Source organism: Opisthocomus hoazin, chromosome 1 (assembly GCF_030867145.1).
Source record: "Opisthocomus hoazin isolate bOpiHoa1 chromosome 1, bOpiHoa1.hap1, whole genome shotgun sequence".
Lineage (NCBI taxonomy): Eukaryota > Metazoa > Chordata > Aves > Opisthocomiformes > Opisthocomidae > Opisthocomus > Opisthocomus hoazin.
Window position 1 is genome coordinate 3,380,462 of NC_134414.1, and position 140,679 is coordinate 3,521,140.

The window sequence follows — 140,679 nt, forward strand, 5'->3', positions numbered from 1 at the left end:
CGCGTCAGCATCACCTCTGCCTCAGTACACAAATGCTCGCCTTACCCTCATCATCTATTTTCAGAGTCCAACAGACTCCTCTTAAAGAGCTGCAGTCTCTGGGAAAATGGCCAGCACAAAGCAGGGGTGGGATGGATTGGAATAATTTGGAAAAAGATGGGAAGAGATGGACCACAAATGATATTAACTGGAAGCCATGAAATTCTCACTGCTGTGCTTTTATGGGAACCTCAGTAGGAAGGTGATGCTTATGGATCACTTGAATGCAGCTGTGTCCCCCTTGTGCTCCTTCTTCACTGCTCATGCTAGAAGGAAACATGATGATTGAGGCTTTGTTATGATGCCGACCTCAAAGAGTTTCCAGTCTACATGAGACAGTGAAGAAATAAGAGAGCAGAATAATCCCAGTTTTACAGTTTGGGAACTGACTCCAGAAAGATTGCACTGTTCTGATCACACCGTACCCCACCGACAGAGCTGGAAATTGAACCTTGTCTCTGGAGTCTCCAGGCAGTGCTTTACCTGCAGTTACCCTCCATTAGAGTCTGAATATTTGTTTGAAGTCCTACCTCTAGAGCTCAGCTACTGAACTCTCGGATCACTGTGACTTGCTGATGGTTTTGCTCCAAAGTAACGGAGGAGCCAGAACTAAAGCTACAGTTTCTTAATGTCTCCTCATGCATGAATCCAACGGCAATTCTGCATTAAACGGTGTTTTGCCAAGGCAGGGCTTTAACCCGCAGACGGGCATCCTTCTTCATGGCATAAACATCCTTGCTTTGAGGCTGTTGGCTGGTGCAAGGGGTCTCATGGACGAAATCAAAAGGGATTTCTTGTCCAATCCCAGCTACGAGATGGTCTCATCGCTCCTGCTCTTGCCTTCCCACCTGCTCTCCGCTCCGCAGGCTGTGCTCTCAGTCTCTCCTGGACTGGAGATGAAAGGTGCTGGCTGCTCTGCTCCCGTGAAACATGCCTAATACAGCTGGGTCATACACGATATGTGCTGGACAGGAGTGAAAACTGAGAGCCAGGGAAGCTGGGGGACATTGGGAACAAACAAAACAAGCCTTCTACTTCCCACAGACCCACGGGAGTGCCGGCCAGGGTCATGGAAACCAGCCCATCTGGATCATTTTTATAATTTTGCAACTGTCTGCTGTTAAAATCTGCTTATCCGTAGATCTCAGAGGCAAGCCAGGGCTGGAAGCACGGTGCAACGTGTAAACAACAACACATAATCTCCGCCTCGGAGGTTTTCTGCATCTCAGGCTAGATGTGACAGCGTGCAATGAAATGGGACGGGGAAATGGAAAGACGTGGTCGTCAGCCACGGGGACATGGGGATGATGAGATCAGCTGCATCCACAGGAGGAACCCAGATGGGCTGTCTTTTGTGTCTCTTAGAAAGTAGGATATGATGTGACTGAATGTGTCGTGTTAGAAAAATACTGGGCAGAGCTTGGTGTCTGAGAAGAAAATCCTGCACAGCCAAGCAACTCCTGGGAGACCTTCATCAACGATGTCCCAGCCATGCTTGGCTGGGGTGTTAGCAGAAGTCCACGGGAGCAGAGAAATGGAGCTCTAAGTCAACCAGAAACCCAAACTGGGGTAAATGGGCCTGCACACCACCACTGACCCTGCACTGGGAGATCTTTTCTGCAGATGGATCCATTCACACCGGCATGCCCAGGGAGGTGTTCTGCACCCAGCAGCTTTTCACCCAGACATCCCTGCAACTCGGGAGAGGGGGTTGTGACCAGGAGAGCTCTGGGGAGCCATCATGTGGGATGGAGGCACGTTTCCCAGCATGCACACGGATCAGTCCCTCCAGCTGTTGATGGAGCCATCAGACTGATGCAGCACTTTCATTCCCTACAGTGAATTGCTCTCTTCTTCCTCATCCCTCTTTATAATACAGAGGCATTTTTTTCCCCTCCTCGGTTGCTTATTCATACCTTAATGGCTCTCGATTTTCAATGGGCTCTTAGAGCCCTTTTCTGTGCATACTCTGCAATGCTATTTACGATTTTCAGTGCTCCTTTGTTCTTTAAACAACCTTTGCCTGCTTTTCCTGCAGAGACATCTAACTGCGCCGGGGTTACACATCTTCTCCTGTCGGTATTACCATCCAGCTGAATGCGGCCGTTCTCAAGCGAAATGAGAACAGCAGCAAAGTCTTTGGAATATATAAACACGCTGGTTGCTGCTCAAAAGCATTTACATTGGTGGTGCGTGCACTCCACAGGGGACTCGGTCTTCAGTGTTTATGAAGCACAGCTGGCTGAGCAGTAGACCAGACGTTGCTTCGGACAGTCTGAAACTGCTTTCCTCTTCCAGGGACTTCACAGTGAAGCTCAATGCTGTTTAATTTTGCAACGCAGTGTTCAACAAGAAGGTCTGAGTGCAAGCAGAGACAACGGAGATCACTTAATAATAGACCTTGATGGGAAAGATCCCAACAGCCTCCCAGACAGAGGGTTTGTGAGCTGAGTCTTATGATATCGGGCTGGCAAATTCCTCTGTGCCCAGACCCTTCCCATGACCCCATTCAGATGCAAACAAGGCATCTCTGTTCCTGCCCAGCCTTTTGCATGTCTGCTCTGTGCAAAGTCCTGTTCATCTTCCCTCTCCCAGAGGTGCTTTCTGAAGGGATCTTGTTTGTTAAGCCTCTACATTTCCCTCCTTTCCATCAGATGTTCTGCCTGACTTCCTTTCCTGGGTGACAAGGAAGAAGTGATTGCGAGCTCTCTAGTGAATATTGATACTGGTATTTGTTATTCTGTTTAACAGGCAAGCTTTCCTTGAGACATTTGCTTTCCAAGGCATTTAGCTGTTGCTGTAAGGGCTGGTGCACCTCCAGCTTTCACATCCATCCACTAAGAAAAGCAATAGCGTTTGACTCCCTTTCATCATTACTTTGTTGGGTTTTTCACTGATGGGATCTTCCCTGCAATGGCGAATGCACCTGCAGCCCTGCGTGTGGGTATCACAGTCTCTCCTTCGCCATGTCCCTGTTTTAGTTTGCACTGTGGCTCCTGTGGTCTCCTTCCATGAGTTGCCTGCGAGCCTGGTGGCAACCAGCCCCAAAGCATCTGCACCGGGATCAGGAAGAGCCACATCCAGGGTATCGGCAGGGCTGCAGCCTGCTCTGCCCTGCCGTGCCCTCTCCATCCAGAGTGAATGAACAAAACCTGGAGTCCTGGCTGAGCCAGTGCCGGCATCCAGCCTCATCTGCTCCCGGAGCTCCTGGAGCTCCTCAACTCCAACTGAGACAACCACTAAGCTTAGATCTGCAAGATACAGGGAGATTAGTGGGTGAGTTCAGACCTCCGGTTGAGCTCAGACCTTTGTCTGCCTGCCAGTGTAGGCACACCTAAGCCGAGTTTGAATTTAGAAACCTTGTGTGGGAGAAAGAAATGAGCCCTAAATCTACCTTTGCACGTGCCCATGGATGTTGTTTATTTTCGGTGGGGCGGACAGGAGGTGTGGATGAAGAGGCAGATCCTACAGGGACAGCTGAAAGGCTCATCTAGACTAATGCGAATAAAAGCTTACTCACTGAGGCTGTTTTTCAGTGCCTGAAGCACAGATATTTTAACTTGTTCCTTAAATTGCTCCTTGAAGCAGTTAGCAAAATTCCTATTATCAATCAGTCCGTGGCAGCCTATCCAAAAGGCACGGCCAGGAACTGCGCATTAATTGTGAATGCTTTGCTGAATTTACTGCATGGCAGGACCGAATTTTTCACTCTGAGATGAAGCATGAATATGCTGTTTGGCACAATCAATACCTTTCTAGACTGCTAGGAGATTGTCAGGGCTACAGAACCCATGTGTGGGGTATTACCGCCTCTCTTGGGCAATGCGCAGAAATATGTGAGCTCTTTCTCTGCAGTAGACCATCCATGGATCAGCATGGGAAATAATAGGCTGGGGTTAAAACAGGACTCCTCCATACCTGCAACAACATCTCCACATTTGCCACTCCAGCCCCAACGAGACTCTTGGCCTTCCCAGAAATGTGCCCACAAGGTTGCACATTGAGTGCTGTGTTCAGTTTTGGGCCCCTCACTCCAAGAAGGACATTGAAGGGCTGGAGCGTGTCCAGAGAAGGGCAGCGAGGCTGGGGAGGGGTCTGGAGAACAAGTCTGATGGGGAGCGGCTGAGGGAGCTGGGGCTGCTCAGTCTGGAGAAAAGGAGGCTGAGGGGAGACCTTCTCGCTCTCTACAGCTCCCTGACAGGAGGTTGTAGTGAAGCAGGTGTTGGTCTCTTCTCCCAAGTAACCAGCGATAGGATGAGAGGAAATGGCCTCAAGTTGCATCAAAGGAGATTTAGGTTGGATATTAGGAAAAATTTCTTTCCTGAAATAGTGGCCAGGCATTGGCCCAGGGTGCCCAGGGCAGTGATGGAGTCCCTGTCCCTGGAGGGGTTCAAAAAAATGTGTAGATGTGGCACTTGGGGACAAGGTTTAGCATGGTGGGGTTGGGATGGCGGTTGGACTTGATGGTCTTAGAGGTCTTTTCCACCCTTAATGATTCTATGATTCTATGAAGACGTGCTGCAGTCAAATTAGTTTTCTTTAGTTTAATGGGAAATGAGGTAACTGGGCAACACTGCAAGGGAGAGGTAGAAAGTCAGAGACCCAGCTTGGTCACATCATAAGGATAATTTTTACCTTGCCTGGATGCAGATGGGATGTACAGTAATATCTGGTTGCCCTATAAGGATTAAGAGGATTACAATAGCCATTAGGTGGAAGGAGGATTTAGCCTTCCTGCAGATCTGAACCTGAGTTCAATCACAGGCTCTCACCTGCAGAAGCCCAGATTTTACCTCCTAGTAGGCTAACTCCTCGTCAGGCCTCTTTGCAATAATGTTTTCTGTTAATTCAAAGCATCTTCCCCTTCTTACATTTACTCATCTCTTTCCTGAAGTTTCCATACAAGGATCAAATGCAAATTTTTCATTCCACTGTATTACATAGATTCTCTGTGGTCTTCAAAACTCACCATTTTAGGCAAAGTTCCTTTTAAACGAGCATTTTGAACTCCCTTGGTTTGACTCCTAGAGGTCAACACAAGGGAGAGAATATATGATAAAAGGGAGAGATAGGAAAAAGGGAAACTTTAGGATACAGAAAGGGAATGGTTTGAGCGGAAAGATCCTGTCATACAATCATAGAATCATAGAATGGTAAGGGTTGGAAGGGACCTTAAAGATCATCTGGTTCCAATCCCCCTGCCATCAGCAGGGACATCTTCCACCAGACCAGGTTTCTCAGAGCTCCATCCAGCCTGGCCTTGAACACTGCCAGGGATGGGGCAGCCACAGCTTCTCTGGACAACCTGAGCCAGGGCCTCACCACCCTCATGGGGAAGAATTTCTTCCTCATATCTAATCTAAATCTGCTCTCTTTTAGTTTAGAGCCATTCACCCTTGTCCTATCACAACACACGCTTGTGAAAAGCCCCTCTCCATCCTTCCTGTAGGCCTCTTCAGGTACTGGAAGGCTGCTCTAAGGTCACCCCGGAGCCTTCTCTTCTCCAGGCTGAACAGCCCCAACTCTCTTAGCCTGTCCTCGTAGGAGAGGTACCAGCGTCCTCCTAAACACCTGCATCTAGCTGTGCCTCAACTCTGCTGTTGTCGTCACTGGAGCTTTCCTGGCTCCCCCCTTCCTCGGCACAGCAATAAATAAAAACTTGCTTTTAACACACTGTCTTCTCCACGGCGCCCAGTAGAAAGAAAACACCAAGGATCGATAATGCAGCCGTCTTCGCAAGGCCTTAGTGCCTGTGGCGTTGCAGCTCGATGCAGGGAGAGGTGGGGAGGAGGACAGCCACCTCCCAGGGATGCTTCTGCTGTCACTTGAGCACGGGCAATGGCTCCACTGGGCCCCCCGAGCCTGGTGATGCATGGGAGCATCACCTCCACATCATGTGGAGAAGGGCAAGACCCCATCAGCCTACCCCACTCCTCTAGGTCTGGGAGACCTCAGGGATGCAGCACGGATAGTTGGGATAAGATAACCCCAACTGCATGTGGCAAATCACCCTCTTCTTGAATCAAGGGCAGCAGCAGAGCGCACAGTGCCAGCTCGCAGAGCCTGACCCACCAGATGTACCACCATGGCCACCACCACATCAGTGCCAGCACAACCCAGCTCAGAGCAAGGCCACCCTGCTTTGTACCCTGTTCTCTGCAAGGGCAGTTGTGTCTTTCTTATTGTCAGGTGACTCTGCTATAATATATTACTGTGTTCAATTTACCATGTTCAATTTTGGACCCCTCACTACAAGAAGGACATTGAGGTGCTGGAGCATGTCCAGAGAAGGGCAACAAAGCTGGTGAAGGGTCTAGAGAAGGAGTCTTATGAGGGGCAGCTGAGGGAACTGGGGTTGTTCAGCTTGGAGAAGAGGAGGCTGAGGGGAGACCTTCTTGCTCTCTACAACTACCTGAAAGGAGGGTGTAGTGAGGTGGGTGTTGGTCTCTTCTCCCAAGTAACCAGTGATAGGATGAGAGGAAACTGCCTCAAGTTGCTCCAGGGGTGGTTTAGATTGGACATTAGGAAAAATTTCTTCACTGAAAGGGTTATAAAGCATTGGAACAGGCTGCCCAGGGAAGCAGTGGAGTGCCCATCCCTGGAGGGGTTCAAAATACATGTGGATATGGCACTTAGGGACATGGTTTAGTGGTGGACTTGGCAATGTCAGGTTTACAGTTGGACTCAATGATCTTAAAGGTCCTTTCCAACCTAAATGATTCTAAGATTCTATATACATACTCTTGCTACAACATATTCAAACGGGGTCTGGGTGAAGAACTTTTTCAGCTCAGAGGGACACCATGTGCTTAAGAGCCCTTTGGAGACATTCAGCTCTCGGGATGGAGATTGTCAGGAGCTGGAGCATCCCTTGGTGATCCCAGCATCACAGAAGTACAGACAGGTTGAAGCTGGCAGGTACCTCTAGAGGTCACCTTGTCCCCTGCTCGAGCAGGACCATCTAGATTAGGTGTCCCAGGACCACGTCCAGTATCCCCATGTCCCCTTGCTGTTTTCTCCCAAAGATTTTATCACCCTCTCACTGCACCCTGTCCATTTTCATCCCCAGGTTCCTTGGTGCATGGCAGCTCATGTCCTTCCCCCTCCTCACCATGCCCAGCACACCCCAGGGAGTCACAGCTCATGGTTGGAGGAGATGTGAGATGGAGGTCTGCTGCAAAACCTTTTGTTTGCCTTTAAATTGCTTTTTTGGAAGTCAGCATGGGCTGGGGTTAGCAGGGAGGACCACAGTATCATGGGGCTCAGTCAGTCACACTCCTCGGAGGTGCCATGACCACTGATAACAGATTGCTGCATGGGGCTTGCAACATCTCTCCCACCCACCCCCACTGAAGGATGCTCAGCTGGATTGCCGTGGCTCTGAGAGGCTCAGACACATCTCGGAGGAGGCAGGGCGCACGGTGTGGCACTTGCCCTGTTGGGAGCCATTTGCTCTAAAAAAAGGTTTAATTAGCAATAGTCGTCGTTCATGCTGAGAGGTTAATATGGTCCCTGTATGGGTTATTCATGAGATTTTAGAGTCACTTCCATCAAAATCTTAATTTTTTTTTTTATTTTCAGCTCAGCCTGAGATAAGATTAGTCATGGCTGGAGAGACTGCAAATGGGGGCTCGAGGGGTGACGTGGGGCTGCAGAGCAATTCATTATGGCCAAAATAAGTCTCTGTTCTGTGCCAGGGTGCCAGCCCCTGAAGGAGACATGGCATTTAGGACATGAGCCCATCTCCCTTCCATCTCCATGGGCAATGCCCACAACCCAGATCCTTTCTGCCAGGTGAGCACTGCCATGATTTCCATTTTCTTCATATCCAGCATTGCCAATTTCTTTTTCATCTGAAGTGCCATGATAGAGGCTTTCTTTTCTCCTCCCCGCCTCTCTTTCCAGGGGGATGGCCATCAAGGAGGTCATACTCTTTCTCTCCCTCCAATCTGCACGACGTGGGGAAAAACTTGAAAAATGAAACTCACATTCAAGCCTAAAACCATGCAGCGAGCAAGAATCCCTTTTTGCAGTCAGTTTTCCGTCACAGTGTTGCAGGATCTGGGGAGGGTTTCTCAGTGTTTGGAGGTATGGCAGTGTGGGCACCAATGTCCTGATCATGCACTGCATGTGCAGTCAATTTGCAAAGTAATCAAGGCCCCATTAAAAACAAGCAGCTCCTTGACTGAAGATCCCACAGGAAAAGCATTGATACGAAGGACCCAGCAGCAGCTTGGAAAGAAGTAATTTTCTGGGGCAAAAAAGTATCTTCTTTTAGAAACTTCTACCTGCAATTGCACTCAAAATCCAGCCCTGATCCCCTCAGTCCCAGGACACTCAGCTGAGCCCTCAGACTGGGACCAGCACAGAGCAAACTCTGCTGACAGCTCAGCTGACACCACGGCACAAGCCCCTCTGGTCAAGAGCAAGCCATGCTTTCATGGAGGTCCAGCAAACACCCTGGCACCCCACTAGCCCTCTGGTTTCTGAGCCCCATGGCTGGATCTGAGCATGAACCCATTTACCCGGTTCAAAGCGGGGTCTCAGAGCCCAAGGATGAGTACAGGTGGTCACCCTGGATCAAAAGGAGTCTGCCTATGGAGCCCCAAAACAACTCCAACTACTCAAGGCAAAGCACAAGCAAAGATCTAGCAGACAGCATGCATCAGGGAACACCCTGACCTTGTCCTTCCCTGGAATCAGTCCCTGGTAGATCAGAACAAGCCCAACCTGGTGCTTGCAGCTCTCCATCCTCCCTGCAGACTTGCATCGTCCCTGCAGCAGCCACCATTGCCTCAAAGCCTCACTGCAGCACTAGAATCACCGTGAGTCACTTGGCCAGACCCAGAGCACCGCTCTGAGCTGCAGTGACTCCCTGCACCCCTTGATGGGGGATGCCATGTCCAGGCTGAGAGCAAGACACCCTGCTCTGGCCTCAGCAAGGTACCACTGTGCAGAGACAGGACTGCAGCCGGCAGCACATGGTCCCCCGAGTTGGGGAAGTGCAGCACCGTGTCCTTCCACTGCCAGAGAGAGAGAGATGGGACCTCTCTGGACATAGAAGCCAAATTTTTCCCTCCCTACTAGAACGGGATCCCATGGGGTCCAAGCTCTCAGGTGGTGGCACAGAAGCTCCTGGTGCTGCCATCGTGTCATGGATAGGCACCAAGGTGACACTGTAGCATCACTTACCATATTATTTCTATTTTCACTGTGACCCAGTAAATAATAAATAAGGACTTGGGGTTTGGGCTAGCACTCCTGTGATTCCCATCTGAGCTCTCCTCTTCCTCCTGGGCTGATGGATGCTGCAAAGGAGGGGAGCCCAGGGTGATCCTTTGCAAGAAAACTCAGGGAATCTTACCTTTCCTGGGAAAGCACCTTTAAATTTTGTTGTAATTGCACCTCTTTCCCCACCCTGTGTGGCATACGGCGCTGCTAATGAAGACTGAACAGAGCAGCGTCTGCATGCGAAGCTGCAGAGGACGGTAAATCTGGCTGCTTGTACTATGCACACGAACAACAAATCTAATTGCCATTTCGGAGCGGTGATTAGCGCTGCAGCAAGCTGTCAGCCAGGGATGCCAAATAAACAGGACTCTGCAAAGCTGCCCTGGGAGGAAAGTTCAAAATGGAGCAAGAGGGGAGGAAGGACGGACCAGCCAACGAGAGCAGAGGGGAATGCGGGATGCCGCAGGGTTGGGTAGCCTTTGCCCATGGTGCCACCTCCCATGGGAAATGTCTCCTGGGGGTGGTGTGGAATCACAGCCCACCCCAACCTCTCTCCTTCCCATGCCATGCAGCGCTGTGGATGCAGATGAAATTTAGCTGTCCCCTAAACCCAATTAGGGTGAAAGAAAAATCAGCCCCAGGTTGCATCTCCCCTTGGGTCCCCACCCTGACCTCAGCCATGCACGAGGCTCCGGCTCCATTTTCCTGCCCCTTGAGCCTCCCCTCTGCCTGCGAAGCCTCTGGGATTAAAGGAAACTTTATTAATGGGCATTACAGAGAGTAAAGCACATGGCAGGAGAGGCGGCTAATCCTGCCAGAGGGATGAGGGGGCTGTGGTGCAAAAATCACAGCATCTGTAGCTTTTATAACGCTGTTGGATAACAAACGTAGCCAAGCATGTTTGCAATTGAGGTTAAAATTCATGCCATAGTCAACTAAACCACTTTTTCCCCCAAAATAAAGCTTTCACATTTGCAAAACTCTCCAATTAATCTTGGCATTTAACCACAAGCTGCAAAACTTCAAGTAGGGAATGGGTAGTGTTTGTTTCCCGTAACTTGCTGTGCTCAACGTCTCCCGTGCTGTATCAGCACACGAGACCTTGACATTGGGTAAGAGGCTGGGCCACAGACTCCCAGTGTGATCCTGGACAAGGTTTTTGGGTGCAGTTCTTAAAAAGCATCGCCTTGACTCGGAGTGAGTTCGTTGCCATAGTACCTCCGGGACGGGTCCTTTTTCTTCAAGAGTCTCAACATTCTCCTGACATTTCACCTCTTTCCAGGTTTCTGGAGGTTTGTGTTTGCTCGTAGTGGTAACAAGCCCAAATACTTCCTGCAGAAGTTAAATGTTGGCACCCTGAAAAAAATTTAGGAAAAGATGGCAGCTCCTTTGTGGTTTTAGGGTGGGATTGAGGGCATTTTTGCTGCTTGGATGGGCTGAGAAAGGGAGAAGTTTTGGCCATCGCTTGGTCAGAGCTGCAGGCGTACTTTTTCTCAGACAAACAACAAAAATCTCACCTCCTGGAAACTTTTTTTGGGGAGTTGTTATTTTTCAGTGACGTGTTGCTACTTTTTGCCTGGCAGAAAAAAAAAAGAGCCACACTCCTGACTGATAAACGAATAGTTCCAAAAGCTGTGTGCATCTACAAATGCAAACAGGTCAGGAACTGAAGGTCTGATCCAGCAAAGTCTGAAGTTTCAAGCAGTCCCACAGCGCCTGGGGAAATCCTTTAGGTGCGTGCTCACATCCCCTGGGTTTTCGGAAGTGCAAACGGGCCTGAAGTCCTGCCAGGAAGGGTTCTTCACGCACCCTGGAAATGTGGAAACGGCTCAGTAGAAATGCTCCTGCCTTGGCAAGGGGACACAGGTGACACGGGTGACATGGGTCTTTCCCAAAAACATGGGGTTTTGCACATGTCCATGCTCGGTCCAGCCGCAGAGACGTGCTGCTGTGGCGGGGGATGCTCACGGCTGCTCCAGTGGCATCACTCCCTTTTAAGCAGCTTCAGCTGATGGCTAGCTCATTTATTTTTGTTTCTCTTAATTGGGCTGCGGATAATTGAAGTCAGATCCAGTTAAAAATATCCCATATCTCTGTCCAACCCTGAACCACTCCCCAGCTGCCTCCAAGCTCTTGCTCCCCATGCGTCTCCAGAATCTCCTGCTTGCGTTGGCATGTCCCGTAGCGAGCTGCATGGTCCTCAGTAGCCCAATCACAGGTACCCCCACAGGTCTACCACCACATAAAGCCTGGCCAGAGTCCATGACCTCTTGCTCTTCTCCCATATCCTTGGGCATCAGAGGCTGAGGATTTTGCTAGTCCCGTCTCCAGCACATCAACCCTTTGCTGCTCAGCCTTACAGGAAAGAGCATGCATCTTTCATCCTTCACAGTAAACGGAGCCTTAATCCAGGCTTTGAAGTCTGTCTAGATTTCAAAATAATTACAAGCAGCTTCCTAACTTGTACAAAGTTTGATTTAAGCCCTAATTTAATGGTTTATCTGGAGAGCGGGAAGTCAGCTGGTGCTGCCAATTAGGAGCCATCTGTTTTCTCCTAATCTTTTGCAGGCTTCAGATCAGCAAACAAGAACCACCACTGCTGGACCGTGACTTCTGCTGGTTGCGAAAAATCCACCGGCTTGCTACGGGGGCCTGCATCCAGGGACCATGTGCTGGGGTCTTCAGGGATGAATGGCTCCTTCCAGCCCTGGGGATAGTGGCAACCATGGCAAGGTGTGGGTGAGTTGCTCTGGATAGAGGTCAAGGACTGGCATGGGTTGGTGCTGGAGGGGAGGGAGATTCTTCCTCAACAGAGATGATGGAGGTGGTTGCTTTGAGCAGCACCCTGATGGTACCTGGAGAAAGACCCTTAGAGGGTAGATGGATGGGACAACCCCGGGCAAAGAGGGATGGACAGATTCCTCTTGCAGAAATAGCTGTTTCACACATCCCTCCTTACAGCAGCCCAAGAAGAATCATAGAATCGTAGGTTGGAAAAGACCTCTAAGATCATCGAGTCCAACCATCTGCCCAACAACACCATGCCTACTAAACCATATCCCCAAGTGCCACATCTACACGCTTTTTAAACACCTCCAGGGATGGGGATTCAACCACCTCCCTGGGTAGCCTGTTCCAATATCTGACCACTCTTATAGTAAAGAAATTTTTCCTAATATCTAATCTAAATCTCCTTCAATGCAACTTGAGGCCATTGCCTCTCGTTAGGCAATAGGACGAGAGGCAATGGCCTCAAGTTGCGTCAAGAAGATGCCAAGGAACAGCTTTCAGCCTGGAGAGGTGATCATGGCTGGGAAAGGAGCAAGGCTGCCAAAGACTGAATAATTCCCCTTGCCCAGAGCAAGACACCAGGGACAGCCATGTTTCCCCAAAGGCCACCACAGGAGGTGGCCTTCCCTGCTCCCATCCTCCTTGTGCACCAACGTCCAGGTGAGGATGGATAACGGCAACCGTAGCTAGCTCTGCTTCCAGGCCAGCTGGTCCCATGCCCTTGGTTCATCACCAGAGTCGAGCAGTTCTAGCAGCTCTGAAGTTAATAATAACTCTGGATGCGATCACACCAGGATTGCTCATTCCTAAAATCTGCTCCTAGTAGCAGGTTTTTTTTAAAAACCTCTATTCTAAGCCAGTCATAAAAGCTATTTGGGGGCTGCTGAGAGGTATCTCCCTCCCTGGGGCAGGGACCCTGTGGAGGTGACATTTCCCTCAGCTCCCACATCATCAGCAGCGAGGTCCCCCAGGGAGGTAAGTCAGAAAATGTCTTCAAGAAGTCAAAAATTGGGCACTGTCCATGCTCCTCCTCACATGCAGCAGTTTTAGAGCAGCTCTTACTTTGATTCTCAGAAGGTTTCTTTGCAACCTTGATGAAGCTTTTTGGGGTTTTATACGCCAACCATTAAACAACAATAAAACCGCAATAACAGAATGATCATTTACCAGATGTTATCGCCTCCCTCACCTGCATTTTATCCTGCAAAACATTCTGGCTGCAGCATTTTGCTCAAGTATCACCTCTTCTGCCCTGCTCGTGGTGGCACAGGTCTCAGCAGTGGCAGAGGAAAGCCCACCCTGCTTGGGTGCAAGGCATGAGGAGCAGCAGAGGGAGAAGAGCCAGGGCTCGGCCACAACCCAGGCTCAGGAAGCTTTGGAGGGCGGTTGCCTACCAGGTTGTTCATGACTTTGATTCATGGTGCTGGAGATGCTCCTGCAGCAAATATCAGGTTGCCAGCTCTGCTGAGTCACACCGCTGCTTTCAACAGCAAGCACCTTCCCCACCCAGCTGGGAGCCCTCTGTCCAACATCTCCTACCCACCAGTTTTTGCTATACATGGACAAAGGTGACAGCTATCAAGGGCTCAGGAGACCAGTCAGGGCTCTCCAGCCTGCTTGCTGCCACCGTGATTTCCTCAAGATCTCATAAATGGATCTTGGTACAATTTAGGCTGAAGGACAAAGATGTTGGCCAGGGACAGTGGGGAAGGTCACAGAAAGACTTAGAGGAGGCTTGGAGACATCACCATGGATAGGGAGAGGCAGGAAATTCTCCAAGTGTGGATGGTGCACAGCCCCAGACCTGCCACTCACATCTTGCAGACCGATGGCAATAAGGCCAACCTTACCACACGTCTGGTTGGTGCTGGCTGCTCCAAGCACAACTCCACGAGACTGTCCCAAGTGGGGTGGCAGAGCAGCTTGTCCATCCCACACCCACCCAGAGCAGTGCTGCAAGAACCTGGTGACCAACCCAGGCTCCCAGCCACCCTTCTGGGAGAGCATTTATCCCCCTGAAGGAGCTGGCATTGCTGGGCTGACTCCTGCCCACAACCATGCAAGTCCAACACCTCCTCCTTGCACTTGCACATCGCACCTTTCTCCTGAGTTACCCCTTGGGGAGCAGCTTCCCAATAGCATCCACAAAACCACCCTGTTGCCCCCCTGAACCCAACTCTTCCTCCCAGTGCAGCCAAGGACAGAGTGTCCAAGGCCATGGCATCACCAGCAGGTCCCTCCCTGTGCCACCTTCAAATGTGGGACAACACTTAGGGTGGCTTCATGATCTGCTCTGCTGTGACACGTTTTGCATCACCTTCATCTGAACAACTTTTCCCCTGGGTGAAACTCAGGGGCAGGTCTGTCCTTGCTGGGCTTTGGTTTGTGAGTCTCCTAAAATGCATTTTAAGCTGGCAGATCACTGCGGTTCATAAAAGAAAATGGGATTCATTTTTCTCCCTGGGTTCTTGCTGGGGTTTCTGTCAGCAGCACCAAGCCAAAGCCCTTGATGTTTTAAAGCTCTCACTAATGCACCGGTGCTTCCCAAAGCAAACTATTTACGACCACGCCACAGAAGGGAAGGTGGAAGGTCCCCACGGCGAGTTATTTATAATCCTGCTGATGGCCAGCCTCTGCTTTCCCTCCGAGCATCCCTTCTGCAGGCAGAAGTCAGGAGTTTGAAGACACTGCAATTAGCTCTGTTGTCACTCCTCGCTCAGAAATCATCATCAAATCTCCCTTAGGAAGAACTCACCAAAAACCTCGTCTGCTGAGCCCAGGTTCATCACAGGTGAGCTGCTGGGTGCTACACACTCATCGTTCCTCTCATATCCAAGGTAGTCCCAAATACCATGAAAATCCTGTTGCCCACAGGAGATGAGTAATAAAGTCTGAGTTTACCATTTAGGGTCTCTGGGGGCTATGGGACACTTAGGTCTTGTGCACTCATTTGCAGAAATTTTACGTTAGGTTCTTCTTGTCTCTGAGGAGTCCACGTTTGGCCAGAGCAGGACTGTCACCAGTGAGGGTCACCTCCAGTCATGTTCCATAAGAGGAACTCTCGGCATGGCTGAGTACATTTTACGCTGCCTTTTTTTTCCCTTTAGACTCAGGAGACCACTTAAGCCATCTGAATAATGCAAAACCAGGTCCTACCACCGTGTTTCAGCAGCTGGAAGGTAGAAGTACCCCGAGGAGGCAGGGTGCAGAGACCTCCCCAGCTCATTGCACCCCAGTTTGGGACTGGCCATCAGCTTTTTGGGCAGGAGGATCCCCTCGAGCATTCTCCACGGACCCCCTAAGCATCACTGGAGCTGGTCTGCCCCGGAGAAGATCCAGCCAGGGCCTGACATCCGTATCCATGCCATGGGATGCAGCATGGGGACAATGGGGAAACATTTTTGCAGGTCTGTAGCACTCCAGAGATGGCAAATTTGGGTGGCAACCACCACGCACTCCAAAGGAAGCCCAGCTGCGACTATGCAACACCTTCATCCTCGGCTCATCCTAAACCCCCTCCCCATTAAATCACAGAATCATAGAATGCTTTGGGTTGGAAGACACCTTTAGAGGCTGTCTAGCCCAACCCCCCTGCAGTGAGCAGGGACATCTTCAACTGGATCAGGTTACTCAGAGCCCCATCCAACCTGGCCTCCAATGTTTCCAGGGATGGGGCCTCCACTACCTCTCTGGGCAACCTGTTCCAGTGTTTCATCACCCATGACCCAGCAGATGCAGAACACGGTGAAGCTGCAGGATCCTCCCATGTCTCCCCTTACATTTTATCCTCCACGGTTATTTTTTAATTTCCCATAGCAGGAAGGAAAAAGATTCACAACAGCCTCCAGCCCATCTACGCTCACAGCTCCAAGCTTGAATTTCCATGACTCCAGGAGGGGAGGTCCATCCCCACCATCACCATCACCATCACCATGAACACCACAGCCCCGTGGGGGCCCGGGTCAGCCTTCTCCACGTCGTCCCCCATCATGCAAGGACGGAGAGGGAAGGCCCCAGGAGAAGATTGCTCCAAGTTGGTGTCCCCATAGCAATGTTCCCAGGTGACAACCCTGTCCCCAAGGACTCACATCCCTCCGTCCTGCCCTCACCATGCCCACGTGAGGGGCTTTGAGTTCAGCTCTGCCATCAGACATCGAAACCAGGACCTCACAGCTCCATGCTCTGGGTGCTCAGGAGCTGCAGCATCGAGCTTTAATTAAATATTCTCAAGGTGCCGTGCGCTATCGCAGGTGAGTGTGTAATTTGTCATGTCTCCATTATTAATTGTCAGCTCTGATATGAGTAATCGTGCCCGCCCCCTCCCCCGGTCCCAAGCTCAGGAAAATTTATAGCTTTTTATTTGCTTGGTGTAGTAGCGAGAGCTCAGCTGGCTGGCGATGAAAAATATCCAGGGAAGCGCATGCCGGAGCTGCGGAGGGAGCGACGGCAGCCCGTCAGCTGCTTGCTCTCTAATTGCATCGCTCCCTCGGCTCCCACTCGGCTTGGTAATTTGGGATGCTACAAGCAGCTTCACGTCAGCCATCGCCTGGGTATAAAGCTCAGCCCGCAGCGGCGTGGGGTGGCGGGAGGTCGGCTCCCCCCGTGAGCTCCGCCGCCGTCCTGCTCGCCCTCTCCAGCAGACCGCGTCGTTAACGTGGTTTCCAACCCACTCGTTAAATTCTGGAAATGGATTTGACACCCTGAAAAGCATGAAATAATAGTTCTCCGAAAAAAATGCAGAAAGATAGACAGGCCTGAAGGGCTCTGGGGGGTGTTTCTGCAAGGAGAGAGACAATACAACCGGTGAGCACTTTGGAGTCCTTTGCCTAATTACCCATCCTGCAGCAGCCAGAAAGTGTCGGGCGGATAATTAAACAGCATCGCTGCTATCGTCCAGCTTAGCTGCACCAGGAGAGGGGGAATTAGAGATGGACACAAATGGGGTCCATTTTTCAGGATTAGGAAATCCTTCCTAGCGCAGAGGTGGGTTAAGACTAACTGGACCCTGACCACACCTCCAACAGCCTTCCCCTCCGCTCCTGCTCCCCTCCGGGCCTGCACGCAGCATCCCAGATGGAGCCTTCCTTACCTGTGTCCAGGTCCTGCTACAGATTCATCTCACGAGGGGTGGGTGGAGATTGGCAGCCCGATCCTCCAGCCAAGGTCCCACCTTGGTGTTTCCATCTCCAGCACGGCTGCGCAGCACAGGGAGATGTAAAGCCTGGCCCAAACACGGGGCAGCAGTGACAGCAAAGCAGTTTCACAGAATCACAGAATGTTAGGGCTTGGAAGGAACCTCTGGGGATCCCCCAGCCCAACCCCCTGCTGAAGCAGGGTCACCCAGAGCAGGCTGCACAGCACCTTGTCCAGGTGGGTCTTGAATATCTCCAGAGAAGGAGACTCCACAGCCTCCCTGGGCAGCCTGGGCCAGGGCTCCATCACCCTCAGAGGGAAGAAGTTCTTCCTCGTCTTCAGCTGGAGCTTCCTCGGCTTCAGTTTGTGCCCGTTGCCCCTTGTCCTGTCGCTGGGCACCACTGGAAAGAGTCTGGCCCCATCCTCCTGACACCCACCCTGAAGAGATTTATCAGCATTTCTAAGATCCCCTCACAGCCTTCTCTTCTTCAGGCTGAACAAGCCCAGCTCCCTCAGCCTCTCCTCATAGGAGAGATGCTCCAGTCCCCTCCTCATCCTCGCAGCCCTCCACTGGACTCTCTCCAGTAGCTCCTCATCTTTCTTGAACTGGGGAGCCCAGCACTGGACACAGCACTGCAGATGGGGCCTCACCAGGGCAGAGCAGAGGGGGAGGAGAACACCCCTCAATCTGCTTCCCACACTCCTCTTGATGTACCCCAGGATCCCATTGGCCTTCTTGGCACCCAGGGCACGCTGCTGGCTCATGGTCACCCTGTCGTCCCCCAGCACTCCCAGTCCCTCTCCGCAGAGCTGCTCTCCAGCAGGTCCGCCCCAGCCTGTACTGGTGCCTGGGGTTGTTCCTCCCCAGGCACAGGACCCTGCACTTGCCCTTGTTGAACTTCATCAGGTTCCTTTGCACCCAACTCTTCCAGCCTGTTTACTCCAGAACATGTAGCTCCTTGGTCCTCAAACAGCTCTTTTTGACAGGTGAAGGATTTACAAAGTCATTGAGGTGTATCACACCCACATGTCCAGGTCAGGAGCGCACCCAGCAGTGGCCAGACCTCGAGCATCACCCCTTTGCAAGGGACAAAACCTTGTGGTTGCCCCATTCCCAGACGATGATGCCGTGCCAACCCACGAATGACTTCCCAAGCCCAGCCTTGCTGCAGGGCTGCCGTGGGACCCCGGGACCACCCTGCTCGCTGCCAGAGCCACGGACAAGAGCAAAACCAGAGGAAAGAGCCCAGATGGACCATGACACACTGGGTTTGCTGGTACCCGACCCTGCAAGCCTGGAGCTGGGCTGGCACAGCTCCCACGTCACATCTCTGTGGCTCGGCACGAGGCTCCTGTGAAAGCCGTGCAGATGAAGAGCTCATCCCTTTCCTCTCTCCGGAGGCAGAGCCACTTCTGAGCTGTTTGCAGCCGACTGATGTGTTCGTGCCCAGCTTCGGCAGAGCAAGGCTGCGGGAGGAGCAGGGCTCGGAGCCAGCAGCCCCATTTTCCAAGCCCCAACCAAGGTGTGTCCTCACCAGGAGGACGGTGGACCCTGGGATGAATCATTTACAGCTGGTAGCAAGAGGGTTCGCTTTTACGTGGGGTTTTGAGGACCCTGCTGAAGCGGCACGGGACCCCCCTGATGCACAAACGCAGACCGAATGCCTCTGATCCGCCCAAGCACGAGATCTGTAGCACGAGAATCCCCTCCTCGAGTGATCCCATGTCACATCCATAAATCCATTTAATCTCCTTTTCTCTCTGCACCTCGGGTGGGTGTCCCTGCCTCCTCTTGGGACCATCTGTGGGAATGATCCCGCTCGACCCCATCACTATGGGGACCAGACCCCCCCCAGTGCTGGGGATGGGACCACCCTGAGTCACAGCGCAGTGACTTTACGAGACCACATCCAACTGGCACAGCTCGCTGCTTCTCCTACATCTGAGGGGGATAAAACCTCCCAAATCATGGAGCTCCCAAGCTTTCCGGGAATGGAGAGTGCCACGGGGAGGACTCCGACTCCTTGGGAGGCTCAGCCCGTGCAGGCAGAGGAGCACTGCAGGCAAAAATGCTGATGCAAGCAAATCCAGCACGCCATCGGGAGGAAGGCTGTGCCCTCCGGACTATTTTTGGCTTGTTTTTCTTAACTATGGAGGCACTGATCTATGATATTGTCGCTGCTGCCACTCTGCAGTTGGAATTGCATCAAGCCAGAGTTGGAAAGAGGGTTGTGTGCGGGTCTCGGGGGACCGCTAATGGGAGAGAGCCCTTCACCTCCTGTTTACACTTTAATGCCCATCCAGGTTATTCATTATTTATTACTAAGGTATTTATAGAGCATTACTAGCGTGCACGGTGCTTTGCAGGCATTTGGGGAAAAGGTCCTCTCTCCTTTGGACATCGTGATGTAGAGCAGTTAAACACAACGCGGGCTCCGCTGACGCTTTGCCTTTGTACCCGAGCCCTGATGAGCCAGAGGGGCCATCGCTCCCCTCCTGGGTCTGGTGGCTTCTCCGTGGGTGCCTTTTTCCTGCTGGGCTGGTGCGTCTGTTGGGTACTGGATACAGAGAAAAGGCTGTGGGCACCCTAAGCACCCACTCCCTGATGCCCACTAATCCGCACCCTGGTTCTCAACCCAGGGGGCTGCAACACAGCGGAACGAGACGGCCATCACAATCCAGCGCTGCAGGGTTTTGTTTATTTGGGGTGAAAACCCACCCTGATGACTCCAGGTCCCGTGCCCAGGGGGTCCCGATTCACCGCCTTCACTCCCCCCCTGCCTCTCCCTCCACAGCTCATCAGGAACGAGCTCCACAACCCAACTCGTACCACCATGACCACGACCAGCCCCAGCAGATCTGCCCACCCGCGGCTGCATTTGCAAGTCCATAATGTTTAAATGCAAAATCTTTGATGCCATCTTAAAATATGCACCAATTAGCCCAGGGGGTCCGATTCCACCCGGCGCTCTGGATGCCGACGAATCACAGAATCACAGAATCACAGAATAGTAGGGGTTGGCAGGGACCTCTGTGGGTCATCTGGTCCAACCCTCCTGCCGAAGCAGGGTCACCTACAGCAGGCTGCACAGGACCACTAGCAGAAGCGTGGCAGCCTGGGACCCTGCGGGATGGATGGTGGCTGTGCTACCAAAACGACCCTCACCATCTGCTAAGTAAGTGGCACATGGGATCTGGGTGGGATGTACGGACACCAGAGCTATGGAGCAAGAAAAGGAGGTGGAGCGAAGCACCCGGCCGGCGGTGGGTCTCTGCCGGTGACCACTCATCCCGGGGATGAGCTTGTGGCCACAGGGACGTGCCATTCCCCATTTGTTTTGTCTGCCCATCCCAGCCTGCTCTTTTTTTCCCCTCTTCTTATCTGGTCCTGCTGATAATGGGATGGGGGAAGGTGGTTGCTGCCAGGTCATGGGGAAACAGCTTGGCCATGGGACCGGGGAGTCCCAGCCTGACCTCCAGCCCCAGCGCCCATCACATCTTTGCGCTGTCCCTGGAGCAAGACACAAAATCCAGGACTTCTTCTTTCATTCTCCTGCATCCTAGGGACTGTCCCACACTGGGCTAAAACCAGATTTTTACTAAATCTTTTTGCAATCCCAAGGGGGTGCAAGCAATGGGGGGAGAGAAATCACCTGGGATGAAGCAAAACCTGAAACAGGACCTCTCACTTCAGTGCCAAACCCCTTGCAAATACAGGTGGGAGGACTGTTCCAAGTGTTGTCTCCAATGGCTTCACTTCAAAAATGTCAAAAGAAAATATTCCGCGTCTTCCAGCAGTTTTCCAAGGATCCCCTCACAGACAAACGAGCAGTTCCAGTGTCACAGGCATGAATTTTAAAGGGATGCTGCGCTTGGCTGCTGCCGGCATTTGCTGAGCAAAGGTTAATAGCCAGGTTCAAACACTGCAATTTACAGATTATAGGATTTCTCAGCTGGAGAGCATCAATCTGCCCCAAAACACACAGCCAGGGCAGAAAACCACCAGTTGAAAGGGACCACCAGGAACAGATTAAAAAAAAAACAAAAAAAGAAAACAAAAGGGGGCCAGAAGGAGGAGTGGAAATGCCCCATCCAAGAGGGCAGAGGGGGCAGGGAGCTGCCGCACAAGGCGAGCTCTGCTCCTCTCCTTCCCCCTCCGTCCCGACACACCTCACGGTGATATGGCAACCAGCACACCAGATCTTCCCCACCGCCGAAGCTCGGGCAGCACAAGGCTGTGCAAGAGCATCCCCCTGCGAAAGCAATTCAGCCTTGGCACTTGCAAAAATGCAAAAAGAAGAGCAGCGAGGCTGGGGAGGGGTCTGGAGAACAAGTCTGATGGGGAGCGGCTGAGGGAGCTGGGGCTGCTCAGTCTGGAGAAGAGGAGGCTGAGGGGAGACCTTCTCGCTCTCTACAGCTCCCTGACAGGAGGGGGGAGTGAGGGGGGTTTGGTCTCTTCTCCCAAGGAACCAGCGATAGGACGAGAAGCAATGGCCTCAAGTTGCGTCAGGGGAGGTTTAGATTGGATATTGGGAAAAATTTCTTTCCTGCAAGAGTGGTCAGGCCTTGGCCCAGGCTCTCCAGGGCAGTGGGGGAGTCCCCATCCCTGGAGGGGTTCAAAAACCGTGTGGATGTGGCCCTTGGGGACATGGTTGAGCAGGCATGGTGGGGTTGGGTTGGCGGTTGGACTTGATGACCTTAGAGGTCTTCTCCAACCTTAGCAATTCTGTGATTCTATGACTCAAGACTGGAAAACGTGACCGGAACAGACACAGAGGCCAGAAGATGAAATTCTTTTAAAATCATCTATTTTATCTGCAGATCTTCCCTCCTAACCATGTCTGTGAGATGGGGGAGACCAAGGGTCGAGGTTTTAGTGCTGCTAATCGCCGGTTTAACGCTGGCGAGCACCAAAAGTGTTTCTGTGTCATCCGCATTCTCCTGCTCCGCTGCCCCCAGCACTTTCTCAGCATGGAAACCATGAGACCGTGGGTTGTCTTACACCCAAAGCTGCGGCTTTCACGCTGCCTGCAGACCGCATGGAAAACACAAGCAAAATCACGTGGATGATTACAGAGCCCAAGACCCCAGGGCACTATGGTGAGGAAGAGAACAAAGACTTCAGCCTCATTTCACAGCAGCGGGAAATGAGGAGGGATGGAAGGGGAAGGAACGATGCCCTTATCACAAGAAGGAGCCAGCCATAGCACTTCATGCCTTTTTCTTCCAGCCTTTGCTGAAAAGCCATCTGCAATCAGCCAACAACAGCAGCACCTGTGGCAAAGAAATCACAGAATCACAGAATGGTCAGGGTTGGAAGGGACCTCTGTGGGTCATCTAGTCCAACCCCTGCCGAAGCAGGGTCACCCAGAGCAGGCTGCACAGCACCGTGTCCAGGTGGGTCTTGAATACCTCCAGAGAAGGAGACTCCACAACCTCCCTGGGCAGCCTGGGCCAGGGCTCCGTCACCCTCAGAGGGAAGAAGTTCTTCCTCGTCTTCAGCTGGAGCTTCCTCGGCTTCAGTTTGTGCCCGTTGCCCCTTGTCCTGTCGCTGGGCACCACTGGAAAGAGTCTGGCCCTGTCCTCCTGACACCCACCCTGCAGATATTTAGAGGCATTTCTAAGGTCCCCTCTCAGCCCTTCAGGCTAAACCAGGCTTGGACGCAGTGAGAGAGGAGCTGGGAAGCCCAAGGAGCTTCATCTCTGAACCCGAGCCATGCTTGCACATTCCCAGGCTGCAGAACCAAAAATAACACGGGCCATCACCATTGTGGGGGGAAGGAGAAGCGATATCGCAGAGCAGGTGGCTTTACACCGGTTACTGAGGACGCGGTGCAGGTAATCAATTCACTTTGGAAGCCTCCAGAAGATAACAAGGTGATGAGTAACGGTCTGTATTGATTTGTAGGAACAAATTGCCTCAGCGCAACCTAATCTCGTCCTGCGACTTGGTGATGGACTCCTGGCATCACGGCGATGCAGATCTCCTTGCCTTTAATGGCAAGAAGTCTTCGACGCTGCTTCAAATGCAGAATTATGGTCCGGGGGAGACGGTGTAGAAGGACCCAAAACCAATCCCAGTCTGACAGGGGCTCAAAGAGGATCACATGTTTGAGGGGCTCCAGGATCCAGCCTGACCATTAACAAATGGAAATGAAGAGCATCAACCTGGTGACCAGCGCCGAGATGTCGTGTCTGAGACTGCAGACTGGTATAAGCTGTGGAAAATTGATTTGGGGTCATCCAGTGAGGACATGGGGATGTTGTAGAGAGGAGACGAACACGCGGGACAAACAGGATGGGTGGCAAGAGGAGATTGTAAATCCAGAAATGACCCATCCTTCTGGGGATGGAGGAGGATGATGGTGTCATTCTGCTCCACAGGGTGCCTGGAGCCTCCGTTTTGGGCTCTGCACCATTCAGGAAAGCGATAACCCAACTGAAGAGAGGCCAGGAAACAGTGGCTGCAAAGAGAAAGAGGGAAAAAATTGTCCTTCACACCTGCATCTGAAAGGACAGAGGACCCACAGAATCACAGAATGGTCAGGGTTGGAAGGAACTTCTGTGGGTCATCTAGTCCAACCCTCCTGCCGAAGCAGGGTCACCTACAGCAGGCTGCATAGGACCTTGTCCAGGCGGGTCTTGAATATCTCCAGAGAAGGAGACTCCACAGCCTCCCTGGGCAGCCTGTTCCAGGGCTCCATCACTGCTCCCGAGCCAGTCTGGGGCTGGATCAGGCTGAAACGAGGAGCAGAGATGCTACAAGGTGAAAAAGAAGAGCAGAAGGACAGCAGGGTGCAGGGGAGGAGCAGTCGCAGCCGCCAGCACAGCCCCAACGTCAGCTCCCTGATGGTTCCCAGCTTTGGTGAGATAACGACGACAGCATCCAGCTCCCATGCTGGGACTTCATCACCCCCTCAGGCCCCACACCAACCGTCCGTGGAGAAGTCCAGGATGCAAAGAGCACTGGAACAGGCTGCCCAGGGAGGCTGTGGAGTCTCCTTCTCTGGAGGTATTCAAGACCCGCCTGGCTGCGGTGCTGTGCAGCCTGCTCTGGGTGACCCTGCTTGGGCAGGGGGTTGGACAGGGTGACCCACAGAGGTCCCTGCCAACCCCTAACGTTCTGTGATTCTGTGATTCTATGTTTGCTTCAGGCAATGATGGCACCATGCTCCCACCAGCCAAGAGCCCCCACGTCCCCAAAGCCACCCTGCCGCAGTACGGCACCAGAGCACACGTCCCCCCTCCAAACCCTGGAGCATCTCCACCCCTCAAAGTCAAAAGTTTCAGCTCCCTTTCAGCTCCAGCCAGGCTTGTGCTCTCCCATCACCTCTAACGTCACTTCACCGACCGTGTTTTATGGCTTTTGGAGAGGGCACCCTGCCTCAGCCGTGTTTTTCACGGCAGATGCTCCTCCTCCGAGGAGCCACGGAGAAGGATGGAAAAGGTGTCCGGATTTTTGCAGCCTGGTAGATGAGATCTTGCCAGGACCTCCACGCAAAGGGGTGGACCTGGCCCACCAGCTGCCTTGCTTTCCGAAGCGCTATTGATTCGTTAAATATAGCCGTTAAATGGATAAATGAGCCCCAAAGTGCTGTTTTCGGGGGAGAGGAGGCTCCGTCCATGAACGCTGCAGCGCTGGCTCGGCACGACCCACCGTGCGCATCTGGCTCTCCCCACTCCCTCTCCTTGGGTGCGAGAGTGGGTGCTGCCCCACGCTGAAATATTTGATGGCACACCATAATCTGACGTATTCCCACGTCCGTTCTTCTCCCCCTGCCCCTCCCGCAAGCTCCCTCCATTTCTCTGGCTGCTGTTAGACGCTGTCACTTTAAACACGGAGTTTGCTCGGTTTCTGGGAGCACAGGAATGGCTCAAGACACCCAGACACGCCAGCATCCAAAATTTACCTCGTCCCTGCAATATTCAGGGAGGGAGAATTCACAAAGTGGGAAAAAAAAATCCTTTGGGAAAAAGGTCAGGATGAGAGATGAGGGCGAGGAAGAGGAGAAAAAAATCAAGGTCCAGGAGAAAATGTACCCAGGATGGAGTTTATTTAATGTGACGCCCAGCTCAGGTCGGCAGAGGTGCTCGGGCACCCGAAGGGGTTCTGGCACCCAAATCCTGCTGCCGACCACGCCTGGCTCCGAACGCAGCGCACCCAGCCCCTGGCTGTGCATCGCTCCAAAAATCCCGAGCCCACCCCAACGCTTGGGGACCCCCGGGACGGTGCCGAGAGCAGGGCAGCCTTGGCAACAGAGGTAATATCTTTTATTAGCCCGGAGTGTGAAATAAAGAGAAAATCAAGGCAGGAGCGCACAAGGGGCCAGCGCTGCGTGCCCAGCGCCGGTCAGGATTTTTCCAAGCCGGTCTAATAAAAGCGATGACCTCTCTCCGTCCCTCAGCATCGCCTCTCCCGGGAGCGCAGGCCCTCACGGCAGCTGGACCCCCCGCAAAATCTGGGGAGGGGATAGGGAAGGGACGATGGGACCGAGTCCCAAAAAGCAAAAGCAGCGATAACTCGGAGGGCAGAACCCTGCCTGCACCTCTCTCCAGGCTGCGACGCTCGGGGATGCTGCGGGGTGTCCGGTTTGTGGGGCAGGCTGGGGACTGGGGAGTGGGAGAACCCCCCCAAATCATCCCCGGGCTGGAGGGGGGCTGAGACACCCCCAAATCCTCCCTGGGGTGGAAAGGGAGCGTGACAGTCCCCAATCCCTCCCCAGGGTTGGGAGGGGGATGTAGCAGCCCCCAAATCCTCCCGGGATGGGAAAGGACCAGGACAGCCTCCAAATCCTCCCGGGCTTGAAGGGGACTGGGACAGCCACAGAACCCTCTCTAGGGTTGGAGGGGGACCGGGAGAGCCCCCAGATCCTCCCCGGGGCTGGAGGGGGACCTCGGGGAGCCCTCAACCCCTCCCGGGCTTGAAGGGGACCACGACATCACCCAGCCCCTCCCCGGGATGGAAGAGGACCAGGACATCCCCCAAATCCTCCCTGGGCTTGGTGGGGACCGGGACAGTCCCCAAGCCCTCCCTGGGATGGAAGGGGACCAGGACATCCCCCCCAAAACCTCCCTACGCTGAAAAGGGTCCGGGACAGCCCCCAACCTCTCCCCGGGCTGGAAGGGGACCGGGACATCCCCAAAATTTTCCCTGGGCTTGGTGGGAACCGGGACAGTCCCCACTCCCTCCCTCCCCGAGTGGGAAGGGGACCGGGACATCCCCCAAATCCTCCCTGGGCTTGGTGGGGACAGGAACGGTCCCCAACCCCTCCCCGGGCTGGAAGGGGACCCCCAAATCCTCCCTGGGCTCCCAGGGTGGGAAGGGGACTGGGACACCCCCTCAAATCCTCCCTGGGCTTGGTGGGGACCGGGACATCCCCTGTCCCCTCCCAGGGTGGGAGGGGGACCTCGCCAGCCCCCCCCCCCCCCATCCCCAAGCAGCGGCGGGGACTCAGTGGGGGCCGGCGCTTGAGAGCCGAGCCGAACCCCCCCACCCCCCCACCCCCCCCGACGGCAGCTGCTCGCGGCCCCCCCCACCCCCCCCGACGGCAGCTGCCCGCGGAGCTCCTCCGCCCATCCCGCAACGCCAGGCAGCCCTAACCCGTCCCCCTCCCTCCTCCTCCTCCTTCCTCCCTCCTCCTCCTCCTCCTCCCCCTTTCCCCCCTCCCCCCCCCCCATCCCCATCCCGATTTGGGCAGCGGCGCGGCCGCAGCTCCCAGCAGAGCCGCCGGGTGCGGGCGCCGGAGGCAGGTCCGTGTGTGTGTCCCCCCCCTTCACCCCTCCATCACCCCCCACCCCCCCAACACCCCCCCCCCCCCCAGCACCCCTGCATGCCCGGGCAGCGAGCATGGCCCGCAGGCAGGCGCGGGCAGCGGGCGGTGGGCGCTGGCTGCCCTGGCTGGGCTTCGCCTTGCTGCCCCTGGCCGTGCCCCCCACCGCAGCCCCCCCCGGGGGTTGCCCGTCCGCCTGTTACTGCGTTGCCACCCCGGAGCTGGTGCAGTGCCGGTACGAGAGGTTGGAAGAACCACCGAGGGATTTACCGCTCGCCGTCCACAACCTCAGCATCTCCGGCAGCAACCTGAGCGTGCTGCATCGCTCAGCCTTCGCCTCCCGCCCGCTGCCGGACCTCCGCCTGCTCCGCTTGCGCCACGACAACGTCCAGACCGTCGAGGACATGGCCCTGCAAGGTTTGCCCGCCTTGAGGACCCTCGACCTGAGCCACAACCCACTGGTCTCGGTGGCCGCCGGAGCTTTCGCCGGCGCGCCGGCGCTGCGTACGCTGCAGCTGAACCAGGCGCTGCTGGCCGCCCCGTTGGAAGAGCAACTCGCCTTGGCCCTGCGCAACCTCAGCCTGCGGCGTCTGGAGCTGGCGGGCAACGCGTTGCGGGCGCTGCCGGCCGCCCTGCTGCCCGCCGGCTTGGAGGAGCTGGACCTGCACAACAACTCACTGCAGCGGCTGACGGCGGCCGAGCTGCGGAGCCTGGAAGCGCCGGGGTTGCGGGGGCTGCGGGTCACCTTGGGGACCAACCCGTTGAGTTGCGACTGCGCCCTGCGCCCGTTCCTCGCGTGGCTTCGCGCCGAAGCCCGCGTGCCCGACGCCCGCAGCCTGCGCTGCGCCGGACCGCCGGCGCTCCGCGGGGCTGCCCTGCTGCGCCTGCGGCCCGAGGGGCTGGCGTGCGGCTCCGCCGAGGGTGGCGAGCCCGGTCGGCTGGAGACAGCCTCTTATGTCTTCTTCGGCATCGTGTTGGCCCTCATCGGCATCGTCTTCCTCATGGTGCTCTACCTGAACCGCCGCGGCATCAAGCGTTGGCTCCACAACCTGCGCGAGGCTTGCCGTGACCAGATGGAGGGCTACCACTACCGCTACGAGCAGGACGCCGATCCGCGCCGTACCAGCACCGTCGGCACCCCCGGCCTCTGACGGCACCCTCGGCGTCCCAACCCTCGCCCCGCCGGCGTCCGCCTGCCGCGCCGCCCCTCGACGCCTCCGCTCCCGGCATCCGCCTCGCCCCGGTCCCATCTCCATCCCCTCGCCATGGCACCACCGAAAATCAGTTTCTGAGGACGAGCCGGCCTCGGGGATGGGTGCTGGGGTGCGTCAGAGTGGGGTGCACCCTCCCCGGAGGGCTCCGGACCGGCTCTCCCTGCCCTACTCAATTCCCACAGGGGACCAGGCTGGATCCGTTCCCCCCCATCCCAGCGCCGCGGGCAGGGGGGAAGCGCGTCCGGATCGTCCCCGCGGGACGCCGGCCCCCGGTGCTCCCGGGAGGGTTACGAGCTGCCTCCTCACCTCCTCTCCCGCGGCGGGTTTCTTCGGTGGACTGCGGGATGCCACGCCGCCGGCGGGGCTCGGCACCGAGTGTTGGCTTGGCGCGTCCCGGGAGGCAGCGGGCAATACCTGAAACTGTCCTCCTGGATGTTCCTGGAGCCCGGACTTGACTTTGACCATGTACAGCTCTCTTTCCTATTAGATTTCTATTTGACAGATGCAAAACTTCGCTTGATTTTTTTCCTTTTTGTTTTTTTTTTCCCCCCCCCCGTGTTTCTTTTGCTCCAAGCACGGAGGAAAACATCACCGTCCAGCCGCTCCCCCGCCGCGAAGCGACGTGCTTTTCCGAGCCCGTTTATCCCTTTGGTTTCGTTCGACGGCATTTCCAGGCACAAAACGATGCAGCTGCGTAGGAAACGCCTCCGCCGGCTGCGTGCATGTTCCCCAGGGCACGCGGGGGCAGCCCTTTCCCGACTCGAAAAAATACGCCCCAGACTAGGCTGTCTCGGCGCTTCGCGATCGAAAACGAGCGAAGCAAAAGCTCCCGACCTAGTTCGCCCGCCCGTGTTTGCTTTAGACCCGTGCCTGTTACTATATCCTAGAGCAAATATATCGAAAGCTGCATCCACTCCATCGTCTATTTTCTATAAAGCTTCTCGCAGTGATTTCCGAATATCCCCTTGGCTGAGGCGATGCTGTTGCGGGCGGTTTGCCGGAGGAAGGCAGCTGCGGGCTCCTCGGTAGCTTTGCTGGGTGCTTCAAAACTTCTTTCCCGGGGCCAGGGACGCGGAGAGGTTTCGCACAGCTTCGGCACAGAGCTCAGGCTCTGCTGGTGCTGATCCTTCCCTGGCAGTGGGGCTGGGGCTCGGGAAAATGATGCAGGTAATAGGTTGTTCTAAAGGGGTTTTTATCTCCTGGGTGTTTTGGGACCTGATTTATGAGACACCGGAGCGCTGAGCATCTGCAGATGTGAGGAGAGGCGGCACGGGGCTGCGACTCGCAGCATTTCCTGAAACGAAGCCGTAGCTTTTGCGGTCTGAAAACGCTGAATTTCAGCACCGGGCTGAAAATTTAAGCGTTGGATTTTGACACAGCTGTGTCTGCCTTACTCCGTCCCGGGAGGCTGATGCAGGGCTGAGGACGGGGACTGCATCCCCGCTGCCGTACTGGGACCAGCACCGGTGTTCGACGGGTGCTTCGGGATCCGTGACACAGGGAGCAGCACATACCCGGTGTATTGGGTTAAGAAATGAGAGTTTTGGGGCATTTATGGTCTCTGAGACTGTGTGTGTGCGTACACAGCTGCCGGGTGGAAAGCTCTGCTGGGGGAAAGCAGAATTATTTCCATCCCAGGCGTGCCCGGAGGCCTCGGGAAGGATGCGACCTGGTGCAGGGTCCTTTGCATTTCACCCCTCTGTTTTTTCCCCCCATCGCATTTTACCCCTTCACATTTCCTCCCCGTCCAAGCCCAGGGTCGAGGTGGGCAAGCCAGTAGGGAAAGGGGGCTGGGATATGCGCAGAGCTGTGCCTCTGGGCTGTATTCAGGTAGGAATATGGCACGGGGAGTCAAAATGAGTTTTCTGGGTGCTCCAGGCTGGTCCTGCTGAGCAGAGAGCGGGTTCCCCACCGGAGCTGGGTCCTGGCTCTGTCCCAGTTCCCAGAGGAGCCCCAGAGACCCCCACGGCTCAGTTCATCAGAGATTAATTGCTCCAGCAGAAACTTGTTGCATTTTGGGGACCTTTTCCTGAGTTTTTCTCCCCATCCTAGGAACTTGTGGGCTCCGGCCCCACCTCACCACCCCACGCAATGAGTTACCGGGCAGGTTTACGGGGGAGAAATCTCAGCCTGCCCCTCACCCCCGTCGGCTTTCCCACCTCCTCCCTCAGTTTCCCATCCCCGTGCAGCCAAAACCCAGCCCCCGAGCAAGAGAAAGGGCGACGGGGTGGATTCGCACATCTGGCAGCCACATCTGGCAGAGCAATGCTGCCTGGTGCTGCTTGGCCAGCAGCAAAGCCCCCCAGTTTGCACGCCGCGCCGGGAGCAAAGGCTGCTGAGCATCGCGGGTCGTCCCGGGCTGCGATTCCACTAGAGAAGCATCAATTCGTGGGGACGGCGATGGGAAGCCCTGGAGAGTTTGAATATCTTGCAGCGAGGAGAAGTGCCTGGAGGGCTTTGAGGGCATCTCGGTGGTTATCGGAGCAGGGAGAACAGCATCCACCTGGCCACGGCGCCTGGTGACCGATAACGGGAAGGAAATCGCCTCCAGGCAAACGGAAAAGCGGCCAAACGCATCCCGGCCCCGAAGCCCTTTGGCAAAGGAGGTGGCCGGCGTGGGCAGCTGGTTGGTCCAGCTTTCCCCATGGCCAAAGGGAGGGATGCGGTGGCTTTTGGTCCCTGGGGATGAGGACACCCCTCCTTGCAGCACGGAGGTTGGGAGCATCGTGGTCCCCATCCTCGCTGGGTGTATCCATCCTCGCACCGAGCCGCTCCAGGGAGGTAAAGCCCGGCGAGCGGTTGGATGTGGGTGGTTGGGTGGACAACCAGCTGCAGGAGCATAATTCTTGCGGGATCGTAACGTTAATATTATTCTGTACAGCACATACCCCACGCATGACGCATCAGCAGGATCAGGGAGCCTTTGGGTCAGTGAAACCAAGACTTGGCGCTGGGCCGAGGCTCAAAATGCGCTTTTTGGGTTCTCAGAGGGCCGCGTGTTTGGAGAAACCCGTGTGGTCCCTCTCCATGAAGGGCTCGGATGTGAACGTCCCTCAGCCTCCGGCAGCTGCTGCCCGAGCGGAAAGTTACCCCGACGGCTCCTTGAGCCAAGTGGAACGCGGGATATAAACAGCATCTGCGATACGAATCAAGCAAAGGATGCTCAGAGCCCTCTGCAGCGGCTCATCACCATAAAAACAGGAAAAAAAAATGAAAAAATCTGTATTTATACACCCTGTGTATGAAATGCTTAGGAGCTGTTGGTGCTTTGCAGCTCAGCACCGTCTTTCAGCTCCACTTTTCCTCCTTGTTTTCCAAAGGGCTCAGCTGTTTCTTGGGCCGATCCGGCCAAGAGGCAAGCTGAGGAGGGGGGTGTGGGTGCAGCCGGAGCACCCCTGCCTGCATCCATCCTCCCCCTGCACCTCTCCTCGGGGGTTTTAGGTGCTCGTGGTGCTGGACCAAGGCATCCCGGGGGTGTTTCAAGCAGCATCGTTGCTGAAGTTTGGTGGAAGCTGCTCTGTGGCAGCCGAAGCTGCAGAGGAGATGCCGAGTGTGGTCTCATTTAGTGCAGAAGAAAACAAAAATAGTGGAAATAAACGGAGCAGCGTCCTTGTCTCTGCTGTGTGTGGGGCTGCAACACCACGGAGCTCGGGCAGGGCAGAAAAATCAGCCACTGCCGGCCTCCCCCTTCGAAAAAATACACAGAATTAATAACAATTAATAACAAGGCCTCCACCTTTTTTCCTATTCCTTTTCTCAGTGTATTGGAGCTCGACAGATCTGCTCTGCAGCTGCTGTCACTTCAGTGTGGGTTTCATTTTACACTTCAATAACAATTAATTCTCCCCAAGCAGCTTCACCCCTGAAAAGCTTCACACCAGGCTCCTTCATCTTCCTCCTCCATTAGCAGGGATTAAGAAAAACCTGCGGAGGGAGGAAAAAAAACAGCAACAAAGCAACGACAACCAACCTGCTTTTCCTTTATTCCATTAGGAAGAGCAAGTGGGAGCTGTTCTCTTCATGCACTGGGGAAACTGAGGCACAAAGAAAGCAGGGCCAAGTTCTTGATGGCAGGGAAGGGTTTGGGCAGAAAAAAAGCCCCACAGGAATGGATTTCAAACCTCAGCAGGCTTCACTTAAAGTTCTGGGCAGCCTTGGGGCCTCCAAGCCTGGGACAGTCCCCGCTCTGTCCTCCCTCCACCTCAGAGGTGGCCCCTGAGCCCTGCCAAGGAAATGGGGGTTAAAGAAGATCCCACCTATGCGAGTGCTTCTCATCAGCCGGGTTGGGATAACGCTGGGGGACGGGGGGCTCCTGGTGCGGCTGAGCACTGAGCCGCTCAGCGCAGCGATGAGCCCCCGGCAGCAGGGCCGGGGCCGAGGACCCGTCCTGGGGGGATGCAGCCAGGGTATGAGAGGGTGGGTCAAATCCCCCGGCGTGATCAGCACTGTGACCCCCTTCCTGCCCACAGCCTGCCCTGGGGTGGCAGGGACAGGCAGGGACACCCAGGCAGGGCACCTAGGACTGGTGGGTGCTGGGCTGGGAGGGGACGTAGCTCCCCACACCCCCAAAGCGGGTCCGAACCCCAGCAGCTCCTCCTATTCCCCAAGATCACCCCCAAAAGTCTGCAGCCCCACAGCCTCGTGCCCTCCCTGCCACACAGGACCCCAGCGTGGGGCCACCTCGTCCTCGTTGGGGTGGTTTTTCACCCCGGCGTGTCTTCATGAGCCAGCAGCGTGCCCTGGGTGCCAAGAAGGCCAGTGGGACCCTGGGGTACATCAAGAGGAGTGGGGCCAGCAGGTCGAGGGAGGTTCTCCTTCCCCTCTGCTCTGCCCTGGTGAGGCCCCATCTGCAGTGCTGTGTCCAGTGCTGGGCTCCCCAGTTCAAGAGAGATGAGGAGCTACTGGAGAGAGTCCAGCGGAGGGCTACGAGGATGAGGAGGGGACTGGAGCATCTCTCCTACGAGGAGAGGCTGAGGGAGCTGGGCTTGTTCAGCCTGGAGAAGAGAAGGCTGAAAGGGGACCTTTGAAATGCCTCTAAATCTCTTCAGGGTGGGTGTCAGGAGGACGGGGCCAGACTCTTTCCAGTGGTGTCCAGCGACAGGACAAGGGGCAACAGGCACAAACTGAAGCAGAGGAAGTTCCAGCTGAACATGAGGAAGAACTTCTTCCCTCTGAGGGTGACGGAGCCCTGGCCCAGGCTGCCCAGGGAGGTTGTGGAGTCTCCTTCTCTGGAGATATTCAAGACCCGCCTGGACAAGGTCCTCTAGAGCCCGCTGTAGGTGACCCTGCTTCGGCAGGGGGTTGGACTAGATGACCCACAGAGGTCCCTTCCAACCCCGACTATTCTGTGATTCTGTGTCTTCACCCAAGCCTGGCTCCAGGCAGCCCCACTGCGAGCTGGCACCGTGCAGCCCGGGCAGATGGGGGAGGACGCGTTTCCACTAATCTGCCCCGATCGGGATTATTATTTTCCAAGATAAACCTACTTTCCCAGCTGGTTTAAGCATGTTTTTGGCACATTGAGGACAGGTGGGATTCTGGGGATGGGAGACAAGCTGGCAGGGGTGGAGGTGATGACATGAGCAGACATGTCCCGGTGCCACCAGGCTCTCAGCCTTTGCTCAGAGCAGGGACCAGAGCATCTCTGAGGTGGTTTTGGCAGCGCATCACCCAGCTCGTGGGGCTGGGATCATCCCAAGGTGCTTCCTGCAGATAGGGGAGGTCCTTGCTGAAGTTTTCCACTATCAAAAGCCATCGAGAAAGAATTTACCTTGAGGGACTGGTGTCAGCCCTGAAGCCCATCTCTCCCCTTCCTATCTCCCATCCAAAGCAGAGCTGGGATCTTCTGCAGCTCCCATCGTGATAACACAACACAGAAACTGTCTCTGGCCATGGAGGTCTGGTGTGGTCCACAACAGCCAGTTTCTGGGGAGTCAGGGGTATCTCGGAGAGCCAGGGTGAGCAGGATCAACCCAGGGCAGATCAGGATGGGTCCCTCGCCCTGCATAAGGACGCACCGGCCAAGCCCGCAGAGCCGCTCCATCCTCCCAGCACATTTCCCCAAGCACTCGCCAGCCTGACATTTACAAATACCTATTTTTAGAGGATCTTCATCACTTCTAATTGTTCAGGCTCCTCAGCCTCGGAGGACACGTTCTCAGCTCGGATGGAGACAAAACCAGTTCCTTCCCTCCAGCCCTCCCCCCTCCTGCGGTTTTACGCCGGTGTGACTGGGCCCAGCCCTTGGCCACGCTGCCAGGTTCCCTCCCCGTCATGGTACAACTTGCCCAAACCTTCCTCCTTCAAAGGAAGCTCCTGAGAAAGACCTTTCTGTGATGCCCTTGTAGGGGAGGTTTCCATGTTCTTCACGAAGAGGAACCCAAATCATCTCTGTAACGTGCAAGTGGAGAATCTGCACCCCAAAGCTATGGAGATGCTCCTCTGCGTGGGCACGATGAGCCCCCCAAGCCCCCAAACCCATGGAGATGCTGCTCCGAATGGGCAGATCAGCCTCTTTCCATTCCCATGGGACAGGTTTCCAGAGCAGAAGGGCAGTAATTCCCTTTGGGATGGTCCAAGCCAGCAGTCTGGGAGGTGGATTTCCATACGCCACTTGTAGCCATCTGGCAGATAGCTCAGGCTCGGCAGAGGAGAGGAGCTGGGGACCACGAGCACCCCAGGAGCTCAGCTTGGTCCTGCCCAGCTCCCTGTCCCTTGCAGAACAAGGGGATGTCCCTGCAGTGCAGCAGTCACTAGGTGATGTTGCGCCATGGGGGTCAGCACCCTGAAGCCTGGGGTACCCAAGGTGGGGGATTCGCCTCCTGCCCTGTCCCTGCCCTGTCCATGTGGCTTGGTAGGACCGAGAGCTGCCCATGCCCAGCACAGTGGTGGCACGAAGGGATCAGCATTGCTGCCACCCCCTCGCCAAGGGCCCACTGCCTGATGCCCCCCAAGCAACGTCACAGAATCCCAGCATGGTGGGGGTAGGAAGGGACCTCTGTGGAACATCCAGCCCAACCCCCCTGCCCAAGCAGGGTCACCCAGAGCAGGCTGCACAGGACCGTGGCCAGGCGGGGTTGGAATATCTCCTGAGAAAGAGACTCCACAGCCCCTCTGGGCAGCCTGAGCCAGGGCTCCGTCACCCTCAGAGGGAAGAAGTTCTTCCTCATCTTCAGCTGGAGCTTCCTCAGCTTCAGTTTGTGCCCGTTGCCCCTTGTCCTGTCGCTGGGCACCACTGGAAAGAGTCTGGCCCCGTCCTCCTGACACCCACCCTGAAGAGATTTATCGGCATTTCTAAGGTCCCCTCTCAGCCTTCTCTTCTCCAGGCTGAACAAGCCCAGCTCCCTCAGCCTCTCCTCGTAGGGGAGATGCTCCAGTCCCCTCCTCATCCTCGTAGCCCTCTGCTGGACTCTCTCCAGTAGCTCCTCCTCAGTAGGTCCATCACCTGTATATCACAGCTGGTGTATGGGGGATGTGGGCTGAATTTGGTTGTAGCGCTGGGTTTTGGGTGGTGTTTCTCTCTTGTTCCGTGCCTCAGTTTCCCTTTTGGGAAGCAGCAGGGTTGAGGGCCTCCCCTGGACCCCAGGGAGCAGGTTTTGGGGGCTGCTGGCCCCGCTCTGACCCCAAGCCCTTTCAAGGGACTTCAGGTGCTCCATGCATTGCTGCATTCACATAGAAATCACTCGCTGGCTTTCCCCAAAAAATGTGATGGGAGGAAGCAACGCCCATCGCTTCTCGCTGCCCTGACACGGACACCAGCCCACAGCCCCCACCAGCACGCATGGCACCAGCCATGTCCTCCCACAGCGAGATGGATCCAACCAGCAGGACAAACCCATGTGACACAGGCTCCAGAGATGTCTCAGAAGCCCCTGGAGAGCTGAGCCCAAGTGACATGCCACATGGGCTGGGCTTGGCACATCGGTAATTAATTAAGTTACTAAATTAACATTTAAATTGACAAGACCTGAATGCAAAAGCAGGCACTGCTGTCTGCTGGGACTCACCAGCCTCCAGCGACCACGGCTGCTCCCAGTCCGATGTCCCTGGGTGCCAGCGCTCGGCCAGAAGCACGGATGGACCCTGGGACCTCCATGAGATGCTCCGGTCCCCCAGCTCGCTCGCACGTCCCCTGGAAGAGGTTGTGTCGTGCTGATGCTGGAAGAGATGTCCCTGCTTAGGAGGGGTAGGGGCAGAAGAACCTGGTCCTGGGGTCCTCTTCTCCCTGCTGAAGCCCCAGCCCCCAAGCCCGGGGGTGCCCAGCCCATCCCTCGGTTGTCCCCGCACCTTGCAGAAGGGTGCAGCACCCATCGGGGTTCTGTCCCTCTGCACGGGCTGGTGGTGACATCCAGCGCCGGTCCCTGCAACTACAGCCAGCACTGACCTCAGCAGGTCCTGTCCCTCCTGGTCCCTGCCCTGCTGTGTCCGTGGGCTGCTCCCCTCACCCCCAGCCCAAACCAACCCCTCCATCTCCACGTCCTTCAGCATCATTAAGGTTGGAAAAGACCTCTAAGATCATCAAGTCCTTTCTCATCCACCCACCAGTCCGAAGGCTTCAGGGGTGCGGTGAAGTCTCTCCCAGATGGAAAGCACCCTCCGTCGTGCTGTCGGCGCAGCACGGGGAATAACTCAGGGCCAGTTCTGGTGAGTAGGGAGGAGGAGAGCGGCTGCAGCCTTGGCAAGGAGGAAAAATGACAATTCGCACGCAGAGCCTGCCGGGATGAAGGCTGCAGCCATCAGTGAAGGGATGCGGGAACCCTCCTGGGCATGGTGCTGTGCCCTCAGGAACCATAGAATCACAGAATCACAGAATAGTAGGGGTTGGAAGGGACCTCTGTGGGTCATCTAGTCCAACCCTCCTGCCGAAGCAGGGTCACCTACAGCAGGCTGCACAGGACCTTGTCCAGGCGGGTCTTGAATATCTCCAGAGAAGGAGACTCCACAACCTCCCTGGGCAGCCTGTTCCAGTGCTCCGTCACCCTCAGAGTGAAGAAGTTCTTCCTCTTGTTCAGACGGAACTTCCTGTGCTTCTGTTTGTGCCCATTGCCCATCTTACATCAACCTTGACAACGCTTTGAAGTAGCCTTCAAATATTAAACCCAAGCTGGGGTGAAATCAACTCTTGTCTCAGAGTTTAACAGCGGAAGAACCCCGTTAACACCCCCAGCACAGGGTGATCTCCTGAGGAGAGAGGAACCAGCAAGAGGATGGTCCCTCTCCCTCACCAGTGTTCCTGGTGGGACTCCCCGTGGAGCAGATACTGGGCTAGTGCCACCGCTGGGCTGGACCCGCTCTCCCACCTCCAGTGCCCACCCCAGCTCGCCTGCGACAGTGGCCGCTCCTCTCCCCCACCACAGACTCCCAGACCCTCTTCGCTCCCCTCCCACCCTGGCTGCTGCTCTGAGCAATCTGGTCTGGTGGAAGATGTCCCTGCTGATGGCAGGGGGGTTGGAACCAGATGATCTTTAAGGTCCCTGCCAACCCAAACCATTCCATGATTCTATGATTCCCAGAAATTCCCACTTCTGTGTACACCTCCAGATTCATGAGCTCGTTGTGGACCCTGACTGATCATTGGGAATATCTGCTCCGAGAGGAACGAGACGCAGGGGACGTGTCCTCTCCTCCTAGGCCACCGCTGCCCTGAAGGGTGGTGTCAAGCCTGGTTATATCTCATTTAGCTGTTTCTTCTCCACTCTTACCTTCTGCCTTTCCTGATTCTGATCTTTAAGGTCCCTTCCAACCCAAACCATTCTATGATCCTCATCCCCCCAGGCTCTCCTCTTTCTACCTCACCGCCCCAAACACCCACCTGAACCTGCTTGAGAATGTACCTGTGGTGAACGAGCACCTTTCCGGAGCGCAGGCCCCTTCACGTCGTGTTATCCATCTTCTTCCTCTCCCACGTTCACGAAGACAAACCTCAGCATCACACTAGGTAAAAACCTCGAGTATGGCCAGGAAGCGTCCCTTGAAGGGGGAGCTGTAGACGTGGGGCGCTTTGGTCCTCCAGTTCCTGGCTGCCTAGAAGGAAAAAGAATTCTGTGGGTGTCCACTGCCAGACTCCCCTCTCCCCTGTTCTGGGTAATGGTTCTCTCCGCTCCTTCACCTGCTCACGGCCAGTCCCCTGAGCTTGGCTCCTCCCCACCCGCTCCGTGGTGGCATTGGTGGTGACTCCAGGTCATGGCCAGCCCGTCAGCCCATGGTGGTCTGCCCCGGGGCACCGTCAGGGCTGAGCCCCTTGGAAACGGCGTCAGTTTGACACCGTAGATCTCATCTGGCATCATCAGGAGGACAAGCCTCTGAACAGCTTCTTCAGGAAAAGTTCTTGTCCCCAGGGCTTTAGGTAGCCAAGTAGCACATGGCCAACACCAAGCCAGGAACAGGTACCCACCAGGGCAGCTTTCAGGGCAACAGTGTTGGACTAAAGGAGATCGAAGAAACACGACGGATTGCTACTACGAAGAGAATATTTTATTACTTATAACACTTCATTCAGCTAAATCCACATAGCAATACACGGAAATACTTCAGAAAAGTGCAAATTCTCACTCTGTATTTGTAATATGCCCTAGTTTTACAGAAGAACAGACACTGGGCAAACAAGAGCACAGATCCAGAACTCCCCAGGATTCGAGACAAGGAGAACGATGCAACTTCAGATATCCCCATCACCTCGTACAGAGCTACTCGTGGGCACACAAAGGGCAGGGGAGGATGGAAAATGTGCTGTGCACCAGGAATCTCGTATCAGGATGGGCTCTGATCAACCAGGTGTCACCATGCGAAGAGCCCCTCTCTCTTACTTGGGGAGAGAAGAGGGCAAAAAAGGGGGGGAAGACAAAATGAGGTGACGGCAGTAATATAAATTATAAGTTTAAAATTAAAGAGAACATCCAAGTGCTTTCTGAAGCAGATCACAAGTTCTACCCTGCTCCCAATGACAGAAACCATCATCCCACCGGGCGGTTTCTCCCTCAGCACCCTGACCATTTCACAGCAACACGGTCCCTTTAATGAAACAGAACCCAAAATCCCTGATGCTTCAGGAGCCAAAGAGCGGACACGAAGCGCTACCCGAGTATCGCTAAATCAGAGATTTCAACACGCAGTTGGTACCCTCCCAACCAGAGAGACAGCGACAGCTTGAGATGAGTCCAGAACTGTCCGAGGCGGGTAAAGCAGCCCCGGGCTGCACGTTGTAACTCACCTCGACATCTGAAACCCAAATGCATAGGATTTTAATTCTGCCTTTAGTCTGTCGATGACACAAATAAGCAGTTCCCCTCCTTAAAAGGAAGGGCTGGGTGCGTAAAATTCAGGAAATCAGGAGACCTGCTCAGGCAAGGTCCCAGTTCTCCTGCAGCCCAAGGGAAACTCTGCTCCTTCGAGCCGCATCCTGCTCTTCCACGCAAGAGTTTGGGATTCACTCCTGCCGTGGCAGCGAGCATCCTTCACAGGTGCAGGAGGAGAGACACGAACAGCACCTGCAGGTATTCAAACCACAGACTGGACACCATATCACAACCAGAATAAAAAAAATTCAGCTACCGGCTCTGTACTGTAGATGTTATTCAACCTTGCCTGGCAAGTCTCCTGTACTTACAAAGGTCCTATCCCCGGCCCACGGAAACACAACTTCACCACATCGCTGAGCGAGACGGAGATTAAGCCTGTCACATCAAAAAGGGAAAGGGTAAAACCAAGCCCTCCTAAATTTATCAACTGCTAAAACCAAATCGTTGGCTGTAGGATTACAGTTTCAGCCAACCTGCTGCAGAGCGACCTCCGAGAAGGCGTATTTTAACTGGAAGCGCCTAGTGAACAACACCCGCAGTGTACTTTGATCTATTACCTGCTCCCTGCTCAAGTCTGAAAAGCCTTTGTTCTTACCTGAAAAGTAGTACAGAACAGCTGACAACTAAGAGAAGGTTGTGCACAAGCCCAACAAACTCTAACACAAAGTACAACAAAGTCACGGGGCAATGAAGTAAGAGAATTACAGTCCTTCACAGTAACAGAAGTAAGGGAGGCAAGATCAGAGGGAGGAGATAAAGGAGGAGTTCCACAAATGGAACAGTATAAATATATCCAACAGTTCAAATACAGTAGGAAAACAACGGTAGCAGCAGTTTAAAAACAGCAATAGTTATTATACCCTTGAAAGACATTCAACACATTGTGCCTGTTGCTGTCATTCCGAAAGCGCTACAACTTACTGCTCAAACCTACGGACGAGAAGAATCCCAGATACCTAACTCCCCGCACGTTGTTTTTTTTATTAAAGGTATTTAAACTATGAACGGTTACCAACTTCTAAGAATGCTGATTTGAAAACATAATGAGGATTTTCTTCCATACTGCATTTATAACACTTGCCTACTGGTATAAAGCAGGTCTCCCTGGGAAATTACAGACTCCTGCTCTTTGTAGGAACACAAACGTAACTCACGAGACGCAACGCCTAATGCTAACTGCTACAATATACACACAGCTGGCCTCACCGCACACACTACGCTTTTTACAGTGTTTACCTTTGTTCAAAATTATGTCCCAAGTCACTTGTTCTCTGCTGAAGCACTAGCAGGCTCCTTCAACACAAAAGGCAAATCGCCTAAGGCTTTAATCTGCTGCCGGTGGAACGCACGGCAAGAGCTCCCTCAAATTCAGTGCAGTCAGGGTCCAGATCTGCACCTCTTCGTGGAAACCGAAGACAAAGCGGCAGCCAGAAACGCCTTCACGCCGTCTGAGACCGACCTACCCAGCGCTGTACAATGACACGAGTATATTCTAAGCTTAAATGCTTCCACTCGTTTTCCCCACCACATCAGTCAAATGTACAATCAAGAAAAAAAAAAAAAAAGCTTTTTGGCATTAGATACATTTCACTCCATTGCAGAGCAATTTGGAAATCTCGTAAAATAAAAAATAAATAAATATCAGTGGCAAAGAATTTGTGCAACACAGACCTTCTGCAGTACATGTACATTCATATACAGCAAATACTTCTCCACGGTTATAGTGCAAAGCGTCTGTCAGCATGAGATACCCAACACCCGCACAGACACAGAAACCTTGGCGCTTTTTGAAGCCACCCAGAGGCAACACATGCAAAACCACTGCGCAATCCTGTGGCATCAAGCGGTACGGGTAGAGTAAGATGGAGGGCAAATGGAGAGATTTAACAACAGTGGCAAAACAACAGCTTTAACTTCAGTGCATCTTAGGTTCTTCTCCTGTAACCTTCAATACAGCACTTAAGTGTTCAGCTTTATCCATTTATTTAATTACTGTAAAGTGATAGTGGGCAGATGTCCAGAACATCACTGACTTCATTCTGAAGGCTTATACTGGGTATTTAGTAGCCCACATTAACAAGTATTATGCTCAGTTAATGAGGACGCAGTTTTTCTTGAAGTGTTGTTCCAGTTAAAGTATCTTCCACAGCTTTTCAGTGCCAAAAACATGGCTTTTATTTTCTGAAAACCTGGATATCTACATGAGAATTTGTGTTATCTGTCTGTTTTTTGGAAAAAGTGATTAGCAATATCACTTTCTACTCAAACGAAGGTAGGAGACAGATAATGGGAACATGTTAAAAATTTGCCCTAAAAGAATGAATAATAGTATTTGCAAACCACTATTCTAACAGAAATTAGCTTACAAGACATGACAGAAAGAAATAAATCATGATTTTGTAACTAAAAAAAATAATCACTGCTGTCAATGTCTCACCTCCACTTTCTTCCTTTGTGTGTTGTTGTTTTTTTTTTTTAACTACCCAGGATGAATTCAAGCCCTCAAAAGAAGTCACTAACTGGAATTTTCATTCAAAGTTACTGAATTTCTGAAACCTCTACTAACAAAAAATAAAGCTGAAGACCCTTCAGAGATGTGGGACAAAAACAGGCGACAAAGCCAGTGGTGGTTAGAACGGGCAATTTAACCAAGGAATGCACAAGTTTCTACTCCTTCGGAGGCCTTGGAAAGGCCATGAAATTCAAAACCCAGCCTGCAAGTGGAACTGCATGTGTTGCCACTCCTGTTTCACTGTCAGGTAAATATTTTAAGATACACACAGGAAAGATACAACGCACCAAGAGCACCTTTAACAACTGAAGGATACTTAAGTAGCTGAAAAATGGCGTATCGAACAAGTTGCCTAAACGAGAACTGCTAAGCACTGAACTCTACTTCAACATTTTTGGAAATTAAGACCTGTAACGACGACAGCCACATTCACGCACCACGGCGAGGAAGAAGCAGGCTTTTTTTGTCAGTTTGGAGTGATCACTTCCTTCAAATACTACGACCACCCGATTTTAAAACCTTTTTGGTACCTGAAACTAGTTGAAGACAAGATCTAGCAGCTAAGACAAGCTGTCTTAAACCCGCTAGGGAAGTTCATTTGCATTGGTGCGGGTTAATTAGTCTCTTGGTCAAAAGGACAGACAATTGTAATACTAAATTCCGTCCTTTTCTCTCACTTCCTCTCCTCATCCCAGTTTTCCAGCCCAGACTTTCGTGAAAAGCCTGACAAAAGAACGCTGCTTCTTTACAGAACAAAAGTGTGGCCATTTAACACACACACACGCAGGCACACGCATTAAACTGAGCGCTGTTCTTGGTTCCTCTGTTTCACGTGACGCGGTGCAGGCGGCCACTTCTTTGAACGCCGGTTAGGGGAGATCTAAGCAGAGCGCCAGATCAGTCCGTTCTTATCAGGTTCAAGAAAATTCTCAATCAAAGCCCCAATAAGCTTCTGAAGTTCTTCTTCCAGCACGCTTCTGTCACTAGAAAGAGAACAATGCCACGTCAGGGGTTTGATAAACACCGAGAATCTACTTAAAAGAAGAATAAAATGCAAGATCCGATGCTGGTGGACCAGCTCTGTTCTGTTTCCTAGCAGCACCAACGTGTAGAGACTCCAAGCCGCTTGCTTTAACAAGCTGCTTTTTGGTAGGGACTATTGCAATATTAATTTAAATTAATTTCATTACACTAAAGAAAAAAATAACTGCCACTAGAGGGCTCTAGGCTAGCAGAGGGGACACAGGAACTAATTACTGTAAAAGCAATGCAAGACTGCTCAGACACTGACTGTAAATGCATTAAAAAGTAAGAACGAGCTACCAATACAAGAGGTAGTTACCCTATATTCTTCTCTACGCAGCATCTGGATGCCCGTCTAGGGTATCTGACTGTATTTAGGGGGACTGAGTAACCAGGCAAAGTGTCACGGCTCACAAGACAACAGTATTAATATACTGATCCTTTCCCTGTTTAAATGCCCAGCCATTCATTTAGGCAAAAAGATAACATCCTCATGCACAGACACTACTGCATTGCAACACTCCTTTAAAAATGCATAACCTCTCTCCTACCCCAGCAGTCTCACTGGAGGGAGAGGAACTCAGTCTGGTTTTAATGGAGAACAGGGAAAACAGGCTTATGTATGTTTGCTGTGTTCATTTGTGGAACTGGTAATATATCATTGCCATCCAGGTCACCACTTCCCTTTCAAGAAAACACCCAAAAATGCTGCAATAGAACTGACTTTCCTGATGTTCGGCTTTTAAGAATAATCAATAAACAGCAACTCTGAGAAATATTTGCAAAGCTACTACAGAGAGCAATGCCTTTTGAGGTTCCTACAGACCACTGTATGTCTTGAACCAGGGAAGCTTGAAAGCTTTTCAGTTTCACGTTCCAGACAATAATTGCCATTAACCAGAGGTACTACTAAAATCAAAGGTCGATGGATTTTTCCGACTTACCAGAATGAACAGCAGCAGAAGCCCAAATGATGCATCAAAGCATCCTCAGGTAATTTGTTTCTCTCCCCACTATTCTCACTCATGTTAAGATAAGGTTAAGGGCGATATTTCTAGCATTTATTTCTTCCTCGGTGCAGCTGTTTGCCTCAACTATATCTTACCTCTTCTTCAGAAGAAGAGTGTGGCCAGCAGGACGAGGGAGGTTCTCCTTCCCCTCTACTCTGCCCTAGTGAGGCCTCATCTAGAGTACTGTGTCCAGTTCTGGGCTCCCCAGCTCAAGAAAGATGAAGAACTACTGGAGAGAGTCCAGCGGAGGGCTACGAGGATGATGAGGGGACTGGGGCATCTCCCCTACGAGGAGAGGCTGAGGGAGCTGGGCTTGTTCAGCCTGGAGAAGAGAAGGCTGAGAGGGGACCTTACAAATGCTTACAAATATCTAAAGGGTGGGTGTCAGGAGGATGGGGCCAAGCTCTTTTCAGTGGTGCCCAGTGACAGGACAAGGGGCAATGGGCACAAACTGAGGCACAGGAAGTTCCGTCTGAACATGAGGAAGAACTTCTTCCCTCTGAGGGTGACAGAGCCCTGGAACAGGCTGCCCAGGGAGGTTGTGGAGTCTCCTTCTCTGGAGATATTCAAGACCCGCCTGGCCGCGGTGCTGTGCAGCCTGCTCTGGGTGACCCTGCTTGGGCAGGGGGGTTGGTCTAGATGACCCACAGAGGTCCCTTCCAACCCCTACGATTCTGTGATTCTGTGATTCAGCATTTACACCAAATGGTTCCTTGCCCACCCTCGGGGTTTATGGAGACACGTTCTAAACGAAGCAAGAATTTCCATACCCACCTAACAAAGAAATGCATTCATATGCCGGACACCCAGAAAGCCCTCTGACCAAACACACACAAGCTCCAGGCAAGCGCTGCCACTCAGAAAACTGGGATGTAGGCCTCCTACCACTTCTGTGACCTGCTGTTATCCCACGGTCAGTTCAGAATGCTTTAAAAACACGATTCTGCAGATGGGCTGTACCTGTGTTAATAACACTTCATGTTGCAATAAGCCATGTTTTGAAGAATACTTCAGCAGCCTGTGGAGAGCTGTCTAGGCATGGATCTGTGTATCCCCTCACACGCACATTTTACAAGCAAAGGCAATCTACCACTCGCTATCCACTGACTGCCTAAATCTGACATTCAGTGATAAAAGTGTGCTCACCCTGAATTCCTGCCAGTAAGTAGAAGTAAATACCAAATCTGAGGCCTTTTTATGCCATTTTCAATTCCCTGCTCCACAGGAATGTAGGGATACAAGTCTAAAAGGAGGGGTATTACCACAACTGAGGTTAGGAATCCTGTTCAGGACCCTGATTCTCTCCGTTAGCTACACTGAGAACCTAGGCTTCTCATTCACACTCCCGATTTCAATGCTGTAAACATAGCCTGTATTTTTTTTTTTTCCTCTTTTAAATGGGAAGAAGCTGAATCCAGGTGGCTGTCAAAAGGAGAGAGATCTCTAATTGCTACCCATTAGCCCAGAGCAACACAGCAGATTCCCAAACGCAACAGGAATCCACGCAGGTTTAAGCATACTTGCCAGGGGCAGCACACCTTTGTTACTTTTCAAGTGAAGGAGGAATTGGGTTAATAAAAGAAGTCTTCTACTGCAGCAGATGCTTAAAATCCAATTCTTTGTCTTATCCTCCACAGAGGGGATCCCTTCTGAGCAGGAATGTGCACCACTCTGGCCAGTTTACCAGGCTGGAACAGCCAGCTGAGGCTCAGGTCTCCAAGGAGGCAGCAGAGGAACCCCAACCTGGTGGGGAATCAACTCCTGCGCACCAACCTTTCAGCCCAAAGGCACTTGCAATGCGTGCAGGCGGAGCTGCTACTGACCTCTGTTCGGGCAGCGCGCACATCTCTGCGTAGTACTTGATCTTTGGTTCTGTTCCACTTGTCCGAAGGGTGGCAACACAACCGTTTTGAAATGTGAAAGTGATCATCTGACTGCTTTTACTCATGGGCAGCACCTATACAAACAACAGCATTTTATTACAGAACATCCCAACTGACACAAATGTGGGGGTTTTTAAAGTTTGGTTGGTTTGGTTTTTGGGGGGTTTTTTTCACCCTAAATACAATATTCAGTAAAAGCTAAACAAACATGCTGAAATCCCCCACACAATATATATACACCAGCTGGTGCAGCAGACTAGAGCAAGTAATTTCAGCCTAACAGACAGGCCTATCACCTAGATCAGACTCTGTATTTCAGGATAACGGAACTGCGTCGTACTCCCATTTGAGTTCCAACATCTGGAAGCCCGCTAGGCATCTTAAGAATTGCAGGAACATCAAGCTCACTTCAACTAACAAAGCTTAGTCATTGTTATATCAAAATATATATATTTTGTGATATCAAAAATAGATATATATAAAAATATATGGTCAACACCACAGCCAAGCCATTTCACAGTTCAGCAGTTTTCTTCCCAGCAAATGTTGTTAAGCGGTTTTAATAAATGATTGTAATTACACTGCCATCTTAGTTGACACAGTACATCTTTCTGCATAGTTCTTGGCGTATTTAACTTCCAGTCTCTTCAAAAACCAAACCTCTCCTGCAAAAATACTTGGTAACTCACCGATTTCTTGTTTGGCTGGCTGCTATCATAGCCAGTGGTAATGTCTCGTACGTGTAATATATTGTAAATGCCACACGAGCTTGGATAAGACTGAGGGCCATCAAAGTTCCGAAGCTTCTCAAATATCCTTTTGATAGTCGGAGGCTCATAGCACAAGAAATAGGAAGTCTTTGATATGTGATATCCATACCTACAAGCAGATTAACATTTTCAGTTACAAGATTCAGAAGTTTTCTGGACATTTGGTACCTAAAGAAAGGCCCTGTTTGGAAAAACAATAACAGAAACAGAATGCCGTTCTCACAGCTGTGGAAATAGATATTTGTAGGCAAATGTTTGGACTCTGGAGCAGATTTCACTGCATTACTCAGATCATCTTAAGCTACTTTTAAATTCGAGCAAAGGTTTCAGACCCAAAGAAATAAAAGGCAACCATTTGGCTAAGTACAGCCTTGGCGGCCCTCAGGAAATGAATATGCAGTATCACTCCCACACCATCAGAAATTGTCTGCCACAGCCATGTGAGCAGCCACAACAACACATTATTTCAACAGCCTTTGAGGAAGGCGACTGATTATTTCATCCAAGTTAAAGCTATTATCCCCGACCAGACCTAAAGAAAGCACTCAGTGCAGCAACCACGTTTGCACGTTGAAATTCAGGTTGTTCTTTGCTATATTCCACCCACTCCTCATTCTGCAGAGGCTTTTCCCTGCAGCTGAAAAAATTAAGTGTGACTGGAAGATGAATCCTGTTATCATCATCACCGACAGCTTTTCAATCCAGCCGTGCAGAATTGTTTCTGCTACAGTTTGCACACGACAGAGCAAACTCCCGAGTGCCACAAAGAGACAAATCACAGAATCACAGAATGGTAGGGGTTGGAAGGGACCTCTGTGGGTCATCTAGTCCAACCCCCCTGCCGAAGCAGGGTCACCTACAGCAGGCTGCACAGGATCTTGTCCAGGCGGGTCTTGAATATCTCCAGAGAAGGAGACTCCACAACCTCCCTGGGCAGCCTGTTCCAAATGCTGGCCATCATTTGTGCTTCCTCGTTCCAAGCTGCTAAGGGCCACAGTCTGTATGTCTGCTGGGCCATCAGGAAGAAGAATGATGTATATGGTTTGCTGTAACTGCACTGGTAATCCCATTAAAGCACAGGAAATTCTGCTGATGAGCTGGGCTTATCACAGCATGACTTCTAATCCTGACACCTACACGTTCCTCATTTTATTGCTGTGAATTGCATCTATAGCTATTGGACACTGGCTGCTCCTCTAACCTCTGTCCTACTACTAATCTCTGCAAGAACAGCACGCGATCTTCTAACAATCCGCAGACGGTGTTTAAATGAAAATAATAAGTGTTTAAAGAGAGCCACACAGACCACAACTCAGCCACCCATCAGAAGATAAGAGAAGTAGCACAGCATGAATCAAGCAAGAGAGAAAAGTTTGCCCTGGTGTATCACAGAATCACAGAATAGTAGGGGTTGGAAGGGACCTCTGTGGGTCACGTAGTCCAACCCCCCTGCCCAAGCAGGGTCACCTACAGCAGGCTGCACAGGACCTTGTCCAGGCGGGGCTGGAATATCTCCACAGAAGGAGACTCCACAACCTCCCTGGGCAGCCTGTTCCAGGGCTCCGTCACCCTCAGAGGGAAGAAGTTCTTCCTCATGTTCAGACGGAACTTCCTGTGCCTCAGTTTGTGCCCGTTGCCCCCTGTCCTGTCACTGGGCACCACTGAAAAGAGCTTGGCCCCATCCTCCTGACACCCACCCTGAAGATATTTGTAAGCATTTCTAAGGTCCCCTCGCAGCCTTCTCTTCTTCAGACTGAACAAGCCCAGCTCCCTCAGCCTCTCCTCATAGGGGAGATGTTCCAGTCCCCTCCTCATCCTCGTAGCCCTCCGCCGGACTCTCTCCAGTAGCTCCTCATCTTTCTTGAACTGGGTAGCCCAGCACTGGACACAGCACTGCAGATGGGGCCTCACCAGGGCAGAGGAGAGGGGCAGGAGAACCTCCCTCGTCCTGCTGGCCACACTCTTCTTGATGCACCCGAGGATCCCATTGGCCTTCTTGGCACCCAGGGCACGCTGCTGGCTCATGGTCACCCTGTCGTCCACCAGGACGCCCAGGTCCCTCTCCGCAGAGCTGCTCTCCAGCAGGTCCACCCCAAGCCTGTACTGGTGCCTGGGGTTGTTCCTCCCCAGGGGCAGGACCCTGCCCTTGCCCTTGTTGAACCTCATCAGGTTCCTCTCTGCCCAGCTTTCCAGCCTGTCCAGGTCATGCCGAATAGCAGCACAGCCTGCTGGTGTATCCACCACTCCTCCCAGTTTGGTGTCATCAGCAAACTGGCTGAGGGTCCACTCTAACTCTTCATCCAGGTCGTTGATGAAGAAGTTGAACAAGACTGGGCCCAGTACTGACCCCTGGGGGACACCACTATCGATATACAAAATTTTACTCTTTCACAATTTATTGCAGAAAGACGATAGAAAGAGCCTCTTTAGTCCTTTGGGAGATGTGGTATTCCAGGGGTATCTGTAATACTGAAGACTGCAGTCCATCGTAGCACCAGAAAAAAACATTGGAGGCATGCATTAAAAATATTTACTAGATTATTCCCAGCTCCAAAATAGTCAAGTAGAACACACCAATGAAAAACACAACTTACGTTTCATATATCTCAGTGAGTTTCTGTGCTAGCGTTAGATTCTTGCCCTCCAGGTAGGCCGCCATCTCAGCTATGACCACAGCTGCGCTGACACCATCTTTATCCAACACTGATGTGCCACACATGAAGCCTAGAAACAAAAAAAATTGATCGTGGAAAAAAAGCTGACATAGCATTACACTGACTGACTTAATAGAAGTTTCAACCTTTTTCCTGTAAAAGAAAATGGGCCACTATATGTAAGCTGTTTTTATTACTGCGTATGCATTCCCCTTTTCTAAGAAATCCAACTAACTTCAGGGTTATAGTGTTGGAAAGATATCTGCTAAAATCTCCTAACTCCAGACTGATAACACCTGCTCTCTGAGGAGATCTCTCATAGTATGGAGCTAAACATTCAGATTTGCTTGTTTTGTGCCAGCACATCGATGCTGCAGTCTTGCAAGTAATTGGAATCAAAGGAACCCATACAGATACAGCCTTGGTAACCCACAAACCAGTGCCCCGCAGCACTGCCAAGCAGCCGTCGTCCTGCAGGGATGCACGAGCATCTGAACTCCTTACAGTTCGTAAGACCTTAACTCCTCACAGTTAAAAAAAGCCTCTTTAATTCTGTGAATGAAACTGGCAAGGACACACACACTTCCTTCAGTGTACACTTCATTTTCAAATGCCGTATTGTATGCAAATATGCTGTCCCAGAAAGCTGCCATTTATCCTAAGAAGTGGAGAATCCCCATAGCCAAAGTGATCCCTGCACAGCTCTGTACAGATACGTGGTGTCAGCAAGATTACCAAATAGCGCGCTCAAGGCAAGGTCAGCAGGAATATTCACACACTGCCATAAGGTACTTAACGTTGTTCCTGCACACGTCTTGATTCCTCACAGAATCAGAATCACAGAATAGTAGGGAGTGAAAGGGACCTCTGTGGGTCATCTAGTCCAACCCTCCTGCCAAAGCAGGGTCACCCAGAGCAGGCTGCACAGGACCTTGTCCAGGCAGGTCTTGAATATCTCCAGAGAAGGAGACTCCACAACCTCCCTGGGCAGCCTGTTCCAGGGCTCCATCACCCTCAGAGGGAAGAAGTTCTTCCTCATGTTCAGACAGAACTTCCTGTGCCTCAGTTTGTGCCCATTGCCCCTTGTCCTGTCACTGGGCACCACTGAAAAGAGCTTGGCCCCATCCTCCTGACACCCACCCTGAAGAGATTTATAAGCATTTATTAGGTCCCCTCGCAGCCTTCTCTTCCCCAGGCTGAACAAGCCCAGCTCCCTCAGCCTCTCCTCGGAGGGGAGATGCTCCAGTCCCCTCATCATCCTCATAGCCCTCCTCTGGACTCTCTCCAGTAGCTCTTCATCTTTCTTGAACTGGGGACCCCAGCACTGGACAGAGTACTCCAGATGGGGCCTCACCAGGGCAGTGTAGAGGGGAAGGAAAACCTCCCTTGTCCTGCTGGCCACACTCTTCTTGATGCACCCCAGGATCCCATTGGCTTTCTTGGCAGCCAGGGCACACTGCTGGCTCATGGTCACCCTGTCGTCCCCCAGCACTCCCAGGTCCCTCTCCGCAGAGCTGCACTCCAGCAGCTCAGCCCCAGCCTGTACTGGTGCATGAGGTTGTTCCTCCCCAGGTGCAGGACCCTGCATTTGCCTTTGTTGAACCTCATCAGGTTCCTCTCTTCCCATCACCTCCCAGCTCCACACAGCCACTAAGAGCGAGTCCTGACAGAGAGGACCTGTAGGGTATTAAACTGATGAAGAACAGATCCTATGCTTAATCTCAGCTGAAAGGCCACAAAGGAACAGCAATTTGTCTCTAGCATCTCAGGACTTCCAACCTGTATCAGAACAGGTTTCTATCAGGAAACTGCACAAGCACAATACCAGAATCAGAGATTCATGTATTATTTATGACAGTTGGCAAGCTGACTTGATGAGAGCAAAACACCAATGCTAGTAACTATAAGAACAACATTACAATACTTTTGTGTTTTGTTTCATAACTAAGACCACTTATTTTTAGTCCCAATTCCCTGATGCAGTTCTCAACTCTTTAAAGTGATATTAATATACATACCAATAGACTCTTCAAATGCAAACAGAACTTCTTTTCCGTTATCTAGGAGATCTTTTACCCTACTTCCAATCCATTTAAAACCAGGGAGCGTCTCCTGAAACAGAAAAAGAAAAAGACTGCATTAAATAAATATTCTCAATTTAGTTTCAAGTCAAAGAAGACAGCATAGCCACTATTCCCTTCACATCCAGGATGCCTCCTCAAATGGGAATCATGTGTGCTAGCCTTGGAAGTGCATGAGAAAATGGAAGTGGAAAGACCATTGCAGAGTTAAAAACACTAAAGGTTAAGGACATTTTTTATATTTCCTTGAAATAATTTCCCTGAATTTAAATCTACTTAATTGATCAGCAGAATAGGGACAGTGAAGACAAACATTAGACAAGCTGTATCTTCAGTATATATATATAAATTTATATATATGAATCTAAGGCAAGGAGTCACTGGATAGCATTTTACTAGTGAATACTCAACTACGACACAACCAGCTGGAGTCCTGCGTCCAGCTCTGGAGCCCTCAGCACAGGACAGAGCTGGAGCTGTGGGAGCAGGGCCAGAGGAGGCCCCAGCAATGATGCGAGGGCTGGAACCCCTCTGCTGGGAGGAAAGGCTGGGAGAGCTGGGGCTGCTCAGCCTGGGGAAGAGAAGGCTGCGGGGAGACCTTAGAGCAGCTGCCAGTGCTTGGAGGGGCTGCGAGAGAGCTGGAGAGGGGCTGTGACAAGGGCATGGAGTGATGGGACAAGGGATGATAGCTTTAGACTGAAAGAGAGGACATTTAGATGAGATATTAGGAAGAAATTCTTCCCCGTGAGGGTGCTGAGGCCCTGGCGCAGGTTTCCCACAGAAGCTGTGGCTGCCCCCTCCCTGGCAGTGTTCAAGGCCAGGTTGGATGGGGCTTTGAGCACCCTGGGCTGGTGGAAGGGGTCCCTGCCCACAGCAGGGGTTGGACTGGATGGTCTGTAAGGTCCCTTCCAACCCAAACCATTCTATGAACATCAAATCAAGAAGTAAGCATGCTTCAGAGACTGCAGTTCTCTCCGAGATCAGATAAGCTCTTCCGAGATCCTTATCAGGTGAGACAAGTGCACAAAGTTATTCAAACTGAAAAGTTATAGAAATATAAATAGCAATTTTGGGTGGTGGGAGGAAGAACACTGCTTGTGCTCTTCAACGCCTGAAAAAGCAGCCAAAAGTTTAGAAACAGCCCTTCTTGGAGAGAAGGAAGGTACAAAGAGGGGATGCTTTTACAGAGGATACCAATGGATTCTGTGAATTCCTAGCTGTTTCCCATCATATGTGTCCCTTTCTAGAAGAAAACAAACCAAAATAAAAACACGAACTGGCAGTGATATAGAACCCAATTAAGTGTATCTGGACAGTCACTCAAAATGGTTCAGAGTTGCTTCCAATTTTAGTTTTTAATTCCTCATTGTCTGGCAAAATATTTGTTTCTGTTGCACATGGATTTAATTAAGACATGTATTAAACAAGATCTGGATCTCTATGTTTGTGCTAAGCTTCGGAGCACTCACATCTCTCACGGCTAACACCCAACAGTCTCAGAAATCAGAGCAAGTACTTCGTTTGAATGCAGCAACTAAAATAATAATTGCCAGTGTGCAGGGGTACCCCCCATTTCCTTTTTGAGGAAGTCCTTAATGAAACTACATTAAAGAACTAAACACGGGAGTTACTCTGTGTTGTAATTTGAAGTAAAACCAAATTTAAAACCTGCTAGTAATCTGGGCACCTGAAGGAACGTTGTGCAAGCTGGACACGTTTGCTACAAATCCCTCAAAAAGCACCTTGTTTTTGCAGTAAACACATCAAGCTGCACACACTTTCATTCTGTAACACAGAAGAATTTATCACTAGGAAAATAACCAAGACAAAGGCATTTCTACTATATGTAATTTAAGTTTCAGTCTGTGTCACCCGTTACAGCCTCCTTGCAGCTTTGCAGAAGTCGACCTCAGTCGGCACTCGCTGAAACGATGCTGAAATCAGCCTTGTCTAGCTAAAACAGCGTTCTCTGCAAGCTGGAATGCATAAAAACTTCCAGCCAAGAGACTGGAAGTCATCTGTCTATTTTTTATTTCGCAAAGTCGTAAGCACGGGGGCTAGACAGAGAACATGGCAATCGGATTTTACCCTGCCAAGAAGGTATCAGAAAAACCACACTTACTTCAAAGTGGAATCCCTCTTTAAGTGCAATTGCCCTCAGAATTTTCGAGGAGACTGTGGTCGCTAACATGTAAACGTTCTTCACATCAGCATCTTCGGAGCAGTTTTCCTTCCAGCAAGAAAACATCCACCACCCAAACAAAGCTGCTAGCTCGTTGCCAGTGAACACCTTCCAGCAGCCACTGCAGACAGGACAGAAAACGTAAGGGCTTTTTAAGGTTTCCCAGGAGCATCCACTCAGGGGGAGATGTTTTCTGCAGTCACTGGAACAACAGCAATCGGAGCACACTACTGACAAGCTGCTCTACGCAAAGCCACCACACTAACAGGACTCCACATTTATCACATCCCAATGATTTACAAGCCCAGTGCGTTCTGTTAGCGAGCAAAGATACCGATTAAGTATCCTTACTGTCAGCTTTAAACCAGCTTAGGTCTTCATATAATTTATCAAACAGAAGTATTGCAGTCTATGCATTGCAGTGAGGCAATGCCTGCCCAGCCACGCATTATAGACAGTTACTTACACAATGCTCAGAATTTTGGCCTGTTAGTGGAAGAAAAATAATTTCTATTCAATACAAAGAAGCTTGCAGGGGGGATGGGGGGGAGGGAGGGAACTGACACCACAACCCCCCAAAACAAGCCCACAACAGCTAACTGTCCCCAGGTAGAATTTGATTGCCTAATAGAAGTGAAAAAAACCAGTAACAACCAGATTTTACTGTCTTTAGTAACCACTCAACTTTTCAGTTAAGTTTTACTTGGCCATTTACTGTAAACACTGGCAATCATTTACTCTTTTCCGAGTTATTAATGGATTTTATTTAAAATACATTCTTTCAGATGGAGCTATACCAAAAGATGAAGCTAGAAGGACAAATACCCAAATAGCTAAGTCACAACAGGAAAGAGTGGGTTGAAGCTGTGTGCCCGTCTACCATTTGGGGACATCCTGTGATTTTCACTACCTCTTCCGCAGAAACAGATAGAATAAAAGGTCCCATCACTTACTTCTGCTGTTCTGCCACTGCTAGCCTGTCTGCATCTGGATCAGTAGCCACTACTACTTTAGCATTTTCTTTCTCTGCAAGTCTCAGTGACAACTCCTGGTGGGAGGAGAGGGAAGGCAGGGAAAAAAATGAAAGTCACAAAAATCAAATAAACCCACAGTCTTACTTCTTAATTATACATAACATGCAGTTAAAAGAAAATCCCATATGCAATGCCCACTGCATTAACACAGCTGAAAGCCAGGTACTCCCTGTTCTTTTTTTGTTTTTCACCACAGTATCATATCCAAACAGAGAAAAGTCCACTGGAATACATAAATCTGACAAAGCAGAAACAAAAATACCAGCACAGATTCTCCTTCTTCAGGATTTGGGCATTTGACAGTAGAGAAGTCTGGATCTGGATCTTTTTGTTCAGGTACTGGAATGGGAGGCTGAAAGCCAAACGCTTTGAAAGCCAGCTGCACGTAGTCGTGTCCAACTCCATGAAACGAGGTATGAACAAACTTCAAATTTGTTTGCACATTTAGCTCCCTAAGAAGGAAAAAAAAAAAAAAAAAAGGAATTTCAGTGAGATTATAGTTATTTAACAAGACTACCTTCATGTGGGAAAGCAAAAGCAAAAGAAAACGCAATTACACTTTCTACTATTCTGCTGATTTCTGCATTAATTTCAAAGAAGGAATGCGTAAAAAGTGCTCATTTGGACCTTCACTAGGAATTGCTCGTTTAAAGCTGCTTCTTCTCCTGGAAAAACAGATATTTACCTTCTGCTGAATCGGCTGAAAGTCTCCTAAGAACAAACTGCAAACTCAGAGCTCTTCCACCACCCTCAAAATCTTACTCTGGCTCTACTCTACCCACATTATTCATCCTCCTCCTTTTATTCTTGTCTTCTGCCCCACCTAACTTAAATTTTACCTTCCCACCTCTATTCCATGCATGTACACCTCACCTTTACTCTGATTTTCTGCATTTTATTCAGAACTCTTTGAGCATATCTATTTGCATAAAGTGGTTCACACCAGGGTGCTTTACTGTAGCCTGGTGTCACAGAATCACAGAATCACAGAATAGTAGGGGTTGGAAGGGACCTCTGTGGGTCATCTAGTCCAACCCCCCCGCCGAAGCAGGGTCACCTACAGCAGGCTGCACAGGACCTTGTCCAGGCGGGTCTTGAATATCTCCAGAGAAGGAGACTCCACAACCTCCCTGGGCAGCCTGTTCCAGTGCTCCGTCACCCTCAGAGGGAAGAAGTTCCTCCTCATGTTCAGACGGAACTTCCTGTGCCTCAGTTTGTGCCCATTACCCCTTGTCCTGTCACTGGGCACCACTGAAAAGAGCTTGGCCCCATCCTCCTGACACCCACCCTTCAGATATTTGTAGGCATTTATAAGGTCCCCTCGCAGCCTTCTCTTCTTCAGGCTGAACAAGCCCAGTTCCCTCAACCTCTCCTCGTAGTGGAGATGCTCCAGTCCCCTCACCATCCTTGTAGCCCTCCGCTGGACTCTCTCCAGTAGCTCTTCATCCTTCTTGAACTGGGGAGCCCAGAACTGGACACAGTACTCCAGATGAGGCCTCACCAGGGCAGTGTAGAGGGGAAGGAGAACCTCCCTTGTCCTGCTGGCCACACTCTTCTTGATGCACCCCAGGATCCCATTGGCCTTCTTGGCAGCCAGGGCACACTGCTGGCTCATAGTTAACCTGTCGTCCACCAGGACACCCAGGTCCCTCTCCGCAGAGCTGCTCTCCAGCAGGTCCACCCCAAGCCTGTACTGGTGCATGAGGTTGTTCCTCCCCAGGTGCAGGACCCTGCACTTGCCCTTGTTGAACCTCATCAGGTTCCTCTCTGCCCAACTCTCCAGCCTATCCAGGTCACGCTGAATGGCAGCACAGCCTTCTGGTGTATCTACCACACCTCCCAGTTTGGTGTCGTCAGCAAACTGGCTGAGGGTACATTCTAACTCTTCATCCAGGTCGTTGATGAAGAAGTTAAACAAGACTGGGCCCAGTACTGACCCCTGAGGGACACCACTTGTCACCAGCCTCCAACTAGACTCAGCGCCGCTGATGACAGCCCTCTGAGTTCTGCCATTCAGCCAGTTCTCTATCCACTTCACCGACCACTCATCCAGCCCACACTTCCTCAGCTTCCCCAGGAGGATATCATGGGAGACTGTGTCGAAAGCCTTGCTGAAGTCAAGGTAGATAACATCCACAGCTCTCCCTTCATCTACCCAGCCAGTCATGTCATCGTAGAAAGCTATCAGATTGGTCAGGCATGATTTCCCCTTGGTGAATCCATGCTGACTACTCCTGATAACCTTCTTTTCTTCCACTTTGTGTCCAAAGGCAGGCTGCTTTATTGTCAAGAAGTTTGGTTTAGTCCTAATGATGATCTAATTGAATGACACATCAGAGAAGGGATGGGGTGAGACAGAATGGGGAGATGCCCAAAAATTATTCCCACCAGGAAGAGCACAGAGCAATGGCCTGAAGCAGACAGTGACGTCTGTGGCAGAGTGGAGCACCCAGGTTCCACGAACCGTAAAGACAGAAATCAAGTCACTGATTTGTGATGACAAAAAGAATCACTACAGGCAGGTCCGAAACTACTAAAATTTTGGACGACAGCCCAATTCCTATATCCAAATCAAAAATGTTTATGTATGGCAGCATCACATGCTTTATTATTGAAGTCTGCCTGTCAGCTGTCAGTTTTCCACAAGTAATCCAGAGCTCATTTTAAAACATATTTAAAGTACATTCTGTTTCATACAATACCTATAATAACAGATCTTTTTCAGATCCTCCATGTAACAGTCACAAATTTTCTTCAGAGGATCCTGTCTAAGCGGACTGGTGTCTACTAGATTCTCATTCCAAGAGCCACTCCATGGTTCAACGCACTCTTCTATACATTTTATAATTTCCTTATCATGAGGAGAGGTGATCTGTGCTCCATTTTCCCAATAAACCTGGTAGAAGTTTAAGGAAAACAAGAAACAGTTTATTTACAAAGATTATTAACTTGGTAGATTCTTTTAGCTATAGGATTCCACGTACTTTCTGCTTCTTGAAGTCATATAGAAAAGGCTAGCACCAGACTGATTCTCAAAAATAATCTGGAATCACCGTTTATGATTTCAGTTATGCTTATGATAGCTACTCAGCAACACTACCTATTTTCAAAAAAGCTGGTATTCATCTATTCTGACTGAAACCACCAGGATGTGAGAAACTGAAACTGGGCACTAAGGTTTGCACAACACTCTCGAATGTAACTAAAGAAAAACATTACCTTCTACTTAGTCTGGCATTCCTTTTGAAAAAGAAGCACAACTTGTTTTGAAATCAAAGCAAAACAGATAAGCAGTGTGCCAAGGTACATGTTTTTCCATAACTGAGCAACTGTAATCTTTCAGCTGGAAACACTATCAAACTCTGAACCATAAAAAGTCTTTGATAAAGAATTATTTAGATGCCAGTTTCCCACAGTTTTTTTCCAATAACATGGTTGAGTTCACAGTGCAGACTTTCTGCTTGGATCAATTTGTCTCTCTTCTTGTCCGCTGGCTTTCATGAAACCCATAGGTACTCTGTCTTCAAAACTATGGGCTTGTCAAGTTCGGTTAAAATTACCCAAAACCTTCAGAAGCTGCTGAATTCACAGGGGAAAACAGTGACCGCTAAAACAATTCTTGTGAAAGACTAGGAAAAACAATATCCTGACAAAAGTAAAATGCTTTGTTTCAGAAGACACAAACATAATAGCTTTTTGATAAATGAAGCACCTGGAAAACTGATGTGGTTTGTTTTCTTATTCATTGCTATAGCTAAGCAAAAGTAAAGGCTGCTGAAGTACTTTACAGCTTGTTCCAGAGAGGATAAGTGCAGTACAATCACCTTCCAGAGTTATCTCTCTGCAGAGCAAGACTGGTTTTCCTGTCCTTGCCATTACTCACTAACCTGTTACTAAGCTTCTAGAATGCTAAGTTTAGTTGAAGTTTAGAGTTTAGTTCAGATTCTCATAAAGTTTAGAACAGAAATACTGTGTGAAGGTATTTCTAAGCAACATTTGCTATTATGGATGGTTACAGTGTTCCAAGCTTTCAAAACAAAGCCATCCACCTCCCTCTCAATGCCCAGACAAATAACCTGACGAGGAGCAACACATTACTACAAAGTTTTATTAATTAACTCAAACCATCACCACTTTCAGTACAGTTACCTACTGTGTGGACTAATTCAGCGAAGTTCTAGCTCAGTTTTAAATTCTTTAAGTCTAAGAAGTGAACACATAATAAATTGCATAAGCGTTTCTTCAGCTGCCGATCAGACTCTATGGAATGTCACAACAGGCCTGCGCTCAAGATACAGGAGCAGCGTGGTCTTAAGCTCTAGTCACAGAATTGTGTGTAATTCAGGCTACAGAAGGATTAATTACTTGAAATCATTTCTCCTTCTAATGTACACACACACGCGCTCCAGCAGCCATCAAATGCCAAAGGCACGTAGGTAATACTGGAACGCAGATGGCTGTGACATCCTACGAACTTCAAGTTCAAGCCTTACTTTGTATCCGTTGTCCTCCTTCCGGTTGTGGGACGCTGTGATCATCACACCAGCCACAGCTTTGAGCTGCTGAACGGCATAGGGCTACAAAGGAAACCCAGAAATGTCCATTTACCCAAGAGTTCTGCAGCTGGCACAAAACTATCACATTATTAGGACGGATATACAATGGGATGCTACAGGAGAAGTGGCTCTTAATGTTTCACCAATTTATTTGGAAACTGTGCACAGGAATGCTCACCACTCTGCTTCCTGTAGCCAGTAACAGAGAGAAAGCTTGTTCTATTCTGTTGCATTATTCTATTCACCAACTACGCAAACACAATTGTTAACTGGCCAGCTAAAGAAAGTCTACACTCAGACTACACTAGTATTTGAGAAAGAGAAAAATGTTGAAACAGAATGAAGGAATTCACCAAAAGGCTTGCTGAAAAACAAATTACGAGTTATTTCCAGCTAGTGAGCATCCAATCCTTTCAGTCCTCCCCTCAAAACCAGATCCACAGCATACACAGCACACTAGAAAAGCTTACAGAATCGAAACCAAGGATTTAAAACTCTACAAGAAAAAGCTTCCGTGACTAGAATGGAAAGCTCTGTTTTTTGAGATATTAAAAGTAGAGGCAGTCCTCCATTTCTTCCATTCTAAGTGTAAGTCTTACGTCTAAAAACATACAGTCCCTATATATGTATATATATTCACACACATATATCATCCTTGGCCCTTATGACACTCAGGTGTTTTAAGCACAGAATAAAAGAACAGCAGAAGGCTTCACTGCTAACTAATAAAGCAAAGCCTGGACTGCAGTAATTACTGCCCTTGCATAGCAGCCTAGGGTAAAATGTAATTATGTTGACTATCTGCACACAGAAAATTCAGCGACAGTCTTGTTACGGCCTCCTTGAAGAGCCAAGTGTACCAAGCTGCCTCTATTTTTCTGTTTAAAAGCTGGAATTTGAGAAGAAAATTGCTAGTTCACATTTTTAGTAAACTTTCAAATACTCCCTTAGCTGCATGGTTCAACAATATAAAAGAGAAGGCGACTCACCACAAACGGTGTAGGGACATAGGTGGAAAAGAAGTATACAGGTACGTCTTTCGCCAGGAGGACTGCTGCGGTGAGCTTTGCAAGTCTACCAACATGAAAAAGAAAACACTCAGTCAACCCAACTCCCCGTGACAATCCAACAGTCATACGGCATTACTGTAACCTTCATTTCACTTGTTTCTTAAATCTCTCTACTGTTTTTTGGCTTACACCAAGAGTGGTATCCTACAGTTTGCAGTCAATGCAATTCAGTTTTCAGGCTGTAGAATCTGAGATAACACTTTTATTTGTGGTTTGAAGAGCACAAGGCACTTCAGTCAATAACCAAGTAAACAAACCAGTGATATCAAAAACAAAGATACAGAACCTACTGGTGTGACGCTTGTCCTTCATTCAAGGACAGAACCAATCTCCCAGAAAGTTTAAAGTGCCAGACGTCTGGCACAGCAGGTTTGGAAAAGGATTCAGTACCCTACACAGCAAAGCTTGTTTGCCAGCCTCGTTCAGCAGCTTCAGTCAATATAACAGAATGGTTTAGGTTGGAAGGGACCTTACAGATCACCTAGTTCCACCTGCCCTGCCATGAGCAGGGACATCTTCCAGCTGATCAGGTTGCTCAGAGCCCCGTCCAACCTGATGGGGCATCGACCACCTCTCTGGGCAACCTGGGCCAGGGCCTCACCACCCTCAGCATAAATAATTTCTTCCTTATATCCAGTCTAAATCTCCCCTCTTTTAGTTCAAAACCATTTCCCTTGTCCTATCACAACAGGCTCTGCTAAGAAGTTTGTCGCCGTCTCTCTTACAAGCACTCTTCAGGTCCTGGAAGGCCGCAATATGGTCTCCCTGGTGCCTTCTCTTCTCCAGGCTGAACAACCCAAGCTCTCTCAATACCTATTCCTAAAATACACATCTGCAAATCAAGCACACTCTTATTCTAGAAAGTTTACAAATGGTAACAGCACCCGTCACTGTTTTAAACCTTGTCTTTATAACAAACTTATCCTCTTAAGCAGCAGGGAAATTCACTCTCTTTCAGGTAACTGTTTGATATGAAACTGTTCTTTTCAAGTCAGGTACAGCTCAGCAGTTAATGGGAAGTCTCAGAGTCAAAAGAGATGAGAGATTTATGATCTCCTCATTTATGAGATGAGTTTAAGTTTGCTTTGCTCACTTGCTTTTATAGACCAGCATTAATGCTTGCTTCCTTACCTCCCTGTAGTCTAACTTGCAGTTACTCAGAATTTCACTGTAGCTCCTATCAAATGTAACCTGAATCCACTTAAAAGAGTTTGGGAGCTCAGCTTGTAGTTGAAGTTACTGAAGTTTTGCTTCTGTATCACAACAGTTTGTCAAATTCATTATGGGACACAGCCGAAGGGTCTGCCATCTCCCTCAGCACTGGAACCGATGCAAAGAAAGGGGTGCTCCTGCTCACACAGTGCTGGAAAAGCACGCTGATCCAATCGAAAACACTATTTTAAGGAGGTTCAATTTGATTTTAGTACTACTGTAACTGTGCATCATCCCAAGGGGACAAAAGAAACACGTAGTTGAGAATGGATTTGCTCCTTTGACATGTCAAACACGACGACTGCGCTGCCATCAAGTCTGAATTCCAAGCTTTGTGTGGCTGAAAAGGAATGGTTTTCTTACCCTTCCACATTAAGCTGCGCATAACCCAGAAAATTTGGTTAATAGCCTTGCAAACACAGTGTAACAGATGAATTTAAAACCATTACGCCAAAGCCTGGTGGATAACGTGCCACAGGTATCTGAGGACCAGACAGGAAGGTGTGGAGAGGCAGACCTCAGGGGAACAGAGAAACTCTCCGAAGTCACTAGATTCTGTGCTCTATCATACCAAGAACTTTTACATCCACAGAATATTCAACGATGACAAAAAGTGAAAAAAAAAGAAAAATTAACTACATTAGTTACAACAATTAACTACAATAACTACATTAACTACAACAATTAACTACTCCTTCACCAAATAATAATTAGCTACTGGGTTGGCTTTTTTGTAAAGCACGCCATTACAACATGTGTTTTGCTCCCCGACTGACAAGGGATTAGGATTCCTTATAGAATTTAGAAAGCAGTCCTTTTACAGATCCTCTCTCCCCTTTCCTTGCAAAAAAGCACAATTTGGCATCACTGGAAGTTTCCATTTTAAGCATTCAAGGTAAAATATTCATAGAATCATAGAATGGTTTGGGTTGGAAGGGACCTTAAAGATCATCTGGTTCCAACCCCCCTGCCATCAGCAGGGACATCTTCCACCAGACCAGGTTGCTCAGAGCTCCATCCAACCTGGCCTTGAGCACTGCCAGGGAGGGGGCAGCCACAGCTTCTCTGGAGGTTTCACCACCCTCATGGGGAAGAATTCCCAATGTGGAAACACCCTGAGATCGCAGACTAGCATAAGCGTACCACAATACTGGGTAGCCTACAGGTAGAACTCTTCTCCCCTAAGCATGCTTCGTATTAGATGTGGAGCACAAAAGAATGACAGGGTTAACAGTGCATTAACGTTTAGTGATTTCAAGCTACATGTTAGTATTCTGAATTTACCTTCACATTCAAATTTCTCTCCGGACATATCAACTTCTCAATGTCTGCCTAATGTTCTTGTGCATTTAGACTGTAAACTCTTTGGTGAAGCGACTAGCCTTAGATTCCACATTTGCTGGCAATTGGTATCATAAAGGCTTTAGTCCATGCCTCTCTTCATTACTATTTAAACAGGCTAAGGGAGGGGAAAGAGCGTGCACAGCTCATGACAAAAAATATTCTGATAGAATGGAATGCATTTAAAGCCACAATTTAAGGTCTAGTCTTGCAAATGTAATCAATACTCATACTTCTTACTGCTGCAGTTGCTGGTCACCTGACCTCGTGTGTCATATCCAACAACAAAGCCTCTCTGCTTAAAGTCTGAAAAACACCTCTCAAGATACTTGTAGATCCCCTGGAAAGAAAAAGGAAAAAAAAAAGTAGGGAAGAATTAGCTCTAGTGCAGCACACACAAATAGAAACATTAAAATTATAATCACATAGGATATATAATGTCAGCAGGCAAAATCCAGCTCAGCAAAAACATCAATAATGATCTTCACAAAAGCAGCATATTCATTCTCCCCCAAAGCGTTCAAGCAAAGAAAGAAAGCAAACAGAGAAACACTTGTGGGAAATAAAAGCAATCCAACAGTAAGTGACCAAACAGCATAAACAGAAAGCTGGAGCCAGCAAAATCCTCAAGCAGCAAACGCTTGTTTTCAATGGCAATGTGCTTTAACATATTCAAACCATCTTCTTAAAGATCCAGCTGAGGAAAATCTGGTTTTTTGGAAGCCCGTCCACTCAAGCAGTATCAGGCTAGTGCTAGTCAGGGCTAGTCTTTATCCTGGTGTTCACAGTACCAGTCAGACACCTTTTCAGCGCTGCTTCCGAAGTATTAGTTCTAAATTTGAATTAAAAGCATGTTTCATCCTTACCCGCCTGTTCAAGTTCATTAGTGACCTCCTCCAGGTGGACAGATTAAAGTCCTCCATTTATACATTACACAGATACAATAGCACAAATACAAGCTGTCTTCTGTACATCAAGGCAGAACATTTGCAATGGCAAGATGTCAGAGCATTTGCAATGGCAAGATGTCCCCATGCCGGGAGAAGAAAGGGGAGCAGCTGACGTGAGGAAATTCTTAAAACTCATTGGGGATGAGGAGAAAACATACACAGGAGCAAAGCACACAGCCTCTCAGCCAGCCACCCCTTCTTTTCAAAACAGGAGGAGACGGGTGCTCTTTGAAAGAGTGCATCACATCATGTTGCAGCCTCCCCTTCCCTAGGGCCTTCACGTCCATCCACTTCCCAGACAGAATCTCTCTGGAGATCCATCCCAGAAACAACCCAGGATGGATCAGCAGTTTTAGACAAAAAGGCAGAAGCGCAGTTATTCACAGCATTTTCCACAGGCTACCGTTCACTACCATCAGAAAGCAGCCTTCTCCAACACAAACACATCACTGTGAACTTACAATAGCCAAGCTTATGCTAAAAGTCTACCTCTTACAAGGGCACAAGCTTCCTCTTGATAGAAGGGGTGTGGGTGTTTTGTACTAAGCAGATCTTTTACTCCAATATTAAGTGCAATTCTTTGCAATGTGCTTAACTGGATCTGACTCACTGTCACCAACAAGCAATCTCTCAACTGGAAAGCTAGCCTGACTCCTGCCCATGAAATTCAGTTGGGCTCTATTTTTTTTAACAGTTCTTGCCCTATCCACCAAAGAACATGCTTCAAACATGAACAAATGGACATTGGCATCTCCTTGAAGAACCATTTCAGCCACAGATGTAGTGTTTCCATAGAAGGATTCACAGAGAGAGAAAAAAACACTAAAGTAAATAAAATCTCTGAATACTGACGGAAGTGGAAGCTGTGCCATGGCGTGATCACCAGCTGAAGTCACCTCCACACTGAGCACAAACATGTTCACACCGCCCTGATGACTCCTCAAGAACTTTCATTCACAGTTGTAAAGCAATACGAGACAGAGGAATGGGAAAAGCTTGTTCAAGTTTGACTTGAACACACTGACTAACATTTAAAGGGATGAACAACTCAAGTCAGGTACAGCTGACTTACAGTAAGATTCCTTATCAGTAAGACAAAAATAAGATTCCTTATCAATAGATCCTTATTTAGGCTAGTAGTATCTTGAGATCAGAAGACACTGAAGAGTTTTACCTGCACTAGTTCCTCAAACATCAAGAAACTGCACAAGGAGGAAAAAAAGGTTTACAGAAGAAGCAGGACCCTATTGGACAGGCTGGTACTAGTTAGAAGGAGAAAACAGGGGCATATAAACTTTGTCAGAAGCAGCACGAATCAAGGTAAGTTCAGACAGAAGAACTAACACTCCCGTCCACATAAGAAAGTCGATACATTACAGAATCACAAAGCACTCTTTACAAATGTAGAAGTGTTACACAGCACCTGTTTCACACCAGCCACCGAGGAGCTCTCCCTCGACAGCAGAGGCGTCCCTGGAATGTTCTGACAACCCTTGCACCTCTAGGATTCTGCACATCAAATTTCTTCCTCACCCCCTACTTCCCAGTGACAACCATCATAGCTGCATTGGCTTTTTGGCTCTAGTGCCCACACCCTTAAACAGCTCCCAGCTTTCCATTCCCTCCATCCCTCAAACACAGAAGAACCAATTTATTTTTGTTGCAAAGTAAAGGCCTATATTGATTTTTTTCGTAGGTTTGATCTTCTGTACTTTCTCCTCAGCACCTCATCCCAGCTATTTCTGCCTGAGCATTTTTGGCAGCTACTGGGCACCACTAAAATTTAAGTAACACTCTCCTCAAGGGGGAGGCGAGATTTTTCCTAGGACACCCCCTTAAATGAGCTACTCTGACAGAGATCAGTGATTTCATATGAATAAAAATAGGAATGTCTTTACCTTTTGCCATGGAGAAGGTTTGCTTAAGATTAGGACAATGCGATATGCAGTAGGAGAACAAGATACCTTAAGCTTAGCCAAATATCCCATAGCTGAAATCAGTCCAGCCCTACTGGGTGTGTTTACTAGCCAAATGCCTTTATTAAAGCTGCAGGAAACAAAAATAAATTAAAAAAATGACACTGAGCGGAAGTGAATGCAGAGTCTCTCAACTATCTGACCCCTCTACTCGAGTTCACACCGACTTTCTTCCAGGTGTCACCCTCCCTTTCTCAGAGAGCAGTCAGTAACTCCAACACCTCTTCAGATACGGCATTTCTTTAATAAGTTTCTCAAGTTACAGAATTCTTACCTCCTTTATGCAAGACTCAGGGTTTGATGGTGTCCCCAACTATTTTCTCCTGGGATAGCTACTGCTTCTAAATTGAAGCTATGGAAGTCAACACCTTGCCATTACATATTCAGTGATAATGAATAAATTATTTGGGAGTGTCAGCATACAAACATGTAACTGCCTCAGTGGATCTAAAACAAAATTCTCTTTAGGTGCACTGAAGTATGACAAATATTTATACCACTGCACAGTTCAGGCGATTTCCCTACATAAAATTCAGGGATGAATCTGGTCTGCTCCTACTGCTGTGTTTGAAATAATCCTCTGATGTGTCCAGTCCCTTACAATCAACTTCAAAACAGCAGTGGGGGAAGGGATGGTATCAAGAATGGGGGCTAACCTGATGGAGAGCAGCTCTGTGGACAGGGACCTGGGAGTGCTGGGGGACAAGGTGACCATGAGCCAGCAGCATGCCCTGGTTGCCAAGAAGGGCAGTAGCATCCTGGGATGCATTAGGAGGAGTGTAGCCAGAAGGTCGAGGGAGGTTCTCCTTTCCCTCTGCTCTGCCCTGGTGAGGCCCCATCTGCAGTGCTGTGTCCAGTGCTGGGCTCCCCAGTTCAAGAAAGATGAGGAGCTACTGGAGAGAGTCCAGTGCAGGGCTACGAGGATGAGGAGGGGACTGGAGCATCTCTGCTATGAGGAGAGGCTGAGGGAGCTGGGCTTGTTCAGCCTGGAGAAGAGAAGGCTGAGAGGGGACCTTAGAAATGCCGATAAATATCTTCAGGGTGGGTGTCAGGAGGACGGGGCCAGACTCTTTTCAGTGGTGCCCAGCGACAGGACAAGGGGCAACGGGCACAAACTGAAGCAGAGGAAGTTTGAGGGTGATGGAGCCCTGGCCCAGGCTGCCCAGAGGAGCTGTGGAGTCTCCTTCTCTGGAGATATTCCAGCCCCACCTGGACAAGGTCCTGTGCAGCCTGCTCTGGGTGACCCTGCTTCAGCAGAGGGGTTGGACTAGATGACCCACAGAGGTCCCTTCCAACCCCTAACATTCTGTGAAATCAAGAGAGTTAGTAACAGCTTTATGAAGTCCAGTATTTAAATCTTTCAACTATTATCTTTAGCTTTGCTTGTATAGCAACAGGAATCTCCTAGCAATGATGCAATGACAACTGGTGTTAGATGCCCCATGCCTGGAAACATTCGAGGTGTTGTCATTGTGGAGGTCAGTGATGGGTTAACTTGCCTATTAACAAAAACAACTGGTTCAATGGGACAGAAGTAGTACTTGAGCAGGGAAATAAATCTAGGCTTCATGCCTAGGTTCCATAGCTACAATCTTCAGAAGCATCAAAAGCAACTTCTGGATATTCTGTACCCTTCTGGATCTGAAGAACACAGCATGCGCTTAAGCACGCAACTTCACTAAGCTTTATTTTAATTGAAGGAAATATTTTAATTACACTGAAGTCTACTTTTCTGAATGGCCATTCATCCCTGCAGCAGGTAAGGAGAAGCACAGAGACACAGCGTTGCCCATTTTCAGATCAGGTTGAGCGAAACTGTTAATGTCCTTATCTTCTGAAACAAGAGTACTCAAAGAGATTAAATCTGATGCAGTTTACTTCAGAAACAAGTATTAATCGACTTCACAGAGACTTCTTTTTCTAACTTGATACACAGATTTAACAAACAGCTAAAAATAGAAGCGCCACAGAGGGAGCAAATGAATACAACCCAGTTTGTTACTCTCAGAAACCAGTAACGCCCATGAAACTGAACTTGCAAACACATTCCCTGCTGACCAAAACGAAACTTTTCACTTTCTGCCAAGCATGCGTATCAGTCAGCGCTCAGTCACGCTTTCACGAGACGGGAAACACAACGGCAGCATGCAACTCTCACGCACCGGGAGCGTGAGCAACTCCAAATTCAACAGGCTGCAAAGGCCAAAAAGTAAAGCAACTGTTACCAACTTCCTCTGCATTTCCAAAATGTTTACTCTGCTTCAAAGAAAACTGGACTTGTTTGAAGCAGCTTTACTACTCTCAACAATTCCACCACTGGCAACAAACTACTAGTTTTTAAACTATTTTTTTTTTAATCTCTTCAGCTCATTCCCACTGGATCAGTACATCAGTAAGTTTTGTTCATGCCATGACAGTATTTGTAGCAGATGAGTTTGACATACTTACACTAGTAAGGCTAGAATTAAAGGAAGCATCTTTCTAAGATGTGTCCACTTCAGAGGTTAGAAACTCAAAGAAAACTTTCTGTTAGACCCCAGACAAAACTAAACAGAAAAAATGGGTCAGATATAAGACCAGGTTTCAAGCTCTATCAATAAGCTCCAACATGCTACTTCTATTATTTTCAAAGCCTGTACAAACAGCTACTGGAATTTGGTTTCACCGCAAGAGCCTGGGCTCCAGTTGTACAAGTCAGACACCAGCAGTATGTCAAACTGCGTAATAAAGTCGCCGCTGTTCTAAGTTTTAAGCACACCACTTCGCCCTGAGCCAAAAGAAAACAAGTTCTTTCAGTCATGTCGACTGAGAGACGTCTATCAGAGCATTAAAACATTATAAAATGGTCGTCTCTGCAGTTAAGTACACAGTATTAAATCAGAGATTTTATCAACCCTTTGTAAATCACGGAATCATTAAGGTTGGAAAAGACCTCTGAGATCATGAAGTCCAGCCATCCATCCAACCCCACCATGCCTGCTCAACCATGTCCCCAAGGGCCACATCCACACGGTTTTTGAACCCCTCCAGGGATGGGGACTCCACCACTGCCCTGGGCAGCCTGGGCCAATGCCTGACCACTCTTGCAGGAAAGAAATTTTTCCCAATATCCAGTCTGAACCTCCCCTAACATATCTTGAGGCCACTGGCTCTCATCCTATCGCTTGTTACTTGGTAGTATATTTGATATACGCAGTCCAAACCCATTTGTATTTTGTATTTTCATAAGGAAAGGAAATACGAAACATCCATTTTCTGACTCATGCTATCTGTTTTCAGAAGGACTCAACACTTCTCTTTCTTTGCCTCCCACTATCTTCACCGGGGTGAGAGAAAGCTATATTCTGCAGATTAAAAATCCAACTGCTTTTTGCTTCATATTTACCATAATAAAGTATGCGCAAGAATGAGCATCAAAGACAGGAACAGTAGTTTAACAGGACTACAACCCTAGATAAATCAATGTTCAAGTTCAGACTCTTCTTTCACATGCTCAAGTCTCAGTAATATCAGATCAATTTCAAATGTACTCTGAATTAATTTCTTACCAGGTTTAGTTGTGAAGATTAGGTATTTAATCTACTGTTTTGGGGGACAATTCATAGAGGAACACACCAGCTGAAAGGCACCCTGGTACTGTACAATAAGCAAATTTAAGAACAAATCCACAATGAGACATCAACCTAGAAAAGGAGCATGGAGCACTTCGATCAAAAACTAAATCAACATCAACTGTTCCTCCTCAAGGTGTTTATCAAGAAGGTGGGGAAAGAAATGAGACAACAGGGGACGAAGTTCTTTAAGAAAGATTGTAACATCTGCCCTTGAAAAAAACAGCACTTCAAAGCAAAGCAGAGATGATTAAGCCTTTTATTACTCAATAAATTGATTTATTTGGACAATGAACACACATACAACTCCTTAACATTGCTTGAAAGAGAAGCAGGGAGGGAAACGCAGAAGAGTCTGATCATCTTCCAGCCCTCTTCTGGCACGCAAGGCCAAAATCAGAGGAAAAAAGAAAGGTAAAAGATATTGAAGAAACAAGTCCAGAAAATTGTATTTCTGGTTGTTAACCAACTTAAACAGCTAGTCTAAAGAACCTAAAACATGGTTCAACCACAAGATGTGTCAGAAGTGAGGAGCCTTTGCCACCACTCCTCCCCACCACAGCACTGATACCCTCCACGACTCCACGGCAGCCTCTACCCAGCTCCTCAACTCCACGTACCAGCTCTTGTGTCCTTCTAAACACGCATCCAGCACCACCACCAAGCGGAGCCTGATCTCTGGCAGAGGAGCAGGAAATTAGGACTAAAGCTTCCCTGGCCCAAAATTCACCCCGCACGCACACGCATCCAATTAGACCCCTTCCAACAGCTCTAACACACAATTATCAGAATCGCAGTCAACAGCTGCGTCTGAGTTTCAACATCTCCTGTCTACAGTCAGATCAAGAAGTCCATCCCAAAACACTCTACTCCAAACTTCGAAGAACTCAAAAAGATCAACATCTCTTTACAGTAATTTCTTAGCAAATAATTCTGTAATGATACCTCTAACCCAAATACACAAATATTAAATCCTAGATAAACCATGAATCATGGACCTCTCCAATACAGTATGTAATGTAAGATTTGCAGTTCGAGTGTTTAGGCTCGTATCTCAAATTATTTTCTTGCATCTACTTAAAAAAAATGCCCAGACCTACAGCAGTGCCAGTGCACTCAACCACAGCACTTTCTCAAACTATTCAATCCAGTTGTAGGTAACATAACCAGCACTACTGGCAGGATTCCCCAGAAGTTAAAACAATTTACAATACAGATGTTCTTCACAGTCAGCCTACATGTGCTTTTTCATCTTACTTCCTGTTCATTTTCTTAGTAAAACCTGCTATTTTGTCCAATTCTTCACAATTTTGGATAAAAATGGAAGAAAAGTATTGTTTGGTTGGGAGTGGGTTTGCTTTTTGGGTTTTCTTTGGCTTTTTTTGTTTAGTTTTTGACAAATTCTGAAAGTTTTTATGAAAGCTAATGACTACCAACTTTAGAGCACTATATATAGTATAAGATATTATATATATAAGGTATATTATAGGTCTATGATCATAATAGTTGTAAGTATATAATAAGACTTTAACTACCTGCCAAATTTCAGTGGAAGCAACTATATTCTGCCTCCTAGGATGCCCAGTTAAACCTGTTCAAGCTCCTTTATTTTCTTCCAACACTGAACATTTCATGCTATCACTCTACTGTTGAAAGCCTTCTGTGTTTCACCCTCCACTTGTATTTCAGTGGTTTACTGTACGATCCAAACATTTACTGTGAACCCATTCAGTCCTCTCCTGTACAACTGCTCAGCTTACCTGTGTTGACTGGATCACCGTCAGATCATTGATGTAGCAAAAGCCTGCTCCCATGGCAGAGCGAAGCCCGGCAGTCCCGAAGGTCAGCCTGCAGCAGAGACGATCCCGTAATTCTTTATGCTTTCCGTTCTGTAACAAGCTTTCAATCTGTTCTTTCGTTTTTTGGTTCTGCAAAAGAAGATTAAGGTCTTCATTTAGTTCTTGAAATTAGGATTTGAACTATATGCTCGTTGTTTTTCAGTGATTCCTAGTTCTGCAGTGCAACAAGTTCTTCCTATCCTATAAAATGCCTGTCTACACAAATCAGCCTTCATTGTAACTCTTATTTCTATCATTCTCCTTTCTGCATCATCCTTATTTATAAAAGATTCCAGAACTCTTGCTGCCGATGTGTTTGCCTAGTCATGAACACGCTTTCCAGCTACAGGCAGCCTGGAAGTGAGGAGCACAGACTTCAGAACAGGTTTTTCCAAGGCAGGCAGCCTTGGAAAATGTTAATTCTTGATCTGTGCTGTTGGAAGACAGACAAAAATCCTAACTTCAAAGCAGTATTTCCTTCCTCCCCATCCGCAGGAAAGGTCTGTAAACAGGCACAGTAAAATAAAGCTGACACTGTAAACCCAAATATAAATCTTTTCAAGTTACATGAATCGTCACTGAGGCAGGCACAAGAGAGTCAAAGCCCCCGTTTATCACAAGCTGTCAAACAAAGATGGGTATTTCTCTCCGAGAAAACCCCAGCTGTTTCTGGCACTTTCCCTGCTCAGCACATACACTGGATATAAAGGGGTTAAAAAAAAAGTGCTCGTCCTGAAGGTGTCACATGCATCACTGTAAAAGCCACTTTCACTACTCTACAAACTTAGATTTTCAACTTTATTTAGGAGGGTCTCATATGTCAGTAAAATACAGAGAATTAAAAACAAAACTTTTCCAATTACTTCCAAGTTCAGAGAGAATGCATTTTACACACAGTACGCGACACAGCCACTACAGAAAGAATTCTCCAAAGAAGCCACTGGATATACCTTTCTGAAGATAAAAAAAGAAATATTCAAATATTGACAGTCTTATGGTTCATACCATAGCCATTCTCCCTTTCTGGTACCATCATTAGGTGACAGTTACACCACTTCACCTACCCTTGCACAGCTCATTGCAACCGAAAGCTCCCTGCGGTGACATGCTGATGTTGGCACAGTGTGTACGGCAGCGGGGACTCGCTTGTCGGCCGCTCTGCGGTCACCTGAAAGAGGCCACAGCAGCTCCCAGCAAAGGGCCGGCCAGCCCAGCACCCTGACGGCAACTGTCAGCCGATGCCCAGAAAAAAGCCCAAGAACTGTGCAATCACGGCAGGAATCTGGACAAAGGTGCAAGGGCGATCTCGGCGTTTCCTACGTGGGGAGCTCCCGATCTGCACAGGAGGGCTCTCTGTACCAACAAAAGGGACATGAACACCAGACAGGTCAGAGCATTCTTAAAAATGTTGTTACCCCATGCCTTTATCACTGAAACACACGACTAAAATGAGCAGGCACCTGACAAGGAAAAAGTTTGGCTAAATAGAACAGTAGCAAGCAACTCTTCTGACCCAAAACCCACTTCATTCTGAAAAGAGTCATTGCATTTATGAAAAAGTATAAGTGTTCGCCATTTCCATGTATAGAGATCGCATTTACTGCCATTCCTTGTCCAATTGAGGGATTATACACATCTCAAAGACTTCATTTGAGTTTTTACCTTAAGATAGGAAATGCTACAGTCCTATGAATGTTTTTAAGTCAATCCTGTGCAGCACACAGTACATTACATAGCAGGGTGGGTAAGAGATGCCGATTACTGAAATCCGTTCATTCAGTATTTTCCTAAGATTGCATCACTGTCAAAGCTATGAACTTCAGAGTGTACAAAACACACTATTTGTTCTTCACAGGTATTCAGCACCCTCAACTAATACTGAGGCTAGAAAACAATGGGACAAAATATGGAAGCTTTAATATTAATAGGGCTCCAAAGACGATGAGGAAACTGGAGCATCTCTCCTACGAGGAGAGGCTGAGGGAGCTGGGCTTGTTCAGCCTGGAGAAGAGAAGGCTGAGAGGGGACCTTAGAAATGCCTCTAAATATCTGCAGGGTGGGGGTCAGGAGGATGGGGCCAGACTCTTTCCAGTGGTGCCCAGCGACAGGACAAGGGGCAACGGGCACAAACTGAAGCCGAGGAAGTTCAGTCTGAACAGGAGGAAGAACTTGTTCCCTCTGAGGGTGATGGAGCACTGGAACAGGCTGCCCAGAGGGGCTGTGGAGTCTCCTTCTCTGCAGATATTCCAACCCCGGCTGGCCGCGGTGCTGTGCAGCCTGCTCTGGGTGACCCTGCTTGGGCAGGGGGTTGGGCTGGGGGATCCCCAGAGGGCCCTGCCAACCGCGAACATTCTGTGATTAAATTACCCATTATGATTAGAATTAGACAGTCATGGTAATACCAACCACACTATCCTGGACATGCCTGGAGAGACCTGCGAGGAAGCGAGAGAAGGCGAGTCCAGTCTGACAAAGAAAAACAATGACAGAAGAGCTTCGCTTTCTGCCCTTTTACAACATGGACTAAGAGGGAGCAATTCACCCATAAGATGCTGTGTTGAAAGAAGTGGATGAGTAAGTACCCATACTTTGTAACACAGGGATTTTGAAGGCTTTGTAAATTCATTTGGTCATCAAGCAAATTCAGCCTGTCTACTGACATCCCGTTTGAACAGGACACTTCACAGCTGTAATGAAGACAGCACAAGCCAGCCAGGCTTGCCAACACCACAGTGTAGAAGGCAAATGATACACAGCTGTAAGAAGTAGTTACTCCAGCTGTGTGACAGCACAGCTCAGGCTGCACAAGCGCTTCTCTAAAACAGTGTTGCTTCAAGCAGGGTCCTAAGGAAGGGTTAAAAAAGGCTAATGGAATCTGAAAGGCAAGGGTGAAGCACCCCTGACATTTAAAATAGAGGTCAGCCAGCTTCAGCTTCCGCACTGCCTGCCACAAGGCAGCCTCTGCAGCATGGGGAAACCAGCTCTGCACAGAGGGAGGTTCTTTGCAAGGATACGAAAAATGCAGATAAAAGCACAGTGATGTGAGCTGCAAGAACTTTCACTATGGAAAAAATATTCCATAAAATTCGTTCAAAATCTGAAGCTATTTCCATTGCTTGGCAACAGATCTTCAACACTAGCAGGATGAGACATGTGAATTTAAAATAAATTTTAACCTCTTTGTGCCTTAAAACAAAAACGCAAGCCATTATTGCTCAGGCTCTCCGATGGCTCTGCAACCAGAGAGAGCCATGAGTCACAACCCAGCTCAAAAAAAAAGGCCTAAGAACAAAACAAAAAACAATGGGGCACAACAGATATTAAATCCCAGAAGCGAAAGCTTCTCTTTGAGCTGTTCATAGGCAGTCAACCAGAAAACAAATGACTAATCCGAAAAGAGACTCAGGCCAGAGTACATTAAAACCTCATTTCATACTACCATAATTCAATACCTAGCTTCACTTTAAAACAAGATTATTTAATCACACAGCAACTTTAATAGTTTTTTAGGATACGCTGTATTGCTTGCCTGCAAGAACAGAATAACATGTAGTACACTACGGTTTACGGTCTGGAGTTTTGAAAAACTGAGGCAAGACTCTCCTGAAGCAACAGTTCAAACATTCCTTTTACAAACAGATTAACACGAATTTTTGACTAAGGCTACCTTAATTATTTCCTAGGGAGCAAAAGAGTCAGGCAAAATAGTGTCCAAATAACATTTTAATTTGCTCAGGTTGCTTTCATTTAGCTAAAATTTCCTGCAATCAGAAGACAAAAAAGGAAGAAAAAAAAGTTACATGCTAAAGAAGAAAATCTCAGAGCTTTCCATAGATGACCTGAAACTCCTGGGCAACAGAAAAAAAAGGAATTTTACAAGACTTGGTAGTAATTCACCTTTGGTGACGATCTGTCTCACGCTCTGGTTTATGGATCCAACAGCATTAGAAGACTGATCTCAGGACAGCTGTTACCACCACCATCTGTGGCACAGTCCTTACCGCTTTTGACTGTTTCCTGCTTTTCAGTTTTAATCCGAGATGGAATTTCAAAGCTTATGGACAAATTTAGCTTCTTGCAACATACTGCTTGGGTAGGAACACCATTTACCATACTGAGAATTTCAAAAGGCACTGCTGTCAGGTGGGGCTAAAAGATAATGATAGCTTCCACAGCTGAAGTTTAACCCTATTGCAAATTCTCAAAAAAAAAAAAAAAAAAAAATTATTGCTGTTTTACTTCACAGTTACAAAATAAAGTAATACATCTGAAAACTTCACAGTAGCTCTTATGAAGGTTCATTTTTCAAAGCAGAATAGTTGTGATGTTAAAACAGACAGACTTGAACATCACAGAACCACAAAATGGTCAGGGGTGGCAGGGCTCTCTGGGGATCCCCCAGTCCAACCCCCTGCCGAAGCAGGGTCACCCAGAGCAGGCTGCACAGCACCGCGTTCAGCCGGGGTTGGAATATCTCCAGAGAAGGAGACTCCACAGCTCTGGGCAGCCTGGGCCAGGGCTCCGTCACCCTCAGAGGGAAGAAGTTCTTCCTCAGCTTCAGCTGGAACTTCCTCGACTTCAGTTTGTGCCCATTGCCCCTTGTCCTGTCGCTGGGCACTACTGAAAAGAGCTTGGCCCCATCCTCCTGACATCCACCCTGAGAATATTTGTAAGTATGTATTAGGTCCCCTCTCAGCCTTCTCTTCTCCAGGCTGAACAAGCCCAGTTCCCTCAACCTCTCCTCGTAGGAGAGATGTTCCAGTCCCCTCAGCATCCTCACAGCCATCCTCTGGACTCTCTTCTCCAGTAGCTCCTCATCTTTCTTGAACTGGGGAGCCCAGAACTGGACACAGCACTGCAGATGGGGCCTCACCAGGGCAGAGCAGAAGGGAAGGAGAACCTCCCTCGACCTGCTGCCCACACTCCTCTGAATGCACCCCAGGATCCCATTGGCCTTCTTGGCAGCCAGGGCACGCTGCTGGCTCATGGTCACCCTGTCATCCCCCAGCACTCCCAGGTCCCTCTCCACAGGGCTGCTCTCCAGCAGGTCAGCCCCAGCCTGTCCTGGTGCATTAGAGACTGGGATTATGAAGAAGAAAGTGTAGTATGCCTTTATGCAAAGCCTATTTTCTGAAGTCATCAGTATCACTGCACAGCCACTCTCTCCATCAACACTAACTTCCCTGTCACATGAAGCAAGCAGCCCTAGGAGGGTACAGCCCATTAGCCAAGCTATGCAGCACGCCACTGCATTTCTAAGTTCCAAGGAAATATCATCAGTCCCACCTAGGGATGCAATTACACGATGCTGAGGCGAGAGGCTTACTAGCAGCTTTAAGTAGTTCACTGATGTATTAAAAAATAACTGTAACAGATCACTGCTTAGAAAATAATTTCTCAAGCTTCTGAAGCCAAGAAAGGCAGTGGCATGAAGCTAGCACCAAACTGAATTATGTTACAAACATGAAGTCAGACAACTGAAGTGCTCGCTCTTAACCATTGCCTGGATTAACACGTCAGTAAACTCCGTTATTCACATCGCAGAAGGCTAGAATAAGCAAAAGAAGTTCCTTAAGGATTATCAGCTGCAGCGTTTCGACATTATTTTTAATATCCTTAAAAAAGCCACAACACAAGTCTGCCTACGGCTTCCTGTCTTAAGCAGAAACAAACTAGGCTGTTTCATACAAAAACAGTCATTCCTTGGGACAACCAATGGCCTGAGATATCCTTGCGTCCCCAATGGCTTTAACAAAGCAACTCAAATTCCTCTCACAGATTCAGCGATTTGAAGAGCCCACAGAGTTCAGTGCTTCTTCTAAAGTCAAGGAGGATGTGGATGTCAACGACATAAAAATAGCATTTCTTTCAGTATCCACCAAAAATGTCAAGTCTCTGCACTGCTGGCCAACACAACTTTCTGGCAGAGCAGTCGAAGCACTCGCAGACAGCGGAGCCGCTCAGGGGTCAGGGTAGGGACCCCAGAAACTGTGTTCTAAGTTCCAAGGAAATATCATCAGTCCCACCAGGGACCCCAGAAACTGTGCCAGAAAGTACAGCATCGCTGTTGGAGGCACAGAGGGTGGGAGCCGAGGGCAAATGTGCTGCAGGGAGCTCGGTGCCTGCAGCCTGACCCCACCAACAGGACTTGTGGTCGTTCCTAGGGTCCCTCAGCCACTCCAGAAGCGCTGGTGACTCGTCCAGTAGGGATACCCCCAGGGGTTCTGGGGCTGACTGCCAGGTACTGGTTTCTCCTTCACTCCCCTGTGAAGCTGAGCAGGGAATAGCCCAGTAATCAGGCTGCAGTTGCCATCCCACACTACCAAGTGGTTAGCAAAAGGGGCAAAAAAAGAGGGTGAAGTCCATTTCAGTACCATGCTTTGGCAGGGTCTGCCTGCTGTGACAGGAACACGTGTGCACAGGTCTGAGCTCAGCACCAGGCACGATGTTTGGCAGAAGCAGCACCGACTCTCTGCAAAGAAGGGAGAGGTGGACCCTTCAAAGCCTCTGAGCCCCACACTGGCTTTCAGAGGATGACTTACAGGCAGAAGAAGCATCTGGCAGAGAGCAGATTCCTTCAAGCCCAAAAGGGACCAATCTCCCAAAGGCAAAGAGGGCAGAGAAGAAGGCAGCACTGCGGATGGAGGCAAGACCCACACACAGACCCACGTCCTACACAGGTGGAAAGACTCTGCTGCCAACCAAACAGCTTTCCATGCCTCTGACAAGCAGCCATCATGCCACAAGTCCCCTGCAGCCGCACACACACATATATATAGCTCAGGAGGCAGGACAAGGCAGCAATCAAGAAGCAACAGCTGCTGTGTCTCCTGCTCTGGGTGGGGAAGGGGTCCTGGTCACTGCCAGCAACGTGCAAGGAGGTGGCAGATAAGGTGACAGTGGCCAGGAGGGCCCTGGAAGGAGAGGCTTGTGCTACCTGAATTACACTGCTGGGGCCAGAGAAGGGACGGGGAAGGGAAGAGGTGTCTCTGGCTGGTGACTGGGCTGGAGCTGGGTTTCTGACTGTGGCTCTCCCCTTGGTCCAGCAGGGAGAGGGTAAGTGAGAAAAGCAGCAGCAGTTCCCTCAGTCTCACCTCGCAGGGCCAGTGCTCCAGCCTCCAACCATCTTCAGCCTCTCTGCTGAACTTGCACCAGTTTGTCCATATCTCTCGTGTACTGGGGGGCCCAAAACCAGATGCGGTATCTGAATACAGGCTGACAAGGGCTGGGTAAAGGGAGATAATTCCTTCCCCACAACATCCCAGGATGCTGTCAACCTCCTCAGCTGGCAGGGGAGGCCGCTGGCTCCTGTTCAGCACGCTGCCTTCAGAGACTCCCAGGGCCTTCTCAGCAGGGCCCAGCCCAGCCTGCATTGCAGCAGGGGGTTCCTCTTTCTCAAGCACAGCCTGTCCTCATTGAATTTAACTTAATATCCCTGCTGGTCCACTCCCCCAGCCTGTCTACTTCTCCCTATCAGCAGCTCTGCCCTCAACAGTCCGCTTCCCAGTCTGGCAGCGCCTACAAACGTGATGGGAGTGCCCTCAGAGACATTAATCTACCATTTTAAGATATAAAATTGTGAAGCATTCTTAATTTTTAAATAGCTTTGAGGCTTGCCATTTGATACGCGGGAAGCAAAGAGCAACCAGAGGTCAGGCAATGTTTTCCTATTCCATTCCAAGTAGACTCTACCAAGCACACTCAGCGAGGCCTCTCACTCTCACAGCGAGCGGGGTTTTGCATTACTAACAAGCTAGGAGGGGAGGGAATGAGAGAATGAGACTGTCAGAACCCCCCCTTCAGCACTTCAGATTCACTGCCAGAAAGAAATGGGAAGAAGAAACATTTCGGACAGACACAGACAGGCCACTGCGTGGGTAACAGTCTGAACATAGTTCTGCACTTACATGAGCACCAGAAAAAAATTTCTGCATTTTTTTTTCCTATAAAATTATTACATTAATATATATATACATGCAATCTGTAGGAAGCTAGTACTACTTCATCACAAAATGGTCTTTTTGCAAGTTACCCACGTTCTTTCTGACTGGTTTTCAACCAGAAACTTTACATAGCCTGAACTAGTGGTCCTGTGGCATTAAATTTTAAAGTGGTTATAATGGCTTTTAAGTAGAGGGAAGGAGATAAGCCTGGCAGGGATGCGAGACATAGCATAAACAGCACCTATGTATGAAAATTTACTACCAGAATCAGATACAGGACAAAACTGTGGGGTCATGCGCTGCAGCAGTCCAATATAGCAGCTGAGACTCTACAACATCAACACGTTTAAGAAAGCCCTGAGGTTTTGTTAAAAAAAAATACACATATTGTCTGCTGAATTCAGTGTTATGCTTCGGCATCTTCAGTTTTCCGTGTACTGCACAGCTGCCTACTGAGAATTACACTTTTTTTTTGTAGCTCATCAGGATACATAATCTGAAACAACTGGAGAATTAAAAGTACAAGGGCATTAGCAGAGTGTTTCTTACAGGTTCTTTCACTCCCAATCACGTTAATAATGTGCACTTACTGCCAGAGCTAGGTTTCAAAGCTAATATCCTGTCAAAATCAGTGGCAGTTTACAACTCTCACAGCAATCACTTTTTGTTTTGCAGACACTCTTTGCATATGTAGCCTGGAAGAAGGAAAAAAAGCTCTCAAACTTGCTTTGAATTCAGCAAATTTGACAGCCACAAATTAAGTGTATCAAGTTCAGCCAGACAGCCTTTGGGATTTAATCACCAATTGTTTCAAGCTTTTTTTCAACTGAAATCAGGGTCAGTCCCCACTATCCAAACACGCCAGAGCATCTATTTGTAGGAACGCCGATCAAAGAGAAACGGAACACTGTCCATGGCATAGCTTGTCACCTTACACACACAACTTTACACCAGCAGTGGCACTCACAGCAAGTTCTCATTTATAATTTCTCTTAGAAATTGTAGGTTCTCATTTCCCCTTGGTAAGCAAGAAATGTTTGTTTTCTAGTCAACAACCACACCAACATTTTTATATGAAAATCAGTGGGTAACTGCAGGCAAGCAGTTACTGCGGTGGCAGAGGGAAAAATGATGGTGGAACAAATCACAGCCGCAACATATCGCTGTAGGTGCTGTGCTTGAGAGGTAGAAGGTTCCCTGCAGAACATCCCCTGTCTCTGCCAACCCACTGGGAGTATATTTACACTGCGAGTTTGTCTTGTTCTGTTTTGTTCCTAAATCCTGGTGCCTCAGAGAGCCACGACACCTCCATAACAGTCAGCTGCTTCTGGTAGGGGGCCCAGAAGAGCAGAGAAAGCCAGGTTTAATCAACATTTTTAGGTAGAGCCTACATCCATTCTGCCTGTCTGCAGCGAGCTGTGGAATAGTTTCACTCCACGTACCAAAACCAGTCCTCCAATACTGTCCGCAAAGGCCCTACACCTCCTCCACATATCACACAACCCAGGTACACACGGCCCCAACCTTCACGCTACCTAAACCACCACCCCACCAGCACTCTCAACTAACAAGAGCAATGAGCTCCTGAGGCAGGGAGACTGCATGGACTGTACAAGACAGGCTTGGCCAAGCACTATGCAGTGTTAATAGTACCCATCCACCCTGGAGGGTACGAGGCCACAAGCAGCGTGACTACAGCCACACTGTACTGCGGAAAGCAGGCACAGACCGTGCCACTGACGTGCTACTTCCCTCCAAGGGGGACAGGCACATCATGCTGTCTTTTGAATGCTAAAACTTGGAAAACTGTATCTGCAAGGAAGCATTTGTAAAAAGCTTTGAACTAGGAATCCTCTGATTAGAGGCCCACAGTCACATTTCAGAAACACAGACGACACGAGACCAAACACTAACGGCAAGAGCAGCAGCAAATGCAGGTACAGCTCAACGTCCTTTAACTTCATTCTGTGGCTCAGCGTACAAAACAGGAAGAAGTCACAGGCAGAGCAGGTCACATCACTCCGTTGTTCAACAGTCCGAAGTAGTCCACAGCACACAGATTTCACTTGGTTCTCTGCTCCTCCTGAGGGCCACGGTAAGGTTGCATCCAGTAAACAAGAGAACATCTTTCCATTAGCATTCGTTACACTACTTCTATTTTTCTGGAAGATTTTGTATAGGTTTCATAAACAAGTTAAAGCAGATTTTTTTGTTTCACAGAACAGGACCTCCAAAGGCCATCTTTTCCAACCCCACTGCTCAAGCAGAGACACCAAGGGTTGGACTAGATGACCCACAGAGGTCCCTTCCAACCCCTACTATTCTGTGATTCTGTGAAGCGCCAGTTGCCCAGGGGCCTGACCAGACAGCTACCAAGTATCTCCACCGACGGAGACTCCACAACCTCCCTGGGCAACCTGTGCAAGTGCTCAGTCACCCTCACAGCAAAAAAGTGTTTTCTGGTGGTCAGAGGGTACCTCCTGTGTTTCATTTTGTGCCCATTTCTTCTGGCCCTGTCAGGTAAAGGGATTGTAATACTTTTGCAGTGAACCAAGGAGACAGAAGCCAATTCATGTATTTTGTTCCAATGTCTAACTGAAGTGTGCAGCACAGGACAGTCCCTGGCAAAATCTCTGGTTCATGTCAAGGAGAGAAAGCTGCGAGTCCTGTGGTTCACACCGAGACATCCTCAGTGCCGTCAGCAACTCATGGATGCGGCGTTTGGCACTGGACATGCCTTTGATCTTAAACATGTAAAATATTACCTCCAGTCAACTTGACAAGCAGAGTTTAGCCTTCAAACCCACAGATCTCAGCTGCACAAGTCTTGAAAACCAGGCAGTAGATAGGACCTGCTACTTTTAATTCGATTTTAACCTCTGCTGAGCTGCTGTTCTTTAAACTACTACTACAGCTACTTAGTTTCCCTCCCCAGCATTAACAGTCGTTAGTATTATTTTATTAATATTTGTTTCTTCTTGCTTGACTGGTCCGTGTCACAGTGATGCACCAGCCCTGGGGATGTCACGGCCACATCACAGCAGGCAGACCATTGGTGGTGGCCCATATCACAGGGGAGCTGGTGGCACAGCCCGGCCCAGATGTGCACACCAAGGGCTGTGCCAGGCAGGGCAGGGCAGCTGTTCCTCCTCTGTTGCTTGTCCTGCACATCACACCTGAACCCCCAGAGAGGAATGGGACCAGATCATAGCACGCTCCTGTCCTCTCCCTCCAGAGACAAGTATCCTGCCTGTATCCCACCACAGTCATGCAGGGACCTGGAAGCTCCTCATAGCCATGGGCAGAGGGAGCTCCCCATCCTTTTACTGCAGAGAGCCACGGGCTGGGCCCCACATGAGCTCCTGCCACCACCACTAGTGCTCCAGGGGCCAGAACACGCGGTGGTAGCTTACATCACTGGGCAGTGGGTGGCACAGTTAGCCCAGGAGGGAGACATGGCATGGACGACCTTAGCAGGAGGCTGGGAGAGCCCCAGGCAGGGAGGCAGGGGCTATCCGAGGGGACAGAAGGTGACTGCTTCGGTTGCTGATTCTCCCCTCTTTGACAGCTGCAGCCCCGGATACACACATCACCAGGCTACAGTCTCCACTACTCAGCCAGAGAGCACTGCACCTTCCTGCAAGGGCACTGACCTGAGGATAAGGGAACACACAGCCCCTGCCTGTACTGCATCACAGACCTACGGGCAGCTGGAAGCTCCCCACAGCTAAGGACAAATGGATTTCTGGACCACCTTCCATCTCCACACCCCATTACAGTCCTGCAGGCAGCTGGACACTCATCACAGTCTTGGACAAAGGCAGCAATGCACCACAAGCCATCTCCATACCCCATCATGGACCCACATGCAGCTGGAAGCTCCTCACAGCAAATGACAAAGACAGCACTGCACCACTCACCTTCTCCATACCCCACCACGTGCCTACAGGCAGCTGGAAGCTCCCCACAGCCAAGGACAATGGCATCTCCGCACTATTCATCTTCTCCATACCCCACCATGTGCCCACAGGCAGCTGGAAGCTCTCTGCAGCCAAGGACACAGGGATCTCCACACCACCCACCACCTCTGTATTCCACTACCTCCGGACCCCATCGTTGTCCTACAGGGAGCTAGAAGCTCCCCACAGCCACAGACAACGCAAGCTTCCAACACATCGCCGTACCCTGCCACAGCCCCACCAGCAGCCAGAGAATCCCCACAGCCACAAACAGAGGAACCTCTCCATCACCTACCTTAAGCGCATAAAGTTCCTCAAAATAAAGTTTCTGATTCTTGAACCCCTTGGCTGGTTCTTTGAGTTTGTGCTGTCTTTTTCGGTAACCTTTTGGGGGTTGTTCCTTGCTGTCCTCGTTTCCTTATATTTCAGCATCTTTAAACACATGTGTGTATATATACATGCGATATGCACACACATATAAATATACATATATGAAATATACCTATGAATAAATCCAAGAGCTGCACAGAGGAATCCGGGTGGGTGGAAGGCACCAGGGCTGGGTGCTGCAGGGCTTCCCAGAAGCCACCTCTTTTATATTGGCCGAATACAAAACAAGAAACCTTACATAACTGCTTTTTTACAGTCATTTCTGCATGTCTTTTTAAATAAACTGGACTGAAACCTATTGTAGTAATGCTTTACAGCTCACTGCTGCTGGAGGAGGCAGTTTTTGCCTTCCCAGGCTGCTCCCACTAATGTGCTGGCCCCTTTCTTGTGTCAGGAAAAACATTTATGCAGCTGCAGCGACTGATCAATAACGAATCCACTCCCTCCCCCTGCCACCCTGGATCCATTCCTTGAAAAACTGCACAAATATTGTGCCAGCTCAGGCAGGTGGGGAGGGGGAAGTAAAGCAGCGAGGGAGAGCATACCTTCTTTCTGCAATTCTCTCATTATGTTCTGATGCAGAATAAAACGAATCCATTTCTCAGAACATTTTAAACTCCTTAGACCACCCAAATATGTGCAGACCAGAAGCTGAAAAGCCACAAAAGATCCTACATCAGACGGAATACTTACATTTATGAACTCAAAGGCACCTAACACAGACAATTTCCAAGGTATACAAAGCAAGGCTTAATGCTGAAGTCTTATTTCTGGTATCTGGAAGTCAGAGTGTGCAAACACAGAACAGCAATGCCCTTTCCCACCTCCATGACAACACAGACAGCAATATAGGCAATAATTTATCAACACCAACAGTAATGCCATGAAGTATAAGCTTCAAGACTATCCTGATGGACTTCATATAGTTTAATGTCTTGGAACAGGCACTAAAGCACAGTACTTGTGTTGTTTTAGAGCTTCCCCCATTTCACGGGGTTGTTTACGTGCTCTCAGTAGTCTTGGTTGTACCAACATGGGTTTGTGCCCTGCTCTACCCAGGATCAACTATTTGAGTAATTCATAATTTTATCTCCCATGTTCTAATGTTAGAGCTTGCAATGCATACATGTAACGTTGAATAAATTCTCTTTTTATTTGCGGCCAATTCCTAGACTTTATTTTCCAATTTTTATTCTTAAAAACTCACTTAAAAGTCTTAGCAAGAAAAAATACTGCAAGTTGAGTAACAGGAGCCGGTTACTGGTCTCTAACTACCAAGTCCATTGCCTCTTGAAACGCACCTTCAAAGTCACAAAAACTAAAAACACTGAGGAGCACTCCAAAAAAGCAAGTAGGAAGCTACCTGTGCTACATTTGCACACTGACAATGAGTCAATGAATTAGGAAAATAAAATGAGAGGACAGCGAAAAGGGCCTGCACATGCAGCTCCTGGAGAATTAATTCAAGTTTTTCCCCCATGAGATGTTCTAACAGTGCCTTTGTAATAACCACAAAACATCCCCTTCTCCCAGATACGCTGCACCTCAGCAACCACAGCCCCGGAACAGTCTGTGTACAAACACTCCTCCGTATCTCTACTGAAGACGGGCAAAGCTGGCTACACTGAGCACGCCTGGGGAACGGTCATCTTGTCAGCAATCCTACAGGGCTAATTAATAAGCAAACGGCTTGAGCTTAGGCTTCATTTTTACAGAGTGAGGAGTTACTGAGGGAAAGCAAGAGGGCACTTGTTATCTACTCTGACTTGTAGACAAAGCTGCAAATCTTTCTTTGGGACCATGTTTTTCATTAAGTAGATCAGGATCTTGATCATACTTTTCTCTCCCACCAGCTGCTGAGCCAGTTATCGGACCCTCAGACTTCCACTGAAACCTCCCCTGCTGCTACGTACAACAAATGATCAGCTACTGCACCGAGCACACCCCATTTTCCTCCCACTCTGTGTGCAGAACATTCTTGCCACTCTGTAAAGCCACTGGGACAAGCACATAAAATCATTACTACAGCCAAGGTCCAAAATTCTAACGTTTGCTCTAAAGAGAAGCAGTTTTCTCAGAGACAACTGCTCTGACACAGCTTCTATATAAGCCAGGCTCCTTCAGGAGACTCAAGGCAGATGTGGAGGTACAATAGCAAAGTTAGAGAGTGGATGAAGCGGAATTAAAGGGAGGAAAATACAGAACAATGATTAATTGTTCACACAGTTTACTAGGCAGGACCGAACAAAAGGTGGGTGCCTTGTGCCTCCAAGCCTGTCTCAAAGACAAAAGTAAACACACAGCAGTTAAGGAGAGAGAATGGGAAAGGAGGCAGATTTAGTCAGAGAGCTTCCTCTAAGTCAGCTGCTAGAAATTCTAACAAAGATGCGCAACACAGGTGACGGAGAGGGAAAGCAGAAAGATCATCATATGGTCAGGTCTCCTGCACCTACCCTCACCCCAGCCTGTAATCAGTTACTGTTTTAGAACAGGTCAGCACGTATACCCAAATCAAAAAGGATGAAGAGCACAGCTCTAAGAATTAATTACAGCAAGCAATTTTCAATTAAGTTAGAGGACAAAAGCTCCCCACAGCTAAATACAGCTGTGACTGCAGCGCATGGATTTTTTTCCTTGATCAGAGGCAGCAAAAATCCCTACGGCCAAGGAAGCCGGGGGGGCAGGGAAGGGGCAAGACAGAGACAGCTCCTTGTCTTGCTGTTTGATAAGGAGCAACCTACAGAGATTTCTTAGGTTTGTGGCAAAATATGAAGGCATCAAACAAATAATCCCTCCTCATGGCATACTTGCCGGTTTTTCCTCGCCTCCCTGTCCCACAACACCATCACCTCTTTTGTTTACATCCTCTACAGAGCGACCACAAGCGCTTCTGAAGCGGCCCTGCCCTGAGCCACGCAGCCCCTCTCCTGCAGGAGCATCGAGTCCTCCTTCTCCAGGCAATTCTGAGTTTTCAAAATTCAGAGGAACTCTCTTGGGAATCTCTCCAAGCAATAAGTTCCAGCAGCCTTGTGGAAAAGGTCATGATTATCACCTGGGGAAGCAAGGGTAAACAGGTATTATCAAACTGACTGTTCAGTTTGTATTTTATTGGTTAACATTATTTTAAAAATTTGTCAAAATGTAAAAAGAGTCACTGTTTTGTGTTCTGGTATATTACTCATTATTCACGTAACTAACTTGCTTAGCATTGGTGGCTAACTTTGCTGGAGCCTTAGGCCGCACGCTGTGAACGTGTCACCTGGATACAGAGAACTTTTGTTGAAGCCCTGCCAGTGAAGGAGTGCCCCAAGGACCCAGTTGCAGCTAGAAGACAAGGAAGTTATAAATCGTCAATACACAGCAGGAGGGCCTCTCTGAAGATAAGAGAAGAGCCTTCAGCCTGCCCAGGAACAATGCAGTGCCCAGGAACAGGGCCCAGTGAGGGACAAAAAGACCCCAGATCCAAAAAACACCATTGGATCAGCTGTCGTGTGGACACCATGGGGAGAGCGCATGTGGGGCGGGAACTTAGATTGTCCACGTAGATTTGCCCAGGGATTTCTTTGTTTGGGGTCCCCCTCTGGAGGCACCCAGCTCGAGCTGTTTTACACCACTGGACCACTCAATAAATTCGTCTGGCATACGTTGTGTCAGAGACTCTGCTTCTGGAGACCCAGGGTCGAGCTTGAGTGAAGAGGAATCATCCGAGAGTGAGCGTGTGGGGAGTTGAAAAGGGGCAGCCGTGGGCTCGCTGGAGTCGCCCGCTGCGAAGGGACTCTGGTCCTTACAGTGAGCGTTGGGTAGTGTGTGTGAATCTCCTTGAATGGTGGGTGAAAGCTCGGGCAGCAGCTTCTCCCTTAACACCAGTAACCTTAACATTAAAAAGTATAAGCTCTCTTACTTCATATATTTTTAGGATAAATATATATTAATATGTTTAAATAAAAACAACCACCCCTTTCAACACACTAACCAGAAGTTACATAAAAAAAAAAAAACCTACTGAGTTTGATCTGGTTTACCAAGCGTATTATCAGGAATGCCATTTCCCTTTCCACCCCTTCCCCCCTACGCCACTATCCCCAGATATTTTCACAACAGCCGCTCTGAGCGCAGAATGTGCAGATGGCAAGTGTTAATTCCTACAAAAATGGAAGGAGAGAGCGTATTTCCAAGTAACAGACAGCTAAAAGAAGCCACAGATAGAAACCTAAACCACTGGTGCACTGGTAGTTTACCCTCTGTCGTCTCCAAGATATTTTTTAAAGCATAGGCCACGATGTTTGGACAAACCAGCTGAAAAGAAAAGCCACCCTTTCAACAATGAGTTAAGCAAAATAAACTCCAATAGTGTATTATTATTACAGCCCCAATTTCACTTTGGATGGTTTAATCAGAGCAAAACCAAGCCTGCAGTCCTCCAACACCCCCTCGGAGCTGAAAGGGAAAGGAGCACACCAAGACTCGGACCTCTGGAGCCCATTTCTTTCCTGGGGAGGGTGTTAAATTCAGGAAGCTCAGCAAAACAAAATTACGCCATTCGACTAACCACGTTTTAAGCCATTGGACAAAGCCTTCCTTCAACCTGGTTTCACCAGGCGCGTGGCTCCCGTCTCAGCGACGCGAAGCAGGTGCGGTGCTCCATGTGCCAGGTAGATGACATCACACCATCCCTTCGCCAGGTACGGCCCCTGGACGGCCTCACGCCTCGCAAGGGTAAGATTTACCCATCACGGGGTAAGAATTTCTCAGGTACAGCTCGGCAAGACCCGGCTATTCTTCGCAGGGCACCTGCCACAGCAAGGCCTCCCGCGACCCCAGGGGAAAGGGCTGTGCTGAGGGAAGGCGAAGGGCCCCGGGGAGGGTAAAGGGACTACCTCGGCACCAGGGAGGATGGAAGGAGATGGCATACGCGATGGGATCGGGGAAGGAAGGACAAAACAGCCCCGGGAGGGCGGAGAAGCCCCCACCGGGAGCTGGGGGGGGGGGGGGGGGGAGGGGGGTGTCTCTCGCCGCCCCCCGCCACACACCCACCTTGTCCCAGCTCAGCCACTGCCACACCGCCTTGTCCAGCTGCGCGTCGCCGGTGCTGCGGGCGATGAGCACGTTGGAGTTGACGTCCCCGGGGGCTCCGCACTCGCCCATGTCGCCGTTTGCGGGGGGTCGCGGGTGGAAGGCGGCGATGACGATGACGACGACGATGGCTTTTCACTTGGCGACGGCCGCAGCGGCACCGCGCATCGCCGGAGGGGAAGGGAAGAGCGAGGGGAGGCGAGCGGGTACCCGGGAGGCCGGGGCTCCCCGCGGCAGCCGCTATTTACCTCAGCCCGACGCGCGCTAACGGCGATCGCCTCAGCCGGCAACGATCGCGGCGCGCGCCCGCCCCGCCCCGCCCCGCGCGCGCTCCCAAGCACCGCCCAGCCCGCCCGGCCGCTCCTCGACAACAACCTCCGCCCCGCCCCGGCGCCGCGGCCCCGCCAATCACTCCTCGCCCTCACGCCCGTGGCAAGGCATGACGGGAAATGTAGTCCGAGCGGCCGCTGCGGGCTGCGGAGGGGAGGGGCGGGTGGGCGGGAGGAAACTACAACTCCCGGCGGGTCTTGCGGCGCGGGCGGTGCGCCTCAGGCTGAGGGGAAGCGGAGAGGGCGGAGGGCGCGGAAGCTTTGCCTCCCTTCAGCCGGGCCAGCGTCGGGGGAGCCGGAGTCTCCCGCTGTATATCACAGAATCCCAGAATGGTAGGGGTTGGAAGGGACCTTTGCGGGTCATCTAGTCCAACCCTCCTGCCCAAGCAGGGTCACCCAGAGCAGGCTGCACAGCACCGCGGCCAGCCGGGGTTGGAATATCTTCAGAGAAGGAGACTCCACAGCCTCCCTGGGCAGCCTGGGCCAGGGCTCCGGCACCCTCAGAGGGAAGAAGTTCTTCCTCGTCTTCAGCTGGAGCTTCCTCGGCTTCAGTTTGTGCCCGTTGCCCCTTGTCCTGTCGCTGGGCACCACTGCAAAGAGTCTGGCCCCGTCCTCCTGACCCCCACCCTGAAGAGATTTATCGGCATTTCTAAGGTCCCCTCTCAGCCTTCCCTTCTCCAGGCTGAACAAGCCCAGCTCCCTCAGCCTCTCCTCGCAGGAGATATGCTCCAGTCCCCTCCTCATCCTCGTAGCCCTCCGCTGGACTCTCTCCAGTAGCTCCTCATCTGTCTTGAACTGGGGAGCCCAGCACTGGACACAGTACTCCAGATGGGGCCTCACCAGGGCAGAGCAGAGGGGAAGGAGAACCTCCCTCGACCTGCTGGCCACACTCCTCCTCATGCACCCCAGGATCCCATTGGCCTTCTTGGCACCCAGGGCACGCTGCTGGCTCATGGTCACCCTGTTGTCCCCCAGCACTCCCAGTCCCTCTCCGCAGAGCTGCTCTCCAGCAGGTCAGCCCCAGCCTGTACTGGTGCCTGGGGTTGTTCCTCCCCAGGTGCAGGACCCTGCCCTTGCCCTTGTTGAACCTCATCAGGTTCCTCTCTGCCCAACTCTCCAGCCTGTCCAGGTCACGCTGAATGGCAGCACAGCCTGCTGGTGTATCCACCAGTCCTCCCAGTTTGGTGTCATCAGCAAACTGGCTGAGGGTCCACTCTAACTCTTCATCCAGGTCGTTGATGAAGAAGTTGAACAAGGCTGGGCCCAGTATTGACCCCTGAGGGACACCACTCGTTACTGGCCTCCAACTAGACTCAGCACCGCTGATGCCAACCCTCTGAGTTCTGCCATTCAGACAGTTCTCAGTCCACCTCACCAACCACTCATCCAGCCCACACTTCCTGAGCTTCCCTAGGAGGATATTATGGGAGATCGTGTCAAAAGCCTTGCTGAAGTCTGGGTAGACAACATCCACGGCTCTCCCCTCATCTACCCAGCCAGTCATGCCATCGTAGAAAGCTATCACATTGGTCAGGTATATCCTCTCCGGTATCTATGTCTGTCCCCTCAGGGCCCCGGGCCCCATCTTACTCCCGCGGGGCGGTGGTGCCAGCCCCACGGGCGGGCAGCCGTGGGCGCTCGGTGTCACGCAGGGCTTGGCCCTCAGGAGGCCTGAGCAGGGTCGGGGTGGAGGCAGGGAGGACTGGGTGGGGGCTCCCAGTGTATCCCAGTATATCTCTACCACCTGGGTAAGCAGGCACTCTGTGCCTCCTGGGTGATATACATGAGGAAAAGCTAAAAACCTCTCTGGCTGTGCCCCTCCATCAGCCTCCAAGGCAGCCTTCGTGCCACCGAGCGCATCATCTCTTCCCTCTGAAGGGATAATGGAAACGGCGCAACCCCGGGGGACGAGCCCGTTGCTGAGAAGCATTTCCAGATGGGTTTCAGCACCAATTAAATAGCCATTAAGAGGAAAATCATAACCCCCCATCTCCGCTTCCCAGGCTGCATCAGTTCTAATTGAATTGCCTGTGCCCGAGCAGAAGGCCGCAGTGGTGACCGCATCCCGCCGAGCATCCTCATCCCGCCGAGCATCCTCATCCCGCTGAGCATCCTCATCCCTCTGAGCATCCTCACCCCGCCGAGCATCCTCGCAGAGGTTGCCATAGTGACAGCAGGCACTGCGGAGGGACGCGGGGCTTCGGGAAGCGGTGGGCAGTGGGACTGCTGCCCAGGGGAGGTGGAAAGAGAGGCTGAAGGGAGAGGAAGACGCAGTGGAGGGATGATAAAGATGTGGGGAGGCGGTTTGGGGTACCCAAGCAGCACAGCAAAGGATGTTGTTGAAAACTGTAAATATAGAAGGGAATGATCCATCGTAAGAAAGCGTAGAAATCTCAGTTTAACATCTCCCACCTTTGGAGCTCTCGAGTCCGTGTGCTGAAGGCAGCTCTTTCTTGGCTGCAGACACAAACACATCCTCCAGTCCAGAGTCTGACTTGGCTGTGGGGAGGTGAACCTTTAAATTGGTCTGTTACAGTAAATTACTGAGAGAAGTCAATAGAAGATAAAGATGAAGGAAGGCAGTCAACATAAGTCTTCTGTTATCACTAAAGGACTCTCCTAAGGTAGTTTCTGATATAGAAGAAGAGTCTGGACACTGATAACGTTGGAGTGAGGAAATCAGGCGTAACAGATGACTCAAGCAGTGAGTGGGATTTGGGGGATCCATCTTTTGGTACCGATGCTCGGAAAAGGGGTGAGCCTGTGGGGTGGAAGGGACAGACCCTACGACCAGAGCTGCCATGACCCCTTGGAGTGGGACCAGAGGAGGCCCCAGCAATGATCCGAGGGCTGGAACCCCTCTGCTGGAAGGAAAGGCTGGGAGAGCTGGGGCTGCTCAGCCTGGGGAAGAGGAGGCTGTGGGGAGACCTTAGAGCAGCTGCCAGTGCTTGGAGGGGCTGCGAGAGAGCTGGAGAGGGGCTGTGACAAGGGCATGGAGTGATGGGACAAGGGATGATGGCTTTAGACTGAAAGAGAGGACATTTAGATGAGATATGAGGAAGAAATTCTTCCCCGTGAGGGTGGTGAGGCCCTGGCGCAGGTTTCCCACAGAAGCTGTGGCTGCCCCCTCCCTGGCAGTGTTCAAGGCCAGGTTGGACGCGACTCTGAGCACCCTGGGCTGGTGGAAGGGGTCCCTACCCATGGCAGGGGGTTGGACTGGATGGTCTGTAAGGTCCCTTCCCACCCAAACCCTTCTGTGATTCTGTGTCGTGGGCCTTGCAGGACCATGAGCCAGAGGTGACCCTGCCAGCCCAACCTGAGAGGAAGACTATGCCGCTCCACACTTCCCACTAGCTCTGGCTTCACCCCATGGGCTGCTGGAGCCGATGCCACCCACCCACCATGTTGTTTCCCCTCCCATTCTTTTTTTTTTCTCTTTCTGGTACATCTCCACATAAAGAGGTGGCATCTGTAGCAGTGCTGACGCCATCCTGAGCGCAGCAGTCTGATTAAAACCATGTCCCAAATAGCCAGATGCTGGCACCTCTCTCCAGGTCTCGGAATAGGTGACAAGGGTCGCTCCTGCGGTGAATTTGCACCTGGGAGTCGGCGTGAGGCACAGCACCTGCTTTTCATACCTTTGCGGCTCTTTTCTCCTCGTTTGTGTTTTGTCTTCAAGGGAAGAAGGCCAGAGGCCAGCATGACAGGAGCTCCAGCCCATAAAACCTTTGATTTTCCCCAAAAAAAGGACAATGGCCATGTTAAATACCTCTCCAGTGCCTGCCAAACTGGAGCGTTTCTCACAAAAACACTGTAGATATTTGGAAAGGCAGTAAGAGCTGTTGTAAAATGTGTATGAGGCTTCATACTTCAAATGCTTCAATTCTTGCCTCCTTATCTGTTTCATGAAAGCTTTAAATTATTCTGAATGGTGATTTTTTGCCATCAGAGCAGGCGGGTTCTTTCTGTACATGAAACCTTGAACCTCACTGAGTGGTTTCACGCAGGACAGTGGCAGCTGTGCCCGCACCCTGCGTTATCAGCTGTAGCCATGATTGAAAGCGGGATTTTCCCTGCAGATATCTAGGTAGAAGAATTAATCATTCTCTCAGATGTCAGTGCTTCCTCATGATTATTTCCCTGAAGAACAACAGATAAAACGGCCTCATCGAAGATAAAAGTCTCCGCCTGTTATTTCTCTACCAGGAATAACCACAGTGTGGAGGGTTTGAAGCTCCTCGGATCTCACAAATGCCCCTGAAGTCAGAGAGTGACCGTCTGGCTTCCAAATATTTCCCTGTGAGAGGATTTTTGGTTAGCTAGCTCCGAGGCACCACAGTGCGTGTAGCAGATGCCAGGCAGCCCGAGCAACTCCAGAGCAGGGCAATCACATAAAAAGATTATAGTGATACGGCTTAGATCGCGCTTACGGAGATTTGCCGTGTTAGCCTGGAGGAAACCCTGCCCTCACGGGAGATGACAACTAAGTCCAGTGTATTTGAGGGCTCACCAGCCAAAAGAAGACTTTTTAGAGCTGATTATGTTGCTACAGGAGAGTTAAACTGAGTCCCATCTGCTTTCGTGCTGTCGTGGAGAGCAATAGCGAAGAAGCCGGCACGAGTCTGGACTGCGCTGGGGTCCGGCACATCCCAGCTCTCCCGGGCACTTTGGGGTGATTGCAGAGCCTCCCCGCGCTCACTGGCCATGCATATTGCCAGCAGAATTCTCTGTTTTCTTCTACAACTAATGACAAAACTTCCAGTCCTTTTGGCTGTGGAGGAAAGCCAGAAAATAGGAAATTAATATGCGAGTGAAGGAAAGCCAACGTTTCTAAGTTTGCTCCCTCACGTATCGTTTCGCCTAATTGAGGCACAGCATGCCCAGACCAAACTGAGCAGCAACAAACAGTCTGGGGGCTAAAAACAACGGGTGAGGACGCATTGCCCGCGATGAACACGAGCCAGGTGGGGAGGAGAAGGGCTGACAGGCTGCTGGCAGCCGCTGGCTCGTGTGCTGGGAGCTGCTGGAGCCAGTGGGGACCGTGGTGGGGCTCAGCCCGGGGGAATGACCTCTTCCTAGCCAAAACCAGCCTGTGTGTCCACAGATGCCTACGTATGGCTGCGTGCATGCGTTGCTCCTGCTTGCAGGGAAAGGCCCTGCTCTCCGTGCCGCTGTTGGGAAACCCAGAGGTCCCACACGTAGCGTAACTGCAGCTGTGAAGTGGCAGGTAACCGTCTTGTGCCCCCAAAATGAGAGCCTTCTTCTAATGTAGACAAAATCGTGTGAGTTAATAGAGACTCGTTAATAGCACGTGGCTGCTGTTTGGGATTTGTAATGTGGGGGTAAAGAGCGTATCCATTCTCCTTGACGTGGTTAAACGTATCCATCCTCCTGGCAGGGTTCCGTCTGCAGCATCTCGGTATCGCACCCCTGACCAGCGATGCGCGTGTTTTGTTCTTACCGTTGTGTTTGATGTTTTTTTATCACAGAAGACAGGCTAGGCGTGCAGTGATGTCACCTCACATCAGAATTAAAAAACATCTGTACGGTCACGTTAACATCCGCAGCGATCTGGTACCGTGGACCAAATCCTCACCCACCACAAACTGGATTAGCTCTGTCGATGGCACCGCTCTGCCCAGCCCTGCGCCGGAGAGCCGTGGCGCCGAACCCAACCGGTACAGTGTTTCCATGGCAATTTTACAGCACACAGTTTATTCCACATCAAATTATTCCACATTACAGCACACTATTTATTCCCACAAACAGCCCAGGGCTCCCGTGATACTCCAGGCTGGTTTTTCTGCCCCCGGTTTCTGCAGCGAGCCGGGGTTGTGCGAGATAAACCCAGCGCATCCTTCCAGCTTGCCTCGGAGCCTCTCAGCAGGCGCTGTGCAGGCCCTCGCTCTGCAGCACGTCTTTTGATTTATTATTTAAGTCTCCTGAACACCCTGTTCTCCTGTGCCTCGTGGGTTACCTGGTAATAATGCAGGGACCCCCATCCTTTCTGTTCCCTCTCTGAGAGCAGCGTGCTGCCAGAAAGGCAGCGCAACTCCAAACGCAGGCAGCAATGACATCCCTGCCAGTTGACAGCGTGCTGCACGGCGAGGGGCGGCTGCCTTTTGGGGCCCGAAGGCCGTTTTTAATCCGATCCGAGGTCACAGAAGGGCTTTGTCCCGCAGAAGCGCAGGCGCTCTGCAGGCAGGGCATGGAGAGGGAGCGGGATGGCGGTGGGCAGGACGCAGCAGGGACCGCCGAGATTAGGAAATGGCTTTCACATTCTGCAGCTGCCCCTGGCTTGGCACTTCACGGAATCACAGAATCACAGAATGGTAGGGGTTGGCAGGGCCCTCTGTGGGTCATCTAGTCCAACCCTCCCGCTGAAGCAGGGTCACCTACAGCAGGCTGTAGAGGACCTTGTCCAGGTGGGTCTGGAATATCTCCAGAGAAGGAGACTCCACAATCTCCCTGGGCAGCCTGGGCCAGGGCTCCGTCACCCTCAGAGGGAAGAAGTTCTTCCTCATGTTCAGCTGGAGCTTCCTCTGCTTCAGTTTGTGCCCGTTGCCCCTTGTCCTGAAAGGACATGATGTCAGCCGTGGGAAGGCCTGATCCTGCACCCCCCGGCACTGGCACCACGCGCCTCAGGAGCGTAACACCCTAAGTACCCACATTTTAAAAGCAGTATGTACCCTGCAGCTCAGAGCTGCTGGAAAAACCTCCCCTCTCAGCGCAAAGGGAGGGCAGGGAGCAGCTCTCCTCGCCGTTGCCGCTGTCTCGGCTCCCTGGTTCATGGGGCCCCCGCCGCAGGCAGCAAATACAGCTGCCGAGATCTCTTCTAACGGGCAGCTTGGAGCCAAAACCACACCACAGGTCCAGTTCTGCCCACGGGCACGTGTCTGAGGCAGCAGCCCTGAGCCAGCAAGCACAGAGGAACTCGGGCTCATCACCTCTTCCCACCCTAATCTTGTGTCCTAGCTGGTAAAAAAACATTTTATAGGCTTCAGTGACTAAGCACTTAAGCTAAGGCTTAATCATGGAGGGGCAACGGTATTTGCCGAGGCTGAGCAGCTCTCACTCGCTTGGGCCTGGCTTTGGCCACCGGTCCCCTCTTCTATCAATGCCTGACCAGAAACCAAACACAGACATGGTTATTTTTAATCCTCCCCTCTAGGTATTAATAGCCCATGCGCATGCTCTGCTGAGCAGTTGTCCACCACAGAATCACAGAATCACAGAATGTTCGGGGTTGGCAGGGCCCTCTGGGGATCCCCCAGCCCAACCCCCTGCCGAAGCAGGGTCACCCAGAGCAGGCTGCAGAGGACCTTGTCCAGGCGGGTCTTGAATATCTCCAGAGGAGACTCCATAGCCCCTCTGGGCAGACTGGGCCAGGGCTCCATCACCCTCAGAGGGAAGAAGTTCTTCCTCGCCTTCAGCTGGAACTTCCTCTGCTTCAGTTTGTGCCCATTGCCCCTTGTCCTGTCTCTGGGCACCACTGGAAAGAGTCTGGCCCCATCCTTCTGACACCCACCCTGAAAAGATTTGTAAGCATTTCGAAGGTCCCCTCTCAGCCTTCTCTTCTCCAGGCTGAACAAGCCCAGCTCCCTCAGCCTCTCCTCGTAGGAGAGATGCTCCAGTCCCCTCATCATCCTCGTAGCCCTGCGCTGGACTCTCTCCAGTAGCTCCTCATCTTTCTTGAACTGGGGAGCCCAGCACTGGACACAGCACTGCAGATGGGGCCTCACCAGGGCAGAGCAGAGGGGGAGGAGAACCTCCCTCGACCTGCTGCCCACACTCCTCCTAATGCACCCCAGGATGCCATTGGCCTTCTTCAGCCACATCCGTCTGCAGAAAAGAGATGTGATGGGCTGATTGCCTCTGGTGGAAAAACAAGAAAGGAGTATGGATCAGGCTTTTCACCCCAATTTATCACCTCAGTTAATCCCAAAGGGTAAGTTGTGTAGAACTGAGGAAATTTGTGCTGAAAACTTTCTGCAAGGGGAGTACCTGAGATCCCAAGTGTCTGGGATTTCCTGATTGTCAGTAAAAATAAACGATGCCTGGATCTTGATTAAGAAATGCTGCTTTTTCTTACCCTATGGTGCAGGTTTTGTAGGTCAAGCTGAACTGCCCTGTGATCGCGCAGTCCCAACAGTTACTTTTATGACCTGACTTTCGATAACATTGCTATAGCTTGTTGCCAGCATGTGCGTATCTTCCTGCAGCTGGACTGGCCCCAGCTCTCCTTTTCCCCTCACCTGGTTGAGAACAGGGGAGGAAGAGGAAAAAAAGGAGCAGAAAAAGGGGAGACAGACAGACCTGTGTTACTGAAACGGTGCAACGGGGGCCAAGGCCGCGTTTTACCCGTTAGTGGAAGATGCCATGTAGAGAGGGTCCAGCATAGCCCCCAAATCCAGACTCTGCCTGCTGAGGGCTTCTCTGATAATTAATTTGGCAGCTCTCAGTGCCAGTTTGGGAGCACACGCAGGCAGCTGTCCCACCATACACACAGGCCACCGCAGTACCGGCCACCAGTGAAGGGAGGTGGAGCTCTGCACAGAGGCTCAGAAAGCCAAAGTCTCCTGAAAGCTGCGTTTTTTTCCTCATGAACTTTAAATAAAAGCTTCTGAAGTGACTTATCTGGGTTAGACCTTAGCAGGGCAGGCTGTAGGAACAGGCTGCGTCTTTGGTGGGAGGAACTGATGTAGTGAGAAGAAGTGGATGTGGTTTGGACAGTGAGGGTTTCTAGAGCTTGTGTGTCCAGGATTGGCCCGGTTCCTGGCAGTAATGACCTCCTCATCTCCCAGAAAATCCTTTGAAGGTGGCACAGGCAATGGCCAACCCCATGTCCGAGCAGGGCTGATGGAGTTACCTTGCAAGAGGATATCACCTCTGCTCTCCCTCCGGAGGAAGATGGGCAATAATGAAGAAGTAATGGTGTGAGCTGTGCCGCAGGGCCTTCATCCGATACCTGCAGCACTGAGCCCCATGGCCTGGCACCTGCGCAGCCAGGACACCATCACAGCTTCACGTCCTGTTTCTTGAGGGCAGTGATTGCCACTGATGCATGGACTGCCCGTAATCCCCTTCCCAGCTTTTCCACCCTTCTGCATGGTCTACCTTCCTGGGATGCATTAGGAGGAGTGTGGGCAGCAGGTCCAGGGAGGTTCTCCTCCCCCTCTGCTCTGCCCTGGGGAGGCCCCATATGCAGTGCTGTGTCCAGTGCTGGGCTCCCCAGTTCAAGAGAGACAAGGAGCTACTGGAGAGAGACCAGCAGAGGGCTACGAGGATGAGGAGGGGACTGGAGCATCTCTCCTACGAGGAGAGGCTGAGGGAGCTGGGCTTGTTCAGCCTGGAGAAGAGAAGGCTGCGAGGGGACCTTAGAAATGCCTCTGAATCTCTTCAGGGTGGGTGTCAGGAGGATGGGGCCAGACTCTTTCCAGTGGTGCCCAGCGACAGGACAAGGGGCAATGGGCACAAACTGAAGCCGAGGAAGTTCCAGCTGAACATGAGGAAGAACTTCTTCCCTCTGAGGGTGACGGAGCCCTGGCCCAGGCTGCCCAGAGGGGCTGTGGAGTCTCCTTCTCTGGAGATATTCAAGACCCACCTGGACGTGGTCCTGTACAGCCTGCTCTGGGTGACCCTGCTTCTGCAGGGGGTTGGGCTGGGTGACCCACAGAGGTCCCTTCCAACCCCGACCATGCTGGGATTCTGTGGTTCGGTGATTCTGTGACAGAGCTCCTTAGGACTCCTTAGCAACTAACACTCATTAAATTAGGTCGGGGCAATCCTAAACACAAGCACAGGCTGGGCGGAGAGTGGCTGGAGAGCAGCCCTGAGGAGAAGGCTGGAGAGCAGCCCTGAGGAGAAGGACTTGGGGGTACTGGTGGGTGAGAAGCTCAACATGAGCCGGCAATGTGCGCTGGCAGCCCAGAAAGCCAACCGTACCCTGGGCTGCAGCAAGAGCAGCGTGGGCAGCAGGGCGAGGGAGGGGGTTCTGCCCCTTGACTCCGCTCTCGTCAGACCCCACCTGGAGTCCTGTGTCCAGCTCTGGAGCCCCCAACATAGGAAGGACATGGATGTGTTGGAGCGGGGCCAGAGGAGGGACACGAAGATGATCCAAGGGCTGGAGCACCTCTCCTACGAGGACAGGCTGAGGGAGCTGGGGCTGTTCAGCCTGGAGAAGAGAAGGCTCCGAGGTGACCTTAGAGCAGCTGCCAGTACCTGAAGGGGCCGACAGGAAGGATGGAGAGGGGCTTTTCACAAGGGTGTGGAGTGATAGGACAAGGGGGAACGGCTCTAAACTAAAAGAGGGCAGATTTAGAGTAAATATTAGGAAGAAATTCTTCGCCATGAGGGTGGTGAAACACTGGAACAGGTTGCCCAGAGAAGATGTGGCTGCCCCCTCCCTGGCAGTGCTCAAGGCCAGGTTGGATGGAGCTCTGAGCACCCTGGTCTGGTGGAAGATGTCCCTGCTGATGGCAGGGGGGTTGGACCCAGATGATCTTTAAGGTCCCTTCCAACCCAAACCATTCTATAATTCTATAAACATCACCCAGTGGTATCTGTGCACCAAACCTGTCAGCCAAACCGTGCTGCAGCACCTGCCCCAGATCACAGCATGCTCCAGCCACCACCATGAGCACAACCAGCAAGAACGGCCGACGGGGAGGGCGAGAGGGGCCTGGGGAGGTTACCCCAGGAAAGTACAGGGCAACCCCCGGCTGCGACACGCAATATGCTCGTCCGGCGTCTGTCCGACGCAGCGCAGGGGGTGCTCGTCCAGCGCTTCTCTGCCCTGCCGTGAACAGAGAGTGCTTTCCCTTCCCCCCCCTTTTTTTTTTTAATGTTTCCCAGGATTAGCTTTCCCCATCTTTTCAGTGGTGCCCAGTGACAGGACAAGGGGCAACGGGCACAAACTGAAGCTGAGGAAGTTCCAGCTGAACATGAGGAAGAACTTCTTCCCTCTGAGGGTGATGGAGCACTGGAACCAGGCTGCCCAGAGGGGCTGTGGAGTCTCCTTCTCTGGAGATATTCAAGACCCGCCCGGACAAGGTCCTGTGCAGCCTGCTGTAGGTGACCCTGCTTCGGCAGGAGGGTTGGACTAGATGACCCACAGAGGTCCCTTCCAACCCCGACCATTCCATGATTCTGTGATTCTGTGATCGCAGCCCCTGTCTCCCACGAGCTGCAAACCCTGCAAATAAGCATCCATGCGTGTGAGCCTGGCTCAGCGCGCCCGACGAGAGAGCAGCGTGCCCTTCCCAGGCCTGCAGCCCACCCCTGCCCTGCACGCCGGCCCCGTCAGCGGCGCAGGATTCCCACCGAGCGCTGACCGCTGTCTCGGAGAAGCAGCTTCCCCTGAACGCACCTTCCCGTGCCTCAGTCCTGCTGGCCACACTCTTCTTGAAACCAGTATAACCAGAAAGCGCCGGAGGCACCTCGTGCCGTTAGCTAAGCATCTGCTGATACCCGCTGGCACCGCTCGGCGATACCGTCGCTATCGGTCCCTGCGCTGCTGCCGTTTCACCTTACGCACTTCTTATCCAAACGCCCGGCATCAAAGCAGGCCCAGGAGCAGGCTCCCGCGATTCCGGCAGGCTGTGCTGCCATTCAGTGTGACCTGGATAGGCTGGAGAGTTGGGTAGAGAGGAACCTGATGGGGTTCAACAAGGGCAGGGGCAGGGTCCTGCGCCTGGGGAGGAACAACCCCAGGCACCAGTACAGACTGGGGCTGACCTGCTGGAGAGCAGCTCTGTGGAGAGGGACCTGGGTGTCCTGGTGGACGACAGGGTGACCATGAGCCAGCAGCGTGCCCTGGGTGCCAAGAAGGCCAATGGGATCCTGGGGTGCATCAAGAAGAGTGTGGCCAGCAGGACGAGGGAGGTTCTCCTTCCCCTCTACACGGCCCTGGTGAGGCCCCATCTGGAGTACTGTGTCCAGTGCTGGGCTCCCCAGTTCAAGAAAGATGAGGAGCTACTGGAGAGAGTCCAGCGGAGGGCTACAAGGATGATGAGGGGACTGGAACATCTCTCCTACGAGGAGAGGCTGAGGGAGCTGGTCTTGTTCAGCCTGAAGAAGAGAAGGCTGAGAGGGGACCTAATAAATGCTCATAAATATCTGAAGGGTGGGTGTCAGGAGGATGGGGCCAAGCTCTTTTCAGTGGTGCCGAGCGACAGGACAAGGGGCAACGGGCACAAACTGAGGCACAGGAAGTTCCGTCTGAACATGAGGAAGAACTTCTTCCCTCTGAGGGTGACGGAGCACTGGAACAGGCTGCCCAGGGAGGCTGTGGAGTCTCCTTCTCTGTAGATATTCAAGACCCGCCTGGACAAGGTCCTGTGCAGCCTGCTCTGGGTGACCCTGCTTCGGCAGGAGGGTTGGACTAGATGACCCACAGAGGTCCCTTCCAACCCCTACCATTCTGTGATTCTGTGATTCTGTGATTCTGTGATTCCGGTCGCTCCAGCGATCCTACCGTTGATTCCCGAAGCCAAGGTCAGCCTGAACTTCCCGTACACGCAGCGTTTTGATACCCCTTTTCCCAGTACCGGGCAAACTGCTGCAGACGTCATCTCTCCCGCGATTCATTGCTGCGTGCCAAGAAAAAAAATCTTAAATAAACTGGGCTCCCGTGAGCCCTATTTTTTTCTTCTAGCTGCTTTGGTTAAAACTGTAACGTAGTCAGCTGCAATGTGCATGGTTGGATTTAGTGATTTAGCCAAGGCCAGTGCTCCCCCGGCTCCTCTCCGTGCACCTCTGTGCGTCTCCTTGCTGTTAAAGCGAACTGCATGAGCGTTACCCAGAAATCATCTGCTCCTGCACCACAGGGAGCGGGGCCAGAGCCCCGTCAGCTTTGACGAGGAACCTCTGAGCTCTGGGATTAGCACCCAATTAGTCATGAAATCCTCCAACACCTGAAGCAAATCCATTTCAGGAGGCTCCCAAATCTGTCCTCGCCCCATATCCCCCTGTTCCCGTACCCCTCCAAGCATCCTCAGCAGCCCAGAGCAACCCCCTGCGGAGGATGAGTTTGTCAAGGCAATCCGGAGACGTGGGTCCCACAGGGACACCAGCCAGCCCAGAACCGTGGGTCCCAAATGGACACCCAACCAGCCTGGAGCCATGGGTCCCATGGGGACACCCAACCAGCCTGGAGCCGTGGGTTCCTCAGGGACACAAGCCAGCCTGAACCTGTGGGTCCCATGGGGACACCCAACCAGCCTGAACCTGTGGGTCCCACGGGGACACCCAACCAGCTTGGAGCCATGGGTCCCATGGGGACACCCAACCAGCCTATAGCCATGAGTCCCAAGGTGACACCAGCCAGCCTGAACCTGTGGGTCCCATGGGGACACCCAACCAGCCTGGAGCCATGGGTCCCATGGGGACACCCAACCAGCCTGGAGCCATGGGTTCCTCAGGGACACCCAACCAGCCTGGAGCCGTGAGTCCCAAGGGGACAACAGCCAGCCTGGAGCCATGGGTCCCATGGGGACACCCAACCAGCCTGGAGCCATGGGTTCCCCTGGGACACCAGCCAGCCTGGAGCTGTGGGTCCCACGGGGACACCCAACCAGCTTGGAGCCATGGGTCCCATGGGGACACCCAACCAGCCTGGAGCCATGAGTCCCAAGGGGACACCAGCCAGCCTGAACCTGTGGGTCCCATGGGGACACCCAACCAGCCTGGAGCCGTGGGTCCCATGGGGACACCCAACCAGCCTGGAGCCATGGGTTCCTCAGGGACACCCAACCAGCCTGGAGCCGTGAGTCCCAAGGGGACAACAGCCAGCCTGGAGCCATGGGTCCCATGGGGACACCCAACCAACCTGGAGCCGTGGGTTCCCCTGGGACACCAACCAGCCTGGAGCTGTGGGTCCCATGGGGACACCCAACCAGCCTGGAGCCATGGGTTCCTCAGGGACACCCAACCAGCCTGGAGCCATGAGTCCCAAGGGGACAACAGCCAGCCTGAACCTGTGGGTCCCATGGGGACACCCAACCAGCCTGGAGCTGTGGGTCCCATGGGGACACCCAGCCAGCCTGGAGCTGTGGGTCCCATGGGGACACCCAACCAGCCTGGGGCCATGAGTCCCAAGGGGACAACAGCCAGCCTGGAGCCATGAGTCCCAAGGGGACAACAGCCAGCCTGGAGCTGTGGGTCCCGCAGGGACAAGCGGGACAAGCCCGGCTGCTCTGGCCCCACAGCTCCAGGGTGCCCCGGGGAAGGCACCGGTGCTGGTGGCACGGGGACCCTGAGGCAGCTGCCACAAGGTGGCACTGGCACCTTGTCACCCAGCTTGGTGGCGTCCAGTCCGAGATCCCGGGATGAGTGCACCAAGGGCATCCCCCAGACCTGCTGCAGGCTCTGGTCCGAATTTAACCGCGGGGATGGGCAGGAGGAGCTGCCGATGGGTCAGAAATCACCACAGGAGCTATGTCTTGCAGGAGGGTTTTTTCCCCCTTAGGGTCTTCTGGATTAGGGAAAAGCAGCATTTTAAATATTTTTTATGACATGCTCCCCTGTGACAGATTTGTCCTCCCCGCCCCAGTGAAGGGACTCAGGGGTCACCAGATCCACGCCAGCCTCCCCTATCCCAGGAGGGAAGGTGGCCGTTAGGAGAGGCCAGAACACCTCATCACCGGGGCTTTTTGGGGTGCCACAGTCACCATTCAGCACCCATCCCACCACGGGAACCCCCATCCTGGCCCTGGCACGAGCGGCTGCTCTGTGGCTTATCCCACCGGAGGAGCCGGTGTTCAGAGAATCACAGAATCCCAGCATGACAGGGTTTGGAAGGGCCCTCTGTGGGTCACCCAGCCCAACTCCCTGCCCAAGCAGGGTCACCCAGAGCAGGCTGCACAGCACCACGTCCAGGCGGGGCTGGAATATCTCCAGAGAAGGAGACTCCACAACCTCCCTGGGCAGCCTGGGCCAGGGCTCCGTCACCCTCAGAGGGAAGAAGTTCTTCCTCGTCTTCAGCTGGAGCTTCCTCGGCTTCAGTTTGTGCCCGTTGCCCCTTGTCCTGTCGCTGGGCACCACTGGAAAGAGTCTGGCCCCGTCCTCCTGACACCCACCCTGAAGAGATTTAGAGGCATTTCTAAGGTCCCCTCTCAGCCTTCTCTTCTCCAGGCTGAACAAGCCCAGCTCCCTCAGCCTCTCCTCAGAGGAGAGATGCTGCAGTCCCCTCCTCATCCTCGTAGCCCTCCGCTGGACTCTCTCCAGTAGCTCCTCATCTCTCTTGAACTGGGGAGCCCAGCACTGGACACAGCACTCTAGATGGGGCCTCCCCAGGGCAGAGCAGAGGGGGAGGAGAACCTCCCTCGCCCTGCTGCCCACACTCCTCCTCATGCACCCCAGGATCCCATCGGCCTTCTTGGCACCCAGGGCACGCTGCTGGCTCATGGTCACCCTGTCGTCCCCCAGCACTCCCAGTCCCTCTCCACAGAGCTGCTCTCCAGCAGGTCAGCCCCAGTCTGTACTGGTGCCTGGGGTTGTTCCTCCCCAGGTGCAGGACCCTGCCCTTGCCCTTGTTGAACCTCATCAGGTTCCTCTCTGCCCAACTCTCCAGCCTGTCCAGGTCAAGCTGAATGGCAGCACAGCCTTCTGGTGTATCCACCAGTCCTCCCAGTTTGGTGTCATCAGCAAACTGGCTGAGGGTACATTCTAACTCTTCATCCAGGTCGTTGATGAAGAAGTTAAACAAGACTGGGCCCAGGACAAACATCACGGAGGTGGGAAAACCCGAGCCTGGTATTGTGCTGAGACAGACCAACCCGGCGGAGGGTTGTGGGCCCCGCCTGGCCCAAATTCCCCCTATTTATTTGCAGAGAAGGGGTTTTATTTTCCTTTCCCAGCGCTGCGACCGCAAGACAAACACGGCGAAGCCTCTCGAGCCACTTCCTGCTTGGGCCAGGTGCCGGGGGGACGTTGGTGGCGTTTGCCCCCCGCGTCCCCGGAAAACCCCACCGGCGCTGCGTGCCCAGCTCCGAACTCACAGCGGGCTCAGCCCCACAGCGGGCAGCCCCCGAGGGCTCCCCAAAACCCCTCGCCCCAGGTTTTGTGCCCCAAAACCCCTCGCCCCGGGGTTTTGTCCCCGAGCCGAGGGCATGGGAAACCAGGAACTGGTTGTTGAGCTGCTGCTGTCCCGGTGGCTCCGGTGCCAAGGTTTCCAGCCCTACCCCAAAGGTGCTCACATCCAGGATTAGTTTCTGGATTAGGGTTTGGCGTCAGCGTTTGGGCTTGGGCATCGCCGCCGTGTTTAACCTCCGAACGCGGGCGGAAAGGCCCCTGTGGGCCAGCTAATCCCGCTGCAGTTAAAGACGTGAATCACGCCGTTGTTAACAGGTGAAGACGTGCGAGGGACTGGGTCACCGGCACTGCCCCGCAGCCTGTTTTGAAGGACGGGGACGTTTGCTGCCCTGGCCACCGGCCACTGCATGGGCCAGTCCCAAACCCGGCCAGTTTAACAGCAGAGCCGAAGCCAAGGAGCCCAGCAGGACCCGAGAACATATCACAGAATCACAGAATCACAGAATAGTAGGGGTTGGAAGGGACCTCTGTGGGTCACCCAGTCCAACCCCCCTGCCGAAGCAGGGTCACCTACAGCAGGCTGCACAGGACCTTGTCCAGGCGGGTCTTGAATATCTCCAGAGAAGGAGACTCCACAACCTCCCTGGGCAGCCTGGGCCAGGGCTCCGTCACCCTCAGAGGGAAGAAGTTCTTCCTCATGTTCAGACAGAACTTCCTGTGCCTCAGTTTGTGCCCATTGCCCCTTGTCCTGTCACTGGGCACCACTGAAAAGAGCTTGGCCCCATCCTCCTGACACCCACCCTTCAGATATTTGTAGGCATTTATAAGGTCCCCTCGCAGCCTTCTCTTCTTCAGGCTGAACAAGCCCAGCTCCCTCAACATCCCCTTCCCGTTCGCCGCTGCGCCTTCACCCCGTGGAAAACACATTTGGGACCTGCGGTACAAAAGGCCAAAGCTACAGCCGCCAGCAGGAAGGAAGCAGGAAAAACTTCGGAATCACCGTCCGGAGCCCGGAGAGACCTTCGGGGACACGTGGAGCCGGATGCCTCCAGCCACGCTCGCAGCGTGCGCCCGCGGCTCGAGCGATGCTCCCCGGCCGGCAGCGGGGAGAAAGCACCTCGTGTCCTGGGACAGGGGCTGCGATACCAGCAAGAGGTTGCCCTTGATGCCCCCTCGGCAGCGTGCAGGGAGAGGGATTTAGCCCTGACAGCATCCCCCGGGGTTCCAGCAGCCAGGGCAGGGCACCGGCACGGAGAGACGCCCCACGGATCGCCCCCGACGCCGAGAGAGCGCTTTGCTCGGAGAAGAAGCAAACGTGACCCCACTGGAAACCACCACCTTCTTTAATTCCCCACCAGAAACGCAGGGCCCAGCCCATCTCAAAAATTACAGGGTTTTAGCACCAGAAAAGCCCGCTAGCCCGTGTCACGAAGCTGCCAGGAGCCTGAGGAGGTCAACGCTGGCCCACCCAAGAGGGAAATGGTGAATTTTCCTCCTTGAAGACCCACGGTGGGAAAGGAGATGCCTCTGCCGTCCCCGTCCCCCCAGGGCTCAGCCGAGGTGGGTCTGCAGGACCGGTACCTGCCCATGGGTCGCACCCTGCCAGCTCCTGCCAGACGGGACCCGTGGTCCGGCCAGGACGTCCCCGTGCTGCTCACACCGGGGCTGAGCACCTCCACGATGGCACTGGGTGGGGGGGGGTCCCAGCAGCTTTGGGGCCGGGCTGGCCGGCAGCACTGCCCCATCCCACAAACAGCGGGATGCGCGGCAGCGACGCGACCCCAAACCCACCGTCTCCCGGGGGGACGAGGCGTCGGGACCGGGCTCAGATCATGGAGACCCTGTTCTTGATGTAGACGTGGTACGGGTCGCTGCGCTTGTCCACTTTGCGGGAGCGGGTGTAGCCCAGGATGAGACTCCCCACCGTGGCGGCGAAAAGCGTCATGACGAAGAGGATGTACATGTAGGCGTTGTCGTTGCGGCCGGCGCGGCCGGCGCGGGTGCTGGCGTTGCGCGCGGCGGTGGCGGCAGGGCGGTCGGTGGGGCAGAGGACCACCCCGTGCAGCGTCTGGTTCAAGGCGTTAAGCACTGCCTGGAGGCTTCGGTGCCAGGTCTCCGTCCGGTTGTCCTCCTCCATGGCCTTGCCCAGCCTGCGGGGTAGGGCAGGGGGGGCTCAGCCGGGGCGGTGGTGCCCCCAGGACCCAACAATGACCCCAGAATGGTCCCTGAGGCACCTCCTCCACCGCACGGCAAGGGTAGGAGCGGGGACGTCCAGGCCCTTTGCGTTCACGGCAGCCCCCTCCCCAAATTTCACTCCTTCCACAGATGGAATAAAGCCCCCGGAGCTTTGGGGCAGCTGCCTGCTCCCCTCTGCTCCCCAGGGCTGGGGACAACGGGGGGACACAGCCATTCTGGGGGGCTAGGACGGTTGGGTTCAGAGCCTGCTTTCCCCAGGGACGTGGGGGGACAGCGGGCACCAGCTGTGTCCTGGGTGCAGAGCTGGCACCCAAGGGACCCCGGGGTGCTGTCTGGTGTCCCCCACCCTAAAGAACAGCTCCAGGACTGATCCTGCCACGTATCGACCCCACTCGCTGCAGGCCAGGTCCCCCGCGGTGAGCAGGGACCCCCTTTTTTCCCCAGGGCCAGGAGCTGCGACCGCCCTGGCAGGGGGACACAGCTCCTCACGCACCCCCGTGGACCCTTCCCAAGGGGTCCCCCCGGGGATTTCCCTCCTGGTGGGTCTCAGACCCTCTGTGACCCCCCCCTCCAAGGACACGGTGCCCCTCTGCCAAGCCCACCCCGGACCCCCACGTGCTCACTGCGCCCTCACCTACCCTCAGGCAGCTGAACACCTCCCCCCCCAAAAAAAAAAGGGTCACCCCAAGCCCAGGGTGCACCACCCAGGACGAGACCCCAGCAGCAAGGAGGAGGAAGGGGCTGAGCAGCCACGAGTCCACGGGGATGGGCTCGCTCCCGGCCGCGTCTTCCTGACTTCGAGCCAAGTTTGAAGCAGGAGGAGACTGAATTGGGGAGATTTAGGGCAAGATTTGGGTTTATCCCAGGAGGGGACCCACAGATGGGGAGCGGCACCACCTTATTGGGGGGCCAGGGAAGGGGGTCCCGGAGGGGTGGGAAGCGGGGGGGATCGCACTCACCCGGGGTGCCCTCCCTTGCCTGCGCTGCTGCCAGGCTGAGCCGGGACTGGAGCATCGCGGGGCGGTGGCGATGGATGCGGGTCGGGCTGGGAGTGCCGCCGAGCCTCCTCCCCTTCCCGGGGCAGAGCCACCTGCCATGGCCACCCAGCCCCGACACGGGCCACCAGCCTGTCCCCAGCGCCGGGCGTCCCGACAGAAACCAGAGGCCTCACAGAGCCAGGAGAGCCGGACCCCGCGCTTCCCTCCCGGCACACGCTGCCGGTCACGCTTTCCTGTCCCTCCTCCGTCCATCCCCGCTGTCCCCGAGCCCTCGCACCGGGCACCGAGCCTGCCCGGGACACGTTCGTCCCCGCTCGCCATTCCCTCCCGGAGCCCAGCCTGCTCCGTGGAACGGGGTTTTCCTCCCCATTTCCCCCTGCCCCAGTGATCCCAGCTGCACCCTTTGCCCACCCAAAACCCCTGGGGGCTGCGGGCCCATGGGGAGTGGTATCCAAGGTCTCCTGGGGTGCATGAGGAGGAGTGTGGGCAGCAGGGCGAGGGAGGTTCTCCTCCCCCTCTGCTCTGCCCTGGGGAGGTCCCATCTGCAGTGCTGTGTCCAGTGCTGGGCTCCCCAGTTCAAGAGAGATGAGGAGCTACTGGAGAGAGTCCAGCGGAGGGCTACGAGGATGAGGAGGGGACTGGAGCATCTCTCCTCCGAGGAGAGGCTGAGGGAGCTGGGCTTGTTCAGCCTGGAGAAGAGAAGGCTGCGAGGGGACCTTAGAAATGCCGATAAATATCTGCAGGGTGGGGGTCAGGAGGACGGGGCCAGACTCTTTCCAGTGGTGCCCAGCGACAGGACAAGGGGCAACGGGCACAAACTGGAGCAGAGGAAGCTCCAGCTGAAGATGAGGAAGAACTTCTTCCCTCTGAGGGTGACGGAGCCCTGGCCCAGGCTGCCCAGGAAGGTTGTGAAGTCTCCTTCTCTGGAGATATTCAAGACCCGCCTGGACAAGGTCCTGTGCAGCCTGCTCTGGGTGACAGGTCCTGCTCCGAGCAGGGCACGGGGACTTTGTCATTTTCACAGAATCACAGAACGGTCAGGGTTGGCAGGGCCCTCTGGGGGTCACCCAGCCCAACCCCCTGCCCAAGCAGGGTCACCCAGAGCAGGCTGCACAGCACCGCGGCCAGGCGGGGCTGGAATATCTCCAGAGAAGGAGACTCCACAGCCCCTCTGGGCAGCCTGGGCCAGGGCTCCGTCACCCTCAGAGGGAAGAAGTTCTTCCTCGTCTTCAGCTGGAGCTTCCTCAGCTTCAGGTAGCAACAGCTGCTGTCTCTATTTTCTCCTGACTCCAAAGCATCCGTCTGGCTGCGGGGCTGCTCCCAGCTGCCCGGGATCAGTGCCTCCGGCACAGGCTTCGGGTCCACCGGCAACCGGGGCGACTCGGAAATGGCCGTGGCTGTGCCACGCACCCACCGGGAAAGGTTTTGGCGAGCCCAGAGTGGACGCTGCCCCTCCTGCCCACGCAGCGGGAGAGCGGCGAGCATCCCCGAGGGGAGCTCAGTCTCAGCTTGGCTTCTTATCCCTCAAGAAACCTGTAAATTAAAATCAGTTTATACGTGTCTACCTACAGGTGTGCACGGACCCCAGGGCCATCGCCACCCTTCACCCGGGACGGCCGCTGCGAGCCCGCGTGGATGCTGCCACCGGGGCAGCCATTTTGGAGGAGCCGACACCACCGGCACGGACCACGGCAGCAGCTCCTCCATCACCACGGACCCAGCGGGAGCAGGTCCCCGTCGCTCGGCCGGGACGCTCGATCCCATGCTGCCTGGTCCCACGGGGTCCGGGACGGCCGCGGCTCCTCTCCTCGGGCACCCCGACCCCTTCCCACCAAGTCAGCTTCATTCCACTGGGCTTCTAAACACCATTTACAGCCTCTTAACAGCGATTTTTCCGCCCGCCCCAGCACCACGGTGAGGATCTTTGCCACGCAAGGATTTCTCCGTACGCAGGGCAAGAAAAGGATCGGCAGCTGAAGTTCCCAGCAACTCTTTTTATGGAAAATCTGCCTCTCTTCACGCGGTGCAGAGGGAAGGATGCTCGACCAACCGCTCCCTCCTCCTCTCGTCCACAGGACGCGTGAGCGTTCACACAAATTCTGCGGTTCTGGGGGGAGAGAGGCAGAAAAAAAAGCACCACAAAAGCACCCATTTTTGGGCGTCTCCCCAGCGAGCGACGCGGACGTGCTGCCCTTGGAGGTCTCAGCCGCGGGACGGAGACCCGCGGGGCTGGGCAGAGCAGCCTGACGGAGGTTTGGACGTTTAAGACACGGCGGGAACCTCTGTGCCACCGCCGCTCGCACATGGTCTGCAGGCAAAGGCACGAGAGCTCATCTTTTAGATACACCAGCAGGCTGTGCTGCCATCCAGCGAGCCCTGGGCAGGCTGGAGAGTTGGGCAGAGAGGAACCTGATGAGGTTCAACAAGGGCAAATGCAGGGTCCTGCACCTCGGGAGGAACAACCCCAGGCACCAGTACAGGCTGGGGCTGACCTGCTGGAGAGCAGCTCTGCGGAGAGGGACTGGGAGTGCTGGGGGACGACAGGGTGACCATGAGCCAGCAGCGTGCCCTGGCTGCCAAGAAGGCCAATGGCATCCTGGGGTGCATCAAGAGGAGTGTGGGCAGCAGGGCGAGGGAGGTTCTCCTTCCCCTCTGCTCTGCCCTGGTGAGGCCCCATCTGCAGTGCTGTGTCCAGTGCTGGGCTCCCCAGTTCAAGAGAGATGAGGAGCTACTGGAGAGAGTCCAGCGGAGGGCTACGAGGATGAGGAGGGGACTGGAGCATCTCTCCTCCGAGGAGAGGCTGAGGGAGCTGGGCTTGTTCAGCCTGGAGAAGGGAAGGCTGCGAGGGGATCTAATAAATATTTATAAATATCTCAAGGGTGGGTGTCAGGAGGATGGGGCCAGACTCTTTCCAGTGGTGCCCAGCGACAGGACAAGGGGCAACGGGCACAAACTGAAGCAGAGGAAGTTCCAGCTGAAGACGAGGAAGAACTTCTTCCCTCTGAGGGTGACGGAGCCCTGGCCCAGGCTGCCCAGAGGGGCTGTGCAGTCTCCTTCTCTGGAGATCTTCAAGACACACCTGGACATGGTCCTGTGCAGCCTGCTCTGGGTGACCCTGCTTCGGCAGGGCGTTGGGCTGGGGGATCTCCAGAGGTCCCTTCCAACCCCGACCATTCTGTGATTCTGGGATTCTGAGAGCTCATCTCACCATAAAGCCCCACGCAGCTGCCGCGCCGTTCGCCGGCCGCGCCGAGCCTTTGCCGAAACACCCAGCCGAGACGCCGCGGCCCCTCCTAGTCCCCGGGGTCTTCCGAAAAGACCAAGGCGCAGTCGAACACCTCCTGGAAGGAGTCGAGGAAGGGCTGGAGGACGTGCTCGACGGTGACGTGCCGCCCCAGCTCGCGGCTCAGCGAGGTGACGCCTTTTCCCTCCAGCCCGCAGGGCACGATGTGGTCAAACCAGGTGAGGTCGGTGCAGCAGTTCAGGGCCAGCCCGTGGGACGTGATGTGGTTCCCGCAGTGCACCCCTGCGGGGACCGAAGCCCCCACCCCGGTGTGAGATATTTAATTACTGTGCTGCTCAGGCTGCTACAACCCCCCCACACGCCGTGCCCCCCGCTTCTGCCCAGGAAAACCCCTAACCCACCGGCAGACTCCCCAAATTTGGGGTAGACGGGGTGCAGCGTGGCCGGCTCCCTCCACCCCAGCCCTGCGTCCCCCCTCCAGCACCTCCCAGCACCGGGGTTTCAGGTGGGCTCGGACACGGGGCTGCGGTGCAAACGGGGGTCCGGGCTGCAGCACCCTGAGACCAGGCTGCAGGGCTCCAAGAAGGGGTGCAGGGCTCAAGGAAGGGGTGCAGGGCTCCAAGCAAGGGGTGCAGGGCCTGGCTGGGTGTGCAGGGCTCCAGGAAGGGGTGCAGGGTTCCAAGACAGGGGTGCAGGGATCCAAGAAGGGCTGAAGGCCCTAGGAAGGGCTGCAGGGCTTCAGGAAGGGGTGTAGGGCTCCAGGAAGGGCTGCAGAGCCTGGCTGGGGGTTCAGGCCTCCAGGGCTCCAAGGAAGGGGTGCAGGACCCCAGGAAGGGGTGCAGAGCCTGGCTGGGGGTGCAGGCCTCCAAGGAAGGGGTGCACGGCTCCAGGAAGAGGTACAGGGCTCCAAGGAAGGGCTGCAGAGCTTGGCTGGGGGTGCAGGGTTCCAAGGAAGGGGTGCAGGGCTCCAGGAAGGGGTGCAGGGCTCCAAGGAAGGGCTGCAGAGCCTGGCTGGCAGTGCAGGGCCCCAAGGAAGGGGTGCAGGGCTCCAGGAATGGGTGCAGGGCTCCAAGGAAGGGCTGCAGAGCCTGGCTGGGGGTGCAGGCCTCCAAGTAAGGGGTGCAGGGCTCCAGGAAGAGGTACAGGGCTCCAAGGAATGGGTGCAGGGCTTCAGGAAGGGCTGCAGAGCTCCAAGCAAGGGCTGCAGAGCCTGGCTGGGGGTGCAGGGCTTCGGGAGGAGGTACAGGGCACCAAGGAAGGGCTGCAGAGCTTGGCAGGGGGTGCAGGGCTCCAAGGAAGGGGTGCAGAGCCTGGCTGGGGGTGCAGGGCCCCAAGGAAGGGGTGCAGGGCTCCAGGAACGGGTGCAGGGCTCAAGGAAGGGCTGCAGGGCTCCAAGCAAGGGGTGCAGAGCCTGGCTGGGAGTGCAGGGCTCCAGGAAGAGGTACAGGGCTCCAAGGAAGGGCTGCAGAGCCTGGATGGGGGTGCAGGGTTCCAAGGAAGGGGTGCAGGGCTCCAGGAAGGGGTGCAGGGCTTAAAGAAGGGGTGCAGAGCCTGGCTGGGGGTGCAGGGTTCCAAGGAAGGGCTGCAGGGCCTGGCTGGGGGTGCAGGGCTCCAAAGAATGGGTGCAGAGCCCCGGGAAGGGCTGCAGGGCCCCGGGAAGGGGTGCAGGGCCTGGCTGGGGGTGCAGGGATCCAAGGAAGGGGTGCAGGGCTCAAGGATGGGTTGCAGAGCCCCAGGAAGAGGTACAGGGCCCCAAGGAAGGGGTGCAGGGTTGCAAGGAACGGGTACAGGGCCCCAGGAAGGGGTGCAGGGCCCCGGGAAGGGGCGCAGGGCTCCAGGAAGGGGTGCAGAGCTTGGCTGGGGGTGCAGGGTTCCAAGGAAGCAGTGCAGGGCTCAAGGATGGGGTGCAGAGCCCCAGGAAGAGGTACAGGGCCCCAGGAAGGGGTGCAGGGTTGCAAGGAACGGGTACAGGGCCCCAGGAAGGGGTGCAGGGCCCCAGGAAGGGGTGCAGGGCCCCAGGAAGGGGTGCAGGGTTCCAAGGAAGGGCTGCAGGGCCTGGCTGGGGGTGCAGGGCTCCAAAGAATGGGTGCAGAGCCCCGGGAAGGGGTGCAGGGCCCCAGGAAGGGGCGCAGCGTTCCAAGGAAGGGGTGCAGAGCCCCGGGAAGGGGTGCAGAGCCCCAGGAAGGGGTGCAGGGCCCTGGGAAGGGGCGCAGGGTTCCAAGGAAGGGGCGCAGGGTTCCAAGGAAGGGGTGCAGGGCCCCAGAAAGGGGTGCAGAGCCCCGGGAAGGGGTACAGGGCCCCGGGAAGGGGTGCAGGGCCCCGGGAAGGGGCGCAGGGTTGCAAGGAAGGGGTGCAGGGCCCCGGGAAGGGGCGCAGGGTTCCAAGGAAGGGGCGCAGGGCCCCGGGAAGGGGTGCAGGGCCCCGGGAAGGGGTGCAGAGCCCCAGGAAGGGGCGCAGGGCCCCGGGAAGGGGTGCAGGGCCCCGGGAAGGGGTGCAGAGCCCCAGGAAGGGGTGCAGGGCCCCGGGAAGGGGCGCAGGGTTCCAAGGAAGGGGCGCAGGGCCCCGGGAAGGGGTGCAGGGCCCCGGGAAGGGGTGCAGGGCCCCGGGAAGGGGCGCAGGCCGCGGGGCTGCCCTCGCTGGCAGGGTAAGAGCCTGGCGCCGGGGGGGTGTTCCCGGCGATAGGGACCGAGGGGCGCGGGGGGGTGCGCAGCGGCCGGCCCCGGTTCCCGACCCCCCCCCCCCCCATCCCCGTGTCCCCCCGCGTCGCTCACCGATGGCGCAGAGCTTGCTGTCGCCCAGCCAGACGCCGGTGAGGGGCGGCGGGAGGGCGCGGGCGCCGGGCAGGCCGAGGCGGCGGCACAGCCGCAGGCCCAGCTCCTCCAGGGCCGCCACGTAGCCCCGCAGCGGGAGGCGGCGGAGCCGGAGGTCGAGCACCGGGAAGGCCAGGAGCTGCCCGGGCCCGTGGAAGGTGATCCGGCCGCCCCGCCGGGCCGCCGCCAGCCCCGCGCCCCGGGCCCGCAGCGCGGCCGCCGCCGCCGGCTCCGGGGCTCCCCGCAGGCCCCAGGCGTAGACGGGCTCGGCCGGTTCGCTCAGCACCAAGCTCTCCCCGGGGCCCCCGGGGCCGGGCCGGGCCCGGGCCGCCCGCGCCGCCCGCACGCAGCGCTCCTGCAGCCGCAGCGCCTGGGCGTAGGGCCGCGGGCCCAGGGACAGCACCCGCACCGGGCCCCGCGACATGGCGGCGGGGAGGGGCGGGGCGGGCGGGACACGGGGGGACGGGGGGGACATGGGGGGGACATGGGGGGGACACGGGGACAGGCGGGGGAGAGGGGAGAGGGGCTGGGGGGTGGAGGAGGGGGGACAGGGGTGGAGGAGGGGGGAGAGAGATGGGGGCATAGGGGACAGGGATGGAGATGGAGGAGAGGGGACAGACAGGGAGGAGAGGGGACAGGGATGGAGGAGGGGGGACAGGGATGGGGGATAGGGGACAGGGGATGGAGGGACACGGATGGAGGAGAGGGGACAGGGCACAGACATGGAGGAGAGGGGACAGGGATGGAGGAGAGGGGACAGGGCACAGCCATGGAGGAGAGGGGACAGGGATGGAGAAGGGGGACAGGGATGGGGGATAGGGGACAGAGATGGAGGGACAGGGATGGAGGAGAGGGGAGAGGGGACAGACAGGGAGGAGAGGGGACAGGGATGGAGAAGGGGGGACAGGGATGGGGGATAGGGGACAGGGGATGGAGGGACACGGATGGAGGAGAGGGGACAGGGGACGGACAGGGATGGAGAAGGGGGGACAGGGATAGAGGAGAGGGGACAGGGGTGGGGGATAGGGGACAGGGGATGGGGAATAGGGGACAGGGATGGAGGAGAGGGGACAGGGATGGGAGGACAGGAGGAAAGGGGACACGGATGGGGGAGAGGGGACAGGAGGAGAGGGGTAGGGAACAGGGATGGGGGATAGGGGACAGGGGATGGAGATGGAGGAGAGGGGACAGAGATGGAGGAGAGGGGACAGGGATGGAGAACAGGGCCAGGGATGGGGAACAGGGGACAGAAGATGGAGAAGAGGGAGTAGAGATGGGGGAGAGGTGACAGGGATGGGGGGAAAGGCGGATGGGGACAGGGATGGGGAGAGGGGACAGGGATGGGGGATAGGGGACAGGGGATGGAGATGGAGGAGAGGGGACAGAGATGGAGGAGAGGGGACAGGGATGGAGAACAGGGCCAGGGATGGGGAACAGGGGACAGAAGATGGAGAAGAGGGAGTAGAGATGGGGGAGAGGTGACAGGGATGGGGGGAAAGGCGGATGGGGACAGGGATGGGGAGAGGGGACAGGGATGGAGGAGAGGGGACAGGGATGGGGGTTAGGGGACAGGGAATGGAGATGGAGGAGAGGGGACAGATGGAGGAGGGGGGACAGAGATGGGGGATAGGGGACAGAGATGGAGGGACAGGGATGGAGGAGAGGAGACAGGGATGGAGAAGGGGGGACAGGGATGGGGGATAGGGGACAGAGATGGAGGGACAGAGATGGAGGAGAGGGGACAGGGATGGAGGAGAGGGGACAGAGATGGAGAAGGGGGGACAGGGATGGGGGTTAGGGGACAGGGGATGGAGATGGAGGAGAGGGGACAGAGATGGAGGAGGGGGGACAGAGATGGGGGATAGGGGACAGAGATGGAGGGACAGGGATGGAGGAGAGGGGACAGGGATGGAGGAGAGGGGACAGAGATGGAGAAGGGGGGACAGGGATGGGGGATAGGGGACAGGGATGGAGGAGAGGGGACAGAGATGGGGGAGAGGGGACAGAGACGGAGGAGAAGGGACAGAGATGGAGGGACAGGAGGAGAGGGGACAGGGATGGGGAGAGAGGACAGAGATGGAGAACAGGGTCAGGGATAGGGAACAGGGCACAGAGGATGGAGAAGAGGGGACAGAGATGAAGGAGAGGAGACAGCGTTGGAGGGACAGGAGGATGGGGGACAGGGATAGGGGGTAGGGGTCAGGGGACAGAGATGGAGGAGAGGGGACAGAGATGGAGAACAGGGCCAGGGATGGGGAACAGGGGGCAGAAGATGGAGAAGAGGGAATAGAGATGGAGGAGAGGGGACAGGGATGGGGGATAGGGGACGGGACAGATGGAGGAGGGGACAGGCACAAAGGATGGGGCAGAAGATGGAGGACAGGGATGGTGGGATAGGGGACAGGCACAGCAGATGGGGATAGGATGGAGGATGGGGACAGACACGGGGTATGTGGACAGAAGACAGAGGACAGGGGATGGAAGGGGAGACAGGGGAGAGGGGACAGAGATGGAGGACAAGGGAGAGGGATGGGGGATAGAGGATGGTGGTTTGGGGCTGGGACATGGGGGACAAGGCCTGGGGACATGGGACATGGCCCGAGACAGGGTACCAGGGATAGGGCCTGCGGTGGGGGCGAGAAGACAGGGGATGGGGACAGGGGATGGGAGATTGGGGACAGGGGCATCCCACCTGAGGATGGGGGTTAGAGGTCAGGGACGGGGCCTGGGGAAGGGGGATAAGGCACGGGGACAAGGTCACGGGCCTGGGGTGGCTGACAGCACCCAGGGCTGCCGCAGGGACACGGAGGGGACAGGGACAGAGTGGGACAGCGCAGCGGTGGCAGGTGGGGGACAGGGACAGGGCATCCCAGTGGGGCTGGGCAATCGCAGAGCTGCTCAAAATGGGGTAAAACCGGGGTTCTGGGGTGACACCTCAAGGTCGTGGACTGTAAAAGAAGTTATTGTCCCGCTGCAGCGCTGGTGCGCGCTGCAGGCAGTCACCCCGCGACCTTGAAGGCGATAAAACCGTTCCCACCGCAACTTTTTATTACAAACCTTGAAAATACACAAATCTGGTCGGACCGCTCATGAGTCAGCCATTAAAACCTGAGCAAACCGTTCCCAGCCCGCAGTCCTTCCAACCTGTCAGCCGGATTACGCGGGTGAAAGCGTGTTTTGGTTTTATAGAGCAATCGGCTGTTGTTTTTATCAAAAATACACCTCGCTGGTAGCCTGCCCCTTGTCGCCGCGGGTAATTCAGCTGTCGTCTGACAACGGCGTCGGCTTCTGTGAGGGTATTTGCAAGGAAGGGAAGGCGCTTCCCTTTGTTGACTCGTTTTCTCGAGGAAAAGGAGCGAGCGTTAGAACATCTTATAAAATTTATTACAGCTTGGGAGGGGAAAAAAGTGGGGAAAAAAGCACCAGAAACCCCACCAGGTTGTCGTGTCAGCTCGTATTCGAGCACACGGAGCAGCACCCAGCTTGCTCCAGTACTGGGCCCAGTGTTGTTTAACTTCTTCATCAACGACCTGGATGAAGAGTTAGAGTGGACCCTCAGCCAGTTTGCTGATGACACCAAACTGGGAGGACTGGTGGACACACCAGCAGGCTGTGCTGCCATTCAGTGTGACCTGGACAGGCTGGAGAGTTGGGCAGAGAGGAACCTGATGAGGTTCAACAAGGGCAAGGGCAGGGTCCTGCACCTGGGGAGGAACAACCCCACCCACCAGTACAGGCTGGGGCTGACCTGCTGGAGAGCAGCTCTGTGGAGAGGGACTGGGAGTGCTGGGGGACGACAGGGTGACCATGAGCCAGCAGTGTGCCCTGGGTGCCAAGAAGGCCAATGGGATCCTGGGGTGCATGAGGAGGAGTGTGGGCAGCAGGGCGAGGGAGGTTCTCCTCCCCCTCTGCTCTGCCCTGGTGAGGCCTCATCTGCAGTGCTGTGTCCAGTTCTGGGCTCCCCAGTTCAAGAAAGATGAGGAGCTACTGGAGAGAGTCCAGAGGAGGGCTGCGAGGATGAGGAGGGGACTGGAGCATCTCTCCTACAAGGAGAGGCTGAGGGAGCTGGGCTTGTTCAGCCTGGAGAAGAGAAGGCTGAGAGGGGACCTAATATATGGTTACAAATATCTCAAGTGTGGGTGTCAAGAGGACGGGGCCAGACTCTTTCCAGTGGTGCCCAGCGACAGGACAAGGGGCAACGGGCACAAACTGAAGCACAGGAAGCTTCAGCTGAACATGAGGAAGAACTTCTTCCCTCTGAGGGTGACAGACCCCTGGCCCAGGCTGCCCAGAGGGGCTGTGGAGTCTCCTTCTCTGGAGATATTCCAACCCCGCCTGGACGTGGTCCTGTGCAGCCTGCTCTGGGTGACCCTGCTTGGGCAGGGGGTTGGGCTGGGTGACCCACAGAGGTCCCTTCCAACCCCAAACATTCTGTGATTCTGTGGGATCATCTCCTCAACCACCGACTTCAGGAGAGCGGCTCCGGGTCTCTGCCCTTGGCAGGAGAGACTGGTATTTTGCACCAACATTGTGTGTGTATCGAGTGATTTCCTTTTTTTGATGATCGAGCATCAACTTCTTGCCCGGAGATCAAAGCCAAACGCTCTTCCTTTTTGGCTCGCCGCGGCGCTGCGTGCGTAAGGTGGGGGGAGTTGTGTGTAAGAGGTCTGGGATCCTCGTACGGGAGACGACAGAGACGAGCGTGGTTGCGTCGCTGGGGTATTTACTCTCAATATCCTGCTTTTGAAGCAGGGAGGAAATTTGGATGGACGGGAGTCACAGCTGGCTCACGTTTTATCCTTCTGTCGGGGTTGGAGTATTTGTAAAGTGTTTTTTTCTTCACGATACGGTAATTTGCTGTTCTGTTGTTCCTTTGGGTACGTTAAACGTTATCGGAGTCTCTTGAATCCTCACCAGTTCCTCTGATTGCAGAGCCCGTTCTTCTGGCACGAGAGCCTCCCTCGGGGAGCTTCAGAGCTGATGCCAGTCAGGGCTTAATAGCAGGAAGGGGAGGGGGGGACAAAGGTGGTGGCTGTGAAACAGGTGCCTGGCAAGAGGGACTGTGACAGCTCGCCGAGAGCCACCGCCGGGTGCAAAAGGCAACGTCTTGGCTCCGGTGAAGTCCGGGACAAAATTTCCTGTTGACTTTGGCAAGGCTGGGATATCCCGGAGAGGTGACGGAGCTGTCCCGGCCTCACAGGCCCAGCCTGGGCCACCCCTCGCGTCTCCAGGTACAGCAACCCCGTCCCCACGCAGCCCCAAGGCTTTCAGCAAAATCCCACGGGGTTTTCTTCAAGCAAATTGTACTCAAGGGCCACACCAGCAACGGGGCTAACGGCTGCTCTGTTTGCACATACTAATTACATGAATTATTTGAAGCACGCAGGGGTTCGGCGCGTGGGCTGGAGCCCAGCTGTGCCACGGGCTGCACAAGCTCAGAAGAAAAAGCCTGTCCTGAAGAAATGGGAGCGTCCCTAGCTGTTTCTGGAACCATCATCGCGTGCCCTCCTTCTCCCGTTGGGCTGGAAGGAGCTCAGAGGTCACCTCCACCATCACCCTCACCCAGGTAGGGTTTGATCCCAGCTGGCCATCTCTGCTGTCATCCAGCTGGGTCTTCAAGCCCTCCAGTGATGGAGAGGTCTCCCGGCTTGGTGCCTGAGGAGGTGCTGCTGGGAAGCCTTCAGCCATGGGTTTAGTTTCCCTTGTTACCTGTTACACCAGCTGCATGCCCACAGGTTCCCGTGCGATATCTCAGAAGGGTCAGCCAACCAACCTCCCTACGCAGGAGACCAGCACCACACACACCCTGCAACCACCCGCTACCGGTCCTGCGGTTGTTTGGAAGGACAAACATTTTCACTGCATCTTGTTCCGTAATAAATCTTTCCCTGGGAGTGGTGGGAGGGAACGGCTGGGGCTGGGATCTCCACTTCACAGAATCACAGAATGGTAGGGTAGGGGTTGGAAGGGACCTCTGTGGGTCACCCAGTCCAACCCTCCTGCCAAAGCAGGGTCACCTACAGCAGGCTGCACAGGACCTTGTCCAGGCGGGTCTTGAATATCTCCAGAGAAGGAGACTCCACAGCCTCCCTGGGCAGCCTGGGCCAGGGCTCTGTCACCCTCAGAGGGAAGAAGTTCTTCCTCGGCTTCAGCTGGAGCTTCCTCAGCTTCAGTTTGTGCCCGTTGCCCCTTGTCCTGTCGCTGGGCACCACTGGAAAGAGCCTGGCCCCGTCCTCCTGACGCCCACCCTGAAGAGATTTATAAACATTTCTAAGGTCCCCTCTCAGCCTTCTCTTCTCCAGGCTGAACAAGCCCAGCTCCCTCAGCCTCTCCTCGTAGGAGAGATGCTCCAGTCCCCTCCTCATCCTCGTAGCCCTCCGCTGGACTCTCTCCAATAGCTTCTCATCTTTTTTGAACTGGGGAGCCCAGAACTGGACACAGCACTGCAGATGGGGCCTCCCCAGGGCAGAGCAGAGGGGAAGGAGAACCTCCCTCGCCCTGCTGCCCACACTCCTCCTCATGCACCCCAGGATCCCATTGGCCTTCTTGGCAGCCAGGGCACGCTGCTGGCTCATGGTCACCCTGTCGTCCCCCAGCACTCCCAGTCCCTCTCCACAGAGCTGCTCTCCAGCAGCTCAGCCCCAGCCTGTACTGGTGCCTGGGGTTGTTCCTCCCCAGGTGCAGGACCCTGCTCTTGCCCTTGTTGAACCTCATCAGGTTCCTCTGTGCCCAACTCTCCAGCCTGCCCAGGTCAAAGAGAGATCTTCAAATATTTTACCGAGGGGACCAGGATCCATTTTGCCAGCGGGAAAGCAGGCGGAGAGAAATCACACTGCAGCCGTGGTTGTGCCACAGCCCAGGGCCAGGAGGAGAGCCCAGGCCTGAACCCGCTGCCTGCAGCCCTGTGGACCACTGCAGACGCTGTGCCAGGTCACACCGCTCCGGCAAGCACAGCACAGGCAGGGACCGATGCAGGCAGGGGTTGTTCAGCCTGAAGAAGAGAAGGCTGCGAGGGGACCTTATAAATGCCTACAAATATCTGAAGGGTGGGTGTCAGGAGGATGGGGCCAAGCTCTTTTCAGTGGTGCCCAGCGACAGGACAAGGGGCAACGGGCACAAACTGAGGCACAGGAAGTTCCGTCTGAACATGAGGAGGAACTTCTTCCCTCTGAGGTTGACGGAGCACTGGAACAGGCTGCCCAGGGAGGTTGTGGAGTCTCCTTCTCTGGAGATATTCAAGACCCGCCTGGACAAGGTCCTGTGCAGCCTGCTGTGGGTGACCCTGCTTCGGCAGGGGGGTTGGACTAGATGACCCACAGAGGTCCCTTCCAACCCCTACCATTCTGTGATATTCTGTGATTCTGTGATGTGGGCAGGGGATTAATAAAACGGGCGCAAACTGGGCGAGAGTTAATGTTACAAAAACAGAAGCGTGCGCTCAGGGCTGGCCTGGGAAGGCTCAGTGCCATCATCCTGGCGAGTGAAGTTCTTCACGCCCCACTCCCAGCTTCTTCGTTTCTATCGCTACCCAACATGAATTTCAAGGTTCCTTTGATTTGATATTTTTCTCTTTGTGTTCTGTGCAAAGAAATGTGAAAAGTGACAGTCGCATCGATGGTAAAAATTTCTATTCATTCTGTCATCTCTTTCTGCTGCCAAAAACCTGCCAGCTCAGAATGTTTTTCAGAGCTTAATCTCCCGAGAGAAGTTATTTCTGCCTTGAAGCAGTCGTCTCTTTTGAAAGGTCCTATTTCAGACACCAGAGTGGAAAAAAGATCGTTTATTCCAACTGTCAGGGATCGGACCCGGTGCCTTTGCTTTCTCTGACAAAGAGCAGATGAACCTGTAAGTGTCCATCCGGGAGCTGCGAGCTGCAGAGGCAAACTGCAGAGGCAAGCAGGTCGAGGGAGGTTCTCCTTCCCCTCTACACTGCCCTAGTGAGGCCTGATCTGGAGTACTCTGTCCAGTTCTGGGCTCCCCAGTTCAAGAGAGATGAGGAGCTACTGGAGAGAGTCCAGCGGAGGGCTACAAGGATGGTGAGGGGACTGGAGCATCTCTCCTATGAGGAGAGGCTGAGGGAGCTGGGCTTGTTCAGCCTGGAGAAGAGAAGGCTGAGAGGGGACCTTAGAAATGCTGATAAATATCTCCAGGGTGGGTGTCAGGAGGATGGGGCCAGACTCTTTCCAGTGGTGCCCAGCGACAGGACAAGGGGCAACGGGCACAAACTGAAGCCGAGGAAGTTCCAGCTGAAGCCGAGGAAGAACTTCTTCACTCTGAGGGTGACGGAGCCCTGGCCCAGGCTGCCCAGGGAGGTTGTGGAGTCTCCTTCTCTGGAGATACTCAAGCCCCGCCTGGACAAGGTCCTGTGCAGCCTGCTCTGGGTGACCCTGCTTCGGCAGGGGGGTGGACTAGATGACCCCCAGAGGTCCCTTCCAACCCCGACCATTCTGTGATTCTGTGATTCTGTGAAACGGGGAGCCTTGTTTCGGAAGACGTTTCAGAGACCCGCTCCGCAGGTTTCCAGCAGTAGCTTTTCCAGTTGTGTTTAAATCAATAACAGTCCTTTAAAATATAGAAATGGCGGAATTCAGCTACTTTCAGGTGCAGGTTTGCAGTTGATGCTGTCTGTGTGCTTGCTCTTCGAGCGTCATTGGAAGGAGAGCGGTGCTGGCATCGTGGGGGGCAGGCGTGGGTCAGAAGACACTGCCTTCTTCCCCAAATCCGAGCTAAAGCGGGGCTGAGAGGCCACGAACCCACCACAGATAGCACTGCGATGGCTGCCTCCGTCTTAGCAGCTTGAGATGTTGATTCCTCCTGTCCTTTCCTCACCCCGCTAGGACTTCTGCAGGTCAGGGCCAGCCTCTCGAAACTCTGGCCACCTCCTCCTACTCTCCCTGCTCCCCGCCCTCTCTCGCTGTCAGTTTGGGGTGATCCAGGCAGTCTTTTCACAGGGGTCCTCACCCCCCAAGCAAACCACTGCTGGCTCTGCCTCCGCCAAAGGAGTTTGTGCAGCCGTGGGGTGCGCAGGAGCCCCAGACGCCGTCCGATTCACCGGCAGCTCGGTCTCGCGTCGCCGCTTTCGCGCGGGCAGCCGCGGGCACACGCTGTGCGGCAGGGGATCGGCTCCCGTGGGAAGCGCTGGGAGGAATCCTATCAGGACAGCTGTGCTTCAGGTGGTCCTTTTTCCCTGTGATCTTCTGCTGGAGAGCGAGCCGGGAGAGGTGTGAGCCGTGGGAACTGGGGACCCAGTCCAGGCAGGAGACTGGTTAGGAGTTGGAAGATGCGAGTCCTTTTCCTAGCCCTGCAGAGTGCTGACCACATGGCTTTTCACAGAATCACAGAATGGTAGGGGTTGGAAGGGACCTCTGTGGGTCTTCTAGTCCAACCCCCCTGCCGAAGCAGGGTCACCCACAGCAGGCTGCACAGGACCTTGTCCAGGCGGGGCTTGAATAGTAATTAAGCGTTACGGGTCTCCTTTACTCACGTGTGATGCAGGAACGGTTGTGTTTGCCTGTATTTGTTAAACGTTTTTAAATTCTGAATGGAAAGTGCTACAAAATTTTGCAAATGCTGTGCTCAGTACCTTCAAGGTGTTTTTGAACTCCAAAGCGTAAATCTTCAGGCATTAATGCAGTTCCTACCCTTTCTCCTCCTTTCTTCCGTACAAGGGACCTGCTGCTTCCCCCACCTCCATGCTGCAAAGCAGGTAGCACAGAGGTTTGTAGGATCATAATTCGGGTTGGAAGGGACCTCGGGAGGTCTCTGGTCCAATCGCCTGCTCAAAGCAGGAGCAGGCCCAGGTTGCTCAGGGCTTTATCCAGGCAGGTCTTGAAAACCCCCAAGAACAGCGGTGCACGACCTCGCCGGGGCCCTGTCCCACTGCTTGACCGTCTTCATGGAGAAAAAGCTTCTGCTTACGTCCAGTTTGAGACTCTCTTGTTCTTATGCCCATCTGGTTACCTCAGAGTATAAAGTAGTTATGAGTGAGAGCAGGACCAGATCCCGTGGCATTTGCATAAACAGAAAAGAAATCCTCAGCTAATGACTGCAATCAACTCCTGCTTACCCTCAAGCCAATCTGCAGCACCAAGACACAGCCACACTGTGCCCCGAAGGTGAAAAGTGCAGTTTTACAGTTACCAGGCACGTCAACCCCGGTCAGGAAATCATCCAGAAGGCTCAAAGCAGGAAACCTACAGGAGGAAAAAACAAAAGATGACCAGAGACGTTTTTTAAAAAAAAAAAATGATGAGTAATGCATTAAGACCTGCGCACTCCTTCCGTAAACCGAACGCAAATGTCCAGCCAGGAGCAAATTGTCGAGGTACAAGAATAGCGGCCGCGAAACGAAGAAAAAGAGAGAACGAGAGCGTGAGGGAGAGCGCGCGGGACCGCGGGAGGAAGAGGATGTGTATCATTTCGTTACCAGCGAAGCAAACACGATGCCAGCTGAGTAGTGCGATTGTTGCGACCACTCGAGAAACCCTCCAGCACGCCGCGGGGCCGTGTGCGTCATGTGAGTTTATTTTAACACTTCTTAAACGTGTGCAATTTCCTTCCCTGGCCTTTGCTAGGTCAAAAATTGTTGCGTTCAAGTGAGGATCTGTATCCGCCTGGAGTTCTCCTGGAGCGAGTGACTTCTCCCGGAGCAAGGTGCTCTCCTGCTCGGTGTGGCTACCGTCGGGTGGCAGCGGCGTGTGCCCACCCCAGCCAGCTCTTCTTCTTCAGGGATGAAGACCATGACGCCTGTTGGAGCTGTGCAAGAGCACAGTTGTTCCTGGGATCAGGCAACTCCGCTCACCCAAACCCCAGATATTTGTCTGTAATTGGTTATTCCTCAGCTTGCCCAGCTCTCTAAGGCATCGCAGCGGCGGGTTTCAGAGGTGCCAGTGCGCTCTGCAGTGGGTATGAAGGGGAGTGGGACCATCTCAGCTGCAATCTGATGAGGTTCAACAAGGGCAAGGGCAGGGTCCTGCACCTGGGGAGGAACAACCCCAGGCACCAGTACAGGCTGGGGCTGACCTGCTGGAGAGCAGCTCTGTGGAGAGGGACCTGGGTGTCCTGGGGGATGACAGGGTGACCGTGAACCAGCAGTGTGCCCTGGGTGCCAAGAAGGCAAATGGAATCCTGGGGTGCATGAAGAGGAGTGTGGGCAGCAGGGCGAGGGAGTTTCTCCTCCCCCTCTACTCTGCCCTGGTGAGGCCCCATCTGCTGTGTCCAGTGCTGGGCTCCCCAGTTCAAGAGAGATGAGGAGCTACTGGAGAGAGTCCAGCGGAGGGCTACGAGGATGAGGAGGGGACTGGAGCATCTCTCCTACGAGGAGAGGCTGAGGGAGCTGGGCTTGTTCAGCCTGGAGAAGAGAAGGCTGAGAGGGGACCTTAGAAATGCCTCTAAATCTCTTCAGGGTGGGTGTCAGGAGGACGGGACCAGACTCTTTCCAGTGGTGCCCAGCGACAGGACAAGGGGCAACGGGCACAAACGGAAGCCGAGGAAGTTCCAGCTGAAGGCGAGGAAGAACTTCTTCCCTCTGAGGGTGACAGAGCCCTGGCCCAGGCTGCCCAGAGGGGCTGTGGAGTCTCCTTCTCTGGAGATATTCAAGACCCCCCTGGCCGCGGTGCTGTGCAGCCTGCTCTGGGTGACCCTGCTTAGGCAGGGGGCTGGGCTGGGTGACCCACAGAGGTCCCTTCCAACCCCTGCCATTCTGTGATTCTGTAATTCTGTGATTCTGTAATTTGCGTGAGCCGAAACTGCTGTGAAGCTTCACACCGCTGCTCTGTTGACGCTTTGACTGGCGTAAGCCCATGGCACGGGCAGACAGTGCCACCGTCCTGCTGCTCCTCAGCAGCAGTGTCCGTGTGCCAAGGAGTCAGGCTGCTTTAGGAGGGCTGATCCGGACTAAAATTACTGCAGGAAAAAGTTTCTTTTAACTGAAGTTGGTTTTCCTGACCCAGTTTGCAGCACGGCTGCACAAATGCTCGTGCTGGCAGTGAGGACGAGACGGTGGGTGGTGGAAAGCAGGCAGGGAAGAACAGCAGAAGCTCTGGTTTGCACGAGCTGAAAAGTCACGTAGCTCTCCTGCTATTACCAGCAAGAGCAGCAGAGCTTTCTCGCCCAGGCTGGCGGCATGCAGCTCCAGGGCTGCCAGGCAAGCACGGTGTCCAACTGTCACCTGCTGACTCAGGCAGGGAATTACAGAATCCCAGCATGGCAGGGGTTGGCAGGGCCCTCTGTGGGTCACCCACCCCAACCCCCTGCCGAAGCAGGGTCACCCACAGCAGGATGCACAGCACCGCGTCCAGGCGGGGTTGGAATATCTCCAGAGAAGGAGCCTCCACAGCCCCTCTGGGCAGCCTGGGCCAGGGCTCCGTCACCCTCAGAGGGAAGAAGTTCTTCCTCGTCTTCAGCTGGAGCTTCCTCGGCTTCAGTTTGTGCCCGTTGCCCCTTGTCCTGTCGCTGGGCACCACTGAAAAGAGTCTGGCCCCATCCTCCTGACACCCACCCTGAAGGTATTTAGAGGCATTTCTAAGGTCCCCTCTCAGCCTTCTCTTCTCCAGGCTGAACAAGCCCAGCTCCCTCAGCCTCTCCTCATAGCAGAGATGCTCCAGTGCCCTCACCATCCTCGCAGCCCTCCGCTGGACTCTCTCCAGTAGGTCCTCATCTTTCTTGAACTGGGGAGCCCAGCACTGGACACAGCACTGCAGATGGGGCCTCCCCAGGGCAGAACAGAGGGGGAGGAGAACCTCCCTCAACCTGCTGGCCACACTCCTCTTCATGCACCCCAGGAGACCACTGGCCTTCTTGGCAGCCAGGGCACACTGCTGGCTCATGGTCAACCTGTCATCCGTTCCCACCCTATTCCCAGAGCTCAGATCTTGCAGTGCAAGGAGTAGCCTAAATTTTCATAGTACTTTCTTTGACCAGGGGGTACGACAGGGAGGAGGGAAGGAGTGGCCCCGTTTTCTCACCCTGGCACAGTCTGTGACATGGCTGAGCTGACGCCTAAGAGCTTGCTCCTGATACGTCCTTGCGTGCTTGTCCCCAGGATGCTGTATCTGTGCACTGCCCTGCGTGTGGGGAGATGCCTTCCTGCTCATTGTCATCTCTGCTTTATCTGTCATTGTTCTTCAGAGGATTTTCATTATTTCCTACTGGTTACTCTTGTTTGTTTTCCTTAATAGCCTGGCTGCTCATGGAAACAGATCCTCATAGCCGCTAGAAAGCAAGCTGTGCTCCCACAGCTCCTTCTGTCCCCATCCTACTATTGAATAAATGTCAAATACTCCGCGCTGAGGCACACTAATTTTCTTGAAATAAAAGACCTCCAGAACAGGAGTCCACAGGGGGACTGTTCCATCAGTCTTCCCCCACGAACATCCCCGAGAACATGCTCAGAATGAGATGAGGGTATTCATAACCCGAAGTCAGAAATGCCAGCTGCCAGTGTGACTCAGCGCGGGATATCTGCCATGCTGCTTTTGAAGCGTGTCGGTTATCTGAGCGTAGATGTGGTGGTAGCAGAGATTCCACTCTGCTGGCTGATACATTCCCAAGTGGCTACACGTGCCTTTTTCTACTGCAATGCTTAAACCTTCCATTTTTATTTTTCGAGAAGGGACTCGATACAAAGCACAAAAAGTCTTGGCACAGAAGACCGTACAAGGTGTAAAAGTAAACCTACCTCCTCGTACCATTAACAGCGCAACATTTCTCTTCATGAAGGTGTGTGGCACTGCCACGCATCACAGAGCGTCTGGGAGCCAGCTCCAAATTAAGACACTTAAATTTAGGTGTCTCCACATATGCTGGGTCTGTAAAACTCTCCGTGTCGCTCGTGGCGACAGCCGTCAGTACTGTCAGCGGTGCCAGGAGCCATTTGGGCAACGAAGATCGACAGCAACCGGCTCTCGGCAGCCACGCTGCTGCTCTCCGCTGGTTGTCAGAAGGGAGATGCATTCCTGCTCATATATTCTTCTTCCACCTGAAACTTCTCTTAGTGGTTTCTTAGATGCCTCTCCCTCGTCGGCATTATTGCTGCCTCACTCTTTTGAGCACCTCAAGATTTTTTTTTATCGTGAATACGCGTAGAAAAGAGCAGGGAAAAGACAATTAAGCCGTGCAAACCCATGCATCTCTCTCAAATGTAGCTTTCTCCTGTGATGCTGATTTTTGTTCTATTTTCTAGACTTGCCTGTACCAATTCTGACCCTTGCAAGCCTAGAAGCAAATTAATTATGTCAGGTTTATGGTTGGACTCGACAATCTTAAAGGTCTTTTCCAACTTAAATGATTCCATGATTCCATGATTCTGGTCCCCCCTGTTTTTCTGATGTTGTCTGATCGTAAGTTTTCCAGCTATGCTTTTCCATTTCGTATAGATAAGGAAGGAGTCATCTCCTTGACTCCTTCCTTAGCTATGACTCACCCAACAGACAGGTTTCCTGCTGAAAAGATCCCACTAATTCTTCCTGGTTATTTGTAATTCGTCTCGGTGGAAGAAGGGAGGTGGGTCAGGCTCTGTACCTCCTTAGGTATTTGTCTTACAACTTCAACTTCGTAGCTGAAATGCTCCACTTCTGCTCAGATGGGATGCATTTCTGCCCCAAAACTGGGTCTTCAGAAGCCTCTAATAGATTTTATGAGCTCCAACAGGAAACGAGTGCTAGGACCTAGGTGATTTTTGGACAGATTCAATGAACTGTGCTTTGACATTGGGATCTCTACGTTTCTGTTTTCCCTTCAGCATTGCTCGGTTGCTCAAAGAAGTCCCGCCTCATACGGCATCAATTAGAACTTCAACAGAACTCCTTTCGCTCCCAGTCCTGCTCCAGCAGACGCTTGCCAGCTACTATATATAATAAATTTCCAGAGCCTCTGCCCATTCTTTTCTGGTTTTTTGGAAAGCACTTGTGAAACAACCATTATTAGGAGTCCTCAGGCTCAGTTTCTGCTGGTGCTCGTGGTTTTGGCTGTGGGCAGCTGTAAGTACAAGACATTTTGTTACTAACATGCCATCTTTGAAAGAATCCTTTATAGTGCTTGGAGAAAAAAGTCTGGGAGTCGGGATACTTGGGCTTTACACCTGGGAGTATTGAAAGGTTCTTGGACAAATCAAATAACCTCTCTGTGTCTTCATGTCCTCATCTTTGAAATGGGGATAACACTGCTCTACTTCTTCAAAGACAAATGTACGTTTAATGTCCTTCTTTCAGGACCTCACATGAGAGTACCGCGAAGCCTATACAAAAGGACATTACCAGACCTTTTGAGGGAATGCTCCCAAAGCGTTTTCAGATCCTGCATTAGGATTCATACACTCATAGAATCATAGAATCATAGAATGGTTTGGGTTGGAAGGGACCTTAAAGATCATCTGGGTCCAAACCCCCCTGCCATGAGCAGGGACATCTTCCACCAGACCAGGTTTCTCAGAGCTCCATCCAACCTGGCCTTGAACCCTGCCAGGGAGGGGGCAGCCACAGCTTCTCTGGGCAACCTGGGCCAGTGTTTCACCACCCTCATGGGGAGGAATTTCTTCCTTAGATCTAATCGAAATCTGCCCTCTTTTAGTTTAGAGCCGTTCCCCCTTGTCCTATCACTACACACCTTTGTGAAAGGCCCCTCTCCATCCTTCCTGTTGGCCCCTTCAGGTACTGGAAGGTCACCCCGGAGCCTTCTCTTCTCCAGGCTGAACAGCCCCAACTCCCTCAGCCTGTCCTCATAGGAGAGGTGCTCCAGCCCTCAGATCATCTTCGTGGCCCTCCTCTGGACCTGCTCCAACACATCCATGTCCTTCTTATGTTGGGGGCTCCAGAGCTGGACGCAGGACTCCAGGTGGACACCATCTGGTACACCACCTCCAGCTGCGCAAGAGAAATCCCAGGCACGTACTCTACAGCATCTGTCAGTTTGCTGCATTACAATGAGATTGATATCTCTTGTTACCATTTTTTCTTCTTGTAAAAATCACTTTATGTATTTCAGCTGTGAAAGGTCATTTACAAGTGCTACCATCCAGGGAAAGGAGACGAGTGGGTTCTCATCTCCAGCTCCTTGTTGAAGTTAATGAGCCACTCTAGCTACACGGCTCTACTTTAAGGTGTAAAAGTACGTAATATTCACTACAGACTGTGAGGATCCGTGCAGCTCACCGGTTAACCAGTGCTGTCCTTCTTGCCAAGATCAGTGTAGTGTTGGGTAGATTCATGATCCAAAAAAAAATTTACAAAGTCATCCAGGTTGCAAGGAGATGTTTTAAAGGGTCACATCGAGCTTCTCATCCCCCAGCACCCCCAAGCCCTTCTCGGCAGGGCTGCTCTCCATCCCTTCATCCCCCAGCCTGTATTGGTACTGGGGGTTGCCCCCACCCAGGTGCAGGATCCTGCCCTTGGCCTTGTCGAATCTCATGAGGGGGCCCACGGGACCACTTCTGGAGCTTATGGCAGCTGACAGCTGCAATACTTCTATGGAAATCAAAGCACCCAAAGTCATAAATGGGATCAGCACACCTCGGTTCTTCTCCTCCTCGCTCCTGACCTGATCACAGAATCACAGAATCACAGAATAGTAGGGGTTGGAAGGGACCTCTGTGGGTCATCTAGTCCAACCCCCCTGCCGAAGCAGGGTCACCTACAGCAGGCTGCACAGGACCTTGTCCAGGCGGGTCTTGAATATCTCCAGAGAAGGAGACTCCACAGCCTCCCTGGGCAGCCTCTTCCAGTGCTCTGTCACCCTCAGAAAGAAGAAGTTCTTCCTCATGTTCAGATGGAACTTCCTGTGCCTCAGTTTGTGCCCGTTGCCCCTTGTCCTGTCACTGGGCACCACTGAAAAGAGTCTGGCCCCATCCTCCTGACACCCACCCTGAAGAGATTTATCGGCATTTCTAAGGTCCCCTCGCAGCCTTCTCTTCTTCAGGCTGAACAAGCCCAGCTCCCTCAGCCTCTCCTCGTAGGGGAGATGTTCCAGTCCCCTCATCATCCTTGTAGCCCTCCACTGGACTCTCTCCAGTAGCTCTTCATCTTTCTTGAACTGGGGAGCCCAGAACTGGACACAGTACTCCAGATGGGGCCTCACCAGGGCAGTGTAGAGGGGAAGGAGAACCTCCCTCGTCCTGCTGGCCACACTCTTCTTGATGCACCCCAGGATCCCATTAGCTTTCTTGGCAGTCAGGGCACACTGCTGGCTCATGGTTAACCTGTCGTCCACCAGGACGCCCAGGTCCCTCTCCGCAGAGCTGCTCTCCAGCAGGTCCACCCCAAGCCTGTACTGGTGCATGAGATTGTTCCTCCCCACGTGCAGAACCCTGCATTTGCAGGACCTGATGTACAGCCTCAGGGAAATCTCATCAGTTACCCCAAGTCTCTTCATATCCCTCTCTGCGGTGCCATTTAGAAGCTGAAGTGGTTCCGTCTGTCACATCACTATTTCTTTTTACTTTAAGAAAAATTTAAAAAGACATGAATATTAAACTGCTCCATGCTTTGGTCACAGGCTGTGATTTCTGTATCTTTGTTTGCCAGCTGCTGTGTTTCAAGCACTGTTGGATAGGATCATTTTTGCCCAAGGACTTGATTCACAATGTGAAATTGCACAATGACCCTTCACCAGCTGTGGGCAGAACTGGAGACATCTCATACTGCTGACAAGAACAACCAGCAAGTCCCAGAACCTGCAAAAATCATTCCTTTTTGTGAGAAAGAGCAGTGTGTGGGTAATGATTTTGACCTTTCTCCTGCTCCTTTTGAAAGCAGAAAGAAAATCTCTGACTTCATGGAGCGAAAGCTTCTCGCTTGGCACTTGCTAATTAAATGTATACTTTGCAGCATCACTAACGTTAAGGCTGGTGTTGCAACCTCGAGTAGCCAGAGGAAGATTAATCCTTGGAGATGTTAAGGCTAATTTCGTGATCTTTCTGTGCAGACCAGCAGAGTCTGTCTCTCTGCTTCTCCTGTTACAGCTCTCAGGCCCGACACAAGAACGCATCTCCTACCCCCAGATTTCATCTGAAATTCTCCTGATCACAGAATCACAGAATCCCAGCATGGCAGGGGTTGGAAGGGACCTCTGGGAATCCCCAAGTCCAACCCGCTGCTGAAGCAGGGTCACCCACAGCAGGCTGCACAGCACCATGTCCAGCCGGGGTTGGAATATCTCCAGAGAAGGAGACTCCACAGCCCCTCTGGGCAGCCTGGGCCAGGGCTCCGTCACCCTCAGATCCTCATCTTCAGCTGGAGCTTCCTCTGCTTCAGTTTGTGCTCATTGCCCCTTGTCCTGTCGCTGGGCACCACTGGAAAGAGTCTGGCCCCATCCTGACCCCCACCCTGAAGAGATTTAGAGGCATTTCTAAGGTCCCCTCTCAGCCTTCTCTTCTCCAGGCTGAACAAGCCCAGCTCCCTCAGCCTCTCCTCGTAGGAGAGATGCCCCAGTCCCCTCCTCATCCTCGTAGCCCTCCGCTGGACTCTCTCCAGTAGCTCCTCATCTTTCTTGAACTGGGGAGCCCAGCACTGGACACAGCACTGCAGATGGGGCCTCACCAGGGCAGAGTAGAGGGGAAGGAGAACCTCCCTCGACCTGCTGGCCACACTGCTCCTAATGAACCCCAGGATCCCATTGGCCTTCTTGGCAGCCAGGGCACGCTGCTGGCTCCTGGTCACCCTGTCGTCCCCCAGCACTCCCAGTCCCTCTCCGCAGAGCTGCTCTCCAGCAGCTCAGCCCCAGCCTGTACTGGTGCCTGGGGTTGTTCCTCCCCAGGGGCAGGACCCTGCATTTGCCCTTGTTGAACCCCATCAGGTTCCTCTCTGCCAAAGTCTCCAGCCTGTCCAGGTCGATGAGTCGGTTGATCACAGAATCACAGAATGGTCGGGGTTGGAAGGGACCTCTGTGGGTCATCTAGTCCAACCCTCCTGCCAAAGCAGGGTGAATAAGTCATGGTGCTCCATTTCGACCTCTCAGTTTCCCAAAGCCAGTACTCCTAGAGACAATATATAAATCAGGAAAACACCCAGTGCTCAGAAAGGTCACGTTTCAGTGACATCTTCGCCAGAGGAACTCACTTCTGACCCTAAAAGCATTTTTTTCAGCTCAGCGCTGCGGCCCACCTGAAAACACTGAGCGCAGAGGAAGCACACATCAGTTCTCTCCTGCAGAAACGGATGTTGTGGCAGTGTTAGACGCCAAGAAATTATTTCTTTTGTGTTGCTTTTACCTAACTGTCAGTAAAATGAAGCAAGCCACCTGCGTGCAATGTCAGGGGAACAGGTCGCTGCCGTCATAGTTTTATTTAGGGCTACAAGGATGATGAGGGGACTGGAACATCTCCCCTACGAGGAGAGGCTGAGGGAGCTGGGCTTGTTCAGCCTGAAGAAGAGAAGGCTGAGAGGGGACCTAATAAATGCTCATAAATATCTGAAGGGTGGGTGTCAGGAGGATGGGGCCAAGCTCTTTTCAGTGGTGCCCAGTGACAGGACAAGGGGCAACGGGCACAAACTGAGGCACAGGAAGTTCTGTCTGAACATGAGGAAGAACTTCTTCACGCTGAGGGTGACAGAGCACTGGAACAGGCTGCCCAGGGAGGTTGTGGAGTCTCCTTCTCTGGAGATATTCAAGACCTGCCTGGACAAGGTCCTGTGCAGCCTGCTGTAGGTGACCCTGCTTCGGCAGGGGGGTTGGACTGGGTGACCCACAGAGGTCCCTGCCAGCCCCTACTATTCTGTGATTCTGTGATTCTCCCAGCGAAGGCACAGGTCTGTGGAACCGGTTCGGGGTCGTTCCACGTGTTACAGACTATTCCTGACCATTCAAAACTTAGGCTCAATTTGTAGGCAACACTTTACTAACCTAACTAGATAGTATATGGGGAAAAAAAAAAAACCACACAATTAATTGAGATAAACCAAGCTGGTAAAAGTGCAGGAGACAGAGGGATTCGGGTCAGTGAGTTCCAGGGAGGGTGGGAGATGCCGGGCATCCCTCTCCCAGCAGCAGCAATCTCCCAGACCCAGCCAGCTCCGGTGTGGCACCCCGCAATAAACCAGCCGGGACAGGTAAAGAAGAAACATGGCAAATAAAATGTAGTATAATCCACACTGAAAGGAAAAAAAAAAAAACCCCAAGCTCAGAACCACTTCATAGATTTTGTCTGATTTTAAATTAACTTTATGATGGAGAAGCGTTTAGCAAATATGGATACAGCAAGGAAGTCCTCAGCTTGCTGTGAAGCTGGATTAAAAATGGGGCGCTGATGGGATGGGAGCAGGAATTAAAGCTTGGGAACCTTGTGTTCCGGCGTTTGCTATTTATCTTAAACAAGAAAGCACGGAGCAATCTTCGGCTGGTGCTGTGAGAAGCGCTGGAAGAGGTCACCGGTGGAAGCACGGGGACAGTTTAACCGGGATTAAAAGCGGTTTCCAACAGCACCTCACCCTGCCTTCGGCCGACGACAGCGTTGATTTGCGGGAGGGAGCGGCAGGGCTCCGATGCCTGGTTTGCCTCCACCATTCTGCTGAGGACCAGGAAGGGTGGAAAAAACCAGGAAAATCAGAAAAAAGGGAAAATTGGTGACTCCCAACAAGTGTGTGTGGGGGGTTGCCTTCCGTAACCTTGCGGCTCATCCTGCCCTGGATGGCAGGGACAGGGTGCTGGGGCAGCCTGCGGCCGGGACGATGGCGGCGAGGAGGAGCGGGATGGCGGGAAGGCCATGGGTCCATGAGGGGACGGCATGGGGACGTGTGAGGGGACAGCGTGGGTCCATCAGGGGACAGCGTGGGGACGTGAGGGGATGGCATGGGGACATGTGAGGGGACAGCGTGGGGACGTGAGGGGATGGCATGGGGACGTGTGAGGGGACAGCGTGGGTCCGTGAGGGGTGACATGGGGACGTGTGAGGGGGCAGCGTGGGTCCGTCAGGGGACAGCGTGGGGATGTGAGGGGATGGCATGGGGACGTGTGAGGGGACAGCGTGGGTCCGTGAGGGGATGGCATGGGGACGTGTGAGGGGACAGCGTGGGTCCGTGAGGGGTGACATGGGGACGTGTGAGGGGGCAGCGTGGGTCTGTGAGGGGACAGTGTGGGGATGTGAGGGGACGGCGTGGGGACGTGTGAGGGGATGGCATGGGGACGTGTGAGGGGACAGTGGGTGTGCATGGGTCTGTGAGGGCAGAGCGTGCAGCCATGAGGGAACAGCTGGGGCCATCACAGGACAGCACAGGGCTGAGCGGCCATGAGGGGACAGCATGGGGCCGTGGGGCTGTGAGGGCAGAGCGTAGGGCTGTGAAGGGACAGCGTGCGGCCATGGGAGGGGATGGCACTGGGCCGTGGAGCCGTGAGGGGACAGTGTGGGTCTATGCGAGGGCAGCGTGGGGACGTGTGAGGGGACAGGGTGGGTCCATGGGTCTGTGAGGGGACAGAGTGGGTCTGTGAGGGGACAGCGCAGGGCTGTGAGGGGACAACGCGGAGCCATGGGTGTGTGAGGGGACAGCGTGGGGCCATGAGGGGACAACGCAGACCACTGGATCTGGGGGGGGACAGCGCGGCGCTGCGAGGGGACAGCGTGGAGCTCGGAGGGACAGCGTGGAGCCGTGCGTCAGTGAGGGGACAGCGCGGGGCCGTGATGGGGCAGCGTGGGGCCGTGTGAGGGGACAGCGCGGAGCTGTGAGGAGACACTGTGGGGCCGTGGGGCTGTGAGGCGACATCGCAAGGCGGCGGGCGGGGCGGAGGGGCGTGGCCGGGGCGAGGCAGGCGCAAGGACCACGCGGCGCCGCCGCCCCCAGCGCGCACGATTTTTGTCCCTGCGCGGCCGCCGTCGTGCCCGCCCTCCCGCGGCCGGGCGGGGCGTTGCCATGGCGGCGGGCTGGCAGCCGCGGCCTTGAGCTGCGCGGGAACCCGCCCGGCCCCGTCCGCCCCGCCCCGCCATGGAGGACGAGCTCTACCTCGAGAATATCGACGAGTTCGTCACCGATCAGAACCGCATCGTGAGTCCCGCCGGCGGGGCTGCGGGAGGCCGCTGCCGTTGCGCGACCCCCCCCCATTGCTGCTCCCCCATCGGCGTGGCTGCCGTCTGGGGCTGGGGCCTAAATAGGGCTCTGAGGGTGCTGGAACTGGGGAGGGGGCTGCTGTACGAGGGCCTGGTGTGTTGAGAGCAGGAGCAGCCCTGCCGAGAAGGACTTGGGGGTGCTTGGGGGGTCGAAAGCTGCCCATGACCCAGCAGTGTGCGCTGGCAGCCCCGAAGGCCAACCGTGCCCTGGGCTGCATCCCCAGCAGCGTGGGCACAGGGCGAGGGAGGGGATTCTGCCCCTCTGCCCCGCTCTGCTGAGACCCCCCGGGAGTCCTGCGTTCAGCTCTGCAGCCCTCAGCACAGGACAGAGCTGGAGCTGTGGAAGCGGGGCCAGAGGAGGCCCCAGCAATGATGCGAGGGCTGGAACCCCTCTGCTGGGAGGAAAGGCTGGGAGAGCTGGGGCTGCTCAGCCTGGGGAGGAGAAGGCTGTGGGGAGACCTTAGAGCAGCTGCCAGTGCCTGGAGGGGCTGCGAGAGAGCTAGAGAGGGGCTGGGACAAGGGCATGGGGTGACAGGACAAGGGGTGGTGGCTTTAAACTGAGAGGGGAGGATTTAGATTAGATCTGAGGAAGAAATGCTTCCCTGTGAGGGTGGTGAGGCCCTTGCCCAGGTTTCCCGGAGAAGCTGTGGCTGCCCCCTCCCTGGCAGGGTTCAAGGCCAGGTTGGACGGGGCTTTGAGTACCCTAGGCTGGTGGAAGATGTCCCTGCTGATGGCAGGGGGTTGGAACTGGATGGTCTGTAAGGTCCCTTCCCACCCAAACCATTCTGTGTTTCTGTGACCCCTGCGCAGGACCCCCTGCCCTGGTTTGCTGAAGCCCAAACCTGCCGACAGCAGCTGCCTTCTGTTGGCAGTTGGGAGGTGAGGCAGAGGCAGGGCCCCCCCCCCCCCCCCGTTGCACCCACCTGCGGGACACACGTGGGTGCCCAGCCGCCTCGGCAGGCACAGAGGAAAGGAGGCCTCCGCAGCTGTTGCTGCCTTGCCCCTCAGGGCTGTTTGCTCAGGTTTTACTCATCTTTGGGGTGTGTGTGCCATGCCTGGCTGCGTTTCCAGTGTTTGCTTTTCCACAGATCACAATGTAGAGTTAAGACGGACTTTCTGTCAGGCTGGCCAGGAGATGCCTTTCTTGTCAGGATTTTTTTCCCCCCCTGTGCCTTAAATTAATGTCTCTGAAGTGAATTGGTGATGGGATCGTTTGTGTCACAGGAAAAGCAGCTCTCCCCAAACTCCTTGTGCTCCCTAATCGGTGAGCTGGTTTTCCTCAAAAAACAAAAAAAAAAAAGCACTGTAGTGACAGCAGTGTTTTAGCTCAAGGTATAAACAACAGAAGTGTATGAAATGGTGTTTTTTTCCATGAAAGTTCGAGGCAGTCTGGACCACTGTTTCAGCTTAAAGTAAAATTACTAGTTCTCATCTGTAGCCTCTTGAAGCCTTGCTTTTTTTAGGGCAGTTCAGAAAATGGTGAGCATGCATGTCTGTGTTTCCTTCAAAATAAAGATTTTTTTGTTTTGCCTAGAGAGTGACACGGTAAGGTTGGTGTATCTTGTCTGTTAAAGCAGCTGTATTAACATGAACTGCCTATGTCATTATGGTTTATTTCAGTAAACTGCTAGACTAATAACGATTTAATTTAATTATTGTATTTGATACAGCCTAGCCTGAGGATTAGTTTAAAATGGCAGAGCAGGAGGAGAGACAGGTATAAAAGACATACCTTGTCTAAATAATCGAGCAATTCAGTGGCAGGGCTGGGTTTAGAGCCGTACTCTCCTGAGATTTGGCACACTTGTGATGGAGCTGGAGATCCCTGTGATGGGGAGGGTGGCAGAAATCCGATAAATCCTCAGGAGCTGTTTGGGAGAGCAGTAAGAGCTTCTCACAATTAAAAATTGTGCTGTTTAATTTTTTTTTTTCTCTGTTGTCAAGCTAAGCAGTGCAGATGTTCTGAGTAGCTTTTATTTATGTGTTGGCATTTCAAGAAGGCATTCACAAAACCCTGCCTTTCAGGGTAGGTAGTTTGTTCAGGTCTCAGGGGTTCAATCTACTCATTAAACCACGAGTGGGTGGGTGTCCACGTGCTCTCTCTTCTAACAGGTTTTGCTGTGGGTTTCTTGGGGGGAGGGTGTTCTAAAGAGTTTGACTTACCCACAAAACAAGCAAAGGATGGGAGGTTTAACAGCGAAAGAGACCAAGATTTTCTTACTAAAGTGTTCTTGGGGTTTTTTTTGTCTGCAGGTAACATACAAATGGCTAAGCTACACTCTGGGAGTTCACGTCAACCAGGCTAAACAGTAGGTATTAGTGCATCCCACAAACCTTTTGTTTTGTGGCAAAGCCTTGTTAATTACTGTTTTCATGGCTGTGGTTGGTGTATTAAAATTATTTCTCTGGAAATATTTAAAAATCCTGTGTGTCTTCTCAGGTACAGTTTATGCTATCCGACTCGCCTCACTCACTCTTCCTGCAGGCAGCGTTTGCCTTGACTTTGGGAGTTGTGCTCCAGAAAACAGCGCTTAGCTGAACACCTTAAGCTATTTTGTATCATAAATATGAATACTTGGGTCAGACTAGATATTTTAGTGCTACATTACTACAATAATGTACGCAGCTCCTTTCGTCCTGAAACGCAGATGTGTTTGCTGAATTTGGCCCCAGTCCTGCAGACGGAGCTGTGCCCCTGTGAGAATCTGCTGCTGCATATCCCTGCGCAGCTCCGGCTGCCGTGCATTAGCCCTGGATATTGCTGAAAGCACGGTCGGGAAAATGCAAAACAGCACTAATGGTAACTGCAAATTACGTGTGTGGCAAATGCTCATCAGTTCCAGTGATCCTGCCACGTAGTGCGTGGTGCTTTGTTAGCAACTGCTTACCAGGCTTGGAGGGCACAGGTGAATATTTGAAGAATGGGGAAATCAGCGACGTTGTCAGATATTTTTTTTGCTTCTCCAAACTTAGTGTAAATGTGTAACCTTGTCTTGGTGTATCTTGAAGAACAAAAATTACTGCAACCTGTTAAATACCCTATAAAACAAAGAATGAGCTCTCAAGGATTCCAGGGCAGTTGCTACACAGCAAGGTAAAGTTAAGCACAAGATTTGAAGTCTCCGTAAGAGCGTCAAGTCCCATAATACAAATATTTTCTCTTCTTGTTTCTGGCTGTAGCTTGGACCTAAAGGGGAATTTGCTACATACTGAGCCCAGCTTCACCTGTCTTGTCCAAACTACTAGAATATCAACTCAGGCATCTAATGTAACAAAGAGATTGTTTGGTCTCTTTCCACTGTGTGTGTGTGAGCAGTTTAGATGATGGGTAAATCTGAGCGTGCTTCAGTGATGGTGTAGACTTCACTGGAGATCTCTGCTGGGAACAGTTCTGGTCATACAGTAAATAGAAGGAGCCAGAGAACTTTTTGCTGTGAAGAAGACAGCCCAGTGAAATGGAGGCCCCTTCTCATACCCTTGAAAGCAGCCTGGAGATGGAAAACTCCTGTGGCATCTTTGCGCTTAAAACTCTCTCCTAGAAGCTGGCAAGTGCCTGATAACACAAATGAATTATTTGAGTGATTGTGGTGGCTGTGGCAGCGTGGTAATTGCGATCTGTCTCTGTGGCAATGGGGAACTTCACTTACTTCTTCCAGGTAGCATCCTCATGGAATGTGTGGTAGTGTCTCTGCCCAGTTATGTGGGACGCTCGTCATAAATCAGTGGTATCAGCAGGAGCTGAAAGCTTGAGTGTCAGCTCAGTCCCCTCATCACTGGTCATCCTCTTTGCTCCTGTTTCTGATCACCGTGTCAGTGGATTCAACTAGGATTGTGTGTGTACACCTGGCAAGGGAATCAAAAATCATCAGTTCTTCTGTCAGGTGTTTCAGAGTTCTGGGTTGTAACAAGGGAAACAGCCTTCTTGAGAGGACACTTTGGAACAAGCTGTCCAGAGGATGTGACACCATCTGCAACCAGCTACTAGAGCTTTGAGAGCTTGTATTCATTTCGCTTTTGGTTTGTATAGTTGTTGGACAGGGATTCTTCAAAGTGGAGAAAGGTGTCTCAGTAAGATTAATTTAATCCTGGTTAAAGTAACTGTGCTTACGTGAAATGTTTCCGTGTCAGGCTGGCTTTGCTCGTTTTGTGTAAGCTTCACGGAAGGGGTGGTGACGGGCTCTTTCCTTTCTAGGTGATTAACACTGGTTTCTTCTGTGCAGGATGCTGTATGATTACGTAGAGAGGAAACGAAAGGAGAACTCGGGAGCTCAGCTTCATGTCACCTACTTAGTGGCAGGAAATCTCATCCAGAACGGACACGTTGTGAGTGTTTTATTTCTCAGAGGTGTCTGTGAGTTCTTTGTTCTTGTGTCTTCCATCTTGTTCTGTAACCTTTGGGTCAAGAGCTGAACTTGCTCTCTTTTTTTTCCAGTAACAGGCACAGCGTGCTGGGTTTTCTGTATATGCACAAAATAAGGCACTGTCTCTGTCCCAGCACACA

General features: G+C 52.6%; 5 protein-coding genes across 9 annotated transcripts in view; 2 read left to right on the plus strand and 3 right to left on the minus strand.

Moving 5' to 3' along the window:
- The first annotated feature begins 27,040 nt into the window (after positions 1-27,040).
- TPBGL (trophoblast glycoprotein like) lies at positions 27,041-29,083 on the plus strand. The gene has a single exon (XM_075421305.1). It carries the CDS (start codon positions 27,041-27,043, stop codon positions 28,112-28,114), a length of 1,074 nt encoding a protein of 357 aa, XP_075277420.1. The 3' UTR covers positions 28,115-29,083.
- Positions 29,084-38,628: 9,545 nt separating this feature from the next.
- On the minus strand, positions 38,629-88,865 carry PGM2L1 (phosphoglucomutase 2 like 1). Its single transcript, XM_075414695.1, has 14 exons — positions 88,504-88,865; positions 71,100-71,267; positions 63,036-63,142; positions 60,169-60,253; positions 59,117-59,200; positions 57,326-57,519; positions 54,886-55,075; positions 54,543-54,637; positions 53,530-53,710; positions 51,345-51,438; positions 49,267-49,396; positions 46,592-46,781; positions 45,843-45,976; positions 38,629-42,969 (listed from the first exon to the last, which is right to left on the minus strand). The coding sequence occupies exons 1-14, from the start codon at positions 88,612-88,614 to the stop codon at positions 42,867-42,869; spliced, it is 1,866 nt and encodes a 621-aa protein (XP_075270810.1). The 5' UTR covers positions 88,615-88,865; the 3' UTR covers positions 38,629-42,866.
- A 17,373-nt stretch (positions 88,866-106,238) lies between these two features.
- Positions 106,239-111,388, minus strand: KCNE3 (potassium voltage-gated channel subfamily E regulatory subunit 3). Of its 2 annotated transcripts, none has more exons than XM_075414717.1 (2): positions 111,306-111,388; positions 106,239-107,053 (listed from the first exon to the last, which is right to left on the minus strand). In XM_075414717.1, exon 2 carries the CDS (start codon positions 107,038-107,040, stop codon positions 106,729-106,731), a length of 312 nt encoding a protein of 103 aa, XP_075270832.1. In that variant the 5' UTR covers positions 107,041-107,053; positions 111,306-111,388; the 3' UTR covers positions 106,239-106,728. The 2 variants fall into 2 exon arrangements, with proteins under 2 accessions (XP_075270832.1, XP_075270825.1); XM_075414710.1 differs by lacking the exon at positions 111,306-111,388 and adding an exon at positions 108,059-108,924.
- Positions 110,072-114,575, minus strand: LIPT2 (lipoyl(octanoyl) transferase 2). Of its 2 annotated transcripts, XR_012763251.1 has the most exons (3): positions 114,113-114,575; positions 111,306-111,623; positions 110,072-110,204 (listed from the first exon to the last, which is right to left on the minus strand). XR_012763251.1 is itself a non-coding variant. In XM_075414732.1 (2 exons), the coding sequence occupies exons 1-2, from the start codon at positions 114,573-114,575 to the stop codon at positions 111,391-111,393; spliced, it is 696 nt and encodes a 231-aa protein (XP_075270847.1). In that variant the 3' UTR covers positions 110,072-111,390. The 2 variants fall into 2 exon arrangements, 1 of the variants encoding a protein (XP_075270847.1); XM_075414732.1 differs by having other exon boundaries at positions 110,072-111,623.
- A 9,960-nt stretch (positions 114,576-124,535) lies between these two features.
- The window catches only part of POLD3 (DNA polymerase delta 3, accessory subunit), a 48,310-nt gene continuing 32,166 nt past the window's right edge, over positions 124,536-140,679 (plus strand). For 2 of the 3 annotated variants that reach the window (XM_075414750.1, XM_075414759.1), the window contains exons 1-3: positions 135,978-136,116; positions 138,432-138,487; positions 140,399-140,501. In XM_075414750.1, the coding sequence (XP_075270865.1) occupies positions 136,057-136,116; positions 138,432-138,487; positions 140,399-140,501 (219 nt within the window). In that variant the 5' untranslated portion in view covers positions 135,978-136,056. Of the gene's footprint in view, positions 124,668-135,977; positions 136,117-138,431; positions 138,488-140,398; positions 140,502-140,679 lie in introns of those variants that run through there. The other variant, XM_075414766.1, reaches the window with a different exon arrangement.

Bases quoted from the DNA above. Each gene is read 5' to 3' on its own strand.
- PGM2L1 (XM_075414695.1), bottom strand. From the start codon at position 88,614: ATGGGCGAGTGCGGAGCCCCCGGGGACGTCAACTCCAACGTGCTCATC. The intron at 54,638-54,885 runs GTATTTTTGTTT...TCCTCCCACCAG, and splicing joins AAGAAGGAGAATCTGTGCTG to GAGTTGTCACTGAGACTTGC. The intron at 42,970-45,842 runs GTCAGTAGCAGC...TTCTCTTTCTAG, and splicing joins TGCGCGCTGCCCGAACAGAG to TGACAGAAGCGTGCTGGAAG.
- TPBGL (XM_075421305.1), top strand. From the start codon at position 27,041: ATGGCCCGCAGGCAGGCGCGGGCAGCGGGCGGTGGGCGCTGGCTGCCC.
- LIPT2 (XM_075414732.1), bottom strand. From the start codon at position 114,575: ATGTCGCGGGGCCCGGTGCGGGTGCTGTCCCTGGGCCCGCGGCCCTAC. The intron at 111,624-114,112 runs GTGAGCGACGCG...CGGTCCCCGCAG, and splicing joins CAGCAAGCTCTGCGCCATCG to GGGTGCACTGCGGGAACCAC.
- KCNE3 (XM_075414710.1), bottom strand. From the start codon at position 108,639: ATGGGACCTCCCCAGGGCAGAGCAGAGGGGGAGGAGAACCTCCCTCGC. The intron at 107,054-108,058 runs GTGAGTGCGATC...CCTACCCCGCAG, and splicing joins GGCAAGGGAGGGCACCCCGG to GCTGGGCAAGGCCATGGAGG.